Source organism: Apodemus sylvaticus, chromosome 5 (assembly GCF_947179515.1).
Source record: "Apodemus sylvaticus chromosome 5, mApoSyl1.1, whole genome shotgun sequence".
In the NCBI taxonomy this organism is placed as follows: domain Eukaryota; kingdom Metazoa; phylum Chordata; class Mammalia; order Rodentia; family Muridae; genus Apodemus; species Apodemus sylvaticus.
Genome location: NC_067476.1, coordinates 1,446,600 through 1,590,778, shown reverse-complemented (window position 1 = coordinate 1,590,778; position 144,179 = coordinate 1,446,600). Strand labels below are relative to the sequence as shown.

The 144,179-nt window shown below is 39.6% G+C and overlaps 2 pseudogenes; both read right to left on the bottom strand.

Annotated features, from left to right (window-relative positions):
• Positions 1-64,928: 64,928 nt before the first annotated feature.
• Positions 64,929-66,647, bottom strand: LOC127686451 (sorting nexin-18-like; annotated as a pseudogene).
• An 8,961-nt stretch (positions 66,648-75,608) lies between these two features.
• Positions 75,609-140,882, bottom strand: LOC127686450 (vomeronasal type-2 receptor 116-like; annotated as a pseudogene).
• Positions 140,883-144,179: the final 3,297 nt, after the last annotated feature.

Here is a 144,179-nt window from a genome sequence, read left to right as displayed (position 1 = left end):
AGGGTCTTCATATAAGCTAATATATGCTACCTAGTTGGTGGTTAGGTGTCTGAGAGATCTCCAGGGCACTGATCAGTCGAAACTGCTGGGTTTCCTGTGGTGTCATCTTCCTACTTGGCTTCTTCCAGTCTTTGCCTAATTCAAACACAGGAGTCCCCAGCTTCTGTGCATTGGTTTGGTCTAAGTATCTGCATCTGACTCCTTAAGCTGCTTGTTGGTCCTTTCAGAGGCCAGCAATGCTAGGTTCCTGTCTGTTAGCACACCACGGCATCTGAAATACTGTCTGGCTTTGGAACATGCCCTTGAGCTAGACCCCATTTTGGGCCAGTTACTGGACCTTCTTTCCCTCAGATTCTTCTCCATTTTTCCCCTCAGGAAAAATTTGGGTCATTTTTTTAGACAGGAACAATTCTGGGTCAGAATTTTTTACTATGGGCTGCCTACTCAGTCTCTTCACTGGATCCCCTGTCTTTCCCTGGAAGCGAACTCTACAAGTTCCCTCCCCCCCCTGTTATATATTACATGTAAGGTTCCTCCATATGAGTCCTGAGGGTCTCTTAGCCTACAGGTCTCTGTTACATTCTAGAAGGTCCCCCCACCTCCTACCTTCCAAGGTTGATTGTTTCCATTCTTACTTCTGGACCAAAGAGCCTCACTCCTGCTTCCCCATCCACCCAGCAAATAGTTAATCATGTTTACTTTTCCCTCCCTGTATTCTCTCCCTCTTAGAAGCCTCCCAAGTCTTGCCTTCTTTCTTTCTTCTCCCTTCCAAGTGTGATTGAGGCAATCTCACTTGGGCCCCTCATCTTGCTTATCTTGAGTTCTGTAGATTGCATCCTGGCCATTCTGTAATTTTTGGCTAATATCAACTTATTAGTGAGTTCCTACCATGCATGTCCTTTTGGGTCTGAGTTACCTACTTCAGGACGATATTTTCTAATTCCATACCTTTGCTTGAAAATCCATAATGTCCTCATTCTTAATAGCAGAATTGTATTCCATTGTGTAAAAGAACCACATTTTCTGTATTCATTCTTCCAATGTGTGACATCTGGGAAAAATACCACTTCTCTGAAAATAGTGGAGCATGTACCCCTATCGCATGGTGGGGCACCTTTTGGGTATATTCCCAAGAGTGGTACAGCTGAATATCCTTTTAGATCTATTTCCAATTTTTTGAGAAAGCTCCAGATTTATTTCCAGAGTGGTTGTACCATTTTCCAATCCTTCCAGCAATAGAGGAGTGTTCCTCTTTCTCCACCTCCTCCCCAACATTTGCTCTCACCTGAGTTTTTGATCTGGGCCTTTGTGATTGGGGTATGGTGGAATCTCAGGATCACGTTGATTCACTTTTCCTTGATCACTAAGGATTTTGAACATTTCTTCAAGTGCTTCTCAACTATTTGAGATTTCTCTGTTGTGGGATCTCTGTTTAGTTCTATACCATGTTTTTGATTGAGTTGAATGGGAGATTAGCTTCTTGAGTTCTTATTTATTTTGGATAGTTGAGTTAGTGAAGATTTTTTTTCCAATCTGCTGGTTGCTGGTATGTCTATTAACCATGTCCTTTGCATTGCAGAAACTTTTCAGTTTCATGAGGTCCCATTTATCAATTCTTGATCTTTGAACCTCAGCTATTGGAGTGCTATTTAGGAAATTTTATCACATGCCAATGAGTTTGATGTTCTTTTCCACTTTCTCTTCTATTATATTCAGTGTATTGGGTTTTATGCTGAGATCCTTGATTCACTTGGATTCAAGGTTTTTGCAAGGTCACGAAGTTCATTTATCTCCTTAATGATTGCCAGTTATTCTAGGACCATTTCTTGAAGATGCTTTCCTTTGTTCATTGTATAGTTTTGGATTCTTTATCAAAGAGCAAGCATCCGTAATTGTACAATTATATTTCTGAGTCTTCAATACTATTCCAATGATGGACACGTCTGTCAATGTGCCAATAGCGTACAGTTTTTATCAATATTGCTCTGTAGTATAGCTTGAGGTCAGGGACGGTGATTCCCACAAATGTTCTTTTTTTTTTTTTTTTTTTTTTTTTTTTTTTTTTTGGTCAGGTCGGACATCAATGAGAGGAGAGGCCCTTGGACCTATGAATGCTCATTTCCCCAGATTAGGGGAATGCCAAGACAGGGAAGCAGGAGTGTGTGGGTTAGTAAACAGCAGGAGGGGATGGGATAGGTGTTTTTTGAGGGGAAATGAGAAAGGGGAATATCATTTAAATATAAATAAAGAAATTATCTAATAAGAAAATGAAAAAAGAAATGATAAATAACACTGAAAATTTATTAAGAGTATGTAATGCAATGCAAAACAAATTATAAATATATTAAAGGTGATAAACATATATACTGAAGCCTTCAAGCCAAATATGACTATTTCAAATGGCTATGGAAAGGAATTTCCCTAGTTGAAATTCCCTCCTTACTAGACATATTTAAGTTTAAATCATTTAGACAAATGAAACAGCCAAACTTAATCCCCTGTCAAAATGACACACGGATATTATTCCATAAATCCATGCTTATCCTCTTTTGTTCATTCCTTATTCCATGTTAATATCATTTGTTTAAAGATTATATGTAAGTACACTCTATCTGTATTCAGACACTCTAGAAGCAGGTGTCAGATCTTGTTATGATTCGAAGAAAAAAGTGACATTACCCATATTCATTTAAATACGTTACCCAAATTCATTTAAAGAAGATTTGAAATCTGTTATATAAAACAAAAGTAATTAACATTTACATTTTTATTACTAAAACTATTGAAAGGTTAAACAATGTGCACAAAATCAATTGAAGAACTTCTCAGCGATAAGGGGCACTGGGGTCACCACCATGACATGGGGAATTGGGGAGGGCCTTGAAGGGAGCAGCCAATCCCATGGCTCTGGAGCTCAGGTGTCCTTTTCAGATAGGAGGGGATGGGATAGGAACTGTTTTACACCTTGATTTTTCATTAGACAAATGTTGGGACCTTTTTCAGAAAAGAGGTTGATAAATCTACAAACACTTCAGTCATTTAGAAACAATACTGGTCAGAGAAAGTTCTGTGATGAGCAGCCAAACCTTTCAGGGCCTTCTGTTTCCTGGAGAAATGCCAGGACATGAAATATCCCTCTACATGTCACAATGACAAAAGCATTAAATTAGATGCCATTGTAACTTACACAGTCATGGATGCTGACTTAAGACAGGTGGACAGGCTCAGGGTGCTGGGACACACATGAGCTATAGATACAGTTAGTTCTCCTCCATTCCACTATGTTGAAAGACAATACCAACACTGCCTGGAGAGCTGTCTGGACAGTTCCTAAACTCATGTACATACAGAACTCATCTACCAAAGGCAGAGGCACCTTACATGGATCAAGTAGCATACAATGTATGACCATGTAATAGTTAGGTTATATAAGACTCAAAGATCTGACCACAAAAACCTTATTTTATCTAACTGTTTAATATTTCAACCTTGTCAACATTTAGTAAAGTTAAACGCCAAGAGGAACGAAAGAGGCACACTGCTCCACTGCTGGTGGGAGTGTAAGATGGTACAACCACTCTGGAAATCAGTCTGGCGATTCCTCAGAAAACTGGGCATGACACTTCCGGAGGACCCTGCTATACCACTCCTGGGCATCTACCCAGAGCATTCCCCTGCATGCAATAAGGACCCAGGCTCCACTATGTTCATTGCAGCCTTATTTATAATGGCCAGAAGCTGGAAAGAACTCAGATGTTCCTCAATAGAGGAATGGATACAAAAAAATGTGGTATATTTACACAATGGAATACTACTCAGCAATTAAAAACAATGAATTCACGAAATTTGTAGGCAAATGGTTAGATCTGGAAAATATCATCCTAAGTGAGGTAAACAAATCAAAAAAGAATACACATGGAATGCAATCTCTGAAAAGTAGATATTAATTAGCCCAGAAGCTCTGAATACCCAAGGCACAATTAGCATAACAAATGACTCCCATGAAGAAGTAAGAAGAGGGTCCTGATCCTGGAAAGGATTGATCTAGCATTGGAAGGGAGTATCAGGACAGAGAAAAAGGAGAGAGGTGATTGGAGAATGAGTGGATAGAAGAAGGTTTATGGGACATATGGGGAGGGGGGAACTGGGAAAGGGGAAATCATTTGGAATGTAAACAAAGAATATAGAAAATAAAAATATATAATTAAATAAAAACGCCAATTTTTAAAAGGCAAATACAACACCTAATTCATACCTCACAACAATATTCTCAGGCTGTCACAACAATGCCATTTACCTGTTCTCACACTTACTGTATTGCCTGAGCTTCCAAAATTTTAACTAAAACTACCTTTTTTTTGAGATCACCTGTGTATAGGTCACCTGCTCCTGAGGCATAAAAGCAGTGCCTAAGATCTGTTTTCAGGCCAGCTACAAAATCGCCATTCCAAGTCTTCTTGTTTGAGCAAAATAATTTCCTTCACACACAATGACTGGAAAAGAAGTTAGGTGACAGTCACTGCCATTTAGTGACACATTTCTCAGTATTTTGTACGTGGGAAATGCATCTGAACTGCAGAGCCAACTCTGCACAAAGACCTTGCTTTGTGGAATTTGCACTTTGGTGGAAAGTTTAAACAACCAATAAAATATTTCCTTTTCTCTGTGTGGTCATCAATCCAGCATGCAGTATAAAACCACAACAAAAGCCAAAGTGCAATCTCAAACTTTCAGTGTCTACATTCTTGGTTTCGTTGCTTAAGTACAGACAGGACATGGGATCATTTGCTCTGGGCTGCCATTCCACATTTGATCCTGCTAAACTGCCCAACAAGCAGCCCAGGCAGACCTGGGCACACCCTCCATGGATGGTCAGACTCACATGATTAGTTCTACCCAACCACAATTATAGTTCTGTGGGAAACAAGGTTGATTGCTAGAATTCCCCCTGAAACTGATACAAAGAAACTAACCCCCAAGTTTATTTTCCATTTTAAGGCTTCTCTATTCAACCAGTTCTGATCTAAAACAATCACTGTACAAGGCTGGTATCATACTTGTTATTTTGTTTCTTTCTCACTAACTACTAGGCTTACTCTCAAGCAGGATAAGTACAAAACTTTGTTACAAAACATGGAAAAGAAGGCTGCAAAATTGTCTATCCACAAATGTTTGAGTACAGTATAAATATAAGGACAGAGAAAAAGGAGGGAGGTGATTGGAGAAGGGATGGAGAGAAGGTTTATGGGACATATGGGGAGGGGGGATCCCGGAAAGGGGAAATCATTTGGAATGTAAACAAAGAATATAGAAAATAAAAATATTAAAAAAACTATAAATATAAGAACACTGTCTCATTTCTACAAAACATGAGCAGAAAAGTACAAAAAATGCAGATTTTGGAAATTGTATTGCAGAAATATTTGTTTAAATGCTGATGATTTAGAGCAAATTTTCTTCCATTTCCTTACAAGAGAGACAGACTGAGAGAGAGACAGAGACAGAGAGACAGAGACAGACACATGGAGATACACATACAGAGAAACAGAGAAAAAGTTCTAAACTAGGGAAGATAAACAGATTTCCAACCACAAAAGTAAATTAATATACTTCCACCAGAAACAGCCTCCCCCCATTCAAAAGCCCAGAGGCCATGTTTATTTGTGGAGAGGAACATAGATTCCATTCCTGAAGAGGCTTTCGAAGAAGCCTGAAGGTGATGGATGCCACAGGGTGCCTCAACCAAAGACCGGCAAGGGTTCGAGGATGCTCCCGGGCCTCTCTGCCAAGGGGATTCTGTTCAGCTTGCCCACCTCCACCTGCCAGCCTGGGATCTTCTTGGTTGTCATGTGTGGATGAGCATGCTTTGTCAGGTGGTCACACTGTATGTAGGGCCAGTCACACACAGGACACACCAGCTTCTTCCCTCCAATGTGAGTTCTGTGGTGGCAAGACAGCTCATTTGACCTTACAAACTTGTTGTCCCAGCCATCACATCACAGATGGAGGTAAAAGGTAAGTGTGTGGGCAAAGATGATCTTAAAGGTGGGAAATTTTGAAGTAGGTCTTCTGTCATGCTGTACAGCAGTGGTGATGTAACCAGAATCAGAGACAGGCGTGAGGGGCCCCATCTGGGACCTCTGTCCCCAAGAACTCATGCAAACAAGAGCTTCCACAGCATCAATCTCGATGTACTCCAGGATGCTGCATGTGGGACTTTCTCTGTTATGCTGCTTCCTCTCCAGGATGACTCACTAATGTTCATGAGGTCAGCTGCATGTGCATCACCCTGGAATGATGGAGTCAGGCAATTGCCTGGGGCCATACAGCCTGTAGGCTGTGTGCTGTAAAACAAGTGTTTTGCCTGGTGCTGAGGCTGCACATGTGCAGGCAGCAGTGTTATCTGTTCCCAGCATGCACCTCTGCTCTCCTTGACATGTAGCTATTCCCACCCCCACCAGCCCAGGAGTCATCAGTGTCATACATTTTTAATGAAAACATTATGAAAATATCTATACATGTGTCTTTGTACTGCACTAAAATAGTTTTTCTTGTTTCATTTCCCCCTCTTTAATTCCCTTTAATAAAATTAGTTGAAATCAGTAAAATCATCTTTCCCATTTGTACTTTTTGAACTCATAATTTCTAATCGTGTCTTGGGGTAATATGAAACAATATTTATTGGACAATGCTTTACAGTTCTTTGTTTTGGTAGAATAGAGTAAGAAATGAGTCTGTATTATTGTAGAAGCCACTAAGCCATGACATTCACTCTCCTGGATATCACCCTCACCGAATGCCTTCTAAGAAGAAAATAATGGACTTACAGTAAAAGAAAATATTTTCTGTCCTCTCACTACTAAAGTCTTGTAGTGTTTGTCCTCCTGTCAGACACATGGAACTTGAGAAGGAACTACTGCATTGATGTATAAGCTTAAAAACATTGAGTAATAAACAGACCCATAAATTAGATACCTACACTGCTGTATTCTTTTCATTGGGGAGGGGGGAACCATTAAATATTTGCTTTATATAACAAGCAAACATTTATACAGTTTTATTATGTACAGAACACGATTCAACCGGCTTTATTTAATAATGCTTTTGTTCTTCTTTTTTAATATTTTCTATATTTACATTTCTAATGTATCCACTTTCAATGTCTCCTCTTCTTTTTGGGGGGGGGGGTTGGATTTGGATGTTTTCAAGAAAGGGTTTCTCTGTGTAGCTCTTGCTGTCCTGGAACTCACTCTGTAGACCAGGCTGGCCTTGAACTCAGAAATCTGCCTGCCTCTGCCTCCCAGAGTGCTGGGATTACAGGCGTGCACCACCACCACCCGGCTAATGTTTCCTCTTCTTAAACTCCCTTTCCCATCCCCCTGCCCCTGCCTGTATGATGGTGCTCCCCCATCACCTACTATCAATAGTACAAAATGGCAACCAACAGATTATGAAAATCATTACCAATCCTACACCTGATAGAGGGCTAATATCCAATATACACAAAGAATTCAAGAACTTAGAATCCAGTAAACAAGGTAACCCTATTAAAAATGAGGCACAGAACCAAACCAAGAATTCTCACCTGAAGTAACACTGAATGGCTAAAAAGCACCTAAAGAAATGTTCAAAATACTTAATCATGAAGGAAATGCAAATCAAAACATCCCTGAGATTCCAACAAAATCTATAAGAATGGCTAAGATCAAAACTCAGGTGACAGCAGATGCTGACAAGGATATGGAGAAAGAGGAACACTCCTCCATTGCTGCTGGGGTTGCAAGCCAGTACAAGCACTCTGGAAATCATTTTGGAAATTCTTTTAAGAAATTGGACAAAATACTACCTGAGGACCCAGCAATACTACTCCTAGGCAAATACCAAGATGATGTTCGAACATGTAATAATGTCACATGCTCCAGTATGTTTATAACAGCCTTATTTATGAGAGCCAGAAGCTGGAAAGAACCCATTTCTCCTTCAACAGAGGAGTGGATGCAGAAAATGTGGTCCATTTACACAACGGAGCACTAGGCAACTACTAAAAACAGTGAATTTATGAAAGGCAATCCGGAGACCGTCCCATCTGGGGATTCATCCCATATATACTTTCCAAACCCAGACACTATTGTGGATGTCAACAAAAGCTTGCTGACAGGAGTCTGATATAACTGTCTCCTGAGAGGCTCTGCCAGTGACTGACAAATACAGAAGTGATGCTCACAGCCAACCAATGAACTAAGTACAGGATCTGCAATGGAGGATATACAGAAAGGACCCAAGGAGCTGAAGGGGTTTGCAACCCACTAGAAGGAAAAACGATATGAATCAATCAGTAACCCCGGAGATCCCAGGGACTAAACCACCAACCAACAAGTTCATGTGGAGGGACCCAGGGCTCCAGAAGCATACATAGCAGAGGATGGCCTTGTCAGACATCAATGAGAGTAGAGACCCTTGGTCCTGTGAAGGCTTGATGCCCCACTGTAGGGAATTCCAGGACAGGGAAGATACAGTTGGTAGATTGGTGAGCAGGGGGGGTGGGGTGAGATAGAGTATTTTTGAAGGGGAAATTAGGAAAGTGGAGAATAGTTTTTATTTGATATCTTCTTTATTTACATTTTAAATGACTTCCCCTTTCCTGGATTCCCCCTCCCCGAAGGTCCCATAAGCCTTCTTCCCTCTCCCTACCCCCCAATCCACCTCTTCCTGCTTCTATGACTTAGTATTCCCCTACACTGCTGCACTGAGTCTTTCCGGGACCAGGGGCCTCTCCTTCCCACTTCTTGGGCTTCATTTGATATGTGAATTGTGTCTTGGGTATTCCAAGCTTCTAGGCTAATATCCACTTATCAGAGAGTGCACACCATGAGTGTTCTTCTGTGATTGGGTAACCTCACTTAGGATGATATTCTGCAGTTTCATGTAAGAATTCTGCAGTTTGTCTAAGAATTTCATGAATTCATTGTTTTTAATGGCTGAATAGTACTCCATTGTGTATATATAACACATATTCTGTATCCATTCCTCTGCTGAGGGACATCTTGGTTCTTTCCAGCATCTGGCTATTATATATAGGGCTGCTATGAACATAGTGGAGCATGTATCCTTATTACATGCTGTGGAATCCTCTGGTTTACATTTGAAAGGTAAATAAAGGAAAGATCTAATAAAAAGAAATAAGAAGCATAAAATGTAAAATAAATATATCAGTTGTATGAAAGACACAAGTAGAGTTGAGAATAAATGAATTAAACTAATCAGGAGCCAGTGTAAAAAAGAACTATATAGAAGCTGCACCGAGAATACTCAGTTACACACTGCTTCCAGGTGCAAAAATCAGCAAAAAATAATGGCCAAGTGCCTGGGATCAATTAATAGGTACATAACAGTGGGTATACAAGAGAAATGGAATCTCTCTCATCTATAGTGGGGTGTGAGTGGAAAATATACCTTAATGTGATTCAGTATAATATCCAGTGTAGTATCAAAATAAAAGTAGAACTTTCTGAGTGTGCAATTAAACTAAACTGGAGACTGTAAAAGAGTCTGAGATTCCACTACATTCATAATTCTTTTTTTTGGTGCTGCACAATTCTTGTTACTACGTTTCTGTGAGGTATCTGGTATTACTTTTTTGCCCATGATTGCTTTAGCTTTCAGGGTATTTTGGGTTCAATAGGTATTTTACAATTATTTCTGTAGATCTGTGAAAAATATCTGTATTGTGTTGATGATCAGTGGAGATATAGAATGGCTATCTATAAGGTAATTATTGAAGAAACTAGCAATAAAAATGAAATCTGGTACAGTTATACAACTTCTCCATCTCTAGTGGAAGGACTTTAAGTCAGCTTTGCACAAACATAACTGCACATACATATTTACTGTTGCCATGTTTAAAAGAGTCAGGTAAAAGAATGAGCATAGTCGACCATCATATGAAGAAATTTGAAATAAAATGTGCACTTGTACTTAAAAGAATCTCATTTAAACATCTCAGTGTTAACTTTGAGGATATCTTGTCCCCACCTGAGAAAAGTATAGCAACTATGGATCACTAAGATGAAAATGGTCTTTAGGCATGTCTATGAGGGGTTGTTAATTGATGAAGGAGGACCCATGCAACTGTGGACATCCTATTCAATTGATCTGCCTGATATTTAGGCTTTTTTAAGAAAATATTTTTCAATGAATTTTACCAATTCTAAACATCAGTGAGATATTATATCTTGTGTAAATAAATAATCCACATTATGGAAACTTGAAATCAGCATAAGTAATAAATCCATTGTTTCAAGCATTTTCATTGGTTCCTGTTAAAACACTTCAATCTTCTAATTATTTTCAAATAAAAATATGAGTCATCATTAACTACAGTTAATTCACAGTTCAATACAAGTCAGAATATCTATTTTCTAATTAATATGTCATAACCTATGACAGATAATATTGATTTTTGACATTATTAATTCTAAACACATTCAGGAAATATGGCACTCATGCACTGCCAATGAGTCCCAGCTGCATCTGCCTTCCAACTCAAGGACTGAAGACCAGGGGATACCTATGATTCCTCCAGGCCTTGGGAGGCAGATGAGGACTGCTCCAAAAGATCCAGAAAAATTGCATCTGATATTGAAAATTGGAACCAGGATGAAAGTGGCTATTGGAACTAAATTTGACTTTGTATTACTTACCCTTTAAAAATGGAATTATAGGTCAAATCTAGAATTAGTTGGAGGGATGCACGGAAAGACCCTATGATCCAATAAGCATGACTTAATGGGTAATCTAGTGAGATCTCAGAAACCAATGGCAACAGCTGTGTAGACAGTGAAGGCCGGAGAATTTGACAGCAATCAGGTTGAAGTCCTTTTACATCTCATCCTGCAAAGGAATATTTTTCTGCATTTATCTATGCCTGGAGGTTTCAAATGACTCTGAGATAAAAATGACTAAATGACTTCCACCTGCCTCATCCACATCCTGCCTGTGACATGTGTCTGCCGTGTTCATAGGCACCTCAGCCTAAATCTTTTGATGTGCAAGGAACATAATATAGAATCTAGGCTCAAACATTTTCCCAACTACATTGTAATAAACATCTGAGAAAAGGGGTCAGGAGTGTGTACCTTTCTGAGGTAAAGAATTAAGTGGAATCCTTTTCCAAAATAAATGACCAAGGTAGTGGATTCTGTATTATCATATATTACAATCATCAAAAACTGTGAAACTGTTAGTAAACTGATACATCTTGTCATCATATTTAATATCACTTGCTAAATGTATACTGAAAAAACTTGTTTGAGTTATATTTTACTTACTTTGTATCTGTGGGTATGTATGTGAACAGGCACCACAGCATGCATATAGAGGTAAAAAGATCAGTCCTTTCCACCATGTGAGTCCTGGAGTAACTCACATTGTCAGCCTGGGAAGCAACTCATACCAATTCCTCCTGTTCATATAGAATCTTAGAATTACCAAACCCCTTAGAGTGTGTACTGGTAGTAGTCAGAAGGAAGAAGCCTCCATTACCTTCCTCTTCTATGATCTACAGTATAAAACTCACTCAGGGTTTAGTAAATAGGAATTATATCTTGTCTGCCCAGGTGCTACACAATGCGTACTGTGATTGCTGTTTCTAAAGCCAGAAAATAGGTGTTCTAACACTGAGCCACACAGTGGCAATAACTCAAGAACATGTGGATTTCTCTATTTCAAGATGCAGCTATACTACCCAAAAGATACTTCTTCCTATCACAGATACACATGTTCAAACATGTTCAGTGCTGCTGCATTCGCACTAACCAGAAGTTTGGAACAACCTACATGGTCCTCAACCGAAAAGCCGGTAAACAAAATGTGGTACATTTATACTATGGAGCAATACATAGACATTTACTTGAATAAATTATAAAATTCAACGATAAATGGAACAAGAAAAAGACAAGGTGCTTTCTGCTGCTCTTTTCCATTTCATGCTAGCTTTGCTCAGATGAATTGGAGGGCTCTGTTCTTTTGTTGCATTCTGTCTGCTTTGACGTCATTTTGCCCTCCCATTCTGCACAGTTCCTTGATATGTGAATGTATCTGGGTAGGAGGATTAATGGAGACACATCACATAGGGCTGTGTGTTTCATACACTGTCTCTGCCTGTGTGTTTCTCTCTGTTTATGTTGCTCTGTCTGTCTCTGTCTTTGCCTCTGCCTCTGTCTCTCTGTCTCTGTCTTTCTCTGTCATTCTCTTTCCCTCTGTCTCTCTCTTTCTGTCTCTCACTCTCTGTCTCTCTGTCTCTGTCTCTCTGTCTCTCTCTGTCTCTCTGTCTCTCTCTGTCTCTCTCTCTCTCTCTCTCTCTCTCTCTCTCTCTCTCTCTCTCTCTCTCTCTCTCTCTCTCTCTCCCCCCATAATATATGTTCCCATTTGCTGCAGGAGAATGCCTTTCTTATAATGGCTGAATAGGGAGTGCATTGATAAGTAGTATTAGAAGAATTGGACTGCTAGATTGTTTCTCTTATTTAATTGTTTAGAGAAATAGGATTTGATTTTAAAGTAGGTCTCTGGCCATCTAGACTCTATGGTTTTGTCACCTAAGCAGTATCTTGTATGGATTCTATCTAATTAATTGGGCCTTAAGTCAAATCAGACATTTCTATATTATTCCTAGATGTTCTCTGACACCACTGCCCTAGCATATCTGCCAGGTAGAACTGCCCAATGAGACTGAATAACAGACTTTCAACAGAAAATATTGTAGGTCAAGGGTTTTGTGGCTGAGTTGGTATTTGCTTCTCTTTTGGTGGCCAACAGAGAACTCTCCTATGACAAAGAAACTAGAACATAAGAGTTAAGGTGTCAATCATACATCAGCTGAACTTCAATTTCAATGTGCTGAGTAGGTGTTGGCCTAAGCAAATGAACTCCATTCTCAGTTAGCAGAGACTAAATAGTTGTCTTAGCAATAGCCTGGGTTGTTTGTATATTTCCATGGGATGACCTTGCAGAACAACTCAAATGAATACAATGCAGTCACTTTTCATGGAAGCCTTATTGGTGACAAAAAGTGGCCAGTAAATACTCTGTATCCCCATCAGTAGAAATCACTAAGATTGCCTTCCTATAATTTAGGATTTCCAGTACACTAGGTTTCCATGTTATGCCTCAAATGCCATTGCAACTGAACCTATATCTCCCAGGATTCTCTTCCTTTCCCTGAGCTCCCTTCCCATTAGTCACTGACTGTGTCCATTGTCTTTAATATAGGTCACCTGCAAAATCTAATCAATTTCTCACTTCCATACAGATGCATGTATCCATCCTAGTTCATTTCTTCATACCCTATCTCTGGATGTACGGATTAAAGGTTGGTTAGTAACATTTAGTGACTACTATCTAGATATCAGTGAATACATATAATATGTATATTTCTGGATCTTGGTTATGTCACTTTGGATGTTTCTTTTTTATTTCCAAACTTTCATCTGCAAATGCCATGCTGTCATTATTTTTCTTTTAATACCTAATCTGCCACTATATAAATGTACCACATTTCCCCTAAAGGATCTTTTCAATCTAGGACCATCCTTTGGTTCTTGGAAATTGCTCAGTGACATTGAATGACAAACTTTCAGCAGTAATATCTTTGTTCAGCATAGAGGTCTCTCTCCTTCTTCTTCCATTTCCTGATGATTTGAATGAGCACAGACCCACAGACTTATATATGTGCATTATTAGTCCCCAGTAATAAATTGTATGGAAAGTCAGAAGGTATAGCCCTGTTGAAATTATGGTGTCTATTGGAAGGAGAATGAAACTTGGGGGACTGTAGGATGGGATGTGTCAATGGGAGTCTGGAAGTATATATTAGAGGTAGGTCGGTCACTGGGGTAGACTCTTGGAGGAAGTGTTTCACTGGGGGTGGGTTTTGAGAGTTAAGATACCAGTGATAGGACCTGAATGTAGCTCTATATCTAGTTATGTCTGTCTCTGTCTCCGTCTCTCTCTGTCTGTCTCTGTTTGTCTTTCTCTGTCTCTATCTCCTCACTTTGCCTGTCTCTGTCTCTCTGTATCTCATTATATCCTGTTTCTGTCTCCCTTTCTCTCTGTCCGTTTCTGTCTGTCTCTGTCTCTATCTCTATCTCTCTGTCTCTCTGTCTCTGTGTCTTTGTGTCTCTGTGTCCCTCTGTCTGTCTCTGTATGACTGTCTGTCTGTCTGCCTGTCTGTCTGTCTGTCTCTCTCTCTCTCTCTCTATCTATCTATCTATCTATCTATCTATCTATTTATCTGCATCCTTTGGTTTATTATGAAAAACTCTGATATGACATCAGTGATTCTATCTGTAAAACTATAAGAAAGCCCCAATTAAATACTTGCACTTCAAAGAAATTCCCCAGCCATGGTGGTTCTTCACAGCAATTAAACAGCAAATAAACACCTACTGAGGACATATCTGTGAATATAACATACCTGTGAATATACTAATATTATGTTAGGATGTATAATCACAGTTTAATGATAAGTGTCTTATTAACACTTGCAAGATGTGTGACACTCTTTCTTAACTAAGAGCCCTGGAAATAGGAACTACCATTTTTGGGTTTTGTTCTTATAGCTGCCTTCATTTCAGCCATGTCGGACTGCCCTAGGCTTCCTTTCTAGCATGGTGTCAAGTCTGTCCCTTTTAAAACATGGCTTGTGAGATTGCTGTTGGCTTTCATCTGCCTTCTGACATCAGATTCCAACCTTTTGTCTGCAAATGCCATGCTGTCATTATTTTTTAAAATATCTAATCTGCCACTATGTAAATATACCTCATTTCCCTAAAGGAGCTTTTCAATCTAGGACCCTGCTTTGGTTCTAGGAAATTGTCCAGTGAGATTGAATGACAAACTTTCAGCAATAATATCTTTGTTCGGCTTAGAGTTCCCCCTCCTTCTTCCATTTCCTGATGATTTGAATGAGAACAGCCCCACAGACTTACATATTTGCATCATTAGTCCCCAATAATGAACTGTATGGAAGGTCAGAAGGTATGGGCCTGTTGGGATTATGGTGTCCATTGGAATAATAATGAAACTGGGGGACTGTAGAATGAGATGTGTCAAAGGGAGTCTCAAAATAAATATTAGAGGGGCTAGGTTTCTAGGGGAGACTCTTAGAGGATGTGTTTCACAGAGGGTGCATTTTGAGGTTTAAGATACCAGTGACAGGACCTGAATGTAACTGTCTCTAGTTATGTCTGTCTTTGTCTCCAGCTCTCTCTGTCTGTCCATGTCTGTCTTTCTCTGTCTCGATCTCCTCACTTTGTCTTTCTCTGTCTCTCTGTATCTCATTCTGTCCTGTTTCTGTCTCCCTTACTCACTGTCGGTTTCTGTCTGTCTATGTCTATGTATCTCTGTCTATCTCTCTCAGTCTGTGTGTCTCTCTGTTTCTGTCTCTGTCTCTCTGTCTCTATGTCTCTCTGTCTCTCTCTCTCATTCTCTCTCCTCTCTCTTCCTCAGTCTCTTGAATCCTTTGGTTTATTATGGAAAACTCTGATATGACATCAGTGATTCTATCTGTAAAACTATAAGGAAGTAGCAATTGGATACTTTGTGTTAAAAAAAATTCCCCAGTCATGGTGGTTCTTCACAGCAAGAAATGTGTGACACTCTTTCTTAACTAAGAGGCCTGGAAATAGGAACTACCATGAAACACCTTTCATGTTTAGTCATTGTCTTCTGAGTCCCTAAACACTGATGATGCTTTACAGTTAGGAAATGAGCTTTCTATGCATATATTGTAGAACCAATTCTTAGTGCAATGTCTGGGCTCAAAAGTAAAATTCTAGCTCACAGGTGGCATAGGCAGAAGGATTGATGCTAGTTTATCCCCATTCTAGAAAGAATGATGAATTATAGGCAAACTCTGGCTATGAAGTCAAATTATTACTAAAAAGAAACAGAATTCTTTCTGAGCACTTGTGGTTGACAGGTGTCAAATGGGTGGGACTGTGCTGGGGATTTTGTTTTACTCTGAACTTGAGCATATACAGGAACTCGAGAAATCACGATGATCCAGATTCTCTTTAGTATTAGAGATCAAGCTAAAGCAAGTTTCCCAGCTTTATAATCATTTAACTCAATAGACACAGTATAATCTTTATAACCAGAAGGAATTATAAAGCTACAAAGATAAGACAGGAATCCATAAAGACTCAGCTGTATACCACTAATAAGTCTGTGTCTCCCCGACCAGGAAATCTTGGGATAGAGCTACCAGTACAGTTTCATGATACTATTCCACCTACTAGCCAATCAAAACCTGAATCATCTTGCGGTCCTTATGATAAGGACAAACCTGTTTTCCCAAACTGTGTTCACATTACAAACCTTACAATGTCTGGTATGGAAAGAAATGGGAACATTTCTTTAGCTAATATCCCCATATTTTGAGAATTCCAGACAGTATGGAAGCATAGGGAATGTACTGAACTAGAATCTGGTGCTCTAGTGTCATATTTGGCCCTGATTTATCTGAGATAATGATTTTGGACAGATCATTTCCTCTTACACTATAAGAATCCTCACATTCTATAGTAGCAAAACTAACAGGCTGTCCTGTGAGCACAAGTAGATATAGAGTGCTTAAGAGTGCACAGTATAGAGAAAGCACCCAGGTAGCTCATGGGAGGTTTTTCAGAGAAGTAGGAAGTGGTGGTGCACGCTTTTTTTTCTTTTCTTTTGTTCTTAATTCGATATATTCTTTATTTACATTTCAAGTGATTTTCCCCTTCCTGGATCTCCCCTCCCCAAAAGTCCAATAAGCCTTTTTCCTTCCCCCTGTTCGCCAATCCATTCCTTCCCACTTCCCTGTCCTGGTATTCCCAGGCACTGCTGCACTGAGCTTTTCCAGGACCGGGGGCCACTCTTTCCTTCTTCTTGGACATCCTTGATATGTGCATTGTGTCTTGGGTACTCCATGCTTCTAGGTTAATATCCATTTAAGAGTGAGTGCATACCATGAGTGTTCTTTTGAGACTGGGTTTACCTCACTTAGGATGATGTTCTCCAGCTCCATCCATTTGTGTAAGAATTTGATGAATTCATTGTTTCTTTTTTCTTTCTTTTCTTTTCTTCTTCTTCTTCTTCTTCTTTTTTTTTTTTTTTTTTTTTTTTTTTTTTGCTATTTTACATCTCTTGGATCATACCAATAAGATCAAATAAAAAATATATTTAAAGGACAAAATAAAAAAAGTAAATAATTTGACACAGCAAACAGCTACACTCGTGAGGAATGACTGATGATCAACCAGTTTTTAGAATTAGTTTAGGGGTCAGTAGCCCCTGCACTAACAGGCAGCTGAAGTCCTGATATAGTCATTTATCTGGGTAGTGGTTGTTCTCTTAAAAGATACAGTTTTCTTTCCTTTTTGGTATTTTATAACACTTTCTCTACTAAGCTAACAGTATTTGTTTTTCCTACAACTATAGATGGGAAATGCTAGTGTTTACACAGATCAAAACTGATACAGCAGGATTGGGCGCCGGCTGTTCTGGAGAGTTTATTGGAGACTTATCAGACAGGACAACTACTTTCCCTCCAATCAATCGAGGTCTGGAAGGAAGATGTTTCCCTGTCAGAAATAACAGCACAGTTAAAGTTCTGTTGTATTTAAATGACTTTTATTTGTTTAAAAAAACAAAAACAAAAACAACTTGCTATTCCCACCTATAACATGGGACATACTGAAGTCTTTTAAGATGACACATTGGAGAAGTTTATGACTTCTCTCAGTAGAGAGATTGAGAGAAACATTTGGAGTTCATATAGAGCACCAAAAGTACAGTGGTTTCCTAAATTCTCTAAGACACAACCCTCATTATACCGCTGAAAAGCGATAGCAAGGGACAGTTAAGAATGCGAGGGTAAAAACTGAGCTGCTTTTAGTGGCATGAGAAGACATTTAATTCAGTCGCTTCTGCTCAAAATCTGAAAGGGAAATAGCAACCAAATACCACAACATACGGAGTCTGTTTTTCGATAAAAATGTGTGTGTGTGTGTGTGTGTGTGTGTCTGTGGGCAAAGGCATGAATGTGCTAGAGAGCTGAAATGGCAGCATGCCAGACAACGTGTTTTGATGTTTCCTGTCTTTTCTTTTCTGTCTTAGAACATTCCCAGGCATGATAATGCCACTTTTCCTCCCCAAGAGCGGTTCCAACTGCTAAGTGCTCTTGGGCAGAACATCGAAATCAACAAGAATTAATCATTAGCATTTTACATGATCCTGAGCAAAAACTTCTCCAAAATGGCAGCTGACCTCAATCACTGTGGACAAAAGGAAGCAGCCTTTGTGCTCTACCACAAGTACCTCACGTGAGAACCTGCAGTTTCTACTCCTTTTCTGGAACTCTTTTTTGCTCAGTCTGCTGTTCTATTCAGGGTTTTCCTCTTTGTTCACAGCTATAGAACTTGAGGATGTTAACTTTTCATCAGATTTCTGGCACTACCCACATAGATTTTTCTTGTGATTCAAAGATATGAGGACCAAAGGTTGTGTTATTATAAATGAGAAACTATAATGGCACACAAGGTCCAGCTCATAGTGGAAGAAAATAGGGCTGAAAATCAGTGTGAATCTGAATTGATAGCTATTTTGATTTTCAAATCTCCCCTGATGTAAACAGTCACAGGTTTGTCTCTGATGGGTGCCCACGCTTATTGAGTTCTATGGGGGAGAGGTAGGCATTCCTGTAGCTCCACAGTCACCAGAGGATTGTTGACTACCTGGCTTCAGTGTGGTTAACCATCCTTAGGGATTTCTCCAAACTGTTCACTGTATTGCGTAGGAAGACTAAAATACAGATTGCAAAGCTGCCACCATGAAATAGTTCTTACAGCCTCAGTGACAAGGGTGCTTTGACTTTAGTAAGGGTAAAATGGAAAAGTCTCACCAATCCTAGTTGGCCTTAAATTTTGTGAAACAGAATATAAAGAGATATAGTATGTGTGTGTGTGTGTGTGTGTGTGTGTGTATAGTATAGGGGTTTTCTGGACATGATTTCATTGATCTTCAGAAGACTGAATGTTTAGTAGGTACATCAATTACTGTTCCACAACTAGAGAGCTTAGATTTATAGATGAGTAGAGGTACCACAGTTTGCATTCCCTTTGTTGTACACATACTACAACAAGGTTTCTCTTGGTTTTCCACTGGTGGGTTCCAGTAAAATAAAGGCATCCTCTTGAGATCATAATAAATCTACTCTCATTTCTTCCCTTTTCCAATAACAAATCTCTCTTCCCAAGGAGTCACATGTTTTCCCATACATCAGTTTCCCAGACTGAGTTTCTGGTCATATCCTCTTCTCAAGAAGAGTTTTTGACAAGGCAGTGAATCTTGAATCTTGGATGGACATGAGAGTTGAAGCAGTTTACTAGCATCTTTCAGTGCATCATGAGACTAGTTACCCAGGGAACATCACCACCTAGAACTGAGCACCCTCAGTATCTCCTCTCATTGCCCAGTGATGTCTGAGGTAAGGTGGTACACTCCCAGGAAGCAATAAACAAAAGTACTATGTGAGCAAAGATTAATAGTGGGAATGAAAGACTCAGACCACTGTGTTTATTTCCTAGTATGAAGTCCAGGAGTACAACCTGTTTCCTCAAGGATTGTGGATCTATCTGGTGCCTCCTGGGTGTTGAAATGACCAACTGGCACTGTGTCACTTTAACTATGCTTATTGACAGCTAATGTTTGCTGAATGTGCCAGTTTCATGGAAGAATTTTGATAGTCTTTCTCCAGTCTAAATAATGGAAATGGATCTGGGATCTCAGGGTGTGCCTAATTAAACACCAGTAACTTCTGAAGCAGTGACCACAGAGTCCAAATTTCCTTACGGACTCATTTAGACATTTTAATTTCTCTGCACAGCTTAGTCTCTCCACTCTATTCCTTTAGACTATGTGGGAAAGCTCCCTGCGAATAAAAACTACAAAGAGGTTCAAGAGATTTATAAAAAAATCAAATATTCTCAAGGTAGGTTTTCATTCTTAATGTGGCTCACCAAAAATCTCCAAAGGAGAACATAGCTACTAAATGAAAAGCCACAGATGATGACACTAGAAGGAAGGGGGTCAATGCTGTTTTAAGAATTCTGTACAGAGGGGATGGCTGGGAATGGGGTTCAAGTCATGCACGAGATACTGCTGCCCCTGCCAACTTCTTTTCCTTCTCTCTTTTCTAACATTAACACTTTTCTAATTATCCATTTTGGTTTTGTATTGCAAACAACAAAACAGATTTTTCTGAGGGCTGAGGACCTGAAGAGAGACCTGATAAATCAATACTCTGAAGAAAATCTCATTTGCTTGACAAAAAAGGTCAGTGTGAGGAGATGCATGGATATAGGAGGACTGTGTGACATCTACACAGTCTGTTCCTAGAACTGTCTTGTGCAGTGTCTTTGAAGTGTGTGAGTCAATGAAAGGGCTCTACATGCCCTCTGTAATCCAATCAACACACATGAACATGCGCGCGCGTGTGCGAGCGTACACACACACACACACACAATGTCGTGGCATACTAAGAAGACTGAGACCTAACTTTATTAAAACAGTAAAAGAGTAATGTAGAAGAATGGATTTTCCAAAACACCATGGATACAGGCCCTAGGCTGAAATGTCAGACTTTAAGGGAAGTACACTTTGTTCATATCTGGGCTGAAAAGAAGCTTCTTCCAAAATTTGAAGTAGTGGCCTAAATTCTTTTCCTTTCCTGCAGAAGAAGAAAGAAGAAGAACTGTCCAAGAAGGAATCATTGTGGGAGGAAAAAAGAAAGATCAGAACCCGATTTTCAAAATGGGCTTCCTTTCCTTTTCTAAAACGGTATGGTTCTCAAGAAAAATAAACAAGGTGGGGAGGAGGGCCCTGGAGCACCAATTTCATCAAAGGAAGCTCAGCCTTATTCAGTAACAACTGGAACCCTCAGTCCAACAGTGGTGCCTTCAGGAAAGGAAGCCCGTGATGAAGCAGCTCAAACAACATCACCAGCTGCCAAGGAGGCTGCAGAAACTGGCACCTTAGAATGGCCAGGTGAGTCATCATCGGTTTCTCACTTGGACAAGCCTTGTGTAGAAGTTGTTCAAATTGCATCTGGGTCAGGAAAAAAGGAGTGAGACTGAAGCTCACCAGTAAGGTAAGGCAGAGGTGCTGGACAGTTTCCTCAAGTCTGGAACACTGGGCCCCTCAGCGTCAGAGTTCTATATTACCTAAAGGTAAAAGAACGCAGACAGAAAGCAGAAATGCAGGTAGCCAGGTATAAGTCAGGGAAACAGACAAGTTGCCTAGTTGTAACCAGAAATCAATGGCTTTTAGGTCCTGGTCTGAGTATCTACTCTGGTAAGCTTTTGAGCACTAGTTTCCTAGGCATCTCTGGACTCCTGAGCAATCCTACTGGCTGCTACTGGAAAGACTCTAAGCCCAGGAGGTGTCAAGCTAGACCTCTACATTTCTACTCAACATCTGTTCCTTTTTAACTGTATCTCAGCAAAGCACAAGAGCAGCCAAGGATTTGAAACCACAAAGTGAGAAAGAAAAATGAGAGTCATGCACTGTCTGGTCTGGGGCCTATTGTGTGTCTGAGAGAATGGGTCTGAGACCTCTAAGAGTTGTGACAAGTTGTTTTGTCCTGGCAGGTTGGAGAGGAATATCACATCAGCCATATCCTCATTCCTGTTCAGGAAGGAGTCCCAGATTATTGCTGTGCAAAGCATAAGGAGGATCTCTTCTTCATTCAAGAAGGACTCGGACTTCTTACATTAGGATGGATACATGTAAGCAAAAGGACCTCTGGGAATGAGCATTCCTTTTCTGTTTCTTTGAAACAGCCTATCTAAAACTTGCTGTGCACAGAGTCAATTCATTCCAGATCATCGGCTCTGAGCATATATAATCAAGTGTGCAGTTCAAATCAAAGGAGCATTTCCTGGCACTTTTACAGCTCTTTGTATTTTATGTCTTACTAGGAGTAATTGTTCAAACTTTCAACTTCATGTGAATCTGCGTGGAGAATGGTAGCTTGCTACGATATATGAGAAAATGTACATAGACCATTGTATTAGCTTGGGTTCTCTAGAGTCACAGAACATAGGGGCAGTCTCTATCTAGTTAGGGAATTTGTCAATGACTTACAGTCTATTGTCCAACTCCCCAACAATGGTCAGCAGCAGCTGTGGATGGAAGTCCAATGATCTAGCAGTTTCTCAGTCCCTCAAGGCAAGCAACCAAGGAAGAGTGAGTAAGCCTTCCTTCTTCCAACGTCCTTATATATCTCCAGCAGAGGGTGTAGCCCAGATTAAAGGCTGTAGGTCTTCAGCAGAGGGTGTGGCCCAGATTACTGGCCTGTGGGTCTCCAGCAGAGGGTGTGGCCCAGATTAAAGGCGTGTGCCTCCATGCCTTTAATCCCAGATGACCTTGAATTCAGATATCTCCTTGTCTTAATCTTCTAAAATTCATAGCCACTATGCTTCAAGATCTCCATGCCAAGATCCAAGTCAGAAACTTATATCTCTGAGCCTCCAGATTAGGATCATAGGTGAGTCTTCCAATTCTAGATTGTAGTTCATTCTAGATATAGTCAAGTTGACAACCAGGAATAGCCACTACAACCATATACCTAAAAGGTATAGAAATGAAACTTAAGTCAGCCAAGAGAGTCTGTTCTAATGATTATGTATTTTATTTATGAAGAAGTACTTCCTTTGTGTACACCAAAATGATCTTACATGCAAGATTTTGAAGTGTTTGAACATGTAGAGCATACATCTTTTGACTTTCAAGAAAACACATTTACTTGCCTAGAGAGTCCCTTGGATGATTCTGTCATTTTCAAAGACTGAAGTTCACAAAACTATTAAATTTCTTCTAACAACAAATATAAGCCCCAAGGAGGAGGATTACTTGTGTTTTTTGTGAGATCAAAAACTTCTATTCAGACCTTGGGAAGTGCTGATGCTCTTCATTCCAATTGTATAAATTCTTCCTGCTGTGCCTAATTCAATAATATGTTATGCCCAACTGATATTGGCCTTTTGTGACTTGGGACTCAAAAGGAAAATCACACAAAAAATGAGCACCAAGTCACATGAGACAAAATGCACAATATACTTCAGGTGAGAAATATAGGACAGTGAGGGTTGCACAGGAAGAGCTGTCACATGTAAAGTGACATGATGACTTGGGAAGAGGTGCCCAAAAAGTTTACGGGAGAGGGGATAGCATTGGAGAGAGATACACTGAGATCCTATATCAGTGATCATTTCTGTTGGCTAGGATTTGTGGTTTGTATTGGAAACGGATGCCTGATCTTCACATATATAACCAAAGAAAACCCTGGCATACCTTGTCTAGGATGGAATGTAAAAATAGAGAGTGATTTTGAGTAGAGAGAAAACTCTGGTCTATTCTGAGCAAAAGAATGATGTAACCAACGCCATACTCCAGAAGTTAAAATTAAGGAGTTGAAGGGCTCCTTGGGAAGGTAATGTCAGGTGTGGTTTGGGAGCTTATACCATTGAATGAGGATAAGAAGGTGATAGTCTTCTTTGTGTGTGTAGGAGGGATCAGGGTAATTCAGATACCCAGGCAATAGGGGTAGAGGCTGAGGAGTCAGACTGGGCAGGATTTCAATTGGGCTTATGGAGTTAGAAGTGCTCCTCTCATAAACATGAATAGGACTGTAGAATAGGACAGACCTTGACAGCAGGGTTCAGTTATACTGTTTGGAATTGAAGGCACATGTTAGATATTCCAACTGCATCAACATTGGGAGGATGTTGTGAGAAGCCTAGAGAGGGACCTGAGCCACATGCAGGTGGGTCATGATCCTGGTAAATAGGGAGAACTGGCTGCAAGAGAAACAATTCCCTGGCAGATTAGATGAATGTCTAATGAGGAAAGCAGGGTGTATAGGGATGAAGAAGAAACAAGGGTGAAGGAGAACTGGATATGATGTTCTCAGAAGCCGCATAACAGGGATGCAGGAAGAATGACTTCAGGATTTGACCTGCTGGAGTTCTGAGGATATTGACTTAATGCCTTTTAAGTCATGGTGGGCAGAGATTGCAATGTTCAATAATGTCATAAAATCTGGGTGTACTGTCACACTCCTGGACCCCCAGCATTCAGGACGATAAGACTTGTAGGTAGTGAATTTGGTGCCAAGTTGAGTGAACAGTAATGCTGTGCCTCAAAACTAAAAGTCATTTGATGAGGAATTGGCCAATGTGGAGTCTGTCATAATGGTCATACTGAAGCTGGCATCTAGGACCTAGAATCTAGGGGAATTTGAAGTGAGGAGGGTGCTCTTAGGGAATGGGTTAGCAGATTACTGACATGTAGGACCTGTGAGATGGTTTGGACATGGAATCTTCTTGTTTGTTGTTTTCTTCAATTTTTCTTTGATTTCACTTAGTTGTCAAAGGCTTGATGTTTTAAATTATGGCATAGTTGTGAGTGTACATACATAAATAGAGTTGTTAAATGGCTCAAGGTCGAAGCATCTATATGCATACAGAACTTAGAGATAGAAATGAGAATCTGCTAAAAGCCTGCTCCAAATTTCTCCCTTCCTTCCTCTAACATTGAAACCTCTCTTGATCTCACCATGTCTTCCTCCATTTTATATGTGAACCTCCTCAATTCTAGCAGTACTTCGTGTTCATTGGGCAGAAATGTAACTTTTTTAACTGGGTTGCAACCATTACTCTCTGTAAGATTGCTATCTGTAAGTGGGGACTCATGCATGTATTTCTCTGATGGGTAGTTACATCTGGTGACCCAGTGAGAATGGGAGGGACGTAAAGGAAAGAGACATAGTATGATCATGTGAGTAGTACAGTACCACATCAGAAGGAGTGTAGCAGCTCCTCTTCAAATAGGGAGAAATCCCATGGGTCTCAGAGGAAGGATTCAATGTCAACAGCTGCATTCCCAGAGAGATTGTTGAAGTAGTCATCAGAAAAAAGTGATAATTTAATCAGTGTGCTGTTGGCAGGAAGGAAGCAGACATGGGTTAGAAGTGAAGGACAAAACTTTAAATTGTTACTGTCTAGACATCAGGTTTAAGTAGTCATGATCAAAAGGAAGTGACACTATTAGAGGTTATGGCCTTGTTGGAGTAGGAGTCTCATTCTTGGAGAAAGTGTGTCACTTTGGGCATGAACTCTGAAACCCTTCTTCCTTCCTGTGATATTTTATGTTCCTGTTTGCTTTTCAAACAAGATGTAGAACTCTCTGCTCATCTGGCACCATGTTTGCCAGGATGATGCCATGCTATCTGCTATGATGATAATGGACTGAAGTTCTGGACCTGTAAGGGAGCCCTGATTAAATTCTTTATAAATGTTGCATTGGTCATGGTGCCCATTCACAAAATTGAAAACAGAGGCAGTAAAGGAGAAAACCTTCCTTTTTGATTTATGATGTTTTATTATGCATGCTAAGCAGGCACTAGGCCATGCCCATAGCACCTTTACTGTGTTTTTTATTAGATATATTATTTATTTACATTTTGCATGATTTTTCCTTTCCTCAGTTCATTTTGAACTTTATGATGTAGCAGGGCAAGGCAGATGGTTCAATTTTCCTTTTCTACATGACAGATGTGGGTCTGCATGGGGAGATTTTGGAAATCACAGGAGAGAACAGATTGTTAATGATCCATGGCCTCACTTCCTTGGTGAATCAAGCATAGCTGGCTGGGCTAACTTACAATTCTTGACTTCTTTTGTCTTCTCAGACCCATCCAACCCAGACAGCCTTTCTTTCAAGTGTAGATCTACACACACATTTTACATACCAAATGATGCTTCCTGAATCCATAGCTGTGGTATGTGCTCCCAAGTATAAACAGTAAGTATGTGAGATTCAAGTCTGGAATTTAGAATTACAAAATTGTCAATGACTCAAAAGTATTTAAAAACTGTCTATGTACAGAATGTCTTAACTGATTGCTATGAAAGCCTTCCTTTAAGGTGCATATTCTAAGGCACCAGCCACTCTTAAAAGATAATATGACACCTCTGCTGGTTTTCTAAGACAACCTCTCAAGAAATTTCCTCAAGAGGCAGAGATTGGAGAAATTCCACAGAAAACACTGTATAAGAGTTTCAGGTCTTTTATTTCCCAATGCTGTGTTATTCTGAATTCTCCAGGAGAGGTCCTATCGGTCAAGCAATGAATCATCCTGCTTTCTTTTATAATATTTTTTGTAGACTTGATGTGCTACAGGAACAAAATTTCTGGCTTTAGAAATTTGTCCCTTCTTCCTCACATTTATTGGTTTAAACAAACCTAACTCATTGCTACATTGTTCTTCCTACATATTTCTACTGTTGACTTCCTCTGCCCACTTAGATTATCATGCAAAAAGGGATCCAGAGATATAGAGACAGAGATGTTTTATAGATAAAGATGCAAGCAAGAGGAGGAGGGCACAGAGGAGAGAGGAAAAGACTCAGAAATGAGAGAGGAGAAGAAATAGGGGTATGACAAAAGGAAGGAAAGTGAATGAATGAATAAATGAATAAATAAATAAGAAAGGGTAGATGGAAGATCAGAGGGAAAGACATCAAAGAAAAAAGGAAAGGAGAAAAACTATGAAACTAGAGGATAATTAAAACTAGGACATGGATGACAAAGTCTAGGAGGACAGTGTGGACCATGATCAATTACAATAGGTGGACATAGTCCACAGCTACTAAAATAGAAGGGAAACATTGTGCAGAGAAGATGAGAAGAGAGATAGGAGGTTTTAAGAGAGATGAGATGGTAAAAGAGAAAGATGGAGAGACATCTAAGAAAAAAGAGACATCTAAGAAAAAAAAGAAGAATGACTTAAAGAAAACAGAAACAAATGAAAAAGGTAGAGAGAAAGGTGGAAAAGAGAGACAGAGGAAACTAGGACTTGGAGGCAAATGTGTGCAACTGAGTCTGCCTTTTCTCATTTCAGATTGGAATTTTCACACTGACACCTACTGGACTACAAGAAATATCCAATTGTCCACAGAGAGGGTTCCATGCCCACAGACAGGACACAACTCTCTTCTATGTATGTATCTTTGTACAAGTGATCAAGGCCGTGTTTTCAGGCAGGACACAGTGCTGATTGGGTTCATCATTTTTTCCTTACCCTCCTGGAAGTTCATCTTCACCACCCTCTTCTTAACAATTCACAATAACCAAATATCTAGGATGCAGTTATCAGTGGATATCAGTTTTCTCATATTTGAAATCTAGTCATTGGCTGTCTCTGAGATGCTAGTCCTTCCTGTCCCTCAAACCTGATATCTGGGCTTACTAATAACATCAGGATAAGATTAAGGAAGTAAAACTTGAGTGTACTTCAGGGTCAGAGTGTGAGAGTAGCATGATTGAGGCTCTGAATTCCATCCCCATTAACATGAGGAAAAGAACAAAGTATGAAATCCATTAGCTTATTTAATGCTTTATCAATGTCATTACCTAACTCTCACTCAGTGATCTGAATGCAAATGAAAAATATGCAAGAAAGGTTAATTATGCCAATTATGACCAGGAATTTTGTCTGGAAGAGTATGGTTCTAACCCTCTAGGGAGGTAGTTTCTTCTCCCATATTATTTTCTCTGGTCACACACTTAGTATGATCAGATCTCTGTGTGTCAGATCAGCCCCAGATAGCAAGATTCTTTCACTTTATTGCATATCAGCCAGGGCTCTTCCATTGAGTTTAGATTCAAAGGAAATGTAGCAACATAGTGAAAGGACCAGAACTTGTCCCATAAAATATATAAGAACCAGAAATTCAGTCACAGAGATCCAAAGTAAACTTAGCTCCTATATCAGACTGCTAATTCCAAGAGTCATTCAGTCAGTCTGTCTGTCTCTCTCTGTCTCTCTGTGTATGTGTGCTTTATATGTGTCATAATATATATGTAGCCTAAATTTCTTATAGACAATGTATTATGAGAACTTTCTTTTTCATAGATCAGGAAAGCTTTATGTTTCTAAAGAATAATGTGGCCACATTTAACATTCATTTTAATGCAGTTTTAATAAGTACCATTATTTTTATTTCTTACATGTTTACCTTGTTCTCTTTTGGATTTGTTTACATTATATTTTGTTTTACTTTTCTTGTTTGGTGGTGTTAATAGACCAAATTTTATGTAATTTAATGATGTATCCTCAATTAAAATGTTAAGTATATTCTAAAAAAATATTAAAGGCAAACCTATCAGAATTACACCAGTCTTCTCACCAGAGACTATGAAAGCTAGAAGGTCCAGGGCAGATCTCATTCAGACCCTAAGAGAACACAAATGATAGCCTAGACTAAGATACCCAGCAAAACTCTCAATTACCATAGATGAGGAAATCACGGTTTTCCATGACAAAACCAAATTTACACAGTATCATTTCACAGATCCAGCCCTTCAAAGGATAATAAATAGAAAACTCCAACACAACAACGGAAACTACACCAGGAAAAGCAATAATGTAATCTCCTATTAAGAAACCAAAAGATGGCAGCCACATAAACATAACTCCACTTTTAACAACAACAATACCAGGAAGCAACAATCACTTTTCTTTATCTCTTAATATCAATGGACTCAATAAGCCAATAAAAATACATAGACTAAAAAAAAATTAAAAAAAATACATATACTAACAGACAGGATACGAAAACAGGATCCAACATTTAGTGGCAGGCAAGAAATCCACCTCAGCCAAAAAGATCACAACCTCAAATTAAAAGGATGCAAAACAATTTTCCAAGCAAATGGTCCCAAGGACCAAGCTGGAATAGCCATTCTAATATCCAATAAAATCGACTTCCAACCTAAAAGTTATCAAAAACATAAGGAAGGACACTTCATACTCATCAAAGCAAAAATATTCCAAGAAGAACTCTAAGCCCTGAACATCTATGCCCCAAATGCAAGGGCATCCACATGTATAAAATACAGTTTACTACAGCTCAAAGCACACACTGTACCTCACACAATAATAGTGGGAGACTTCAACACCCCACTATCATCAATGGACAGATCATAGAAACAGAAACTAAACAGAGAAATAGTGAAACTAACAGAAGTTATGAACTAAATGGATCTAACATATCTATAGAACATTTTATCCTAAAACAAAAGAATATACCTTCTGAGCATCTCATGGTAACTTCTCCAAAACTTCAGGTACAAAACAGGCTTCAATAGATACAAGAAGATTGAAATAATCCCATGCTTCCTAACAGATGACCAAAGATTTTGAAGATTTTTTGATCTTCAAAAAATGCAATAGAAAGCCCATATTCATGCAAAAACTGAACAGCCCTCTCCTCAATGATAACTTGGTCAAGGAAGAAATAAAGAAATAAAAGACTTTTTAGAATTTAATGAAATGAAGTCACAACATACCAAAACGTATGGGACACAATGAAAGCAGTTCTAAGAGGAAAACTCATAGCTCTGAATGCCTCCAAAAAGAAACTGGAGAGAATATACACTAGCAGCTTGACAGCACATCTGAAAGCTCTAGGAAAAAAAGGAGTACATACACCCAAAAGGAGTAGACAGTACAAAATAATCAAACTCGTGGCTGAAAGAAAACCAATAGAAACAAGAACTATGAAAAAAAAAAAAAAAACCAACCAATCCAGGAGTGCTTCTTTGAGGAAATCAACAAGATAGAGAAACTATTAGCCTATTATAATAGAGGGCACAAATACATATTGCACTTAACAAAATTATAAAGGAAAAGGGAGCCAAAACAACAGAAATTGGGGAAATCCAAAAAGTCATCAGACCCTACTACACAAGCCTTTACTCAACAAAAGCGAAAAATTTGGAAGAAGTGGACAATTTCTTAGACAAACACCAGTTATCAAAGTTAAATCATGATCAAATAAACTATCTAAACAATCCTATAACCCTTAGTGAAATAGAAGCAGTCCTCAATAGTCTCCCAACCAGGAAACACCCAGGACCAGATGGGTACAGAGGTCTATCAGACCTTTAAAGAAGACCTTATACCAACATTCTCCAAACTATTCCAGAAAACACAAATTGAAGGAACACTACCCAATTAGTTCTACGAAGCTACAATTACTCTGACATCTAAACCACTCAAAGGCACTACAAAGAAGAAAAACTTAAGGCTAATTTTATTTATGGATATTGTTGTAAAAACACTCAATAAAATTCTGGCAAACTGAATCCAAGAATAAATCAAACCATCATCCATCATGATCAAGTAGGCTTTATCCTATGGATGGAGAAAAGGTTCAATATAAGGAAATCTATCAAGCTAGTGCACCATGTAAACGAACTCAAAGGAAAAAAAAACATATGATCATTTCATTAGATGCTGAGAAAGCATTTGACAAAATCCAACACTCCTTCATAATAAAGTCTTGGAAAGGCCAGGAATTTATGGTCCATAACAAAATCTAACATAACATAAGCAAAACATAACATAAATAAAAGCAATATATAGCAAACTGATAGCCAACATCAAACTAAATGGAGAGAAACTTGAAACAATCTCACTAAAATAAAGGACTAGAACAGGCTAACCACTTTTTCCATACTAATTCAATATTGTACTTGAAGGCCTAGCCAGAGCAATTAGACAACAAAAAGAGCTCAAAGTAATACAAATTTGAAAGTGATAAAAAATATCACTATTTCCAGATGATATGACAGTATAATTAAGTAACCCAAAAATTCCACCAAAGTATACCTAAACATGATAAACAACTCCAGCAAAGTGGCTGGATATAAAATTAACTCAAATCAGTGTCTTTCCTCTGCTGAATGGAAAGATCTGTATTACAAGAATGTTAAGTCTCTGAAGAAAAAAATTGATGAAAATCTCAGAAGATAGAAAGGTCATCTATGCTAATGGATTGGCAGGCAGGGTTAATATAGTAAAAGTGACCATCTTGCCCAAAGCAATCTTAAGATTCAATGCTATCTCCATCAAAATTCCAACTCTATTCTTTATAGACCTAGAAAGAGCAATTTGCAATTTTCATCAGACTAACAGAAAATACAGGAGAGGGGAAAATGTTCTAAACACTAAAAAAAATTCTGGCAGAATCACCATCCATGACCTCTATCTATACTACAGAGCAATTGTGATAAAATCTGCATGGTATTAGTAAGTGAAAGGCATGTAGATCATTGGAATAGAATTGAAGACCCAGAAAGGATGCCACACACTTATGGTCACTTGATCTTTCACAAAGGAGCTAAAATCATTCAGTGGAAAAAAGACGGTATTGTCATGAAATGTTGCTGGTTCAACTAGTGATTGCTATGTAGAAGAATGCACATCAATCCAATCTTATCCATTTGTACAAACCTCAGGTCCAAGTAGACCAAGGACTTCCACATAAAATCAGATACACTGAAACTAATAGAAAAGAAAATGGGGAAGAGCCTCAAGCAATGGGCAAAGAGGAAAATTTCCTGGATAGAACACCAATAGCTTGTGCTTTAAGACCACAAATTGACAAATGGGAACTCATAAAATTGCAAAGCTTCTGGAAGGCAAAGGACACTATCAATAGGACAAAATGTCAACCACCAGATTAGGAAAAAATGTTTATCGACCCTATATCCAGGAGAGAGATAATATCTAATTTATTCAAATAACTCAAAAAGTTAGACTCCCAAGAAACATATAGCCCTATTAAAAATGGATTAAAGAGATAAAAAAATTCTCAGCTACAGAATATCTAATGGCTGAGAAGCACCTAAAGAAATGTATAACATTCTTAGTCACCAAGAAATAAAATCCAAACACCTAAGGTTAAGCCTCACAACAGTCAGAATGGCTAAGATCAAAAACTCAGGTGATAGCAGAAACTGGCAAAGATGTGGAGAAAGAGTAACACTCCTCCATTGCTAGTCAGATTGCAAGCTGGTACAACCACTCTGGAAATCAGTTTTGTGGTTCCTCAGAAAATTGGACATACTGGTACCTGAGGACCAAGTTAGACCACTACTGGGAGTATACAAGAAGCTGCTACTACATATAATAAGGACACATTCTCCACTATGTTCATGGCAGCCTTCTTTTCATAGCCAGAAGCTTGTAAAAGCCAGATGTAACTCAACATAGGAATGCATAAAGAAAATGTGTTACATTTACACAATGGAGTACTACTCAGCTAATAAAAACAATGAATTCATGAAATTCTTGGACAAATGTATGGAACTAGAAAATATCATCCTGAGTGAGGTAACCCAATCAGGAAAGAACACCCATGGTATATATTCACTGATAATTTGATATTAGCCAGAAGCTCAGAATGTTCAACATACAATTCACAGATCACATGAAGCTCTTGAAGTAGGAAGACCAAAGTATGGTTACTTTGATCCTTCTCAAAGGGGTACTAAATACTCATGGGAGGAAATATAGAAACAAAGTGTCAAGCAGAGAAGGAAGGAATGACCTTCCAGGGACTGCACTCAAATAGGAATCTATCCCATATACAGTTACCAAACCCAGACACTATTGTGCATGACTACAGTGTTAGCTGACAGGAGCCTGATATATCAGTCTCATGAGAGGCCTTGCCAGTACCTTACAAATACAGAGGGGGATTCTCTCAACCAACCATTGAACTGAGCAAAGGGTCCCCAATAGAGGAGTTAGAGAAAGGTTCCAAGGAGCTATAGGGGTTTGCATTCCAATAGGAGGAAGATTCTGTTCATCATGGCTGGGAGTAGAGTATGCTGGAGTACAGCATTTTAGCCTTGCAGAAAGGCAAAAAAGAAGAAGGGATGTACTTCTCTGGTGGCCATCTCCTTCGCTACTGTTTATTCAACCTCAGCTTACAGGTCAAGGGACACACAGTTCCCACATTCAGAGTGGAACACCTGCATCTGTTAATCCCACGTGGAAAGTCTCTAACACATACAACCAGAAATATGCTTCTATGATTTCTTAGATGATTCCAGTCAACTTGAAGGTGTATAAATCATCAAAACGTATTTAACAGTCCCTATTTATTATTATATACCTTTCTTCAACTTTAATTGAAAAGACAGTGCTCAGGGAAATTAATTATCCCAGGAAGAAATTCTCATTAGCTGCAATTCTTGGCCAAAAGGCAAGAGAACTGTTGTCAAAATAATTTCACAGGAATACTTGAACATATATGTTTACGGCTGCAATGTTTCAAAGAGACAAGTAATAGAATGGGTATAGCTGCCAATTATCTGAAGAACAATGAAATAAAATGTGTCAACATACATAACAGAATTTATTTAAAATATCTCAGTTATCCTTGAATGATTTCTTAATACACCTTTGAATATCAAAAGTATAAAATTAGAATTTCTGATACTCATCCTTCAATATTAATTTTTTTTAAAAAATATTTTAAATGAAAATAATAAATTCCAAACATTAGGCAGATACAATATTAAGAGTTAACAAATTTACACATTATGGAATCTTGAAATCAGCTTAATTAGCAAATCAATTATTTCAACCATTTGTCATTGGTTTGTGTTAAGACACTTAAAGTTCTAAGTATTTTATAATAAATGTATGAGACATTTTTAACTACAGTTACTCAACAGCTCAATATAAGACATAATAACTAATAATACATCATATCCTATGACAGATTATTATGGGCACCGAACTATAAGCCAAATTTAGAAATCTTTGGAGGAATGCACTGAAAGATCCTATGATCCTAAAAGCACAACTAAATGGGTGATCTAGTGAGATCTCAGAGACCAATGGCAACAGCAGTGTTGAGAGAGGAGGCTTGAGACTTTCTCAGCAATCAGGTTGAAGTCCTTTTACATCTAATCCTGCACAGGGATTTATCTGAGGTAAAAATGACTGAAAGATTAATCTTGATCTTCCCTTCACCTGTCACATCCACATCCTCCCTGGGAAGTGTGTCCACATTAATGTAATATAACATTAATTCCCAGGGAAGGAAAGGATCTCCTTTCCTAGCTTCTTGTTTATCTTGTGACAGGTGGGAACCTAGTGATACCTAGGCACTCAGACCAACAGAATCTACAGAAGAAAGGATCTTTCTCTACTGGAACAACAAATATGGTAAGTCTCAATGCAGTTACAAATGAAGGTAATTTACATGGAATTATGAGAGACAAATTTAAAATATAAATGCCATCTTTGTGTTTATACTAATGATTCTCAAATGTTTTCACCCAAGTGGACATATATCACTTTTTCTTTATATTGCCACTGGGATTAGATAACAGAGGTCAATGCCCTTCTCAGTTAGTCTTTAGACTGCATTGCACTCTGTGCTCAAACACTCTGACCCAAGAAAGTCATGTACAATGCTGTGATTCAAAGTGCTCAGATTACTCAACTGTTTTATTGCCTACTGAGGATTCTCAGGATTAGGTTCTGAACATTTTTGTTTGTTTGTTTTCTGTTTATTTGTTAGTATCTATTTCCTTTATTTAGATTTCAAATGTTATTACCTTTCCTTGTTACCCCTCCAAAAATCCCCTATTCCATTTCCCCTCCCCGTTTACCAACAATCCCCCACACACTTTCCTGACCTGGCACTCCCCTACACTGGGGCATCGAGCCTTCATAGGAGCAATGGCCTCTCCTCTCATTGATGTCTGAAATGGCCATCCTCTGCTACATAAGTAGCTGGAGCCATGGGTTCTCTTTGTTTGGTGTTTTAGTCTTTGGGAGCTCTGGGGATACTGGTTGGTACTTCTTCCTCCTGTGGGGCTGAAAATCTCTTCAGCTCTTTGGGTCCTTTCTCTAGCTGCTCCATTGAGGAACCTATGCTCAGTCTATTGGTTGGTTGTAAGCCATCGTGTGTTGATCCACCTTTCAAGAAGGATCAATGTACCCACACTTTGGTATTCCTCTTTCTTGAGCTTCATGTGGTCTGTGAGTTGTATCTTGGGTGTTCTGAGCTTTTGGGCTAATATCCATTTATCAGCAAGTGATTATTGTGTGTTTTCTTTGTGATTGGGTTACCTCACCCAGGATGATATTTTCAAGTTCCAACCACTTGCCTAAGAATTTCATGAATTCATTCTTTTTAATAGCTGAGTAGGACTCCATTGTGTAAATGTAACACATTTTCTGTATCCATTCCTCTGAACTTCTTAGACAGCAGAAACTGAGTTTTCCTTCCTCATGGTCATGAAAATGCATTACCCTCCTATGTGTACAGAACCACTCATAGCTATGTGAAGTTTTCTGGTTCTCACTTCAATAAATAGGCTATTTGTAAGACAGCTCCTAAAGTTGAACATTCTCTGAAAGCTCTTGTGCATTACATGTTTAATGGGGACAGACATCCCAATCCCAAGCCTACCATTTGATTACCATAATAAGGAAATCCCATGGTGGGATTATTTACCAAATTCATAAAACTCACTCACCACATGTGAGGTTCTATTCACTCTAATTTCTTTAGCAAAAGAGATCTGTGAATCCAACACAAACATGCAGCAATACAGATACACAGAACTGTATGTATGTGTTTGTGTGTGTGTTTGTATGTGTGTGTTTATGTGCATGCATGTGCACATGTGCTAGAGATCTGGAATGGCAACAGGCCCGATCAATGATTTTGATCTTTCCTGTCTTTTTTTTTCTGTCTTAGAACATCCTCAGACATCATAATGTCACTCTACCTCTTCAAGAGAGATTCCAAATCTTAAGTGCGCTAGAGCAGAACATTGAAATCAACAACAATTATTTGTTGGCTTCTTACATGAGCCTTAGGAAAAACTTCTTCAAAATGGCAGCCGACCTAGATAAATGTGGACAAGAAAATGCCATCTTTGTGCTCTATCACAAATTCCTCACATGAAAACCTGCAGTTTCTACTCCTTTCCTGGAACTCTTCCCTTGTTCAACCTGCTGTTCTATTAAGGGTTCTCTCCTTGGCTGACAGCTATGGAACTTGAGGCTGTCATCTCTTTATCAGATTTCTGGCAGCTCACACACAGGCTTTTTCTTTCAATTCAAATACATGAGGACTAAAGATGGTGGTATCATGAGTAAGGAATATTATTGGTAGTGGACTTAGTTCTTGAACCTGTGCACACATGGTCCAGATCATAGTGGAAGAAAAGAGGACCAGAAAGCAGGGTGTATCTGATCTGGTAGGTGTTTTGATTTCCAAATCTCCTCTCAAGAAGTCACTGGCTTGTCTCTGATGGGTGGCCAAGCTCAGTGAATTCCATGGGAGACAAGTAGGGCTTCCTAGAGCTCCACAGTCACCAGAGGATTGTGGATTACTTGGGTTCAGTGTGGTTAAGCACAGTTAGGCTTTTTTCATAATGGTCATCATATTGGGTAGGCAGAATAAAAAGTAGAAAGCAGAGCTGTCACCAGGAAATAATTATTAGAGCCTCAGTGACAAGTGTGCTTTACCTATAGTAAGGGGATGCTAGAAAAGTCTCACCAACCATAACAGGTCCTGAGTTGTGAAACAGAATATAAGGAGATACACGTGACTCTGAGGAGCTCAGGAACTGGGGAGGGGTTTTCTGGACATGATTTAATGACCTTCTGAAGACTGTGTGATGAGCAGATATAACACTTCCTCGTCTACAAAGATAAAGCTCAGGTTTACAGATGAGCTCAGGTACCACAGTTTGCATTATCCTTCTTTTATAACTCCTAGAACAAGGTTTCTCTTGGGTTTCCACTGGTGCTTTCCAGCAAAATAAAGGCATTCTCTTGAGATCATAGTAAATCTTCCATTATTTCTTCTCTTTTCCAAAAATAAATCACTCTTACTAAGGAGTCATATAATTTCCCAGACATCAGTTTCTTAGACTGAGTTTATGGTCATATCCTCTTCTTAAGCAGAATTTCTGACAGGGTTATGAATCGGTTCTGAATCTTGGACAGACCTGAGGGTTGAAGCAGTTCACCAGCATCTTTCAGTGTATCATCTGACTAGGTGCCAACAGCACAGTACCTCCAGGAACTAAGAACCTTCCGGTGTCTAGTCATTACCTGATGACATCTGATGAGGTTGTGCACTCCTGTTAAGCAATAAACAAAACTTCTATGTGGACAAAGATTCATATTGTGATTGGGAATGGAAGACTGTGAACACTCTTTATTTTCTAGTTTCAAATTTTTGAGTAAAACCAGTTTCCTCAACTTTCTGTGGGTCCATCTGGTTCCTCCTGAGTGCTGAGGTGAGAGCACTAGGCCACTTTAGCAATGCCCATTGACAGTTGAATGTTTGCTGAATGTGCCACTTTAATGGAAGACTGTGGATATTCTCTTTCCAGGCCAAGGCATGGAAATGGATGTGGGATGTCAGCGTGTGCCTTTTTAAATATGAGAAACATGTGAAACAAAGTATACAGAGGCCAGATTTCCTTAGGTCCTCATTTAGACACATAATTTTCTCGGCACAGCTTTCTCTCTGTTCTATTCTGTTAAGACTCTATGTAGAAAAATCCCCACAGAAAAAAATGTACCAAGAGATTTTAGAGAATTTTAGAAGATCAAATATCCTCAAGGTAGGTTTTCATTCTCAATGAGGGTGACCATAAATCTAAAGAGTAGTACAAGGCTACTCACAGAAAAGCCAGAGATGATGACACTAGATGGAATGGAGGAAAATTCTCCTTCAGGATTTCAGTACAAAGCAGGGGATAGCAGGGGATGGGGTTAAAGTCATGCCTGAGATACTGCTGCCCTGCTAACTCATTTTCTCTGTCTTTTTGCTGACATTAGAACTGTTCTAATTATCCATTTTGGTTTGGTATTGCAGAGGACAAAACAAGTTTTTAAGAGAGATGAGGACCTGAAAGGGAATTACTAAAGGAATACTTGGAAGAATATCTAAGCAACTTGGCAGAGAAAGTCAGTATGAGAAGCATGGAGAGAGGAAAACTCTGTGTCACCTACTCAGTCTGTTCCCAGGACTGTCTTGTGCTGTCTCAGTGGAGTGTGTTATTTAATAAAAGGGCTCCACATGCAATGTGCATATGAAGCAAACACACAAATACACACACACACACACACACACACACAATGGAGTGGCATACTGAGAGACTCAGACCTAGCTTTACTGAAAACAGGAAATGAGTAAGTAGAAGAATGGATTTTCAAACACACCAGGGATACAGGTCCTAGACTGAGCTGTCAGACTTTAACAGAACTACATTTGGTTAATATCTGGGCTGACAAGAATTTGCTTGTAAGATTTAAAGCAGTGGCCTAAATAATTTTCCCTTCCTACAGAAGAAGAACAAAGAGGAACTTGACCAAACAGCAGCCTTCTGGTAGGAGATAAGAAACATTTCTACCCATTTGGAAAAATGGATGGTTCTGAAGGAAACAACTTTGGGGAGGATGGCCCTGGAGCACCATTAGCATAAAAGGAAGCTCAGCCTTCTTCAGTAACAACAAGGACCTTCAGCCCACCAGTGGTGTCTTCAGGAAAGGAAGCCTGTGAAGAAGCAGCCCCAGTCACATCACCAGCTTCCAAAGAGGCTGCAGAAACACGCACCTTGGAAAGATCAGGTGAGTCACCACAGGTTTCTGACTTGGACAAGCCTTGTGTAGAAGTAGTTCCAGTTTCTTCTGGGTCAGCCACACAGGAGTTCAACTGAAGCTCATAAGTAAGGTAAGGCAGAGATGCTGGACAGGTGTCTCAAGTCTGGAGCACTGGGCCCCACAGAGAATACTGAATCTCCGGCCATGTATTCAGTATTTTGCTACCAGGGATCAACTCACTATGCTGTGGTAACAGAACCTACTATGATGAGTGTTTCTTTTTTCAGTCTTGACAATCTAACTATCTTGTCAGCTTGAGTAGATGTAGAAATATTTCTGGATGTGTATGTGAGTTGATGGTAAGAAAGAAAAATTCTGAGTTTGCCTTGCAGTTCTGTGGCCACAAGGGTCTCTCTTTTCCCTACAATACTATGCTATTGTGGATATACCCTCTTGGTTTGATCTTGAGAATAGACTGGCTTTCTGCTGTACGCAACCTCTTATTATCTGATGGGGTTTCTCACAGGCTCACAGCTCTAGTGTAAATGCTCCATATGATTGAGCATGCCCACAGCTGGCTTCTTAAAGCAGGACTCTATGAAATACTTGCAGTTTGACTCTATTTCTGGAAGTCACGGCCCTTGTAAATCACTTGTGTGAGACTGTGCCTAAGGAAAATCCCAGCAGGATACAGGAAAACACATGCCCAGATTAGAATCCAGAGGCCAAAAAAATCTGGAGATATGAACTAAGAATAGAGGAGACACATCTCTGCCTGGGGAAACACAGCAGAAATTTTCCTATTCTCTGACTGTTTAGATCCCTGGAGGCATATGGTCCACACCTCAGTTAGGAGAAGACTTTGTCCAATTAATCCCTCCACACACATAGAAATTTTATAATCATCTCAGATTCACATCCAGAAACATTGCTCTATCCACTTAAGCTGACAGTAAAGTCCAAGGCCCCATCTCCCAGACACCAATAGCCAAAACCTAGAGTAAAACTTCCTGCCCATGACCAGCAGCAGAATGAAGGAAAGAATCCCAATGACTTTAAATTTCTCTCCCAGGCTGCCTGACTGAGTACTGCTCAGAGATACCAGGCTCTGTCACCTCAGACTTCTCTAAATTTTCATTAGAATTCAGAAGGGAAGAGACCTGCACCTGCTGGTACTCCCTCAGGATGTATGTGAGAAATTCCTCACCTCAGAAAGGAAGAACACTAAGAGAGGAATCAAGAAATGTGGGGTGTTACATGGAGCCTTGGTAAAGATATGAACACTTCTCCTGATCTTAGGCCATTTCTTCCCCCTTGTTTTTCCATGACTGTCAGGGAACATATCTAGGGCATATACCACACACATCACCCTCCAGAGGGAACTCTGGGTGACAAGGACTGGCCATCTTGAATTTGATGACTGTATTTGGTTGCTTTTCAGAGTTCATGGAAATGAACAATGTGGTTCAACACTATAATTAGAAATTTTCATTCTAGTTGGGGGCTAGAGCCAGTAGTTCTAGTCACTCACACAATGAGGCTGAAGGCTTCCTACAAGCTCAAATCAGCTCCACAGTCTGAGTGCCATATTACCTAAAGGATAAAGAAGGCAGACTGAAAGCATAAGGCAGCCAGGCAGGCATAAAGCAGGAATAGAGAGACATGGTGCCTAGTTGCAAAGAGAAAAGGAAACACGAATTGCTTTTGGGTCCTTGACTTAGTACCTGCACTGGTAAGCTTTGGAGTATAAATTATCAAGACACCTCAGGACACCTGAGCAGACCTGCTGACTGCTACAGGAAAGAGCCTAGGACCAGGAGGTGTCAGGATGAATATCTCTGATTCTACTCAACATCTTTTCCTTTTTACTGTATCTCAACAAAGCACAATAGCACACAAGGTTTTGAAACACTAAAGAGAGTAGGAGCAATGAGATGCATGCAATGGTGTGGTCTGGGTCATATGTGTGTGAGAGAATGGGTCTGAGTCCTCCAATAGTTGTGACAAGTTGTTTTCTCCTGGTAGGTTGAAGGGGAATATCATGTTACACATATCATCATTCCTCTCCAGAAAGGAGCCCAAGATTATTGCTATAAGGATTCTCAGTTCCTCATATAAGAAGAACTGGGGTTTCTTACATTAGGATGGATTCATGTAAGCAAATGGAACTCGGTAACTGGGGAACCTCTTGTCTCTCTCTTAGAAACAGCCAGCCTAAACAGTGCTCTGCACAGAGTCAATCCATTCCAGAACTTCATCACTGACCATATACAGTCAATAGTGAGCAGTTCAAGTGAAAGGAGCATTTCCTAGTACTTTTACAGCTCCTTGTATTTTATGTCTTACTTGGAGTAATTCTTCAATGTTCCAACTTGATATGAATCTGCATGGAGAATGGTTGCTTGCCAGGATGTATTAAAACAGTCTGTACAGACCACATACCTAAAAGATGTAGAAATGAAACTTAAGTAAGCCAAGAGTGTCCTTTCTAATGCTTGTGTTTGTATTTATGAAGAAGTACATCCTCTGTGCCCAACAAAGAGATCCTTTGTTGAGCCAAGAGTGTCCTTTCTAATGGTTGTGTTTTGTATTTATTAAGAAGTACATCCTCTGTGCCCAACAAAGAGATCCTATATGCTATGTTGGCTAGGATTTATGGTATGTATTGGAAAAGAATGCCTGATATGTGTTGATATCAGCCATTAGAACCATGGCATCCCTTGTCTTGGAAGGCCTGGAAAAATAGTGGCCATTTTGAGTAGAGGGAAAACTCTGTGGGTTATTCTGAGCAAAATTATGGTGTGATCAAAGCCATACTCTAGAAGCTAAAATGAAGGAGATGCAAAGCTGCTTGGTTAGGGAAAGTCAGGTGAGGTTTGGGAGCTGATACCATGGAATGATGATAAAAGGGTGATAGTCTTGTGTGTGTGTGTGTGTGTGTGTGTGTGTGTGTGTGTGTGTGTGTGTGTAGGACTGATCAGGGGATTTCAGATATCCAGGGAATAGGGATAGAGATTGAGGAGTCTGAGACAGGGCAGGATTTCAGTTGGGATCATGGAGGGGCCAGTGTTTATCTCATAAACATGAGTAGGGTTTGTAGAAGAGGACAGAACTTGAAAGTGAGGTGCAGTTATAAAGTGGAATTGAAGGCACCTGTGAGATATTACAACATCAACATTGGGAGGATGTTGTGAGAAGGCTAGAGAGGGACCTGAGGCAGTTAAACAGGCAGGTGGCTAATGAGCTCAGTAAATATGGAGAACTGGCTGCAAGAGAAACAATTCCTGGCACCTTAGGTGAATGTCTAATGAGGAAATCAGGGAACACAGTGGGGATGAAGGAGCAACAAGGCTAAAATGGCACTGGATATGAGGTTCACCAAAGCCACAGGATGGGGACACAGGAAGCAGGAATTCAGGATGGAACCTGCTGGAGTTCTGGGGATATTTTAATCCATGGTGTACAGAGACTGCAATGTTCAATAATGTCATCAAAAACTGGGTATACTGTCACTCTCCTAGACTCCCAGCATTCAGGGGGATAGACTGAAAATTGGTGAATTTGGTGCCATGTTGACAGAACAGTAATATTGTGCCTCAAAACAAAAGTCACTTGATGAGAAATTGGCCATTGTGGATTCTGTTATAACTGTCATACTGAAGCTGGCATCTAGGCCCTAGAATCTAGGGGAATTTGAAGTGAGAAGGCTGCTCTTTTGGAATGGGTTGATGGATTACTGTCCTATAGGACCTGTGAAATAGTTTGGACATGGTTTCTTCTTGTTTATTGTTTTTTTTTAATTTTTCTTTGATTTCACTTTAGATTTCCAAAGGCTTGATGTTTGAAATGACAGCTTAGGTGTGAGTATACATACATAAACACAGTTGTTTAATGGCTCATGGAGGAAGAATCTATGTTCATACACAGCTTAGAGAAAGAAACAAGAATCTGCTAGAAGCCTGCTGGAAATTTCTCACTTTCTCCCTCGAAGAATGAAACTCCTCTTGCTTTCACCATGTCTTCCTCCATTTTACATGTGCACCACTTCCATTCTAACAGTAATTCAATTGCAATGGGTAGAAATGTAACTTTTACAACTGGCTTTCAGGGCTTAACATCTGCAAGATTTATCACCATTCATGCATGCAATTGTTTGGTGGGTTTTTACATATGCTGACCCAGTGAAGTAAGAGGAAAAGTAATGGAAAAAAGACATAGTATGATCATATGACAGTAATACTATACCACATCAGAAGGACAGAAGTAGCTCCTTGTCACATAGGGAGAAATCCCATGGGTCTCAGGGGCAGGATTCAATATAAACAGCTGCATTCCCCAAAAAATTGTTAAAACAGTCATCAGAAATATTGATGAAGCAATTAGTCTGCTGTTGTCTGGAAAGAAGCAGAGATGGGTTAGAAGTGAAGACAAAACTTGGAATAGTTACTGTCTAGACATCAGGTTTACCTAAACGTGGATGACCAAAAGGGCCTAGTCCTAACTGAGGGACAAGCTAAAAGTAAGTGTAGTGGTTGGAATACTCCTGTCCCAGGCAGGGTATGGGGTATAGCCTTGTTGGAGTAGTACTGGCATTGTTTTAGGAAGTGTGTCACTTTGGGCATGAACTTTGAGTTCCTCCTTGAGAGAGGAGGAGACATTCTTCTGTGAAACATTCTTCTCCTTTTTGCCTTTCAAACAAGATGTAGAACTCTGTGTTCATCAGGCACCATGTTTGCCTGAATGTTGTCATACTTTCTGCTATGATGATAAGAGACTGAATCTCAGTACCTGTGAGCCAGCCTCAATTAAATGTTATCCTTTATAAGTGTTGGACTGACCATGGTGTTGATTCATAAGAATGAAAACACTAACTAAGGCACTAAATGAGAAAAATGCAGTACATTTTGATCATAATTAGGAGGATAAAGAAGATGGTTCCATATTACTGCTGCACATGACAGATGACTGACTACATTGAAGGATTTTGGAAATCACAGGAGAGAACAGATTGTTAATGCTCCTTGTGCCTCCCTTCCTTGGTGAATCAAGCATAGCTGGCTGGGCTAACTTAGAATTCTTGGCTTCTTTTGTCTTCTCAGACCCATCCATCCCAGACAGCCTTCTGGTCAAGTGCAGAACTGCACACATATTTTGGATATCAAATGGTGCTCCCTGAATCCATAGCTGTGGTGTGTGCGCCTAAGTATAAACAGTAAGTATGTGAGATTCAAGTCTGGAATTTACAAGTATAAAATCACCAATGTCTCAAAACTATTTAAAAACTGTCTTTGTTCAGAATATCTTAACTGATTGCTATGAAAGCCTTCCTTTTATGTGCATATTCTAATGATCACCAAGATAAGCACTCTTAAAAGATATGATGACACCACTGCTGGTTTTTAAGGCAACCTCTTAAGAAGTAACTTTAAGAGGCAGAGATTGAAGAAATTCCACAGGAAACACTGAGATTTCCATGTTTTTTCCTTCCCAATGCTGTATTCTTCTGAATTCTTCAGGCAAGGTAGTGTTGGGCAAGCAATGAATATGCTTTCTTTTATAATATGTTTCGTCACTTGATGTCCTAAAGGTTCAAGCTAACACTAGTTCTAGACTATTGTCCCTTGTTCCTCACAATCAGTGGGCAAGAATTCATTGTACAAGAAAGGGATCCAGAGACATTGAGACAAAGATGTTTATATACACACAGGGGAAAGAGAAGGAGGACACAGAGTAGAGATGGAAGGACATTGAGAAGATGGAGGAAAAGAAGGAAGAGTATGAGAAATAAAAGGGAAATGAGCAAAGAAAGAAAGAAAACAAGGAAGGAGGGAAAGAAAGACAGAAAGGAAGAAACAAAGACAGGCAGAAAGAAAATGTGGATGGAAGACAAGGGAGAAAGAAATAGAAAAGAAAGGACAAAAATAAGAAACTAGAGGGCATTAATATTGGACAGGAATGACAAGGTCTAGAAGGAGGACAAAGATAAAAATGATGAATTGCAAAAGGAAGATTAGTTCACAGTTTCTAAAAGAGAATGCTAACATTGCGCAGAGAAGATGAGAGGAGAGATGGGAGGCAAAGAGAGAGGCAAGAAGGGAAAGAGAAAGAGGGAGAGATAGGGAGAGAAATCTAAGAAAGAAGAGAAGGTAAATGAGTAATGGAAAATTGAATGAAAGGAGGAAGGTGGAGAGAAAGGTGGAGATGAGAGACAGGAAACTTGGACTTGGAGGCAAATGTGTGCAACTGTGAGTCTGTCTTTTCTCATTTCAGAATTGGGATTTTCACACTGACACCTACTGGATTAAAATAAATATCCAATTGTCTACAGAGTGGGCTCCATGCCCACAGACAGGACACAGCTCTCTTCTGTGTATGTATCTTTGTGCAAGTAATCAAGGCCGTGTTTTCAGGCAGGACACAGCACTGATTGGGTTTTTTCCTTACCCTCCTGGCAGTTCATCTTCATCACCCCTTCTTAGAAATCCATAATAACCAAATATCTATGATTCTGGGATTAGTGAACATAAGTTTTCTCATATTTGAAATCTGATCATTCACTGTCTCTGAGATGCTATTCCTTTCTGTCCCATAATCCTGATATCCGGGGATACTAATAGTCTCAGGAGAAGATTAAGGAAGTAGGACTTGTGTGTACCTCAGGGTCAGAGTGTGAGAGCAGCATGCTTGAGGCTCTGAATTTCATCCCCAGTAACATGAGGAAAAGAACAATGTATGAAATCCATTAGCTTATACCTCTCCTGGGCATATACCCAGAGGATTCCCTGGCATGCAATAGGGACACATGCTCCACTATGTTCATAGCAGCCTTACTTATAAAGCCAGAAGCTGGAAAGAACACAGATGCCCCCACTGGAGGAATGGATACAGAAAATGTAGTATATTTACACAATAGAATACTACTCAGCAATTAAAAACAATGAATTCATGAAATTCTTAGGCAAATGGTTGGAACTAGAAAATATCATCCTAAGTGAAGTAACCCAATCACAAAAGAATACACATGGAATGCAATCACTGATAAGTGGATATTAATTAGCCCAGTAGTTCTGAATTCTCAAGACACAATTAGCATATCAAATGATAACCAAGAAGAGGGAAAGAGAGGGCCCTGGTTTTGAAAAGAGTTGATCCAGCATTGTAGGGGGGTACCAGGACAGGGAAATGGGAGGGGGTGATTGTGAAATGGGCTGAGGGAGGGAAGAGGGATTATGAGACCAATAGGAAGGAGGTAACTGGGAAAGGGGAAAGCATTTGGAATGTAAACAAATATAGGAAATAAAAAAAGAAATCCATTAGCTTATTTAATGCTTATTCCCTGTTACTTTGTTCTTTATCAATGTCAGTTACAAACTTTCAGTCAGAGATCTGAATGCAAAGGACAAACTTGCACAAAAGGTAAATTATGCAAATCTTGTTCTGGAATTTTGTCTAGAAGAGTATGATTCTCACCATCTAGGGAGGTGGTTTCTTCTCCTATGTTGTGTTCTATGATCACACACTTAGTATGATCAGATCTCTGCGTGTCAGATCCACCCAAGATGGCAAGATTCTATCACTTTACTGCATATCAGCCAGGACTCTACCATTGAGTATAGATTCAGAGGAGATGCAGCAACATAGTGAAAAGACCAAAACATGTCCCATTAAATATATAAGGACCAGAAATTCAGTCATAGAGATCCAAAGTAATCTAAGATCCCATATCAGAGTCTCTCTCTCTCTCTCTCTCTCTCTCTCTCTCTCTCTCTCTCTCTCTCTCTCTCTGTGTGTGTGTGTGTGTCCATATAAATGTGAATGTATATGTGTACACATTTTGCCTTTTTCTCCTGATCATAAAAATACTGAGACCTAATAAAATTTAAGATTTCTTTTATAAGATACATATATTATCTTCTTTCTGTAGCATCATTGTGTAGACATGTGAAAACAGATACTATTTTTAGTTTATGCCTTTATCTGTGGTTTCAATACCTGTTGTTGTGAGAAGAGTTTGGCAGATGCCCTAGATCTGGAGTCAGGTTATTGTGAAGTGCCTGCTTCCCTGCATGATCAGTGGATACTGTTACACACTGTAAGATTTCCCCAGATTCCCTTTATGTACGCTCATGGATCAAAAGCAGAGAATGGTTTTCAGTTGAATGTGAGAAAGATGTTTCTAGCAGATCTGTTCTAAACTACATAGCCTTATCTTGGGATACAATAATGTTTAGGTACTGGGATGTTGAAAGAGATTGCATGATTATAAAAAATGCCTAGAACTCCAATCCCAAGGTTCTCTGTTGTAAAGACCCTTTCTAGTTCTGGCCAATGTAAAGCATACCTGTAATGGCAGCAGCAGGACAGCTATAGCAGGTGAATCATGAGTAACAAGCTATCTGATACTAAGTAGTCAAATTGTGTTAGTCCGATTAATCCTTACATTTTTGTATGCCATATTTGAGCATCCCTCCCCGGCATGCAATAAAGACACATGCTCCATTATATTCATAGCAGCCTTATTTATAATAGCCAGAAGCTGGAAAGAACCCAGATGCCCCTCAAAGGAGGAATGGATACAGAAAATGTGGTATATTTACACAATGGAATACTACTCAGCAATTAGAAACAATGAATTCACAAAATTTTTAGGCAAATGGTTTGATCTAGAAAATATCATCCTAAGTGAGGTAACCCAATCACAAAAGAATACACATGGAATGCAATCTCTGATAAGTGGATATTAATTAGCCCAGAAGCCCTGAATACCCAAGACACAAATTGCATAACAAATGACTCCCATGAAGAAGTATGGAGAGGGTCCTGATCCTGGAAAGGATTGATCTAGCATTGGAGGAGAATATAAGGACAGAGAAAAAGGAGGGAGGTGATTGGAGAATGGATGAAGAGAAGAAGGTTTATGGGACATATGGGGAGGGGGGATTCAGGAAAGGGGAAATCATTTGGAATATAAACAAAGAATATAGAAAACAAAAATATTAAAAAATATTAGGTAACTTTTACCATCTGATTTATATCATGACTCCATTATGACTGCACTAACTGGTACTTTTAATGAAGCAATATTTTGGAAGTGACTCTGGGTAAAATGTGCCAAGGTACGTAGTCGTGACACACTGACTCTGACCATAAGGAGAACTATGTAGGAGTACTGGTCCCTAGACCCTTTCCCATAGCTGCCACCAACACTGCAATCACTCTCTCTAGGCTGAGAACTATTGCCCTACAGTGAGCTTTTTATATTAGAGGTTGGGGACAGGGCTCAGTAGGGAGAGTGCTTGTTTTTCAAGCTTTAGGCCCTGGATCCAGTTCCCAGCACTTCTGCAATCTGTCAAAGTGCTGCTTGCCTGTAATACAGCACTAGAGAGCAGGTATCAGGAGGATAATACCAAGATCCTTCTGTGCTCTATAGGATATATGGTGTAGCCTAGATCACATGAGACTCTCCTTTAGTATAATATAAAATGTATAAGTTGTTTCAAAATGTGAGTTTTCCATGACTTATCAACATTTCCTTTTCTCCAATTGCAGGACTGTAGTCATGTCACCATCTGGAACATCAAGGTAACTGTCACAGATTTGAGATGAATCAAATCTCATACACCTTCAGTTGTGGGAGTGTGTGTGTGTGTGTGTGTGTGTGTGTGTGTGAGAGAGAGAGAGAGAGAGAGAGAGAGAGAGACAGAGACAGAGAGAGAGAGAGAGAGAGAGTTTAAGTATGTTTGTGTGTGTCAGCACATGCACTTATAAATGTCTATGTGTGTTTTATATATATGAATGTATTATATGTATGCATGTAATGTAGTGTAAATAACTCTGTATATTCAATGGGTGTTATGCATGTTGCTTTTATGTCACGTATAATTTATCTATGTCATTTATGTGCACTGGCATGGATGGAAGGCATACTATGATTATATACAGTGTCCAGAAGGAAAAACAATATTTATGGCTTATTCAAAGATAGACTAGTATTTGAGAAGTTCATAGCAATTAGAAATTAATTATTTTATATAGCATATTTATTAAGAGGTTAAGACAAAAATTTTGGCTGTGCACCAGTACGTGTGTAAGGCTCCAGTGCACCCAAAGCTGCTCTGCCTCATCTGCTGCAGTGTCAATATGGGACAGATTGTAAGTCCAACACTAACTAATCAACTGCAGAAGAGAAATATCTCAAAGGACCCAGATATTGGTCTATATTTTTCATGTACTCAAAGTGTTACCCTGAGTGATAAATTGATTTTTAAATAATTAAGAGAATTTTCTGACTCAAGAGAAACTTACTTTCTTTTGGGCTGACTTTAATCTGAGATGTCTACCACCAATATTCAGTTTCTAATACAAACTGCATAATCTGATGTTTCTCTATGTGAGACTCTATTATCCTCTGGTACCCCATCATGGAAAACTGAAAAAAAAAATGTATTTCCAGGAAAAGATCCTAGTGTTTCTGCTAGGCTCCCAGAAGAACCTTTGAGGATGCCAACTGAGGCTTATACCATTAAAGCAGTGACAGTTGCACTTTGATATTCACTGCATATTGAATCTGCAGTTCATCACAGATGTGAAAGGAATTTTGGTAACTAAGTGAGCACCTCTCAAACCCTGGAAGACAAGAGGAAATGTTACATTTATATAACATAAATAGGACAAGGAAGCCTTTCTCCATTCTTCATACACCATGTCACCTGCTCCAGTCTGTCCAGTCCTACAACCAAGTTGTCCTGATGGTCATATTGCTGACTGACCAATCTAGCCACAAAACACATCATAATATACCAGGAAAATCTGTCTGGCCTAGGGACAGTAAAGTGCTTGCCTGAACATGGTTCCTACAGCATGTGATTTCCATGAATTGATAATGACCTGGCCACTGAGGATAGGGTTTGTGTCTACCTCACACAAAGTTACTGTCCTGAACAAGGGATGACACCACAAACTCACTGTTGCTGACAGATGGCAGAGAGAAACTCAGTATGACCTGAGGGTGGACAACTATTCTCTTCAATGCCTCTGACTTTGGCCCTGTGCACAAGTGAAGCTGATCACAACACATTGATGTTTCCCTCAAATTTCACAGAATCCCTGTGATTTAGAGCTTCAGGCATGGATTCCATCCTGTGAAACAGCCAAAAATTCAACCAGAAATTGTTGGTTACTATTATAACAATAGTTCCATGATTGCATCTATAGGCATATCCTTCCTATCAGGTCAGCAATATAGCAAAAAGAAGCCACTACTTGTCAGAAATGACTTTTCTCCCAACACTATGCATAGCACCATACTGCACAGAGAATGCTAGGCAGCAGGGAAGAAGTTTGCCAGTCTCAGATCATTTCTCTATCTGCCAAGACTGAACTGTGATGTCTTAAACAGTAGGGTCTTACCATCTACTTCTGGTCTGTAACCAAGAGAAATAGTACAAGTTTATATTGTTCATGTAACTCTAAGCTTCCCCAAATAAAAGTACATAGTGGATTTCTCAAACCTGAGTCTGAATTTCTTTGGTCATAATCAATAGTAGCTAATAGAACCTTGCTGTATCCTCCCTAGTGGATCCTCCCTTTTCCTTAAGACTTATGGTCTTCAGCTTGGGCTTTGAAGTCTATTCAGAGTCCCAGATTACATACACTGTAAGAGTTCAGTTGCCCAGACATCCATGCTCCTAAATTAGCCTGTTGACCCTTTGGTCCTAGGACCTGGCCTAGGATGGTGTGAAGCTGAAAACAATAGTGAACTGTTATTTATGAACTGGCTGGTTATTTCAAGGTTGCCTAGAAGTGTGTGAAATTAGCATGACAGGACTGAGTATCATGTGTTCATAATGATTGCTACTGGATCCCCAAGAGTAGCCAGGGCTCACTAACCATTGCTATCTGATAATAATGAGTTCTCGATTATTTCCACAAGTCAACACTCAGCAAATGGATAACACATGGAAGCCACACTGACGGTCCTTCCATCCCTACAGTGCAAGGCTTTCTTACCACTGGCTTCTTGGGTGTCTCTGGGGAGATGAGTACAGGAAGTGCATCTGTGTCCTTCCTGCAATGCTCACATTCCATTCCACATGTGTCCTAGACAAGCTCTGTTTTTCACTTCTATTATATCCTTCCCTTGTATGCTCTCCTATCCTTCTTGTTGTTGGTGTATGTAAAGACAGACAGTATGTTTTTTCACATCACAGGTGGCCCTGTAGACACGGATACAACTCAACCCTGAGCCCAAATTGTTGCAGACCAGTGCAGAGTGTTAAATGAGGTGGTAATATCAGTTAAAGACCAGGCTAAGAGTCCAGATTATCACTTTTAAATGTTCCTAGATGAAAAGATGAGGAGTAAACAAAGCATTCTGATCTCCAATGCTCTCCAGAGTACCACTTACTTTAAAGATGGTAAATGGAGCTCCAAACAAGGCTCAGTGCTAAAAAGAACAGCACTAAATCTGTGGATCGTAATTGATCTCAGCACCCATATGTTGGCTCACAAGTCTTTGTACTCTAGTTGTAATTTCCTGTGGTAACCTCGGCTCTCATCAGGAATGCATATACCTACATGTTGATGAAATATTCACACAGAAAGTCTTCTATACAAGCAAGAAAAATAGAAATATATAAACATGGGAGTCTAAAACCATGTACCTGCTCATGAGATACCCTAGGTTTGCTCAGACTTGAGGCAGGTCCCTCAAGGGAATGTAAGCTGAGGATCTGGACAGAGAAACATGGGGAAGCAGAGACTTTAGAGTTCTAGTGGAAGCTTATTGTGACTGAAAACCCCAATACACCAAGAGATGGAGAACATGGAACATTTTAACCAGGTGCATATGGACTTTCTCCTCAGCCATTAGCTCTCCCTGATTTGCACCAGAGAAAGCATAATAGCATTCAAGTTGTGGGCACTGAATGAGTTTTCTAGAGAAATCTTGGGGCTGCAAGTGAGGACCTGAAGGAGAAAATAGAAGATAGGAAACCTTGCCAATCTTCCTATAGTTTATTGTCCTGAGCACAGGCCCCTCAGTATGTGCTCTGGGAGTTTAGTCTGACTGGGATAAACTTTATGTACATATGTTCTTGGCTGAGTTAAATGCCAAATTTAAACAGTGTCTGAAGGAACATGGGATGAGGAAATTGAGCAATGAGGAAGGAATAAATGTCCTGGTCTTAGTGAGGTTTTAGGTAGAAGGTTGCTAATATCTTTCCTTTTCACTAAGGCTCAAGGTAATTAAGTAAGTCGTCCTGAAGAAAAATGCAAAAGTGTTTTGGTCATGCTGGCTTATATCTGAAGTCTTGATACTTTGGATAGAAGCAGAAATATACCATGACTTTTATTCTGTTTTGATTATATAGTGAGACCTGGTCCCACTAAAGGAAGTTCTAGATAGGAGAGGAGGAATGTTGGTACTTCTCCATCAACAAGCATAAAACCTCTCAAGTGCTTCCACTGACACACTTATAGAGCTGGTTCTCCTCCCTGCTGCTGACATTTTCCTGTTATCATAATAACTGGGATTTGTAGTCTATGAGATGCCAGGTATAGTGACATATCTGAATAAAAATCATGTGCTGTTTTTCTTTTTGAGGTAGGATATCTATTTAAAGCAGGCTAGCAACATGATTTTCTTGCATCAGCTTCACAGAGCTTTGGGTCACAATGATGTTGATGTTCTATTTAGGCCAGAGTTAGTGATATAGCATGCTCAAGTTCTGGAGCACCAAAATCCACAAATCATTAATGTAGCTGCTAGAAGCTAAAAGATTATACATAGGTAGGCAAAGACACAGGTGACAATAAACAAAAGCTTATTGCACACAACATAGGTCAATGCCCTGCTCTCTCTGGCCACTTACCTTTCTATAGTCAATAGAGATTTAGTGGGAGCAGAAGAATGAAGTTCTCCACAGACTGACTGGAGCCACCTGAGGAGACAGAGATTCTAAGCTGAATGAGGAAGTGGAATGCCTGTCAGTTACGATTGAGTGCCTCTCCCCTTCCTGACTTTCTGGATAGATGGCTGTAACACTGGCCACCACACTGGTTGTCCATTTGGCATTCCAGGACTCTTAGCAATTTCATTCAGCAGTATCGGAAAGAGAGAACACGATTGTACAGTGGTTGGAATCCCACACATTATGATGGAAGACCAGGAAAAGGAGGAAGCAGTGGATGCCACAGTTTTCATGAACTAACACCTAAGCCTGATTTCATGGAGACAAGGGGCAGTTTCTCATGTGCACAGGAAAGAAAATGGTGATACAATTATAAAAATACCAGTTGAAGTATGTGTGCATACATGTGCCTTTACATCACAGGAGGTTTCTCCACTTATGTGCAATATATGAGTATGTATACAAGTGAGGGTCTTCATGAGTGTGAGCATATACTTGTAGATGTTAACATTCATCCATGTGTTCTTTGGTCTGTGTGTGCTCTCCCTGCCTCTAAGCATATAGCCTAGAAGGATAAAGCAAAGAACTTGTTGTCAGGGATTCTACTGCTGCCCTGGGATCCTTTTACCACAGCTCAAAGGGCATCCAAGCAAGAAAAAGATGTGGGAAGGCTGGGATGAACTTGAAAGCCTAGAGGGCCCATGGTCTTCAGAAGAGGGATGGAGGCTTCTCTGGATTCTCTGTGGAAAAATCCTAAAAGTGTCTATTTCTCAGCTTACTCCTCCATACACCCAAGAAGCTGCAACCCATGTTGTTTTGGAGATATGCATTGTTGAGTGCATGGGGAAAAGCAGGGCTTTCACAGACAATCTTACAATATAAAGAACACAGAGATTTCTGTATAGGTCAAAGCTGCAAGCATTTTGATGGGACAGACTCTCAGCTATCTCAATTAAACTTACTTCAAGTTGTTCAACAATCTACCTACCCACGTGGTTCTCACTGACTGTTTACAGCTCTTTTTCCTATCTTCTGTCTTCATCAGTATCTTCTGATACTCCTGCATCTGCTTTTGTCCCTTTTGTCTCTCTCCTCCCCTGGTCAACCCCAGTAATTTCTGACCCAACTATTGGCTGTCAGATATTTATTATTAGCACTCAACAGTAAGACAGTGCCAGAACATCTTCTGGGTTGCCATCAGGCGATGGCAGGTGCGAAAGGACAAAATTTGCAAGTCTGAAACCCAGTGATGGGTCATAGAAATGGCAGTATCAAATTCCTACCTTTGCTGGGCTGGGGTGGCACACGCCTGTAATCCCAGCACTTTGGGAGGCAGAGGCAGGTGGATTTCTGAGTTCAAGGCCAGCCTGGTCTACAGAGTGAGTTCCAGGACAGCCAGGGCTATACAGAGAAACCCTGTCTCGAAGAAAAACAAATCCTACCCTCACTTTGCTCTTTGTCAGTACAGAATTCACAAATGAAAATGAACACACACCTTCATACAAAGTAAGTAAGGCCACCACAACAATAGGAGGATGTGCTCACAGCATGCAAATATGGAGGACAGAAGACAATCTAGGGTGTTCCTTTTGGGATGGCTCTACTTTTACAGTTGTGAGCCAGCTGACGAGGTGCTAGCAATTAAATTCAGTTCTTCTGAAAGAGCAGTGCATGCTCTTAATCACTAAAGTGTCTCTCTAACCCTCATCTAAGATACTTAACATTTGTTTGTTTGTTTTGAACAGGTGGGAAAGGACAAAATTTACAAATCAGAAACCCAGCGATGGGTCATAGAAATGAGTATCAAAATCCTGCCTTCACTTTGCTCTTTTTTATTAGATATATTTTTTAATTTACATTTTAAATGATTTCCCCTTTTCTGGCCCCCCACTTCCAGATTGCTCTACTTTTACAATTGTGAGCCAGATGATGAGGTGCTAGAAATTAATGTCGGGTATTCTGCAAGAGCAGTGCATGCTCTTAATCACTAAAGCATCTCTCTAACCATCATCTAAGATATTTCACATTTGTTTGTGTGTATGTTTGTTTGATATGGAGCATTAATGGTATGAAGTGTGCACATTAGCAGACAATATTGGGAAGGGTGTTCTATTCTTTAATCTTTATATTGAATTTGGGAATGAAACTTAGGCTGACAAACAGAAAATCACAAGAAAGTACGACATAGCATATCAAAAGAAGAAGAGAGCTTAGGAGAAGACAGAAGATTCTGAAACATGTTTTTACATATTTAGGAGTCACCTAAAAATACTACATTGAAAGCTGTGTTTGGGGAAGACTTTGTAGAATCCTTTAGACCCTATGGTTGCTGCTTCAGTCTCGGTTTGTACAAATAAGCTTTGATCAGTTGACTTAGAAGGTTTTAGTCTTCATGTTTCTAGTGTCTCCTCTGGCAATTGTACTATTTCTACTTATTTTTCTACTTCAGGGTTCCCTGAGCTCCTCCAATGAGGGGTGTTTAATGGAGACATCTCATTTGGATTGTGTGCTGCTCTCTCTCTCTCTCTCTCTCTCTCTCTCTCTCTCTCTCTCTCTCTCTCTCTCTCTCTATCTCTCTATCTCTCTCCTCCTCCTCTTCCTCCTCCTCCTCCTGCTCTCCCCCCTCTCTCTTTGTGTTTCTCTCTGTCCGTTTCACTATCTCTCTGCCTGCATAATGTCTGATTGTGGGTTTTTGCATTTGTTGACATCAGATGCAGGAGAAACCTTCTCTGATGGCTGAATAAGGCACTGATCTATGAGTATAGCAGAATATCCTAAAAGGGAATTATTTTGTTCACTGTTCATTTGTTCAATTATTTTGTTTTTGTTCATTTGTGTATTTATGTTTAGATCTATAGGATTGATATTAAGTATTCTGAATATCTAGTTTCCTTTTCTTGGCCACTTAAGCAGTGTCTGATGTGTGTAAATCCCTTGAGGCTCAGGAGTGGCTAAGCCCCTCCCCTGAGCACCTCCAACTGCCAAGTTCCACAGAGAGAACACTCAGTTTCCCCATCCACACTCCATCCTTACAGAGTAGCCCAAGCACAGAAGTCGAAATTGCAGCCATCCCTACCCTGGAAAGCTCTGTGCCCAACCCCATGAACAGGTGTATATCCCTGTCTTGGATTAAGTTCTTTGCTGCTTTGCATTTGAGCAGAGGCAGCAGCACCAGAGGAAGTTACGTTTGGTTCTTCCTCCCAGCACCATTCCCCAGGAAGAAGACTCGAACTCAAAATATATTTATAAATACACTCGTCATATAGTTAGGCTCCTTTCTCACTTATTCATATCAAAAATTAAGCGAGTTAGTCTAACTGATATTCGGCTGTGTGTCTGTTTACCTTTGCTCAGAAAACGTAAGCCTCTTTTGTCTCATTTTCCCAGGCGAATCTTCCACTCGGCACTCTCCCAGAATCCTTTCTGCCTCCTGCATGCCCCGCCTCCTACATTGTGCCTAAGCTATAGGCCATCAGACTTTAATTGACAGGTGCCTCATCCATACAGATATTCTCTCCACACAGCCCTCTGGGTGTTTCCTTCCCAATAAAATTTTTGTGTGAGATTTTTGGGCTGTGTGGCTCTATAGAATTCCTTGCCTTCTGATTGCCAGGTTACATTTCTATCCCTGCTGTAACATGTACAGGGGGTTCCATCTCATATGACATGGCCTGAACACAGATTGTTTGGTTACTCCCACATCTTTTGTGTCACTATTGTTGTAGCATATTTTCAGTCAAGATATTAAAAATATTTTTACATTTCTTGGTTATATAAGCGTAAGTATTTTGCATGAATGTTTGTGTGTATGTGTGTGTGTGTGTGTGTGTGTGTGTGTGTGTGTGTGTGTGCAGTGCATATCTATTGGCTACAGAGGTCAGAAAATTGTTTCCAAGTCCCTTGAAAATACCAGAAGTTAGAGGCAGTTCTGAGCCATCCTATCAGAGCTGGAGCCCAAACCAAGGACTTCCAGACAAACAGCCAATGCTATTAATCACTAAGCCAACCTCCCAATCTGTCTCTTGTTTTCTTTCTGAATCAACTGAAAGATACTTGAGGCATAAGAAATAATACTAAAATAAAATAGATTATCTCTGCTTTCTTATTTTGGACCTTACAGATAGAAAAACATGATCATACAGGTTACCTAAAATGAGGAGCCAAGATAACATGCATAGGAGAAAAATGATGTTTAGATATATTATATTTGCTCTGTTTACTCTTTAGTGTATATCTCTGACTAATTTTAGTGAATTATTCACTCTATGAAGATTTGCTAATTTTTACTGTTCAGGAAAAAGAGAAATAATAACACATTTACATGTATTTCAGAGATATTTACTACAAATTGGAAAATGGTTTCAGGATGCCATTATAATCAAGTTATGCTTGACTCCGAAATGATGACTGTAGATGTTTCCTTCCCTTGATTTCACAGTTTATGGTTTTCCTAATGTAACAAAGATAGTAATATAACTATTTTAACTAAGTGTAGGATCCAGAATATCAGCTGCCAATCACGAAGCAACTACTTCATAAGCACTTTTCCCCGGTTATAATTGAGAGTGATTGTTTGCAAGGCTGAGACTGCTTGGTGAACAATTACATAGGATGCATTCCATTGTCATGGTGCTAAATGAATGACGTAATCCATGTCCACAAAGAGAGAAACATTTTGTTCAAAGACTCTCAATAACAATTATAATACAGGCTTCTTCAGAAAGAACTTCCAGGATATAAAACAGCAAGGGAGGGGACAGAGAGGAAGAGGACGATGGAATTCTACCCTCTGGAACAGGCAGTAGGCAGGGAAAGATATTTTATTAATATACAAGAATAGTTATATGGAATCCATTGATCTTAGATGGATTAATGTCAACTCTCTGAAGTTTTCAATAAGTTTTAATAAAATAATGTTTAAGCCTATATTTAGAAGACATCCTAAAAATTTTAAAAGTTACAACTTGTTGATGCTAGTAATAATAATCTGTGTGTGTGTGTGTGTGTGTGTGTGTGAATCTCACTTTGTAGCCCTATTCAGTAACTCACATGTAGATCAGGCTGGACTCCATCTAAGTGATTTGCCTGCCTCTGCCTTCACTTCCAGGATAAAAAGTATCTACCAGTACTCCAGGACAAGAGCATCAATATTTTAAAAGCCTGAAGAATTCTTTACCAGGGCTTCATTAATAGTTTATTAGAACTCCATTCATTGAAAATAAAATTGTTAATTTTAGAGGTTTTCATCTGAAAATTGCATGGATAGGAGAGGAAATCTGAAACAATATTACCTTCAGTCACTTTCCTACACTTTTATACCTTTCATGTATACATCTTTAGAAATGTACATTAGATCATCACTAATCACTTAAACTTTTACTTCCTTAGAAATGTACAATTTGTATTTACACATCTTAAGCTACTTTTTAGACCCTCACAACTTAATTGAACTTGAACCCTTTTCATCTTATCATTTACCAGGAAGCAACAACTTTAAATAAAGAAATAGTAAAATAATTACTTTGAAACTTATTTTGTGAGTTTGTCTCTTTAAGAGGGAACTAGTTCAGCAAGGTAGACTGTGTTTGCCTTTCTCAGCAAGAAGCCTACAATTTCCCAGAAAACTGTAGGTAGAAGCCCCAGTTATATGACTTAACAAGGCAGCTAGTGTCTTGGTAAATAAGCTTATGTGTTTGCCCTGTTAAAGCTACAGTTCATAAGTCCATATGCTCAAAATTCTGAAAAGAATAGCAGGAAGTATAATCCAAATGGTCTCTGTTTCCACAAAAATTACAAAGACGTGCAGGCTACCTAGATATTTGTCCTGGTTTCCATGGTCAACAAGATGGCCTCCTTGGCCAGTCTTTGGCTGTCCTACAGGAAAGCATTAAGTCTTCTGTTCCTGCTCAAGGCAGCATGGGCTTTCAGCTCCCAGAACCAGAAGGTCTAAGAGAGTTTCCTGTAGAGAGAACACACTAGGGAAAACTGAACTTATTTGAAAAGGCAGAGTCAATAAGTGTCTACAGTCTTGACAAACCCTGCTGGAGAGAGAGGTTTGTGCACAGTTCAGTCTAGTGGTTACCAAAGTCCGGGTGCACTGTTATCATGCCCATTTGTCAATTACATCTCTGAAGAGATGGAGGATCATGTATTAAGTAACCCCCATTTTAAATAAACTTTACTTGTTTTAATTACTAGTTTTAGGATTAACCTTGAAGACACATACAGGAAGCTAAATAAAGTTTGTCATTCACAGGAATGACATAACAGTTTACAAATTAGTGGCATTCATAAGAGTAAGAGTTGATAATTTTATCCCTGTTCAACTTGAGCTTTATAATTTTGAGTTGAAGATTTAAACTTGAGATCTTTTGCCATTAAAATATAATGTTTAACTATAGATATGCTGCATAGAGGGCCTGGAAATTTTTCTTGATCCTTTCTACAGTGCAACATTATAGAATATCATAATTTCTTGTATAACTCAGTTTACCCAAACAGCTAAAGCTCAGTAAAGTTAGCAAACAAATCATACAGACATCTATCTTTAAGTCAAATACTTTTTTTAAAATTTGTTTTTATTTTATTCGATATATTTTTTTCTTTACATTTCAAATGATTTCTCCTTTTCTGGTCCCCCACTCCCCGAAAGTCACATAAGCCCCCTTCCCTCCCCCTGTTCCCCCCCCCCCCCACCTCTTCCCACTTCCCTGTTCTGGTTTTGCCTTATACTGCTACACTGAGTCTTTCCAGAACTAGGGGCCACCCCTCCGTTCTTCTTGTACCTCATTTGATGTATGGATTATGTTCTGTGTATTCCAGTTTTCCAGGCTAACATCCACTTATTAGTGAGTGTATACCATGATTGACCTTTTGAGACTGGGTTTCCTCACTTAGTATGATGTCCCTCAACAGAAGAATGGATGCAAAAAATGTGGTATATATATACAATGAAGTCAAAGAATTCTAATCAAGTAGATCTTAGGTATTTATGAACCTTACATATCAAATACATATTGTTCCCCACATTAATTTAGAAGTCTGGTATTCAATATCATTAGCAAAGATATAAGCATTTTGAAAAAATATCCCTAAGTCTGTTTGTGTTATCCTGAGTACATCTTTATATCTTTAGGAACTTATCATAATACAAAAATACCCTCCATTATAATTCCAATACTTGCTTTTGTTCCTATATTCAAAATCTGATTGCCTTAGTTGGCTTACAGTATAGGGTCATCTTAAAATGGTGATGAAATCAAATGGATTGAACCATTTAAACTTAGTAAAGATTGCTGCCAGCCATGTGCTTGCTATTTAATACATCTATTTTTTTTAGTAAATCTGATTTTTGAACAAGAGTTGAACCCAAGTTTCACATACAGTATATATATTTTACTGGAAATCAATGTGTCAGTTTATCATAGGACTGGGAACAGTCTCACCTCCAAACACAGCTGTATCATTCCTTGGCATATATTTAAAAGATGCTCTACCATCCCACAAGGACACATGCACAACCACGTTCATAGCAGCTTTGTTAATAATAGCCATAACAGTGAGCATAATAATATAATATAATTATAATATAATATTATATATAATATTATATTACAATATACTGTGTCCTGCCTATAAATTGTGCAGGGACAATGATAGAGACTGAGGGAATGGTCAACCAATGATTGGCCGAAATTGATATCCATCCCATTGGCAATAACCAGTCCTGAAACTATTGATGATACTCCTTTATGCTTACAGATAGTCAGTTACTCTAACTGTCTTCTGAGGGACTATCACCCAATGGAAATAGAGGCAGACTTGCTCCCAAACTTTAGATAGATTTTGTGGAGTCTTATTGCAAAGTTATCCAACTATGAAGATGCTGAATTTAATATTGTACTTTCATCCACAGAGATGATTCAAAGTTGCATGAACATAGAAATAGAGGAACATGCAGAATGCCCACAATATCATACAGTTTAGGATTAGTAGGGATAACATGTACATTGTACTTTTCAGATGGTTATTGCATTTAATATAAGAATTTGAGTGTTATTCCTGCTACCTGTTGGACACTATTGGTAACAACTAAAAAAAATGTAGTAAAAGTTATTTAGTTCTCTTACATAGCAACAAAATATGGCCAAACTTATTCTTAGAATCCATCTGCCTCCAGGATGTCTTCTCTATTAAAAACTCAAAAACAAACAAATGAAGAACAATAACAACAACAAAAAATCAGAAGAATAAAGCAAAGAAAAAATGAAATAATCAATGATATTTTCTCTCATACCGTTATTTATTTCCCTATATGATCTATGGTACTCTACAGAACATATCCAGAACCTACCATCTCTTTGTGTAAGGGTACATGATTTACCTAAGAAGGAAACTCTGCACTCTATTCTGTATAAGTTATTCTGTATAAAATGTATACTTATTCTGTGTAACTTCAACATGCTGGGGTCTCGCCATTACCAAGGTAGATGACCAAGTGAGCTTGTAGGCAAGACTTAAAGCACATTAGTGTATTCCAGGATAGGTGACCTCTATCTTACTCCATCTTTAAAGGCATTCATTACCAGGCATGGGAGCTGGAACTTGTTACTGGGGAGGTCTGGAAACTTGCCTAACCAATGCTCTTGCTTCAGGCTAAGTAACTGAGCACTTTCTAGTTTTTGACAAACTGCCTGAAGCCTGAGATTTTTTTTTTTTTTTTTTTTTTACCTGACTTGCCTGGACTTGTCCAGTTGTTTAGTCTTAGCCTCATAAACTGCCAGTTTGAAACCTGTCATGGAGTCAGCCTAGCCTTCTCACATGAAGCCAAACACTATTCAAATGATTACAGTCTCTCAATGTGCCATAGCTACTTTTTCTTTCTTTATTTCTTTACAGTTTTCTTTTCTCAGGAGTTTTTTTATGCACAACTTCTTAAGTTTCCTATTCTCTCACAACAACAGCACTTTTGCCATAGTCTCCTAGTACCTGTGCCCGGGGCAACTTGACCTGAAATTTGCATTTGTTTAGCTCAATACACATTTTGTTACCCTTTCTTCTCTGGAGACTCTCAGATTCCACCTTTTCAATTGTTAAACATCTCATTGAAGGCTTTGTAACAACTCTGAGTAAACTTGAAACCAGAAAAGCAAGACTCTGATTTAAAATCACATCTCTTTGATGATGATAGAGAACTTTTTTTAAAATATTTTTATTTTCTATATTCTTTGTTTACATTCCAAATGATTTCCCCTTTCTCAGTTCCCCCCTCCCCATATGTCCCATAAACCTTCTTCTCTTCATCCATTCTCCAATCACCTCCCTCCTTTTTCTCTGTCCTTATATTCCCCTCCAATGCTAGGTCAACCCTTTCCAGGATCAGGAGCCTCTCCATACTTCTTCATGGGAGTCATTTGTTATGTGATTTGTGCCTTGGGTATTCAGGGCTTCTGGGCTAATTAATATCCACTTATCAGAGATTGCATTCCATGTGTATTCTTTTGTGATTGGGTTACCTCACTTAGGATGATATTTTCCAGATCAAACCATTTGCCTAAAATTTTTGTGAATTCATTGTTTCTAATTGCTGAGTAGTATTCCATTGTGTAAATATACCACATGTTCTGTATCCATTCCTCCTTTGAGAGACATCTGGGTTCTTTCCAGCTTCTGGCTATTATAAATAAGGCTGCTATGAACATAATGGAGCATGTGTCTTTATTGCATGCCGGGGAATCCTCTGGGTATATTCCCAGAAGAGGTATAGCAGGGTCCTCCAGAAGTGTCATGTCCAGTTTTCTGAGGAACCGCCAGACTGATTTCCATAGTGGTTGTACCATCTTACAGCCCCACCAGCAGTGGAGGAGTGTTCCTCTTTCTCCACATCTCTTGATGATGATAGAGAACTTTAAGAAGGACACAAATAACTCCCTTAAAGATATACAGACCCAGAAATGAACCCAAACACCTATGGTCACTTAATCTTCGACAAAGGAGCTTAAAACATCCAGTGGAAAAAAAGATAGCCTTTTCAACAAATGGTACTGGTGCAATTGGACATCAGCATGCAGAAGAATATGAATTGATCCATTCTTATATCCTTGTACTAAGCTCAACTCCAAGTGGATCAAGGATCTCCACATAAAACCTAACACACTGAAACTAATAGAAAAGAAACTGGGGAAGACCCTTGAGGACATGGGCACAGGGGAAATGTTCCTGAACAGAACACCAATAGCTTATGCTATTGACAAATGGGACCTCATAAAATTACAAAGTTTCTGTAAAGCAAAGGACACCATCAAAAGGACAAATCTGCAACCAACAAATTGGGAAAAGATCTTCACCAACCCTACATCAGATAGAGGGCTAATATCCAATAGATATAAAGAACTCAAGACGTTAGACCCCAGCAAACCAAATAACCCTACTAAAAATGGGGTACAGAGTTAAAAAAAGAATTCTCACCTGAAGAACTTCGGATGGTGGAGAAACATCTTAAAAAATGCTCAACTTCATTAGTCATCAGGGAAATGCAAATCAAAACAACCCTTAGATTTCACCTTACACCAGTCAGAATGGCTAAGATTAAAAACTCAGGAGACAGCAGGTGTTGGCAAGGATGTGGAGAAAGAGGAACACTCCTCCACTGCTGGTGGGGTTGCAAATTGGTACAACCACTCTGGAAATCAGTCTGTCGGTTCCTCAGAAAACTCGGCATGTCACTCCCAAAAGATCCTGCTATACCACTACTGGGCATATACCCAGAGGATTCCCCAGCATGTAATAAGGATATATGCTCCACTATGTTCATAGCAGCCCTATTTATAATAGCCAGAAGCTGGAAAGAACCCAGGTGTCCCTCAACAGAAGAATAGATGCAAAAAATGTGGTATATATACAGAATGGAGTACTATTTAGCCATTAGAAACAATGAATTCATGAAATTCTTAGGCAAATGGATGGAGCTGGAGAACATCATACTAAGTGAGGTAACCCAGTCTCAAAAGATCAACCATGGTATGCACTCACTAATAAGTGGATATTAGCCTGGAAAACTGGAATACCCAAAACATAATCCACACATCAAATGAGGTACAAGAAGAACGGAGGAGTGGCCCCTGGTTCTGGAAAGACTCAGTGTAGCAGTATAGGGCAAAACCAGAACAGGGAAGTGGGAAGGGGTGGGTGGAAGAAAAGGGGGAGGGAAGGGGGCTTATGTGACTTTCGGGGAGTGGGGGACCAGAAAAGGGGAAATCATTTGAAATGTAAATAAAAAATATATTGAATAAAATAAAAATACATCTGAAAAAAAAAGAAAATAAAAGAGAGAAGAGACAATATCAAGGTAGAATATTGGACATACCTGGGGGAGTGAGAGAAACACTGCCTTCATAAAGCAAAGGGTGCTTCTATAACATTTTGGGAGTTATCTTAGTGCAGAATCTGATGGAGATGTTTGGGAAGGAATGGAAATCTAAGGAAAAAGAATAACAATTACTTTTACTTCCTGTTCAGGTAAAAGTAAGGGTTAGTGTGGCTATTAACAATCCGGATAGGAGTCACTAGTCAATGAAGTGCCATTTTCTTTTTCTGTAGGCAAGGGAAATGACTCTAATCTCTGAACAAGATTAATTTTTATTAATTTTTTATAAATACTAATTTTGGTTTTTGATCTTTTTGTTTGTTTGATTCTAACCACCAGGAATCCATATGTAATCTATCTTGAGCTGGGCAAATCTTGGGATTTTAGAATATATGGACTCCCTGAGAACTAATTAGATTTAATTTTTAGGAGAACCTGGTTATTCCCTTGACCTCAACATAAATTAGCTACATAAACTTTATTGAATCCTAATAAGTGCGTGTCTTCTTCTATAGGCTTCAAAGATTCCTGTGATTTTTGCATTTATTAGACTCTAAGGTTCACAGTGCTGATGAAGTCTACATGCTGTCCTTTTCACATTCACTTTGAATAGGTTTAAAAAACTAGAAACTGAGAACCTTTGGAGTTGTATATATATCCTAATACTTTAGACAAATAGTTCTCATATTGCTGCACATATATTATTGTGGTTATCTATCTGTCTATCTATCTATCTATCTATCTATCTATCTATCTATCTATCTATCTGTTTGTGAAAATATGTTATTCCTTACAATTTTTCAAACAATTACAAAAAAATATTTTTGAAGCCACTAAGTCTAAGAAAAGGTAATGTATGTGTCAGTGTGTCAAATGACATGAGCCTTAGATAATTGACATCACAATTGTCCATCAGTCTGACTACTAAATGGGCCTCAGACCTCAGTAGTTTGTCTACCAACTTTAGTCACCAATTTGATGTTTAATAGGAAGAAGGCAAAATAAAATTTAAATTCTATTGAAAGATTCTCACTTCCAGGCTCCACAGAAAAGGTATTTTTATATCTAATTTGAATCTCATAATAGACTAGCCATATCAGGAATTGTTATCTATTTATTCCTCCACAAAACGGATTTCCCACTTCTTGGTCACTTTTTGGGAAAATATTATTTGTTGTTGTAAAAAATGCTGCATCTGTGATTTAAAGTCTCTTACTCTAATTTGATGGAAGTGATGAATCTCGGCCAATGTGGTGAAGGAGATAGTGTTACAGCGGTCTTGAATGACATCAGCTTTTTGACCTCCATCTTCCCTTCTTCCCCGTGTAGCCGACTCTCCTTTCCTTTGGAAAGAGCTCCTTTCTGAACATGGATGATGTCTGGGAAGTTGGCCAGGTGCCCCTGATACAGTGCTAACAGTCCATGACCAGGTCCATGGCCTGCCTGGGCTGCTCAGTGAAGAGTTGGCTGATGGCGTCATAGGTGTCTCCAGGGAAAGCAATGGTCTGGTTCAGACCTGTGGACAAGGCCTGCTGTTCCAGCTCAAAGGCTTAGCTGCAGCCCGGGAAGGACTGGCCCACGTTCTGATGCTCCTTCTTGAAGCCAGTCACCTGCTTGCCCGCGCGAACTCGTTGGCAGTGTGGTTGAGCTGCAGCACACTGTCATCCAACTTGGGGACGGATTTGAAGCAGTCTTTCTTGCTCTCCACCTCCTGCAGGTCCAGGGCTGCGGCAGGTGGTGTGCTCAGAGTGAGGAAGAAGTTGGAGCCACCATCTCATCCTTCTCAGCCTTCTGCTTATCCTGTTTCCAGGTCTTCTCATCAGTGCTGCTGGGACAGCTCAGGAAATGCTGGAAGACATGACACTGCACCAGTACAGGGTGGCTGGCCATGTGGTTCATCCAGCAGATCAGACCCTTCCTGCGCTTGGAGATGAAGTCCTCCTCGAAGTGCCTGGTGGCCTGCTTCTCGGGCAGATGGGGCACCGAGATGACAGGAAATCTCTCTGCCAGTTGCGCATACAGCCAGTCCAAGTGCTGATAGCACCTGTGCACAGGCACCTGGGTATGCATGGGCACCAGCTTGTGAGAGATGCAACTCTTCAGCCCTTGAACTTGGTCTGCTCAGTGGGGGTCATAGATAATGCACTGGAAAGGGTAGGGGTTCTCCTGCCACTCGGGCCGTAGGGACCAGCACCATGCACAGCTTGTCCCCATCCTTCAGGAAGCCTGATGCCTCTCTCAGCACCAAGGCCTCCAGGCCCGACCTGACAGAGGTGGAGAAGCGATTGAGGTTGAGGCTCACCATGGCGAAGCTCTTGGCTCCAGATACTTGCCCGCAGCTGCCTAGTCGGCGAGGTCTGGGTACACACCGCTGCCCAGCGCGCCTGGCTCGTCGGCCACCGTGGAGCTGTCATCCCACTCGTCGTCCCAGTCATCATCCCTGCCTAGGCTGGCCTGGTGACCATGGAGGAGCTGCTGGGGCGACGGCTGTAGGGCGCCCCTGCTGGAAGGAAGCTGGCGATGCCAGCTGCCAGCAGCTGGAAGGCGGCGGGCAGCGCGGCGTGCAGAGGCTCCAAGCCGCCAGGCGGCGCATTGGCGGAGTGGGCAGAGCTCCCTGGCCACAGTCTGCCGGTGGGCCAGGCACGGGCGTGCAGATCACCTGTACGGAGGAGGTCGGGAAGAGACCGTGGTGGTGGCCACGGCTGCTGATCCCTTCGAGCCAGCCCTCCATGTCCTGCTCACTGCACAAGCTCAACACCTCCTGCTCCTGCAGTGAGATCTCAACGGGGTTCTTGAACTTAAAGTCTTAGAGCGCCCAGGCACGCAGCGCCATGTTCCCGAGCCCCCCCACCAGTCCGAGGGCTCAGCGGTCACTATGCGCGTCCCTGAAAGCAAAGGTAGCTTGGAAGGAGCTTGGAAGGCAGCACAAGGTCCACTTTACGCTCTGCTCTCGCCCTCCCCTGCAGATCCGCTCTGCTAGCAGGAGCTACTGCTGCACAGGCCGCTTCTGGCCAGGGTGGGGCCTGGGCCTCCCCACAAGGTTTTCTTACCACTGGTCCCTTTGCATGTCTGTGCCTAGATGAGTACAGAAAGTGAATCTCTAAGTGTCCTTTTTGCAATGCTTACATTCCATTCCCCATCTGTCCCAGACACACACTTTTTCTTCACTTCTATTAGATCCTTCCCTATTATTCTAACCTCTCCTTGCTTATTGGTCTAAGTGAAGACACAGATTAGGTCTTTTCATATCACAGCTGGCCCTGTACACAAAGACACAACCCAATCCCCAGACCGACTTGCTGATGGCCAGTGCAGTTGTAAGTGAGGTGGTACTATCAGTACAGGACTAGGCTGAGGGGCCAGGTCATCACTTGTAAGTGTTCCTAGATCAAAACATGAGGAGGACACAAAGCATTCTGATCTCCAGTGCTCTGTAGAGTAGAAATTAATTTATGGACAGTGGGTGAGGCTCCAGACATGGCTCAGTACTGAAAAAAACATCTCATTCAATCAAAACTTATTTGATCTCAGCACCTATATGTTTGCACATAAGTTCTCTATTCAATTTCTAATTTCCTTGGGTGACCTTGGCTCTAGTAATGAATTCATATACCTACATATAGACCAAAAATTCACATGCACAGAGTCTTCTGAAAAAAATAGAAATCCATGAACATTGAACTCTGTAACCGTGTACCGGCTCATGAGCCTGCCTGGGTCTCCTCAGTCTTGATGCATGTACCTAAGGGGAGGTGGGGTGGGGGATCAGGCAGAGAACCCATGGGGAAGTAGAGAGTGTGGAGTTCTAGGGGAAGCTTAAAGTCCCTGAAAATCCCAAGACAGCAAGAGAAGGAGAACATGGAATATTTTAGCCAGGTGTGTATGGACTTCCTACTCAGCCATTAGCTCTCCTTGATTTGAATCAGAGAAAGAGTAATAGTATTTATGTTGTAGACTCTGAATGTGTTTTCTGAGGAGACCTTGTGGCTACAAGTTGAGGACCTGTTGGAGATAATGGAAGATAGAAAATCTTGCCAATTTTTCTATTCTTTATTGTCCTGAGCATAGGCCCCTCAGGAATTGCTCTAGGAGTTTAGTGTGACTGGGATAAACTACGTATATATGTTTTGGGCTGAGTTAATGCCAAATTTAAACAGTGCCTGAAGGAACATAGGATGCGGAAATTCAGCAATGAAGAAGGAACAAATGTTCTGAACTTCATGATAGTTTAGGTAGAAAGTTGCTAATATCTTTCCTTTCTTTTTCACTAAGGTTCAAGGTAATCAGATAAGTCACCCAGAAGACAAAAAGTATGCTATTCTGCCTTACATCTCAAGTCCTGCTTCTTGGGATAGAGAAGTACACCAAGACATCTAGCCAGTTTGGATTACATAGTTAGACCTGATCGCAAGTAAAGCCAATTCTAGAGAGGAGAGAAGGGCTGTGCTGATATGTTGGTGATTCTCCATCAACAAGCAAAGAACCTCTCAGGTGATTTCATTAACACACTTAAAGAGCAGTTTATCCTCCTTGCTGCTGACATTTTCCTGTTAGCATAGTAAGAGGCATTTGTAGTCTATGAGGTGTCAGGTACAGTGACATTTCTGAATGACAATCATGCATTTTTGAGGTAGGATATCCATATAAGGCAGGCTGGCCACATGATTTTCTTGCCTCAGCTTCAGTGAGCTTTGAGTGACAGTGATGTTGATGTTCTATTTAGGCCAGAGTTACTGATAGAGCATGCTCAAGTTCTGGAGAACCAAACTCCACACATCACCAATATAGCTGCCATAAGCTAAAAGATACTAAATAGTTACACAAAGGCACAGGTGACAAGAAAGACTCATTGCTCACAAGCTCTGTTGCTGTGATCTCTTAGTTGACTTACCTTTAAATGGTCAAGAGAGATTCAGAGGGAGCAGCGGGATGAAGTTCTCCACAGACTGACTGGAGCCACCTGAGGAGACAGAGATTCTAAGATGAATGAGGGAAGTGGCATGCCTGTCACTTACTGTTGAGTGCCTCTCCCCTCTGCATTGTGAGAGCACTATGCATCTACCTCCATCTGTGACATGGCTTTCCTGATAGATGTACCAGGCTGAAAGATTGGCCACCACACTGGTCCTGCAGTTGGCATTCCAGGACCCTCAGCCATTTTATCCAGAGATATCTGAAAGAGAGAACATGATTGGACAGCTGTTAGAGTCCCACACATTTTGTTTGAAGTCCAGGAAAATGTGTGGATGCCACAGTTATTTATCATGAACTAACACACAAGTCTGGTTTCATGGTGACTCAGGGCAGCTTCCAAGAGTACAGTAGAGAAAATGGCTATACAATTGTAAACAACCCTTTTGCAGTATGTGTGTCTACATGTGCCTCTCTGTCATGGGAGGTTTCTCCAATTGTGTGTGATACATGAGTATGTACAGAGATGAGGGTCTCCATGAGTGAGAGATTATGCTTGTAGATGTGAGCATTCATACATGTGTACTTAGTTCTGTGTGGGCCTTCTCTGCCTCTATGCATACAGCACAACCAATAAATCAAAGACTTTGTTCTCAGGGACTCTATTGCTGCCCTGAGAGCCTGTTACCAAAGCTCAAAGGGTATTTGAGCAAGAGAAAGATGTGGGAAGGCTGGGCTACACTTGTCATGCAGGAAGGTCAATTGTGTTTGGAAGAGAGATGGAAGCTTCTCTGGATTCCCCTATTTAGGAAACCATGAAATTGTCTATCAGTTCAATCATCCATACACCCAAGAAGCTACATCACATACTGTTTTGCAGGTGTGTATTGTTGTGAGCATAGGTGAAAGCAGGACTTTACACAGAGCAGCTTACAGCATAAATAAAACATAGATTTCTGTATAGGTCAAAGCTGTAGGCATTTTGATGGGAGAGCTCATTTCAACTTACTTCAAGTTGTACAACAATCTACCTACCCATTTGGTTCTCACTGTTTACAGCTCTGTTCCCTATCTTCTGCTTCCATCAGTATCTTTTCATACTCCTGCATCTGCTTTTGTCCCCTCTGTCTGTCTCGTGCCCTGGTCAACCCCAGTAGTTTTGATCTTTCTATTGGCTGTCAGATATTGGTAATTAGCAATCAGCAGTAAGGCAGTGCCAGAATATCTATTGGATTGCCACCAGGCAATGACATTCATATTTTGAGCAGCTGTAGATCAGCAAAATTTCAAATCTAAAACACAGTGATGGTTCAGAAATGACAGCATCAAACTCCTGCCATCACTTAGCTCTTTGTCACTACAGATTTAACAATTGAAAATACAGAGACACACCTTCATATACAGTAAGGAATGTCACCTGAACAGTGGGTGGATATGTGCACACAGCATGCAAATATGGAGGTCAGAAGACAATTTCAGATGTTGCTTTATGTTACCTTCCACTTTCATAGTTGTGAGCCAGCTTATGAGGTACTAGAAACTAAAGTTGGATCTTCTGCAAGAGCAGTACATGCTCTTAATCACTAAAGCATCTCTCTAACTCTTATCTAAGATACTTAGCATTTATTGGTTTGTTTGTTTGATATGGATCACTAAAGGGATAAAGGTTTGGAGTCCAGCAGATAATTTCAGGAAAGGGGTTCTCTTCTAGATCTGTATATTTAATTTGAGAATGAAACTTAGGTTACCAAACAGAAAAGCTCAACAAAGTAAGACTTAGCAAACAGACAGAAGGAAAGAGCTCAAGAGAAGACACAAGAAACTGAGACATATTTTTACACATTCAGGAGTCCTATAAAAATACTAAACTGAAAGACAGGTTTGGGGAAGACTTGTTTGCACACCCCAGTACACCCTATGTTTGCTGCCTCACTGTCTGTGTATACAAATAAGCTTTGATCAGTTGACTTAGAAGGCTTTGTTCTCCTTGTGTCTAGTCTATCCTATGGAAAGTATATTATTTATTCTTATTTTACTACTTCAGGATTTCCTGAACTCTGAGGAGAGGTATTTAATTGAAGTATCTCATGTGGAGTGGTATGCTGCTCTCTCTCTCTCTCTCTCTCTCTCTCTCTCTCTCTCTCTCTTCTCTGTGTGTGTCTGTCTGTTTGTTGGTCTTTCTGTATGTATCTCTGTCTCTCTATCTCATAATGTCTGATTGTTTGTATTTGTTCCCATCAGATACATGAAAAACCTCCTCTGATGGCTAAATAAGGCACTGATTTATCAGAATATCACAAGAACCCACTAAATTGTTACATTTATTTATATATGCATATATTTTTAGATCTGTAGGATTGATATTTTTTAAGTATTTTGAATATCTAGTTTCTGTTCTTGGCCACTCAAGCAGTGTCAGATATGTGTGTAAATCCGTTGAGGCACAGGAGTGGCAAAACTTCTCCCCTGATCACCTCCAACTGTTAATTTCCATGCAGAGAACACTCTAACTGCCCTACAGGCCAGCCTCAGTCTTCCCCATCTATACTCCAACTTTACAGAGTAGCCCAAGCACACATGTTGAAATCCCACCAATCCCTATCTTCAAAGATTTGTGCCAAACCCCAAGAACAGGAATATATCCCTGTCTTCTACTCAGTTTGTTGCTGGCTTTCATCTGAGCACAGGCAGCCAGCCCAGTAGAAGTTAAGTTTGGTTCTTCCTCCCAGCCCCATGCTCCCAGGAATAAGACTCAAACTCAACATATATTTACAAATACTCTAGTCATATAGTTAGGCTAATTTCTGAGTTGATCATAACAAAAATTAACCCATTTATTCTAATTCATATTCTGCTGTGTGTCTGGTTACCTTTGCTCAGATACCATGGGCCTGTCTTGTCACATATTCTCAGGTGAATCTTCCAATCAGCACTGTCCCAAAATACTTTCTGCTTCCGGTGTGTCCCACCTCCTACAGTCTGCCTAAACTATTGGCCAGCAGAATTTAATTGACAGGTGTCTGATCTGTACAAACAGAAGATATTCTCTCCACATTCCTCTCTGGGTTTTCCCCTCCCAACAAATCTGTTGTGTGAGATTTCTCTGGCTGTTTGACTCTGTAGTATTCCTTGTCTTCTGATTGCCAGGGTACTTTTCTATCCTTGCTGTAACATGTACAGAGCATCCCATCTCATATGGCATGGCCTGAACCCAGATGGGTTGTTTACTCCCACATCTTTTGTGTCACCATTACAGTAGCATATTTTGCAGTCAGGATTTTAAAAATATTTTTAGCATTTTTGTTTTTTGAGCATAAGTGTTTTGTATGAATGTGTGTGCGCACCATGTATGTCTATCAGCTATAGACGTCAGAAGGTCATTTCCAAGACCCTTGGGAATGCAGGAAGTTAGAGGCAGTTGTGGGCCATCCTATGAGAGCTGGAGACCAAACCTAGGTCCTCTAGACAAACAGCCAATGCTCTTAATCACTGAGCCAAGCTCCCAACCTGACACTATTTTCTTTCTGTATCAACTGAAAGATATGTGAGGCATAAGAAATCATATTTTCATTTAAACAGAATATCTGTTCTTTCTTGCGTTGGACCTTACAGATTTAAAAAATGGGTATATGGGTTGCCTAAAATGAGGAGTCATGATAACATCCTTAGGAGAATATGCTATTCAGCTATACTTCGGTTGCTCTTTTTACTCTGTGTTATATATCACTGATGGATTTTAGTGAATTGTTCACTCCGTAAAGATTTGCTAATTTTTGCTGATTAGGAGAAACAGAAATAATAACACATTAAGATGTGTTTGAAAGATATTTATTATGAATCCAGAAAATGGTTTCAGGATACCATTATCATCAAATTATTCTTGGCTCCAAAATGATGAATGCAACAATTTCCTTCCCTTGATGCCACGGTTTATGGTTTTTCTAATGTAAGAAAACGTAACTATCTTGACTAAGTGTAGGATCCAGAATATCAGCTGCCAATCAGGAAGCAACTACTTCATAAGCACTATATCTTGCTTATGATTAGAGTGATTGATTTCAGGGCTGAGACTGTTGGGAGCACATTTACATAGCATGTATTCCACTTTTTTTTGAGGTTCTTAAACAAATTCTTTTCAGTAGCTGAAAAAGTCAGTTTCCTGTGGATTGACAGGAATTACATAGAAGCAAGCAATTTCATTCTCCTCAAATGTAGCAATAATTTTAATCTGTACATTCATAAAATAAACAGTGCAATTATAAAACCATGCAGGTGACATGCATACATTAATGTGCAGTGGGGATGGGGAGGACATAAGCATCTCCAACTTTCCTCACTGCTGTTCTTTTCTAGGTCTTTAGGCAAAAGCGCCGAGTCAGGAGACTTCATCTGGAATGCTGAAATCAAAGGTGAACTTCCTGAAGGCTGCACATTCGTTATCACAGAGAGAATGGAAAAGGCCTCCTAGAGCAGTTTGGAAGGATCTGGAGTAGCATGGCTGGGCTTTCAAGCTGGAAATGAATGGGAACAGGGATGCATTTTCTGAAAAACTTAAAAAGATAATGTCTGTAGCTGAGGGTCCTATTTCTGTTTCATAGCTGCTACCACATGAGCCCTTCCACCATTTTCAAACTCCTGTTGTTTCTGAGTAGCTGCTGTTCAGTGGAGTTGTTTGTAGGAAGGCTGGTGAGATGCAGAAGGAAGGATCTGGGGAAATGGCTTCTTCCTTGAAGTCTTGGGTCCACGCTCCTCATCCACATTGGTTGTCATGGCCGTTTCTCTGCGGTGTGAGCAGAGGTAGCCGGTGCCAAAGGTCAGTGTTGCTGACCACAGGCCCAGGGTGCTGGGCAAGGTTAGTGCCTCAGTCTCCCTTGACCGCTCTGGCCACGCCTTACTCAGGCTTGCCCAGCCTGGAGCACAACTGCTAGCACTAGAGTCAGTCCACTGGCTCCTTTCTCAGGGCCAGGATGAGACAGGATGTGGAAGAGTAACAAGATGGGGTAACATGGTACCAGTTGGCCTCGGAGCAGAACAGAGAAACACATTTGCACCGATGGAAGTTCAAATTCCCAAAGTTATTCTGAGACAAAAAAAGAGGAGCTTTTCTTTGAGCACTGACTTCCCTTCATACACGCGGCCTGTGCACATTGATCAGCTGAGCCTGTACTCTCTGGGGTGGTCTCCTCGAGCTCAGCTACAATAGCTCTTTTCCAGCGGTGCCATTTTGATGAGACCCAGAGTAAATCTTAGCATGGCTTCACAGTGACTGGGATAATGAAATCACCAGCCAAATGTAATTGCAATTCCATCAACCTTATATTTCACACACAAATTTAGAAAAACCAAAAGGATGAAAAAAAAAGTATAAAATTAAAAAGAACAAAATTAATTTCTACCAGAAATAGAAATATAGTTACAGTGAGATTTAAGGGAAAAAAGCTACTCAGATCATGAACTTAATTTTATTTTAAATAACTTCAGCTACCTTGCTGTTAACAGAGTAAAAGCAGAAAGAACAGGCTGTCTTCCCTGCAGACTTAATCAGAAAATCATATCTACAATATTGATGGAACTCGGTTCTTGTCCTTCTCCCATCTCATCAAAAATTATTGCATTTTCCCCCAAACTGCATTTTGGATTCCTTGATGAATATACTCCTCTCATCCCCTTTCCTGGAGGGTGGTTTCCTTGGTTTACATCCATCTTTATAAAAAGGAGAAGGGGTGCATATGCAGAGGCAAAATATCCTCTTGATGCCAACAGATACAGAGTTGCTTGAAGAAGCTGACTGTACACATGAGATGCCTGGATCAGGGGAGGGGGCTGTGGTGGGAGGAGTGGGACAGCCTTTGGTGGACAGACAGGCAAGGCCCACAGGCTCTTCTTCCAGGGCAGGGATGGGCCTGAGCAGTGGTATTCCTCATTACCTCCTAACCTGTTATTTTGGGCCTCCAAAAGCCTTCATCTAGATCAGAAGCCAATGACTGATTATAAAAATAAGAATAATTAAATTTTGGCTCAAGAAATAAGATTGTCCAACTGTTTTGCCTTGTTATTCTTTTCAATATCCAAGGACTTTACAAAGAAGGAAACAAAAACCACTTCTCAATCTCCCACGAAAAGTGAACTTTTTTCTTTCTTTCTTTCTTTCTTTCTTTCTTTCTTTCTTTCTTTCTTTCTTTCTTTCTTTCTTTCTTTCTTTCTTTCTTTCTTTCTTTCTTTTTTTTTCTCCATATGCCTTAACCGGAAGAATGGCTGCAGATTGAGATATCAAAAATCCCAGAGAACTATATAATATATTCATATAACTCTGCATGTCTCTTATTTAAATTTCACATTCCTTTAAAAGTGCTTATTCAGTCAGTAGCTGCTGAAGGAGGCTCTTCTGCTGGGCCTGGGGGTTCTGTAGTCCTGATGTGGGCTTTTGAGTTCCCAGTGGAGCAGGCTGGTTCAGGTGAGGGTCCCTGCTACCAAATTCACTGTACACTGGACGTCAGCAAACACCTGAACCTGCTGCACTTGTAGAGCTCCTCTAGTCCTTAGTCACCACAGAAGAACTCTTCTGTCCTCTTGTCCTGGTTTCCATCTGCGTTTGTTGTGAGAATGTCAGTGGATGAGAGCTGGTTGCAGTAGAGGCCTGTGTGTCTCAGTGCTGGATCATTCATCTGCTCAGAGCACACAGCATTCATCCCCGGCATCTGCAGAGAGCTCATTTGCATCTGGACCATCTTTAGATTCATGTTCTGAACGTTCACATTTGCACCTGCCATGGACACAGTGAAGCTCATGTTGTTGTAAACTGCTGATTGTGCAGGTGCAGGCTGGCTCGGGACAGCTTGACTGAACACATTGTTGTTTCCCATTGCTCCTTGCTGCCAGGCCTTCATGTCTGGTGACTGGTACCCAGAAGTGGGCGGGGTTTGTTGGAGCAGAGAGCTTTGCTGGAGGGGTGACAGGTATCTGCACCATGGAGCCCCCAGGGCTCAGCATCGAGGTGAAGCTGGCCTCGCCTTGGGGAACCAGTCCTGATCCCGGATACTGGAAGACATTCTGCTTCATCTGAGGACAGGACCAGATGAATGGTGTCAGTCTCCAGCTTGCCCTGCCTGAAGAACAGACATTTCAGCTGCTCTCCAAGGCAGCCAAGTTCTCCTTCTCCACGGACGCCCCACACTGCTAGCTGCCCCGCCCCCCACATATTCCACCTTTAGGGAGCAAATTGAATGAGATTAGTCATGCCCATAAAGAGGGGAACCACTTTATATTAACAGACTTTCAGTAACACAATTGTAATATAGGCTTTTTCAGACACAACTTCCAGGTTACAAAACAGGGAGGGAGTGGAAGAGAGAGAGGAGGAAGTAGGAATTCTACACTCTGGAACAGGATGCAGGCAGGGAAACATAGTTTATTATTTATACTTATTATTATTAACATATTATTTAAACTATTGACAAGAATAGTTATCTGGAGTCCATTTGATCTAACGTGGTAGATACATGTCAACTCCCTCAAGTATAAATGAAGTATTTAGTAGAATAATGTTCAAGTTTATATTTAGAAGACATCCTTAAAAATTTAAAACTTAGAAATTTTGACAGTAATAATATGTATTTATAAATGTGTATATATGTATGTTTGTATATTAATTGCTATGTAGCCCTACATATTAATTCACTCTGTAGATCAGGCTGGCCTTCATCTAAGTGATTTGCCTGACTCTGCCTCCAGTTCCAGGATTAAAAGTATCTACCACTAATCCAAGCCAATAGCATCAATATTTTAAAAGCCTGAAGAATAAGGTCTACAATAATAGCCTATTAGAACTCCATTCATTCATGTTAAAATTGTGAACTTAAGAAGTTTTCATCTAACAATAGCATAGGAGAGGAAATCTGAAACATTATTACCTTTAGTTGCTTTCTTACACTTTTATAACTTTCATTTACAAATCGTAAATCAATGTTTAGAACACTAATTATTTAAGCTTTTATTTCCTTCGAAATTCTAAGGAATTGTCCTTGCAGGTCTTAAGCTAGTTTCTAGACCCTCACAATTTACTTTAGCTTGAAACAGTTTCAATTCATTTACCAGGAATCCCAGATGTTGGCTAACTGAGAGTAGTGATTGCAAAGCAGTATTTTTAAATAAATTAAGAGTAAAAAGTTTACATAGAACTTGTTTTGTGAGATTGTCTCTTTAAGAGGGAAGTAGGTCAACAAGGTACACTGTGTTTCTCTTTCTCAGCTAGAGGCCTACAAGTTTTAGAAAACTGTAGCCTGGGGCTCCAGTTAAATGAATTAGAAGGGCAGCTATTGTCTTGGTAAATAAGCTTAGGTGTCTGCCCTGTTAAAGCTACAGTTAGTAAATCCACATCCTCAAAACTCTGAAAAGAATAAATTGTAGCAGAAGTATAAACCAAATTGTCTCTGTTTCCTCTAAAATTGCAAAGACTTGCAGGCTACCTAGATATTTGTCCTGGCTTCCATGGTCAACAAGATGGCTTCCTTGGCCAGTCTTTGGCTGTCCTATAGGAAAGCATTAAGTCTTCTGTTGCTGTTCAAGATAGCATGGACTTTCAGCAGCCAGAAGCAGAAGGTTTTAGAGATGTTCCTGTAGAGAATGTACTTGGGAAAACTGACCTTATTTGACAAGGCAGAGTGTCCATAGCCTGAACAGAGCCCTGCTGGAGGGAGAGGCATGGGCACAGTTCTGTCTAGTGTTAACCACAATCCAGTTGCAGTGTTTATCATGCCCATATGTCAATTAAATCACTGAATAGTTTGAGGATCATTTATTAAGTAAGCCTGATTTTAAATAAACTTTCCTTGGTTTTAGTTATTAGTTTTAGGATTAACAGGGAGCTAAATAAACATTGTCACCCATAGGAATGCAGTAACTCTTTTCAAATTAGTGGCATTCATAAGAGTAGGAGTTGACAGTTCTATTCCTGTTAAATTTGAGCCTTACAATTTTGAGTTGAGGATTTAAACTGAAGTTCTTTTGGCATCAAAATAAAATGTTTAACCATAAATATACTGCATAGGGAGCCTGGGAAATATTCTTGATACTTTATACGGTGCAACTTTATAGAATATCAGATTCTTGGACACTGCAGTTTACCCAAACAGCTACATCACAGTAAATTGAGCAAACAAAGCATACAGACAGCACACACCCAAGAGATTCTCCACCATCCCACAAGGACACTTGCACAACTATATTCATAGCAACTTTAATTATAAGAGCCAGAAACTGGAAATATACAATATGTCCTGCCTACAAAATGTACAGGGACAATAATAGCGACTGAGGGAATTGCCAACCAATGATTGGCACAAATTGGGACCCTGCTCATGGGCAAGAACCAGTCCCTGAAAGTATTAATGATACTCTCTTATGCTTACAGAGAGGAAATAACTGTAACTGTCCTCTGAGAGGTTCCACTTATTACCCAATGGAAACAGAAACAGACTCACTCCCAAATATTAGACAGAATTTGGGGAGTCTTTTTGTAATGCTAGGAGAAGGATTGAGGGATCCAACAAGGACAGGGATTCCAATGGAAGACCAACAGTGTTAACTATCCTAGATCCTTGGTGTCTGGCAAGGAGTGAACAACCCACCAATGGGAGCACATGAGCTGGCCCTAGGCCCCATACATATATGTAGCAGATGAGCAGCTTGGTCTTCATGCAGGTCCTCCAACAACTTGAGAAGGGTCTTTCCCTGAGCCTGTTGCCTGTCTGCCTCTGGATGCCATGCTCATAAATGGACCACCTTTTCTGGCCTCAGTGTAAGAATATGTGCCCAGTCCCTCAGTGATTTGAAGGGCAGGGGGTTGATTCTTGGAAACTTCTAGTTGGGGGTAACACACAGAGGTCGACTTGGCAGAGGACTTGAATGAAGGTGCACTATGGAAGAGAGGAAGGGCTGATACTGGGATATAAAAGTAATAAATGTGTTCTTTTTCTTTTGAGAAAGTAAGTTGGCTGTGCATACCCTGATGAGGAAACCGTAAACAGCATCTTTCACCAGGCTCTGCATCAGCTCCTGCTTCTAGGTTTCTGCAATGAGTTCATGTCCTGATTGCATTCAATATGGGCTATAGTGAGGATGCGTAAGTTAAATAGACTCTTTCCTCCCTCCCCTCCCAAAACTTAAGGAATGAAGAAAATATTTGGATTATTCATTTCTAATCCACCTTTCAAGAACTATTCATTATTTCCTTTTGTGATATGCTTAATGACAAGACCAATGGACTGCACAAGCTAAATCATTGATGTTTTCAAAATATTGTACTTGTTCTGTGTTGTCTCCTTGTGATTGTCAGATGTGTGAGTGTATTTGAATGTCTGTATGGTAGAATATGTGAGTTTGTGGGGTGGGTATGTGCATGTGTGCTTCTGTGTGTGTGTATGATTGCAGTGTTTTTTTTTTTTATAGATATTGATTTAGACTTGAGGGGTTTTGTAGATTGTACAGCTTACTTTGGCTGAGTGAGCTGCAGGTAACCTGTTCTACATTAAAATATTTTACCATGTCCTGTTTGTCAAACATCACATGTTAAATGATATACTATTTTCTCATATGTGTCAAGCTCTATTGTTTAATGCAATGGTAAAGAGTGTAGAGACATCGTGGGAAAATAAGTGAGCTCATTCCAGGATAGACATTTTCCTCCACAGATTGCTGCAGCAGCCCTGTGACTCTGAGTATGCATTACTGAATACTAGGTGTCCAGGTGTTTCACACTATAACTTACCCAGTCTCCTTGATTAGAAAAGCTTCTATTTTATTTAACAGGAACTATCATTTACCTCTGAGCAACACATTTTGAGGACTGACATAGCTGTTTTCAAGGATAGAAATATTTCTATTCATACCTCTTTATCAATCTGTAATAACATCCTCAATTTTAATTATCTTTGAAACTCAAAGATGTTTAGCTATGAAATATAATTCACCCAGTTTCTGGAGATCAGATAAGAAATGGTTAGTATATTGTCACTTTGATGGAATTCAAGTGCCCAATATAATAAATGATAAAATGTGGAAGAATTCAAGGAATAGTGATGGTATTTACCCTAGTATTGTCATTCCCTGATCTGTTGTTTGGATCCACAAATTGATCCCAGCCATACTCTAGCTCTGGTAGAATTATACAAGCAAATTGGGGTCATACTGATGCGAATGTATTTCATCAAGGAAATACCCAGGAAAAACAAAAAGGTAAGAAAATGAAGGAAGAGAGGGCAAAGGACCATGGGCTAGAGGGCAGGGCAGGAAGGCTTGTCATTTTAACTCTAAGTGCACAAGAATGGCCACTTGAGAAAGTTTTATAAATAAGGTTCCTTCCTAAGATGTTTCATTTGTTCACTTCACTGTGATTGAGACTCTAAAACTTTAGCAACTTTAATTATTGACTATCAACATATACATTAAAATAAGTTATTTTCAATAAAATGAATAAAAATAATTTTATTAACATTTTGAGTCTCTTTTCCTCCACATCCCTTTTTGGAGATAAATACTTTAAAAATAATAACTTTAGACATGTTTTCTAAATGTCTACATTTACTCCAGCAATATACCCCAGCAAGGAGATTTACCTTCCTTTATATCATGCTGTCAGCCTCAATATAGCACTTACAGTAGTTAGATATTTTTATTATGGATACTTTTGTGTTCTGATTTGGAAGTTGCACAGAACCATTGTGCATGAGGAATATCTGTAGAATACTGTCCAATTCTTTATTCTCTGTTTTTCATAGATTATGGGAAATTTTCATCAGATTATAAGCGTAACTGAACCACCATGAGTACTTGCCATACAATCTGGGAACTACATCTGTGTTCATATTCCAGCACTGAGAAGAGGAGCTTTATCAACCAGTTGAATCTGTGACCATTTCTACCATATATGAGATATCCATGAAGTTCATCAATCAACATAAGATTTAACACAGCAGAGTTCATGCACAAAGTAATATTATTAATATAGTAAAAGGAATACCAAGAAATAATTAAGAAAATCAAATAAAATACACCCACATTTCTCTACTCTAACACAAAAGTGGATATGTATGTTGGATCTTTATGCAGCTCTAAAGAAAATGTAATCATAAAGTTTTCAGAAGATAGGAAGATATTAGAATATATAATATTAAGTGAAATCACACAATCCCAGGAAGAAAGAAAGAAAGAGAAAAAGAGAGAGAGAGAGTGTGTGTGTGTGTGTGTCTGTGTGTGAGTATGTGTGTGTGTGTGTGTGTGTGTGTGTGAGAGAGAGAGAGAGAGAGAGAGAGAGAGAGAGAGAGAGACACTTGATCTCTCATTTGCAGAACTTGGACAATAATACCTGTATATACGTGAACATATGTAAATGTTAGTACAATTAACATGTAGACAGAGAACAAGAAAGTCTAAACTTTAGATCACAAGGAAGATCTTATCAAAGGTTATAGACAGTTATGAAAGAACATATAAGCCTTGCTTATTTTTCTAGGCATAACTCAGTCACAGTGTTTTTACTTACGGTGTCTCATATGTGAGGGAAATATATTCAAAAGTGAAAGTGTACGATCCCCTTCCAGAATAGACCAGAGCCCTGAGCATGGGCATTGAATTCCAAAGCCAGTCCTACAACACACAGAGGAATCTCCACTCCCAGGGGCACTAACAAGCCCAGGCTTATAGAATCAGAAGTGGGGAGGATACAACATCTGCCCCCAACACTAGAAGTACCTGGGACAAGTGGGACCCATGCACCCAGGAACTCCTCCTGACCAGTGGCACAGGTTCCTTAAGGTCTGGGCCAGTGCTCTGAGGAGACCTTGACTGCAAACATGGCAGAAAGTATCACACCACACAGAGGAAGCTCCACTCCCAGGTGCTCTAACATACCCAGGATTGCAGGATCACAGGATCAGAGAATCACAGAATCGCAGGAGCTTGGTCAGACCAGGATATCTTGGTCCCAAAGGAAGTTCCCAGGTGCTATGACGTACTCAGGATCTCAGGATCACAGAGACATCTGAACTCTGAGGAATTCTGACAAAGCCAGGATCACAGCAAGGACAGGATCCAGTCAGACAAAGTATCAGCAAGTAGCGCTAGAGATAGTCAGGTGGCCAGGGACAAGCATGAGAACATAAGCAAAAGAAACCAATGTTACTTCGCATCATCAGTACCCAATTCTCCCATCATAGCAAGTCCTGGATATATCATCACACCAAAAAAGCAAGATACAGATCTAAAATCACTTCTTATGATGACGATAGAGGACTTTGAGAAAGACATAAATAACTCCTTTAAAGAAATACAAGAGAACATAGGTAAACAGGTAGAAATCCTTTAAGAGGAAACACAAAACTGCCTTAAATAATTACAGGAAATGCAATCAAACAAAGAAAATGAACAAAACCATCCATGACCTTAAAATGGAAATAGAAACATTAAAGAAACCCTAAAGGGAGACAACCCTGGAGTTAGAACACATAGAAAATAAATCAGGAGTCAGAGATGCCAGCATCACCAACAGACGAAACCGGATAGAAGAGAGAATCTCAGATGCAGAAGATACCATAGAAAACATTGAAACAACAATAAAAATGCAAAATGTAAAAAGCTCACAACCCAGAACCTCTAGGAAATACAGGACACAATGAAAAAATCAAAACTAAGGATAATATTAGGTATAGAAGAGAGAGATCCCCAAACATACAGATCTAGCAAATATCTTCAACAAAATTATAGAAAAAAAACTTTCCTAACCTAAAGAAAGAAATGCCCATGAACATAAAAGAACCCTACAGAACTCCAAATAGACAGGATAAGAAAAGGAATTCCTCCGATCACATAATAATCAAAGCGCCAAATGCTGTAAACTAAGAAAGAATATTAAAAGCAGTAGAGAAAAAATTCAAGTAACATATAAAGGCAGACCTATCAGAATTATGACAGATTTCTCATCAGAGACCATGAAAGCTAAAAGATCCTGGGCAGATCTCATACAGCCCCTAAGAGAACACAAATACCAGCCCGGAATACTATACCCAACAAATCTCTCAATCACCTTATTTGGAGAAATCAAGATATTCCTTGAAAAAGTGAAATTTGCACAATATCTTTCTAAATCCAGACCTACAAAGAATAATAGATTAAAAAGACAAAACACAAGGATAGAAACTACACCTTAGAAAAAGTAAGACAGTAATCTTCTTTCAACAAACCCAAAAGATCACCACAGAAACATAAAATCAGGAATTTCAAAGTCATCAGATGCTACTACAATAGCTTATACCCAACAGAATTGGAAAATCTGGAAGAAATGGACATTTTTCTAGACACACACCAGGTGCCAAAGTTCAAAGAAGATCAGATAAACCATCTAACCTGTCCTACAACTCCTAGGGAAATAGAAGCAATCATTTATACTCTACCAACTAAAAAAAGCCCTGGACCAAACAGGTTTAGTGGAGAATTCTATCAGACTTTCAAAGAAGATCTAATATCAATACTCTCCAAACTATTCCACAACATAGAAGGGATAGTTTGGAACACTAGCCAATTTGATCTATGAAGCTACACTAATGCTTGTACCTAAACCACACAAAGACCACTACTTCAGACCCATTTCCCTTACGATCATTGGTGCAAAAAATATTCAATAAAATTCTTGCCAACCAAATCCAAGAACATATTATGATGATCATTTACCATGATCAAGTAGGCTTCATCCCACAGATACAGGTATGGATCAATATATGAAAATCCACCAACATAATCTACTACATAAATAAATTTAAAGAAATAAAACCACATAAACATTTCATTTGTTTTTGTTTCTTTGTTTGTTTTTGAGACAGGGTCTCTTCTGTGTATCCATGGCTGTCCTGGTCTCACTCTGTAGACCAGGCTTGCCTAAAACTCAGAAATCCACCTGCCTCTGCCTCCCAAGTGCTGGGATTAAAGGTGTGCACCACCACTGCCCAGCTTAAACATTTCATTAGATGATGAAAAAGCTGGAAATATCACCTAAATTTATTGATTGGCAGGATTAATATAGTAAAAATGGCCATCTTTCAGAAAGCATCTAAAGATTCAATGCAATCCCCTTCAAAATTCCAACTCAGTTCTTCACAGAACTAGAAAAAGCAATTTGCAAATTCATCAGGAATTAAAAAATTCTCAGGGTAGCAAAAATTTCTCAACAATAAAAGAACTTCAGGCAGAATCACCATCCCTGACCTCAACCTGTACTACAGAGCAGTAGTAATAAAAGCTGTATTGAATTGGTACAGGGACAGGCAGGTAGATCAATGGAATTGAATTGAAAGTACAGAAACAAATCAAAACTACTACGGCCACTTGATCTTTGATAAAGGAGCTAAAACCATCCAGTGGAGAAAAGACAGAAAGAATATTTTCAAAACGTGCTGGTTCAAGTGGCGGTTAGCATGTAGAAGAATGCATTCTTATCCCCTGTACAAAGCTCAAGTCCAACTGGATCAGGGACCTCCACATGAAACCAGATACAGTGAAAGTAATAGAAAAGAAAGTGGGGAAGAGCCTCAAGCATTTGGGCACAGGGGAAATTTTCCTGAACAAAATACCAATAGCTGATGCTATAAGAGCAAGAATTGACAAATAGGACCTCATAAAATTGTCAAGCTTCAGGGAGGCAAAGAAAAGTGTCAATACAACAAAAAGGAGACTGAAAGATTGGAAAAAGATCTTTACCAATCCTACATCTGAAAAAGGACTAATATATACTATATACAATAAACTCAATAAGTTCTACTCTAGCGAAACAAATAAGCTTATTAAAAATAGAGTACAGAGATAAACAAAAAATTTACAACTGAGAAATACTGAGTGGCTGAGAAGCACCTAAAGAAATGTTAAACACCTTTATTCAGGAGTGAAATGCAAATAAAAAAAAAAACCCTGGAGATTCCACCTCATACCAGTCAGTGTGTTTATCTCCATAACCATCTGGAAATAATTTCCATTGTTTCATAGTAAATATTCAATGTTTACAGAAAGATGTGTATGTAAAACAAGCAATATGTGTTTCTAATGTTCTCATAAATTGAACAAATATAAGTTAAAGTACAAAATTAAGAACCTAATTAAAATCATCATGACAAGTCAAATAGTCTATTTTTTTTTTCTATTGTGGAAAACGTGGATCTGATGAGTTTATATGTAAGCAGGAAAATTTATGCTAAAATATGAAACAGCATATTGCTTATGCTATGGTATGCTGTGGAGACAATAGTATGCTATATAAAACTTAATCAAATACATTCCACTCATTTACTTTAATTGGCTTATTTTCAAAGACAGAAGGTTTTCTGCCAACTTGCTGGACACTCTTATCAAACCTAAAATTAGTTGTTTTTTCCCCTATTTTTTCTTTTATACCTAGGAATATAAAAAAGCAATGAGAGGGGTAAACCGTGGCTGGTGTTTGAAAGAATAAAGCCTCCAGCAGAAAGACAGGGTCAGAGAGAGGAGCTTGTAGTAGGTACAATTTTGCAGTATCACAACTACTGAAATTGAAATCTTTTCTTTGTTTTTGTCTGAGAGGCAAGAAAGTTTCACATGATTAAAAGAAAAAAGTTACATTACCCATAATCTATTAAATAAGACAAAGCCTGTCATATAAAACAAAAGTAGTTAACATTGACATTTTTATTACTAAAATTATTGAAAGGTTCAACAAAGTGAAAAAAATCAAATGAAGAACTTCTCAAGCAATAAGGGACACTGGGATCACCACCATGACATGGGGAGTTGGGGAGGGCCTTGAAGGGAGCAGCCAATCCCATGGCTCTGGAGCTCAGGTGTCCTTTTCAGATAGGAACTGTTTTCCACCTTGGTTTTTCATTAGACAAATGTTTGGACCTCTTTCAGAAATATGGCTGATAAATCTAGAAACACTTCAGTTATTTGGAAACAATGCTAGTTAGAGAAAGTTCTGTGATGAGCAACCAAACATTTCAGGGCCTTCTGTTACCTGGAGAAATGCCAGGACATGGAACATCCCTCTACATGTGACAATGACAAAAACATTAAATTATATGTCATTACAGCTTACACAGTCGTAGATGCTAACTTAAGACAGGTGAACAGGCTCAGGGTGCTGCGACACACATGAGCTATAGATACAGTTAGTTCTCCTGCACTCCACTATGTTGAAAGACAATACCAACACTGCCTGGAGAGCTATCTGGACAGTTCCTAAACTCATGTACATACAGAACTCATCTACCAAAGGCAGAGGCACCTTACAGGGATCAAGTAGCATACAATGTATGACCATGTAATGGTTATACAAGACTCAAAGATCTGAACACAAAAACCTTATTTTATCTAATTGTTTAATTTCAACCTTGCCATCAGTTAGTAAAGTTAAACACCAATGATTAATAGGCAAACACAAAACCTAATTCATACCTCACAAAAATATTCTCAGGCTTCCAAAACAGTGCCATATGCCTGTTCTCACTCTTACTGTATTTCCTGAGCTTCTAAAATTTTAACTAAAAGCACATTTTTATCTGATCACCTGGATACAGGACACATGCTCCTGAGGCATAAAAGCAGTGCCTAAGATCTGTTTTCAAGCAAGCTACAAAATAGTCTTTCCACATTTACTTGTTTGAACAAAATAATTTACTTCATACACGATGACTGGAAAAGAAGTTGGGTGACAGTCTCTGCCATTTAGTGACACATTTCTCAGTATTTTGTCCATGAGAAATCCATCTGAACTGCAGAGCCAACTATGTACAAAGGCCTTGCTTTGTGGAAGTTGCACTCTGGTGGAAAGTTTAACCAACCAATAAAACATTTCCTTTTCTCTGTGTGGTCTTCAATCCAGCATGCAGTGTAAAACCACAACAAAAGCCAAAGTGCAATCTAAAACTTTCTGTGTCTACATTCATGGTTTCATTGCTTAAGTACAGACAGTACATGGGATCATTTGCTCTGGGCTGCCATTCTACATTTTGTCCTGCTAAACTGCCAAGGCAGCCCAGGCAGACCTGGGCACACCCTCCAGGGATGGTCAGACTCACATGATTAGTTCTACCCAACCACAATTATAGTTCTGTGGGAAACAAGGTTGATTGCTAGAACTCCCCCTGAAACGGATACAATGAAACTAACCACCACGTTTATTTTCCCTTTTAAGGCTTCTTCATTCAAGCAGTTCTGATCTAAAACAATCACTATACAAGGCTGGTATCATACTTGTTATTTTGTTTCTTTCTGACTAACTACCAGGCTTACTCTCAAGCAGGATAAGTGCAAAACTTTGTTACAAAACATGGAAAAGAAGGCTGCAAAATTGTCTGTCCACAAACGGGTAATTTGAACACAGTATAAATATTTTTATAAAACTATAAATATAAGAACACTGTCTCATTTCGACAAAACATGAGCAGAAAAGTACAAAAAAATCCAGATTTTGTAAATTGTATTGCAGAAATATTTGTTTGAATGCTGATGATTTAGAGCAAATTTTCTTCCATTTCCTTACAAGACTGAGAGACTGAGAGAGAGAGAGAGACAGAGACAGAGACAGAGAGATGGAGATACATATACAGAGAGACAGAGACAAAGTTCTAAAACTAGAAAAGATACCAAACAGATTTCCAATCAGAAAAGTAAATTAATATACTTCCATCAGAAACAGCCCCCGATTCAAAAGCCCAGAGGCCGTGTTTATTTGTGGAGAGGAACATAGATTCCGTTCCTGAAGAGGCTTTCAAAGAAGCCTGAAGGTGATGGATGCCACAGAGTGCCTCAGCCAAAGACCGGCAAGGGTTCGAGGATGCTCCCAGGCCTCTCTGCCAAGGGGATTCTGTTCAGCTTGCCCACCTCCGCCTGCCAGCCTGGGATCTTCTTGGTTGTCATGTGTGGATGAGCATGCTTTGTCAGGTGGTCACACTGTATGTAGGGCCAGTCACACACAGGACACACCAGCTTCTTCCCTCCAATGTGAGTTCTGTGGTGGCAAGACAGCTCATCTGACCTTACAAACTTGTTGTCCCAGTCATCAAGTCACAGATGCGGATAAAAGGTAAGTATGTGTGCAAAGATGATCTTAAATGTGGGAAATTTTGAAGTAGGTCTTCTGGCGTGCTGTACAGCACTGGTGATGTTACCAGAATCAGAGACAGGCGTGAGGGGCCCCATCTGGGACCTCTGTCCCCAAGAACTCATGCAAACAAGAGCTTCTATAGCATCAATCTCGATGTGCTCCAAGATGCTGCATGTGGGACTTTCTCTGTTATGCTGCTTCCTCTCCAGGATGACTCACTAATGTTCATGAGGTCAGCTGCATGTGCATCACCCTGGAACGGTGGAGTCGGGCATTTGCCTGGGGCCATACAGCCTGTAGGCAGCAGTGCTGGAAAACAGGAGCTCTGCCAACCATACAAATGCACCTACTGTAGGATAGACACACACTAATACACATACTGTAGGATATATATATATATATATATATATATATATATATATATATATACACAAATATAAAAGAAAAACAACACATATATGCTACAAATGCAGACAGGCTGTTACCACAGGGGTATATGGAAAGGAATGGAGGGAAAAGGAAGGCAGGAGAATAACAAATTCTACTGTAATTTGAAAACACTTACCCCAGACCAGAGTTCATTGTCTACACCATGAGAATTACTTAGTATCTTCTGATGTTCAGTATCCTGAGGTAGAAACTGGTCTTGGCAGAGATGGTATTGATTCTGCTGCTGCACACAGTCTACTTTGCAGTTCCTGTTTAATTCAGTTGTTTTTTCTTAACTAGTGCAGTCTCCTGCTGAGTGCTGAGTTGCCTGACTTGGTGAGCAGGGACTGTCCTCCATAACATGACTGGAGTGGTACCACATGCCTCCAGGTCCAGATGCAGCCTTTAGTGTGATTGCCTAGTCACCTGAAGTCCTGGCTCAAGCTAATACCAGGATTTTGCTGCCTGTATTGCTGTTGGTCTTACTGTCATCCCCTTCCTGTATCCCCCATCCACCCTCCACCCGCACAACCCCTGCTAAGGATGACTTCAATCTGGAATTGGCATTCGTCCAGGAGGGAGATTCAAGCCTTCTAGCTCCCCGGATTGCAGAGCTCGGCCAGCAGGTCCCAGGTGCAGCAGATTTCTGTCTGTAAATGGCCACCAGATCCTCTTGTGCTGAGCCTCCATGTTTCTGCAGCTTTTCAGAACCTAGCTGGTGTACTTACACTTTGCTGTTGCAAGCTGTTTTCAGGTGCCAGAGAGACCCAGGGGAGCACAGGCAGAAGGGAGGCAGCTCAGTAGTGTATCAGCCAATTCCTGACCACGGTAGATGTGCTGCAGAGGAACTCCAGTCTCCCAAAAATCCAGGCCCATTAGAAACCAGTGCAAGGTCATTCTCAGGGAGCCTAGTCCCAAGAACTCCTCAGCCAGACCAGTTCCTTCCCCAGTAATCCACCAGAGCTCATCCTGCAGTGGCTGAGTTTTCGACAATCTTCTCCATCTGCTCAGCCCTGATGTGCATTAGGTTTCCTTTTCTTGGCTGCTGACAGAATCCCTGCGTCCTCTTCACTGCCCACATTTGCTTCCAGTTTTAGCAGTGATGTGACTTAAACCCTCCCTCCCCCAACCCTGAGCACGTGCACAGGTTTTGTGTGTGGGGCAAGTGGAGGGTTGGCAACCTAGAATTGGCTGGTGCAGCTGGCTGGTAGATTTTTAAGTGCAGAGCGAGGTGGCTGCAGAAAGTCTTGCTCTAGCACATCAAGTTGCTAAGCAAGCACAGCTGTACTAAACTTTTAATACAGACACAACAAAACAGAAACTTCAGAAGATGGAGATACACAGGCCTTAGCTCTTTACCTCATCCTGCTGAGGACTGTGTTTGGCTATGGAGCCCAGTTACCTGTGTGCAAGGTTGACAGAGCAGGGAGAGCTACAGAGCCTCAGCCTGTTTGAGTCCCCACCTGGGAAAACCTTCAGACATGGCCTGGGCCTACCCAGGGTTTAGGATATTTATAATTGGGTGACAGTTACATCTTGGACACCTGATCCTTGCCAAGTACACAGCTTGGCTCCTCTTTCTGTCCTGGAAGCAGGAAACAAGAGGTTGAGTTCTCAGAAGAGTTCAGGGAGGCAAGGCAGTGCGGTGACTCTAGCATACACCTGGAGCAGCCCCCAGCCTGGTGCCACAGAGAATGCACAGACCTCTGACTCAGAGGGAGGCATGTTGCAGTGTGGTCTATCGGACACCAGCATTGGTGGAGAAGACTCGCAGTTCTGTCAGGTCTCCTGGAGAGAACGCACACTCCAGGACTCTGCTGCCACGACAGCTGCCCCACAGTTGTTGGCATCAGAGAGAACAGTGTCCTCCGCTACGAACTGAGCCTTGGAATTTAGTCTTCCAAGAAAAAAGGCAGGAGTTGAGCTGGCTCTGTGCCGTGACAGAATCCATTTCCAAGAGCAAGTCCACAAACAGCCTGCAAGGAGCTTCTTTAAGAGAAAGAAGCTCACTAAGGAGAAATCTCCTGAGAAAAGGTAGCAAGGCAGAGAACAAAGGTTGTTTTATTATTATTATCATCATCATCATCATCACCATCACCATCACCATCACCATCACCATCACCATCATCATCATCATGTTAAGGTCTTTGAAGGCTAAGGCTTTGTTCCTAATTTACTGGAAGCATTCACAGCCTCTCTCACTCTTACAGACCACAAACTGGGTTCTTTGGTATAAACTGTTCAGACATCATTAAGAGCCCTGATTCTTGTCCCCTGGACTGGTTTCCTTGTTTCAGATGTTCTCAATTACACAGTTTAGGAAAGCAGGGCCTGCTCAGCAGCTTGGGTGGCATGACGCACAGCCCGGCCGGACAGCCAGCTCACCTGTTTATAGTCTATCCAGGAAGAGATGGCAGGAAACATGGTGGCTGTTGTCAATGGCTTGTCTGCCAGCCCACAACAGGAGAGGGTGTGTAGGGTGTTGGGGTTGTGGAGGGAGGACCAAAAACACTAGTAAAGCACAAAGAAGAAGATATAATTTGTATCATTCCCAGAACCAAAACCAAATGTTGCGAGGGGGTGGGGGTCGGTGGGGTGGGGGATTCATTGAAACCATTATCCAAAAGAAAGAACTGAAAAATAGTGTGCACTGTAGGTAAGGGCTCTGGAGGGCAGCTGAGGAAAGGATGGAGGAGGCTGCCAAGCCACACCTCAAAGCCAGTTTGTACATGGCAGGGATGAGACCTGAATTTCTGGGGAATATGGAGTTCATCTTCAGTTATGGGCCATAGTCTGGGCCCTGCTGAAAAGGCACAACATTATCCAGGCACCACCACACTGCAGACCTCCCAACTGTAGTGGAGTCCAGATGTCACCCAGCACTGTCCCACCTTCAGCAAAAGGGAAGTACACAGGCTAAGGCCTAGGCTGAAAAAAATCAAAATCTTCCAAACAGTCTGAGAGCCACTGGCAGCTATTGTCACACAGAAATCTGCTCTGCCCAGAAGTCTCTGGCCTGGCTCTGCTGAAGCACTTCCCACTACCTCCGGACCAGAAAGGATGTGACCACACACGGGAGCCTGAGGGGATTCCTAAAAATGAATAAAAACAGAGGCTTACATGAGAGAGGAACCTGCAAATGTGCTAGGAGCCTCCTGACCTCCAGAGAATGTGGTGTAGTCACAGAGTAGGCAGGACTCTGGTGCTGGCTTTAAAGTCTGGGGATCTCAGGGCTTTCTAGCACTCTAACTATGGAAATGCTGAGGATAACTCCTGAAAAGTCCTAAAAACCTTTTTGTTCTTTCCGAGGGTAAAAGACTGCTGGCTGAGGTGATTAACACCTGCCACCTAATAGGATTAAGCAGTGTGGCCTTGGTTCTATCTCAGCAGGAACTGCTGAGGTCTAACTTTCAGCCTGCTTGTGGGAAGTGGGGAAAGAAAATGGGTCACTTAGAGAAGTGGTTATAGAATTTCATACTAAGTTGCAAAAAAATTTCCTATGAAATTTATCTAAGGTGAAAGCTGAAAGATCCTAAGCAGGGAAAGGGAAAAATTCTTATCTGATTGGGGAAAACCAAAAATTCCTAGTCTAAGTGAGAAAGGAGAAAATTTCTACCCTAAATCTAAGTGAGGAAAAGCAAAAAGAGTGAGCAGCCCTTTCTCTTTGTCTTCAGCACTTAGACGTTTTTTCACAATACATAATCACATGTTGCAAAGTTCATCATTATTTCACACAAAAATTCAAATAATTGAAATAGAAGTTTACAACAGAGAATATTTACATGCATGTCCATGAGGAGCAATTATCTACCTAAACTTGCATCACCTGTGTGGCTGACCTATTGGGACTGAGCTGCTATACTCAGGATGATATTCTCAAAATTCTTCCCTTTGCCTGAAAAATTCGTGATGTCTTGGGTTTTGACAGCTGAACAATATTCCATTTTGTAGATATACTCTATTTTCTTCAGGTGAGGGACATCTAAGTTGTTTCCAGTTTCTGGCTATTACAAATAAAGCTGCTATGAATATGATGGATCAAGTGTCTGTGTGAGGTGTTGGAGCCTCTTTTGGGTATTTGCTCAAGAGTGATACAGCTGGGTCTTAAGGCAGAGCTATTCCCATTTTTCTGAGAAAATACCAAATTGATTTCCAATTGGTTGTAAAAGCTTGCACTCCCACCAGCAGTGGAAGAGTGTTCCCATTGCTCCACATCCGCTCTAGCACGTTCTGTCCCTTCAGTTTTTGATTTTAGCTATTCTGTGGGTGTAAAATGGAATCTCAGAGTGTTTTGATTTTCTTTTTTCTGATTATTAAGGAACTTGAGTATTCCTTTAAGTATTTTTGTGAGAAAATCTGTTTAGTTCTACACCTTACCCCCACTTTTTTGTTGTTGAATTCTTTGGATTGTTGGTTTATAACTTCTTGAGTTTTTTGGTAAATTTTTGATATTAGCCCTCTCTCAGATGTAGGGTTAGTAAAGATCCTTTCCCAATTTGTGGGCTGTTGATTTGTTATATTGAAAGTGTCCTTTGTGTTACAAAGGCTTTTCAGTTTCATGAGGTCCCATTTATCAGTTGTTTATATTAGAGCCTGAACCATTGGTTTTTTGTTCAGGGTTGTGTCTCCTTTATCAATGCAATCAAGGGTATTTCCCACCTTCTCTTCCATGAGATTTAGTGCATCCGGTTTCATATTGAGTTTCTTGATGTACTTGGACTTTAGTTTTGTGCATGATCAGTATGGATCTATTTTTATTCCTCTACATGGAGAGACATCCGGTTAGTCCAGCACCATTTGAGGGAGCTTTCAGTTTTCTATTATATGGTTTTGGCTTCTGTATCAAATATCAATTGTCAATAGATGTGTGGGTTTATTTCTTGGTTTTCCATTCAATTCCATTGATCAATGTGTCTGTTTATGCACCAATACCAAGCAGTTTTTATTACTATTACTCTGTAGTACTGAGTGATATCAGGGACTGTGATTTCTCCCAATGTTCTATTATGGTTCAGGACAGTTTTGGCTATCCTAGGTTTTTTGTTTTTACATATCAAGTTGAGAATTGATCTTTCAAGGTCTATAAAAAAATTGAGGTGGAGTTTTAATGGGGATTACATTGAATCTGTAGTTTGCTTTTTATAAAATGGCCAGTTTCACTAGGTTAGCCCTATCCATCCATGAGCATGATACATCATCCCATCTCCTGACATCTTCTTCAACTTCTTTCTTCAGGGACTTGAAGTTCTTGTCATACAGATCTTTTACCTGCTTGGTTAAAGTCGCAACAAGATATTTCTTTCTAGGACCATTTATCAGGAGGGCTGCTGCCTTCTTTGAGTAAATTTGTATCCAGACACTTTGGTGAAGGTGTTATCAGATGTAGAAGCTATCTGGTCGAATTTTTGGGTTGCTTCTGTATTCTATCATATCCTCCACAAATAGCAATATTTTGATTTCTTCCTTTCCAAGTTGTATCTACTTGAACTCCTTTTGTTGTGTTATTGCACTGGCTAGAACTTAAAGTACTAGGTTGAATAGATAGAGACAGTGTGGGCAGCCTTGTCTTGTCCCTGATTTTAGTAGAAAAGCATAAATTTTTCTGCATTTAGTTTGAGTTTGGCTATTAGCTTGCTGTATATTGCTTTGATTGCGTTAGGTATGTGCCCTGTATACCTGATTTTTAAATTTTCTTTAAAAAATGTAGGTGTATCAGATGTTATCAAAGGTTTTTTTTTTTTTTTTCAGTATCTAATGAGATAAGCCTGAGGGGATTTTTTTTTCAGTTTATTTATACAGTGGATTACTTTGATGTATTTTCTTATATTGAATCATCCATACATCCCTGAAATGAAGACTACTTGATCTTGATGGATAATTTCTTTAGTGTGTTCCTGGACTCAGTTTGTGAGAATTTTTATTGAGTATTTTTGTGTCAATGTTCTTAAAGAAATTCCAGCTGATATTCTGTGCATGCATGTGTGTATGTGTGTGTGTATGTGTGTGTGTGTGTGTGTGTGTGTGTGTATGTATGTGTGTGTGTGTGTTTGTGGGCATGCCTGCATGTGTGTGTGTGTGTTTGTGTGCATGCCTGCTTGCATGTGTGTGTGTGTATGTGTGTGTTTGTGTGTATGTGTTTATGTGTGTGTTTGTGTGCATGTGTCTGTGCAAGCTGGAATACTGAAGAGGTAGGTTGCCACACATGTGTTGGCAAGTCAGAGCAAGCAGGCAGAGAGTGAGTCCTCCTTCTCCCATTGTCCATATATTGGCCTCCATCAGGATGTGTGGCACTCAGATTAAAGGTGTGTGCAACCTGGTTTGGATCTGGAACTTGCTTTGTCCCAGGTTGACTTTGAACTCAAAGAGATCTGATTGTCTAAGTCTCCCAGGATTAAAGGCATGGACTATTTTGCCTGGGGCTAAGCTTTGCATAGCCAGTCTGCTTCAAGATCTTCCTGCTAAGATCTAGATCAGAAGCCTGTGCCTTCCTGCCTCAATATCTGGATCACAGGTGTGGCCTCCACTTCTGGATTATCCTTCATTTCACATGTAGTCAAGTTGGCAGCAAGGAATAGTCATCACAATAAAACACCTGAAAGCTCTAGGAAAAAAGGGAAGAATCAGCACCCCAAAGAGGAGTAGAAGGCAGGAAATAATCAAAATTGGGGCTGAAGGGAATCAGTTAGAAACAAAGTCTGTGTGTGTGCCTGCCTGTGTGCATGTGTGCATGTGTGTGTGTGTGTGTGTGTGTGTGTGCATGTGCATTTGTGTGTGTGTTTTGGGGGACAAGGTAGTCCTGATTTGCTTACCTGATTTTTTTCCTATTGTCTTACCTTGGTGGTTCACTATTCTTTATGTCTGCGTGTATTCTTCCTTTCTGTCCCTGTCATTGCTTTGGGAGCCATTTTGAAACACAGTTTGGCCATTGGGAAGGCAGTGGTGAAACTTAGCAGATCGTTGAAGAGCTTCATTGCTTCCTTTAAAACAAAAAAGAAAAACAAAACAAAACTAGATAGAATTGCCCTCCTGATGAATCTGGATTTCAAAACTGTGAAAAAATGTATATCAGTACTTTATCATCATTATTATTATTATTTTGCATTTTCAAGACAGTTTTTTCTGTGTATCCCTGGCTGTTCTGGAACTTATTCTGTAGACTAGGCTGGCCTTGAACTGAGAAATCTGCACCCCAAGTGCTGGGATTAAAGTTGTGCACCACCACTGCTTGGCTGTCCAGGCTCTTTTTAAATATGGGAGAACGTAGACTCTCTGTGAACTCCACCTGAGACCTGAGACCACATGGCAACTGCTAAGTGCAAATCCTGCTCTTGCTGTCCTACTGTCCTGCTGTGCTACTGTGTTGTTGAAGTAGTAGGGATGCAACACTGGTTTAGAAGGAAGGTATCTTGAGCAGCCAAGCCATTAGCTCAGTGGCGAATCTTTGGGCCCATTTTTTGGTTTTTTTTTTTAGGTACAGGATTTCCTCACAATGAACTTTAGGAATGGTGAAGTGTATCCTGTTTATATGAAGACATATGATGTCCCTTTTGTTTTTAAATATATATGTGATTACTATTACATGATAGGATTCATCTCAGAAGAGTCTTTGAACTTTGGACTCTTAACTTTTTTGAGACTGCTATAGAGGATGGGGACTTTTGGAGTTCGAGCTCATGTATTCTGTATGTTTAAGTGTGATCCCCATACACTCAGGGGTTGAGCAATCATGTGGGGGCCAGGCGATGGAATATGGTAATTTAAATATGCTAAGCTGAGTGAGTAGTGTTATATTGTGATGTGACCTTGTTGGAGGAAGTGAATCACTGTGGTGGTGGGCTTTGAAATTCATACCAGGGCTGAAGAGACCTCCTATTAGGTCCCTGGAAGACACTCTCTCCCTAGCTGCCTTTGGATAAAGATGCAAAACTCTCGGATTCTTCTCCAGAATCATGTCTGCCTGCATGCCTGCCATGCTATAAAGAAAATGGACTAAACTGCTGAAACTGTAAGCCAGCCCCAATTAAATGCTTGTTTTTATAGGAGATGCCTTGTTCATGATGTCTCTTTATATCAATAGAAATGTGAAGACAGAAACCCTGTGTGTGATTTTAATATGGTGAAGCCTTTGCACAGTTCTTCTTTATCATGTAAGAATTTGTATTGGGGAGAAACCATGTGAATATAATAAAGCTTTGGAATGGTCCATATGCTAAAGCTTTTGCACACCTGTATCAGTTTCATCTTTATGACACTGTTCAAACTGGAGAGAAATTCAATGAATTTCAGCAATGTGATAAAAATCTTTATGTTATGAAGTCCACTGAGGTCCGACCCAATTACAATACCATTAAAATGCAAATGATAAGAATTTTTTGTAGACAACTTGCTACTGACTAAATAGGACCACACCAATATACTCAGAAGGTTAGTTGCATCAACACACCACTCCCTCTCCCTAAGCCAGAAACTGATATAGATTCCAAATATGAAAAGGACAAACATCCATGCCAAGTTAGAGCCATGTTTACCACCAATCAGGATGTCCTTTTCCTGTTAATCTAAGTCAAATGATACAGAATGCAGGTTTTATGGTCTAGCCTTTCATAGTCATTTGTTCTTTTGTGGTTAGAAAAAAATAGTTCATTTTTAGGACTAAAACAAGAATACCAGATTTTATGATTAGGAACAAAACATGAATAAAAAAAAATTTGGCCAGATATTGTTAAGTACATAGGTCCCCTAAGACCTGAGACTTATACTTAGTTTCAACTCATGATTAAATGTAGTTTGGCAACAAAAAGGCAGCCCTTAGGTCAAGTTTCTTTAACTTGTTCCCAACCTATATATAGCAAAGTCATCTTTGAATATATAACAGAATACATATTGAAAATAAATCTTAGAAATGTAATCAATGTGATAAAAACTTTTCACTACACAGTTATCTATGAATACATAATAGAACTATCCAGAGTGAAAGGCTATAATAATCAGTGTGGTGAAGACTTTGTCTGTAGCAGTAGTCTTAGAGACCACAAGAATACTTCATAACACAGAGAAATCCTATAAACAACAAATAATTGTGTAGAGGATAAATATTCTCAAGATAGAACAGTTGACCCAAGGTGAGGATATTCTATATACCTGTTCCATATCAGTCAGATCTCTAAACCGTGCCTGAGCCCAGATCTACCACACATTTTTTTGTTTTTGTTTTTCTTTTCTTTTCTTTTTTTCATTTCTTTTTTTATATAATATATTTTTATTTACATTTCAAATGATTTCCCCCTTTCTGGCCCCCCACTCCCTGAAAATTCATGAAATTCTTTGGTAAATAGATGGAGTTGGGGAACATCATACTAAGTGAGGTAACCCAGTCTCAAAAGATCAATCATGGTATGCACTCACTAATAAGTGAATATTAGCCTGGAAAACTGGAATACCCAAAACATAATCCACACATCAAATGAGGTAGAAGAAGTGGCCTCTTGTTCTGGAAACACACTTTTTTTTTATTCTCAAGGCTGATGAGGCTGACAAGACCAAGCTGGGAGGGATAACAGTCTCCGTCACATTTAGCAAAACTTAGTCCAAATCCCACAAAGTTATCTGTTGGGCAAGAGGCAGGAGGCATAAAATAAGGGCTACAGATTGTGCAGTCAAAAAACAAAGGCAGAAACGACCACTCCACAACTGGTGAACTGAAAGGCACTTAGCAGTAGAAGCATTTCTTCTTCTTGAGCTTCTTGTAGTTTCTCTGAGGTTTTATTGTTCTCATTTTCTAATCTCTGTAGGTGTGATATTCCCCGCTCATGACCTGACTTCATCTTCTCATAGAAAGAATATGCCCTGTGGTAGGACTTGTCCCTAGGAGTGTAGACTCCCATGAACACTGGCCTAAAACATCACATCAGCACAGGGTGGTCCTCAAAGAACACACACCATGGAGTACAATTCCTGGATCCTGTGTACTGTCAAATTCTGGTGATTATAAAACATATTATGCTGACACTAGGCAGACAAAGGTTATGTATCCAAGTGGAGGATGCCCTAGTTGGATGTGGTCACTCAGTAGGATTGGGAACGCAGTCTATCCCACTATGTTCTCGGGTGCAAAGTCAGTCAGAAATTACAAGTTATTGTGGGGATGAGAACGAAGAACAAGACAAATATATAAACTGCTAAGTGTTTCCAAATTGTACCAAGGTACACACTTCCTTGGAAAAGCATTTATGAACGTAAGATTGGGCATAGTGACAATCTGGAGGTGCAGCCAGGTCTTGAACAGAAGAACTGAAAAATATGAGTGGGACATTGCAGACCCAAGAATGACACCATAGGATTTGCAAAAGTGAATACCTATAGTCCAAGAATCCATCTCTGATGACTGCTAGGTCATCTTGCAGCTCATTTCTCTCACTGGGCATCAGGTGAGTGGTCAGTTTCTCCATTTATATTTTCCTGCTTCTTGATAACCACATTTGGGAGGAAGGTGTTTGTGACATACCCCAGCCTCTCCAGCTAGAGTAACACAAGTGAACTTGGAAAGTGAGAAGGCATAGAAAATGCACAGACCAGGCTGAGGACCAAAGAGAAAGAGAGCACACCTGGAATACAGTGAGAAACTAAAGACTTTGGCACACACTTGAAATGCTTTCTCTGTGGATCTCAGTTCACCCATCAGCCTGTAAAGATTTGGATATCTAAGCAGCCAGATGTTTTGGTTGCCTACATACGCATGCTTATTGTGACCACACAGATGGCCTCTCCAGGACTGCTAACAACTGTACAGGGTCCCACATGGCTTCAGAGTTCCAAAACATGTAGCTAAAGAAACCCGGAAATATGGCACAGTCCCCACGCACCCATATTCAGTGGTCATAACCAGATGCCCTATAATGGATTTTAGGCTCATAACTGTGGATTAAATAGTCATGCATGGCAAACCATCATCAAAAGACTGAAAAATTCATCCAACTGAAAGATCAAAATAATCTAGATCTGGAAAATAGGTCCGGTCTCTGATTTTGACAGTTTTATGGGGCATAAAAGATCTGTGTGACACACAATCTGCTCAGGAAGCTTAGGGTGTCATTCAAACAGATAAGGTTGTCAGAGGAGAGTTGAGAATGTAAGGTGTCAAAAGAATATTTTGCTCTGAGTTACTATAGGCGGATAGCCACTGTATCTAGAAAAACAAACAGGGAGTAAGTGTTGAACGGATATAAACTGGGAAATATTTCCTCCCTGACTGTTAATGGTCTCATTATGTCCTCAAGTTATACCACAATGGCCAATAAGATGAAAATGTAAAAATTCACAGCAGAATAGCTTAGGACGATCCAGCTCCTATCTTTGGGGATGAACCAACTAATGTAATAGAATCCTCAGCTTTCAGAAATTATGATAAGCAGGAATGTTTATTAGCTTCACAGTTTAATCATTTCCTGCTATTTTATAGTCATGAGCTTCTTTCAGTGGATTTGGACTGAGAGAAAGCAGAATATCTGGAGGCAACACATTAGTTTGCGTGATACTGTGCCCAATTATGTGTTTTAATGATGCAAACAAGTTTATTGTTTTACACTGGATTATTGGTTTACATTTAAAAGTCAATTTTTTCCATATGTATGACTTCTGGTTCTGTGACAAGCTGTCCTAGAGTGCTGAGACTTGTTTCTAGGGGAATGTGAAAGGAGAAATCTTTAATAAGAATCCCATGTAAAGAAAAATTTCAGTTTTAACAAAAATATTTTCAGTTTTAACACAAATATTTTCCATCAAAATCTCCAATTTTAACAGAAAAACTTTCTATGTGCTTTGACAATTAGTTAAGATTTTTTTTATTTACCATTTTCAAATTATTGTCTTACATCAAATTCTTCAAATTTAATGTATTTTCTATATATTTCTGATTTTTAAAAAAATAATAAAGATAAAATGGTAGACATAGAAATATTTCTAAAGAGTTGAGTCAAACACATAAGAAAAAAATTAGTCAAAACTACAACCGTGGTCTAGCAATGTCTGACTGGAGACAGACACAGAAAATTTAAGACATCTGACTCCTACAATAAAGACATTTAGATATGAAGATATGAACCAGTCCAAGGGAAATGTTTGGTAAAAGGTAATTTAATTTCTTTGGTGAGAGAGATGGGGAAGTCTAAGGAATCCTGTTTATTTCAAGGTGTCATGAGATTTCTCCTTTTCTAAATTAGATTTGCTTGTGTGTGTGTGTGTGTGTGTGTCTGTGTGTGTGTGTGTGTGTGTGTGTGCGTGTATTTACTTGGCATGCATAGGCATACCAGTACAAGCGTGGAGGTCACAGGACAACTTGTGGGATGAGTTCTCTCCTTTGATCATATGGGTTCCAGAGAATAAACACAGGCTATTGGCCATGACAGCATAAAAAAAAAGAGCTGAGTCACAATATGCTTGATAAAATTGAACATATATGTCAAATATATTTCTGATATAATTGAAGAAATATATAGAAAGATTGTTAAACTTGAACATTTTCATGGAAAATAATACAGATAAATGTTAGACATAAAAATATTTTCCAAAATGTAAAGGAATTAGAAACATTTTCTTATAAAAATGAAGATTTTCATGTTATATTATACAAATAAAATGGAAGATGAAAAATATTTCTAAATTAATTGACAACTGGATTATAAAACACCTAATAAATTAAAGATGTTGATTGAAAACATTTCTGATAAATTTGAAGGAATATTTCGAAAAAAGTAATAAAATTGAAGATGTTCATGTACATATTATACAGAAAAATTGGTTGGCATAAAAACATTTCTAAATTAATTTAAAATTGAATTATAGAACTCTGAAAATTGCAGATGTTGATGGAAAATATTTCTGATAAAAGTGAAGAAATATATATGAAGAGTGATAAAATTGAAGATGTTCATGGAAAATTATACAGATAAATTGGTTGACATAAAAACATTACTAAATTAATTGAGGAAGAATTATAAGCATCTTCTGTTAGAACTGAAGATGTTAAAAATATTGAAGGCAAAATAGATGAAATTTATAGAAAAAAAGTGTCAATATGGAAGATGTCCATGGAAATTATACAGATAAATTTGGTGATATCTAAACATCTAAAATAATTAAAAGAGAAATTATTAACTTTTTCTGATATAATTAGAGATTTACATGGATAATAGTTCTGATAAGTTTAAAAATATATGTAGGAAAAGTTTTAAAAATTAAAATTATCTTAAAAATTATATAGATAAAATGGTAGACAAAAACACTTATAATTAATTTAAAAGGGAATTATTAATATTTTCAGACAAAATTCAAGATTTACATGGAAAATATTTCTGATTACATTGAAGAAACACATAGATAAATGTGTTAAAATTGAAGCTTTTCATGGAAAATTACACAGTTAAAGGGTAGACATAAAAAGCAATTCTTAATTAAATGAAAGAGGAATTATAAAATATTTTCTGATAAAATTGAAGGCTTACATGGAAAATAAGTCTAATAAAATTTAAGAAATAGAAAAATGTTAAAAATGAAGCTGTTCATGGAAAATTACACACAAAGGGGGTAGACATAAAAATGTTTCTAAATTAATTGAAAATTGAATGATAAGTATCTGATAAAATTGAAGATTTACATGGAAATTTTTTCTGACAAAATTGAAGAAATATATAGAAAAAAGTGGTAAAATTAAAGATGTTCATGGAAAATTATACACATCAATTTGATGATTTAAACACATTTCTAAATTAATTGAAAATTGATGTTTAAAGATAATCTGATAAAATTGAAGATGTGGAAAATCTTTCTGATAAAATTGAATAAACTAGGGTAAAAAGCATTAAAAATTGAAGAACAACAAAAAAGTGAACAACAACAATCACAATAACAAATTCTGTGGCTTTCTTGCTCCATATCCTGATTAAAGGACTGGGTCTTTCAAGCTCAAAATGGTTTGCATTAAAGGCAAGTCTTCCAACAATAAAGACATTGATTACTTTTTACAAAGTAAGCAAATTCCCTTGTAGGTGGGTCCTCAAATGTTGGATTTTGCATAATTCGAGATTTATTCAAGTTGACAACACAGAATAGCAACCGCAGGGAGTGTTTCTCTGTGTAACCCTGGTTGTTCTGAAAATCACTTTGTAGACCAAGGTGACCACCTAGTCAAAGATCTTCCTGGCTCTCCTTCCTCTCTCACCTAGTCAAAGAACTTCCTCCTCATGCTGAGATTAAAGGCACACGTCCCCAGGCCCTGCTTGGAAACCCTGTTAAGTGTCCTTTCTTTAGCTGAAGACCTGAGCAGATGTTCATCTTGTGTTCCCAACAGAGAGATGGTTGGGGGAAACAGCTAAGTGTAGAGATCAACCTTCAGGACAAAGACTCTCCTCTCCACCTGCCCACTCCCCAATCCCTGTTTCTGTCTTACATTTTATGTCCTGCTTTTGAGATGAATACCCTTAACATATCCATCCCCTAGTCTCTGTGTCTGCACAGAAGGCAGGCAAGGATCTCCTGGGTTATCTGGGCTCCATGCTGCCATGGACTGCACTCATATTTACAGGGAAACAGACAGGAAGATTGGAAAGCCATTCCTTGAGGGAATGTCAAAGCACAGGTCTTCTAAGTCAAGGATATCAAGGGCAGAAAGCCCTGGCTCTAGGTCTGCTCATGGCAGAACTGGAGGCCGGGTGGCACTGGAGCAGAATCCCAAGACAGCTTCTTCACACACAAGAAACAAAAAGCCAGCTCTCCTGCTCTAGGTCCAGGCACACAAGGACATCAGCAGCTGTGTTCCCTGGGATGGATCACACTGAGCCTTCTGTACTCCATCTGTGGGTGGTATTCATAATCCTGAAAGAGGTAGGGGAGGCAAGCAAAGGACCCTGAAACCTGTGCTTACAAAACCACAAAACAGACACAGAAGTGAAAAGGGCAAATGTGTTAGAGTACATGAATCAGGGAGTTAAGGGGAGAGAAGAGGGCAAACCAAAGCTACACTGCAGTAAGCAAGTCTGTGGAAGGACAGTGTCCTCCCGTAGATGCTGTGGGAATCTGAGTGAAAACCTGACATCTCACCCTGGCTCAGGGATGCTCTCCTGTCTGTTCTGCATCCTGCTGGTGGGCATCAGGATTGTCAGTTAGTGGTGCTCCCTTCAGAGTAGCAGGCTCAAAAGTAAAATATTATAAAGTTCTTTTCCCTGCCACTTTTGTCAGTGGGGAAGACATGCAACCAATCACTTAAAATAGGGTTTCCCTGAAGCAAACCAGAATTGCTGGGCCAGGTTAATCCCCTGCATTCCTGAATGCCTCTGTTAGGATCCCAGGAGCAGGTGCCCTGCTAGCTAAGATTCCCTGCAGAGTCACTATCCTTTGCTTAGTCCCTGGATAGGTCTGGCCAACCTTTAAGTCCCATGAAATCACAGTCAGGCAGCATTGAAAGATACCTGTATTTCAAACCATTTCACAGCCAGAGGAACAGACAGAGAAAACTGCAACTCTGGGAACCTGGGAGGATGCTGCAGAAGAATGATTCCCAGTGGAGATGTAGCCCAGGTCCTGTTCCGGACTGCCCCACTATGGGGAGGACACACAGGACCCTGCGACCTGTGGCAGGAATTCCCCAGGGAACTCCAGCAAATGGCCACCAGAGACCAGGATAGATTCAGGATTTTCTGAGGACTCCTGTGGTGCAATCACGGATTACTTAGCTGCCTGCTCTGTGGCTGCTGCCCTCTGGCCTTTGGCAGCAGGGAGGCTTACAGAACAGCAGGCGCCTTTCTGGCAATTTAGATTAAGGTCTGAGCTAAACAGGATCGGTGCCTAAACCTCTTTGATCCCAGAAGCCAACCATTTTCAGGTCAGCCCCCTGCTTCCAAAATAAAACATAGGATTTGCCTTCGATGCTCCGTGTCATTTCTTAGTCTTTTAATAGATAATTTCAAAGGGAATGTCCAGGGTAGTACCCACCCATTTTCGAAGGCACTGATTGCAGCTGGGATCGCATGTTTCTAAGAGTCATGGAAACGCCAGAGATGGGGCAACTGCAATCCTACCTCCAATGGGAAGGTAGGTCTGACTTTAGACTTTCATGATTCAGGGAAGGTGTTGTCCTAGGCACTAAAGCTATGACCTGTCTGCTGGCCTCTCCATAGCCATCTTTTCTGAGGTCTCTCTGTTATCCGCTAGCATGTACTTGTCCAGTGCACAAGCAGCCAAAGATAGCAGCCTAATGGCACCTCACTGGCACCATCCGGGTTTGAGCCCAGCCTTGACATCCTGGAGAAATCCGTGGTTAGTGTGCCTGCCCACTTTTCCACATTGGTAGCGGGCTCCCACGGAGTAGGAACCAAGTAAGGAATTCTAGCCAGAAGGGAAAAGTTGCAAAAGAACTTGCAAACTGCCAATTCTGCTTAGGAGCTGTAGGCACTGTAAGCTCCTTTCCACCAGGGGGCGCAGTGGCACTGGCATTCTGACTGGTGGAAAGTAATGATGGTGAGCTCTGGAACTTTAAGTTCTGTGGACCATGTTCCCTAGTAGCTGCAATTTCAGCTTGTCTCTTTGTAATGTGGAGCTTAAATCTGAGGGTGATTTCAAATCTCCTGTATTATTTTACCTCATGATTTAGTATGTGGTTATGCTTTCTTTGGTTTTTTTGTTGTTGTTTTGTTTTGTTTTTCCCTCTGGACTCTGCCTGTCCAGCTGCAGAGGACAACTGTGCGAATCCACAGATTCTGGAGAGAGTACTGAGGAGATGCAATGTGATCGCCTGGGTTTCAGTTTGTTTCCTGTGCATATTTGCTTCTGTGAGTTTCTAAAAGCTGAAAAATTGCCCAAGTTCTTTCTGTAGGCGGATTCCATGCTGTAAGGCACTGGCATAGTTACATTTTCCAAATGGGAACTGTTCGAAGTGGTGAGAAGAGGACCCCAGAAAGATGACAAATTTCAAGTGAACACAATCCCCCAAAGCAGTTGCTTCCCTTTCCATGTGCCTACCGTTTTCGGGTCCACAGGACCACAGCTCAAGAGACATTCATTCTTGTAGTCCTTTCTGCTGGCCTCGAACTCGTCCTGATCCTCCTGCCATTCTTTCTTGGCTGGCCCTTTCCACTTCAGCGTCCCTTTCCCACTCGCCAAGGCAGATGTCCAGCAGGCAGGAAGGAGGAGGGCAGCTGACAGTTTCTCACTAGGATTCCCAGCGCAGTGGGGTAGAATCTGATACTGGAGAAGTCAGTACTTAACAAGCCTGCTCACTTGTCCACACTGCTTGGGGCCACAGCTAGAACTGGGACCCAGGAAGGAGTCCTAGCCAGGAGACAACATGCTTTGAAGATCTGAGCTCTGCCTCCAGCCATTTCTTCACAGGAGGGGTCGCTGTTGGGGCTTGCTTTTTGCCCAGTGTTAACTCCCCAAATTTCGGTCCCTAGGCTTGGGGTAGTCCCCTGAGTCAAGTTCAGGTCTGCGCTCAGAGGACTACAGACAAAATCTGACCCTGAATTTAAACGGCTTACCAGATTTTGTTCTCGGTTCTTTGGTTTTGCTGCGGGAACCAGGGTCTGAGAGGCCAGCTTCAAATTTGTGTCCCATTTCTTTCATTTACTGATTTCATTTGGACGGCCATCCAGCAAAGGGACTTTACAGCTACAAAATTTTGCTAATTCATCGGATCCTGCCTTCCTTGAAGACTACAAAAGCCCTAGGCCTGCAAAAGGCTCCTCTGTCTGTCTGCTGCTGTCCTCACAAGACATGTGCTGCTCAAGCATGGAGCTGACTTTCTGGTCCCTGTAGTGAAGCAGGCTTGGAATTCTGCCCCTGCTGTGCTAGAAGCCCAGCCTCCTCTGCTCTCCAGCTTCTCGGAAGACCGTGGTCCAGAGAGCTAAAACGGTGCCCTGTCCTCTGGCCTCTCTTTAGTCACCGGTTCTGAGGTGGCCTCGTGACTATTGCCCTGGCATACACTTGGTCAGATGGGCAAGCAGCAGACAATACCGGCCTCATGGCTTCTCACTCACACTGTTCAGGTTTGAGCCAAGCCTTGTGATGCTGGATAAATCCGTGGTTAGTGCACCCGCCCGGTTTTCTATAGTAGGAGCAGAGGCCAATGAAAAATGGTTCAGATTTTCAGCTCTGCCTAGTAGCACTAGTCCTGAGACATTTCCAGGATGGAGCGCTGCTTCAACAGAAATGCACCTCATGCAGAGTACCCAGCGTCAGAGCCCAAGTTTTAGGTTTCTAGTTCTCAGTTCTTAGTGGTGGCAGCCTGTTAGCCAGGCCAAGATATGCTAGGCTATCAGCAGGCCCACACTGAATCCCCCTGCCATTGCAGTCAGAACCAGACTTTGCTAGGGTGGCTGTGGTGGCATCCTTTGCAAACCCAGGGTCCAGCAGGAGTGGAGGAAACCCTGAATGAAGCTGCTGGCAGCAAGGGACCAAGCAGTATGCAGAAAATATGATCCATATGTGACTTGATATTGTTTTGGGGCCCTCTTCCCTCATTATAGTTTCTAAATGCTGGAATTGCATCTGATTTCTAAGGTTTGTGGATCACATGGCTAGAGCCTTAGGCAAAAGCACATTTCCACTCAGCTAAGTTCTCAAGGGATCTGACCCCAGAAAATTACAAGTTGGTGTCTGAGCCAAATCTCAGTCATAGCTGTGTTCATTTTTTTTTTTTTTGTTTTTGTTTTTTTGGATTTGTCTTTTTCAAGACAGGGTTTCCTCTGTATAGCCCTGGCTGTCCTGGAACTCACTCTGTACACCAGGCTGGCCTCGAACTCAGAAATCCGCCTGCCTCTGCCTCCCAGAGTGCTGGGATGACAGGTGTGGCCACCACGCCCAGCTCTGATCATTTCTTGTAGAGGAAACTTGACTTCTCTGTGGAAAGCCTTTCTTTCCCACAGGTTTTACAGGAACTAGAACTTTTCAACTGTATCATTTGAAAAGCTCTGTGTTAGGTTTTTACTTTTCTGTATGTTTTTTTTAATGCTGTGTGGTTTCAATGCTAGCCCTGCATAGTGTAACCAATATATGGTAACTTTTATGTGGTTTTTGCAATTTTGTGATTACTGTTTAGTAAGAACATGCTTGTACTCTTTCCTCTTTCCAAACCCTCCCATGCATACATCTCAGCTCTCCTACAAATTCGAGGCCAATTTGTTCTCTAATTGCTAATCCACACATATATTTATTTATAGATATTAATAATTATAACCTCCTTAATGTTTTAAACTTCCTATTGGTTCGTTGTGGATTGTACATTTGCACCCCAATCCCACTCACCTTCCCATCCCTCTCCCTTCATATCCTCTCTACCCAAGACACCCCCTGCAAAAGGAACCAAATATAAACATAAACAAATTATTACAAAACATCTCTCTGTGGCAGCTGAGGTGTGCCATGGTGTGTCACACAATATACTCACTCATTTTTCTAAACAGCTTCACCTGAAAATGTTCATTGCAATGGGCCATTGGTCTGGTTTGAGGCCTCTGGCTTCTCTTACAGTAGCACTACATGATCCTCTGTGGTACTTCCCTCATAACACTGTATCAACTTTCCTTGTGCCTATACCATTTTAAACTGTATGCCTGGCATGACATTGTAGCAGGTCTCTATGCACATTAATAGATTTTAATATTATAACTCAAATAATGCCGCATCTAGTTGCTAATGCATTTATCTGATTTGGCTTGGGTTGTTTTGGTGCTATTGGTGGGTGGAGTTTGATTTTACCTTTCTAGGTCTTATGCTTCCCTAAAGGCCTGAACAACAATGTTTTTGGAGCCCAGAGAATCAACACATCCCAGAGATATATAAATATTGAAGTCACTTCCAGCCCTGTAAAAATTCTAAGTTTGAAATGAAATGAAAGTTTATATTCTACTGGTGAATGACTGAATGAAGAGGATGTGCAGGCATCAGATGTGACAGGATTATTGTCCTTCACAGGAAGAGTGAAGTGTCCTCTGCAGAAAGATGTTTGTGCCTGGAGACAGTCAAAACCAATGGATGACAGAGTCTTAGGAAGACAGATGTCCACTGTCTCTCATTTGTGGACCCAAGGCTTGCTAGATGCATGAAATCATGTTCTCTACTTGTCACATGAGACTAGTTGGGTGAAATGTGTGGAGAAAAGTTGACTAAAGAGGTCAAAGATGATTGAGAAGTAGGACAGGAAATAATTGGAAAGAGAAGACATAGTTGCATGAAATTAACGCCACAGAACCTCACATCAATGGAAATAAAAATTTTGTAAATATGCCTGTTACTTTTCCATGGTTTGTATTAAACAACATAATCTAATCAAAACCAAAGCTGCTTATGAATGAAGTGGTTGTTTGGTTTATGGTTTCAGAGAGATAGAGTCCGTGAGAGCAGAGAGCAGGAAGGGCTGAGACTGACGACTTCTTGATTCACCACCAGAAGGGAGTGAGGGAGGAAGGGAGGGAGAGAAAACACACACACACACACACACACACACACACACACAGAGAGAGAGAGAGAGAAAGAGAGAGAGAGAGAGAGAGAGAGAGAGAAAGAGAGAGAGAGAGAGAGAAAGAGAGAGAGAGAGAGAGAGAGAGAGAGAGAGAGAGAGAGAGAGAGAGGAGCACACCTACTGACACTTCCTTCCAAAAAGATTATACCTCCTGATCTTTCCAAAAGAGTTCAACCAACTAGGAACCAAACCTAATATCAGCCTGTGAGGACCACCTCCTGTAAACCAGTACAGAATGAATGGATGAAAATGGATGGATTGATGAATGAATGAATGAAACAATATATTTATAAAGAATGACAAAGCTTCCATGGTAATACACTATCACTTGAAGTCAGGGTGCATACATTGGGAGCTGCAGTAGTTTCTCCACCACATCTCGGTATCAAGATCTTTCCTGCAGCTCTCTGAAGACTGAAATAGCAGCAAGTTCTCAGGATATCTCCAGTTCCATGCCATGAGAAAAACAGAATCAATGTCAAGCATTATTGGTCATTATTATTTTTAAGTTCTAAAAACAATCTTATTCAGTCATTGTCCCGCACCTCCAAGGCAAGAAAGTTTTCTTTTGGATGAGAAACTTCAGTGGGATGTGGTCCATCACAGCAGGATAGGCTCAGCAGGAAGAGGCCAGTTGTTCTCACTACATGAGCAGTTAAATACAAGAAGTGGGCCCAGGCTTTCAAACTTCTAGGCCAGTTTGAATCTCAGGAGACAGATTCCAGCATCACAGACAGAAGTCATGGCAGCATGAGACAGAAGCATAATAGTCAAATGGCTCAAAGTTCTTTCTTTTGTTATGTGACAGGAAGCAGTCCATTGACTTTGCAGCTCAGAGATGCTTATGTGAGAGGAATTCACATGAGGCTCATGGGCTGACCACCTAGCTCACCTTCCTTCCTCTAGATCCCAGAGTTCTGTTCAAGATGTCCTTTCTGAATGGACTGCTGCTGAAACTCTGTTCTTAGCCTCCTTCTTTCCTCAAAGCTTCTTTGATCTCTGCTTCAATGGAGTACATTCTTGAGAATTCAAATTCTCCATGTGAAGTCATTAAAGTCCCTTAGGATCTGCTCTTGCACAGGTGGCCTGCAGTCTCACCTGCTGACCCTCCCATACCTCTCTACTCCTGAGTGAGCTCAGAGCACCTTTCTCCCTAAGTTATCATACTCAGGAACACTATAGATCTTAGGACATCCCAATGCTAGAGGAAAATATCCAGCTTTGATTTGCTTTAAGACACATCTTCTCCTCCACAGCTCATGTGGGAGACGGGAGACCTAGGAATAACCCCTGAATAAATCAACACATTGAAAAATAAAAACTTAACATAATGTATCAAATTATACAATAAAAAAGATACTTGGTAGTTTTGATATTATGAAAACTTTTACATAGTTGGGGACACATGAAACAAGTTTCACAAAACCATACTGATCGGAAAATAGAGACACCCAGGTCTGAAAAAATATAGTGTTCCTTTCTACAGCCTGCACTTTTTTTGCCTTCATGATCTAAATGAGAATGTACTGCTTCACACAAAAGCTAATTTTTTCATAAAAATCAGCCTTTCAAGTTGAAGATGGTTCTGTGAATAAGTGATAAATCTGCAAGAACCAATCAACCATGCTCAAGAAAAGTCAATCGTTTTAATGTAGTCCGAAATATCTAATGTCTCGTCATCCTATTCTGATTCAATTTCATTTGCCCAGATGGTTTTGAGCCCTCTACCCCACTCTCTAAAGTCCACACATTAGAGATTACCTTGGCCTACACCATGGTCTAAATGTGATCACCAAAATAATTACAGTGACTTAATGAACAAGAAATATACAGGTTTAAAACCAACTGACAAAATTATGTTTATCAACGTCTTAAGGTTCCCCTGATTATGATATATCATTGATGACAATTTGTGGTCCAGCCTTTAAATATTTTTGTCTCTGAGCTTTATTTTCTTAGACTTTTCTTTATCTGACCATTAATAAAAAGCACTTAAAACTTTTAGCTGGCTTCATTAGCATGGTAGCCAATCACTAATTTCTGGAATTATTATTAATTCCATCCTTAAATAAATATTCAACTAGTACAAAAAACCTTCATCATTGGAATAAAGTATCAACCTACTTAATGTAGAGTCATTCTTGTAAAAAAATCCAAACTTTAAATAAAAACCTAATCTATTTGATAAAAAGTGAGTTTTTTTTGAATGAAGTCAATCATTTAAAAAACAACAATTTAACAATGTGTTAAAGCCATTTCTTCTAATAGAAATTCACCTTTTGTACAGCACTGCAGTCTCAGCACTGTGGCTGCTGACTTGGAGACTGGGCAAGGCGAACAGCAATAGTCATGCAGACCTAGAAGTGGGGGATCCCAGGAGCCTTCAGTCTTCGACACACTAACCAAATAACTAACTTGAACAACATCCACAACAACAACAACAAGAAAAGCACAAGGAATCTGACAGCAAGAGAAACAGTCTTCCCCAGGGAAGAGCTTTCAAATTGATTGTCCCAAATCAAGTGTTCTGCCTTGAAATCATATATACCAGTGACATTGTACAGACTAATCAGAGTGTATTTGTATATTAGGAACAACCATACAAATGCACCTACTGTAGGATATACACACACTAATACACATACTGTAGGATATATATATATACACAAATATTAAAAAAAAAAAACACATATATGCTACAAATGCAGACAAAGAGGCTGTTACCACAGGGGTATATGGAAAGGAATGGAGGGAAAAGGAAGGCAGGAGAATAACAAATTCTACTGTAATTTGAAAACACTTACCCCAGACCAGAGTTCATTGTCTACACCATGAGAATTACTTAGTATCTTCTGATGTTCAGGATCCTGAGGTAGAAACTGGTCTTGGCAGAGATGGTATTGATTCTGCTGCTGCACACAGTCTACTTTGCAGTTCCTGTTTAATTCAGTTGTTTTTTCTTAACTAGTGCAGTCCCCTGCTGGGTGCTGAGTTGCCTGACTTGGTGAGCAGGGACTGTCCTCCATAACATGACTGGAGTGGTACCACATGCCTCCAGGTCCAGATGCAGCCTTTAGTGTGATTGCCTAGTCACCTGAAGTCCTGGCTCAAGCTAATACCAGGATTTTGCTGCCTGGATTGCTGTTGGTCTTACTGTCATCCCCTTCCTGTATCCCCCATCCACCCTCCACCCGCCCATCCCCTGCTAAGGATGGCTTCAATCTGGAATTGGCATTCGTCCAGGAGGGAGATTCAAGCCTTCTAGCTCCCAGGATTGCAGAGCTCGGCCAGCAGGTCCCAGGTGCAGAGGATTTCTGTCTGTAAATGGCCACCAGATCCTCTTGTGCTGGGCCTCCATGTTTCTGCAGCTTTTCAGAGCCTAGCTGGTGTACTTCCACTTTGCTGTTGCAAGCTGTTTTCAGGTGCAAGGAGATCTGGAAGCAGAGTCGCAAGGAGAAGCATAACCCCAGGCAAAGTAGTCCACGCCTTTAATCCTAGGAGACTTTGGCAATCAGATTTCTGAGTTCAAGGTCAGCCTTGGACAAAGCAAGCTCCAGTTCTAGGTGGGACAAACCTTTAATCTGAGCCACACCTTCAGCTGGAGGCCTAAATAAGAACAGAGGAGGAAGGAGGACCCACTTTTTGCCAGCACTTACTTGCCAACACATGTATTGGAACCCAGCTCTTCAGGATTCCAGCTTGTACAGGCGACCAGCTGAAACTGATAGACTATTATTGGACTTCCCATTCACAGTTGCCCATTTTTGGCTTGGTTGGATTGCAGATTGTAAGTCATTGCAGTTAATTCCCTTAGCACAGCGAGACTTTCCATTGGTTCAATGGCTCCAGAGAACCCAATCTAATATGACTTTCACATTGCAAATATGAGAACTTTATGCTTTCTTTATGGAGGCCTTGTACTATGAACTATGCACTTAGGACTGACTTCACTGAGTTTCATGAATGTGCCTTCATTATCACTGAATTATAGAGAGTCTTTAATTTCTTCCCTGACCCAGTGATCAGTGAGCAGAGAGTTGTGTAGGCTTTCTGGTGTTTTTGTTGTTGATGAAGTGCAGCTTTAACCCACGGTGGTCTGACAAGGGACAAGGTGTTACTTCAAATTTCTTGTATCTATCGAGGCTTGCTGTGGGATCCATTATTTGGTCAGTATTTGATAAGGATCCCAAAGGTGATGAGAAGAAAGTCTATTCCTCTGTTTGCCATTGAGCTACATCCAACAGTCACTAACATGGCATTCTGTCTTTGAATACAGGCAACATACACAAGGCAGCTATCATGAAATAGGTATCAGTTGAATGTATTTGATAAATTCATCTCTATAGATTTAGCAGCTCCACAAGTTTATACAAGTCATAAATGAGTTCTATCTACTACCACTCTTTAAGTAAATATATTAAATACATATTACAAGGAGAAACATACAGGATATGAAATAAGAGCTAAATATCCATTAAATATATTTTAATTTATCACAGATTATACTATAGCCTAGAAAACATCAGCTGCTAATCTCTGCTGCTTGGGTGAGAAGATGAAGCCATGGCTTCAGTTGCATCACCCTTGGAAGGGCTGCCTGGAAGGAAGGACCGCCCAGAGCCCCTCATGCCTCCACACATGACCTGAGGACAAGCCTGGGCCTGGGCAATGGATAATTTTGAGGCCATGAGCCATCCCTCCTGCCAGCACACCTAGTGCTGTAGACCTGGGAACCCCAGCATAGCCACACTGCTGGATGGAGCTGCATTTGGAGATGAGAGGGGACAGAAACTCTGTAGAGAGTCACATGACCAGGGGACAATGGCTGAGCCTGCAGAGCAACTTTGGGATCCTCAAGGAGTCAGAGCCACTTCCAGGAAAAGGGTTCAATGGCCTCTGAACCAACCAGAAGATGAGAGCTCGGACAGCAGTGGAGAGGTGAATTCTGGAGCCAAGGCGTCTCCAAGAAAAGACTAAAAGCAGAGGCTTACATGAGAGAGGAACTGGGAATAGAAAGACGCCCAAGCCATGTGGAGAGCATACACCTTGAAATCCTCCAATTTTTTCACTGGGAGGAGCCAGAGCAAAACTGAACAAGAGCCTCTTGCTGCCTCTTTGAACTTCTTAGCTGGGACTGTGCCCCACCTGCCCAGGAGCATTGAAGTCTCTTTATTTTGTCCTCCTGACTGTTCAACTGAGGACAAAATGTTGCAGAATTTTTACTTAAATATATGTAGAATCATTGGATTCTGATGAAAAGTGTGCATAATTAAAAGAATATATATGCTAAATAATTAAAGTATTTCCTCCCCACCACCTATGTAACTGTCAAAATCAGGATTCGAATCTGGAATAGGAAGTGGTCATAAATCAAGTCAGAGAATTTTCCCTGTGAGTGGAGTTTCACTAGGGGTGGGATGTGCACACTGACAGGCTTGGTAGCAACAAGAGTGGCCCACGCACTAGGATTTCTTATCTTGTTTTCCAGAAAAGGGCAGAGTGGAAGTGTGGGTGAAATAGCAGGGGCTTGAGGTGTGGGAAGCTGTAGGATCTGCAGGTTACATCCACAAGAAAGGAACAATTTGACTTCAGAACTTAGGAACTGGCTACAAAGAGATGGCAGGGTATCAGGTCCAGGTAAGAACAAAACACTTCCTTTAAGCCACCATCATTTCAGATGTTATTGTGTAAGGTTGACTGCCAGAGCCAAGATGGGGCCCATGGATGGTGTCCGAGGATCTGCAAAAGGACTCTATGGTTTATAATTGAATAAGGATTTCCAGAGTCAGGCATGCTTGTGCACACCTTTAATCCTAGCACACTAGATGCAGACAGGTCTCTGAGTTCAAGGTCAGTCTGGTCTACAGAGTAAATTCTAAAACAAGGACTGCATAGTGAGACCCTGTCTGAAATGAAATTCATATATATGTATATATATATAAGATTTAATTATTAAACACAAGTACACTGTAGCTGTCTTCAGATACACCAAACAAGGGCATCAGATCTCATTATAGAAGGTTCTTAGCCACCTTGTGGTTGCTGGGATTGGAACTCAGGACCTTCAGAAGAGAAGTCAGTGGTCTTAACTGCTGAGCCATCTCTCCAGCCCCAAGAGATTCTTTTCATGTTGGGTAGACAGATTCACTGATAAAATTTCAGGTGCTCAGGTTCTTTGATGATCCAAGCACTCACAAGGGTGTGGGGTGGTGAGAAGGTGAAGGTGGGGCAGAGAGAAGGAGAAGAAAAGTATCAACTCTCAGAACAAGGAAATGAATCCTTTAGGAAGTATATTTTAGAGGAAAGGTCTGTGAGCTGGTCAGATCAGTGAAGGAATAGGACACAATGTAGAGCAGCAACTGAGACAGCTAATCATCCTGTCCCACTCTAGGACACACGTGAGTTCCACGTCTACAGGAGTGAAACAGCCTAGGTCAGTTGTCAGATAGGATGTAGACACGGCCAATCCCTCTGCAACAGTAGCCTCTGGGGTTTGGCAGTTCAGAGATGCTTGACTTAGAAGGGGCCTGGAACTCCATGCACTATGGTTGCTCAGATGAGATCTGCATACCTGAGTTTTGTAGGTGGGTAAATTTTTGGTTTGTATTTGTTTGTGTTATCTCTGTGTATCCTTGGATGTCCTGGCTGATTTTCTCTAGAACCCCTTTTTAGAACAAAATCCCCTGGCAGGGAGTGGATCCATCATTTAAAGGGGCAGGAGCTTGCTTCCCTGAAAATCCATCCACTTGCCCATAAGAGTCCTGGATACTTCTCTCTGTGTTATTGATGGATGAATTTCCACAAGAGTCTCAATGCTGAAGTCTCATGCTAAGCGGAAAAGCCCTTCCTTCCTGTACTTCTGAGTTGGGAAGGGAAATGCATGCTGTGCTTGGTGCTTTGAGACAGGTCCATAACCACCAGGGGCTCCTTCTGATTCCCATCTTGGTTTCCTTACTTTAACAGTTCATTACACAGGATAATGTAAGGCCATTTTCATGCAAGGCTAAAATGTATGTCAGTGTATTATAGAACACACAATCATGACTAGTAGCAAACAAAGTATATACAAACTACATTTCTGAATTACATAACCTTCCAAAATCCAGACTCCATTCCCTGGGAAATTTGGGAGATCACTCTGTGAACTAGCCATTTGACTCCTCATGTCCAAGGTACTTACTTAAATTGGGATACTTATTTGAATTCTTTTCAGGATGTGTTTCAACCTCACCTAGTGGTCTGTACTGACCATTGTTTGTCAACATGACACAAGTTGCAGTTATCACACAGAAAAAAGGAGCCTCCCTTGATGAAATGCCTTTATGAGATCCAGCTGTAAGTCATTTTCTCAATTAGTGATCAAGAGGAGAGGGTCCAGTCCATTTTGGGTGGTGCCATTTGACTGGTTCTCGTGGATTACCTAAGAAAGCTAGTTGAGCAACCCAGGGGAAGCAAGACTGTAAACAGCACCCATCCATGGCCTCTGTGTTAGTGACTGCCTCCGAGTTCCTGTCCTGCTTGAGTTCCTGTCTAGACTTCCTTTGAAGATGAACAGCAATGTGGAAGTATAAGTTGAATAAATACTTTCCTCCACAACTTGCTTCTTGGTCCTGATGTTTTGTTCAGAAATGCAAACATTGACTTAGACAGGGTAAAGGCAGGTGAAGGCAGGGAATCTTACTCCCGTTGGGACCTTCTCTTTGTCCCCATAATCCTACTAAAATCCCGCAAGGACGATGTAGCAGGTTTTGTCTTAGCATTGGCATGGCTCAGTGACCAGGTCCAGGTTGGAAGAGTCCTGAGGTTAACTGTCCTTGATCCAACCAGTCAGTCCTGGTCACTAGGTAGGTTGTACTTCTGACCTGAAGATTCTCTAGCAATACCTAAGCCAAACACCTTCTCCAAACCCAACTGTAATACAACATTTTTACATGTCCGAGATTCATAAGGAAAAATAGTACATGTTTGTTTGTTATCTAGTCCAGCTCCATGGGATTCAAAATGAAAAAGGCTTCTACACCTTTAATCTCATACATACCAACATATGACAATGTCTAGAAACCAATCAAGGATGGCAAGGGGAGTGCTGAACTCTGAGATTCAAGATCACCCTTCACCATTCAACCTTGATCCTGAATTATTATTTGTCATTTTTCTGTATTAAAAACAGAAGTTCTGCCAGAAAATATTAAATTTTCTATTGTTGATGAAGAACTGAGGAACTCTTCCTCCAGAGCTGCTCTTTATGGAAGACATTATGGAAGGCTGTCATTCTCTCTGTGAATCCAAGATGTATTCCCTGAGTCTTCCGATCTCTGTTGAATGTTCCAGGTGATGTGAATTAAAGAAAATGTTGAAAATTTAAAGGAAATCATGCTAGTCAGTATTTCTCTACAGTGCTAATTTCTTTCGTATTACACTTCCTGAAAAATGAAGTTCAGAGAACAGAGTGTGATCAAGTGTCTTCTTCACAATGACACTGCTTGACCACCCTCTAGGCTGTATATAAGAGTTACCTCACACATTATGTTTTATTTGGGAAAAAAATATCACTTAAAATTTTTCATACTAAAAAGGAAAAATGCAACCAATAGTCCAACCAAGTACAAAAATAGTTTCTTGGACACACAGTGGATGTAGACCATGCTTGAGCACTAGTACCCACATCGTCAGCAGGCTGGGCAGAACTCAGTTGGCACTGGAAGGAAAGGGTTGGCTGCGGGGTGAGAGCTACTAACTTCCCAGGCATTGTCTCATGCAGGTGAAGTCCCATGAGAAAGGTCAGAGCTGACTCTCCCAGTTCCTGGTACTGTTTTACACAGCTGCTTCCGTTTATTCTCCAAAAGTGTAGCAATGCCTGTCAATCAGACACATCCATCACTCAGTCTTCCCACACTCCCTCTTTCCTTCCTTCCTTCCTTGCTTCCTTCCTTCTTTTATTTGTTCCTCTCTCTATATAAACCTATCTGTCCTAAAATTCTCTGTGTAAATCAGGCTGGCCTGGGACTTGCAGGGATCCACCTGCCTGGGTGAACATGTCTACCTCAGAACCATTTCATACTGTGAGATTCAACATTGTGGATGACCAATAGCTAAATGAAAGCTTTAAAAATGAGAAGTTCTTCCAAGAAGGAAAGAACATGAAGGACACCATCTCAAGGCCAAGTGGCTGCTTTTTCTGTGTCAAGACCAGCACTGCCCTGACCTTCATACTTAGCCAGTCCTGCTTCTGCAGGTGAGTTCACTTGTGATGCAGAAATTTGCTTTGGAAATTGATAAAATTAGTAAGATTCTCCTGTACAGAAATAGTAGCACAGACCCCTAATCCCCATAATAGAGAAGCAAGGCAAAGTGAATCTGATTTAGGGCTAGGCTATTGTATACAGAAGGAAGAAGGTGTATGTTGGGAGTTGCAGATGGCCCCTAGATTAACATGGAGGGGAAGCATCTGGGTAGATCAGTCTTCCTCCATGTTAATTCAGGAGAAGGTTTTTTCAAAGTGCTCAAGGTTGCTCACTGTGTGCTGGTTATCTAATGGCCCAGCACACCTGAAAACAAGGATGCCTATTGCCCCCTAAGGACTTCCTTTAACACAAACCAGCAGTTTGTCCTGTAACCAATAGTGGGAAAGAATAGAGTATCCTCATCTGTGTCCACTCTACCCTCCATCTTTTCTCTTGGGCCATTACAGGATGAACATAAATTTCCTGTTTCTTATCCCTTTTATTAACAATGCTGTAAACAAACAAACAAACAAAAAACCACACCAGATGGCTGCAAAGACACAACTGCCTTGTATGTGCCTTAGCTGTAATACGAGCTGACAGAAGATTCCCTAATTGCAAGTCTTAGCAGGTATCATGGCTCATGGGCTCCAAACAAAGTTGGGGGGTGGGGGGGCTTTTCAATTCTTCTTATGGCCAAAAGCCCTTTGAAGCCATGCCCACCATCCTAGGTTCCTGGGGCTGTCAGAAGCAGGATCCTGGTCAGGGCAGTCTCCACCATCACAGGTCTCACGTTCCAGGCCTTTCTCCGTGAGCAGGCTAGGTGAGGGTTGGTCCGGCTCCTCTGGATCTTTGTCTTTGTCCACATCTCCTGGGAACACTTATGGCTCCCTCTGACTCTCACCCTCTGAGACCTCTGTACCCTTCTTCATGGTATAATTCAATCTGCCATAGTATCTCCAGCTGTCCAAGTATAGATCCCAATCATAGTCCAAGTATGGATCCCAATCAATGATCCTGCCTTCCTCAGAGCAGTAGCTGCGTTCTCTGCCAAAACAAACTGGATCAGCCTTGCAATATCGTGAACTCAGGGCTTGGAATACTTGTGTACTCAACAGTGCATGCTCTGCAGAATCTGATGTATCCTTGACAAGACTGACTTCCATTGCCTTGGCTTTATCCATGGAACACTGATGGTAACTCATTGTCCTACTGATGCAGAGAAATCTCCAGTTAGTTAATTATCCTCTATAGTTCTTGGCCCCTCCAACCCATTGCACTGTGGGAAGTTGGGTTTTAAACCATCAGACCTAGTATGTATTTGAACCCCTTAAGGAGATAAGGTTCTACCTATTCTGTTGGCAAAAGACTTTCATCCCCAAACCTGAAGGAAAGAAGCAGTTCAGGAAGAGGCAGGTTGATCTCTGAGCTCAAGACCACCCAGGTTGTCAGACCTAGTTTCAGGACAGTTAGGGCTACACAGGAAAACATAAGCTCAAAACACACAAAACAAACAAACAAGAAAGGAGTGAATCATCTCAAAAGTAGAGGCTATATTCTGGATTCGGTTTTTTTTATCATTAAACACTTTAGGCGGCTATATTCTGGATTCATTTTTTTTTTTTTTTTTTTTTTTATCATTAAACATTTTAGGCGACTGATGAGGAAAGTGTTCATGGGCCAGCAGATCAATTTGGGGTGCCTGGTTTAGAGAATAAAAGATAAAATGGAATGATCTCTCACTCATTCTCCCTTTCCTGAAAGGGGATGTATTAGAATGACTTACAGGATGCAGTCTGTCTTATCCCGCAACAACTGGATAGCAAGCAAAGTCCAAGAATCCCAAAGTTCTCAGTTCCTTAGGCTGGATTTCTCAGCTGGTCTTCAGTAGAAGATGGAATCACAGACAAGTTTGCTCTAATGCCAGTGAAGTAATAAGATTTGCTAGCTAGGAGAGAGCAAGCAGGCAATGTGAAAACTTCTTCCTCTGTGTTCTCATATAGGCCTCAAGATGAAGGTGTGGCCCAAATTAAAGGCGTGTGTTCCAGATTCAATCTCTGGATTAAAGCCTGGATTAAAGTCTCTGGAAGAATGTCTTCTGCTGGGTGTGGTGACTCGTGCCTTTAATCCAAGCACAATGAGACTGAATCATGCAGGTGGATCTCTGTGTATAGCCTGTCTACAAAGTGAGTTTCAATACAGCCAATGGTATTACTGACAAACCCTGGCTCATAGGAACAACAAAAATCATAATCACAGTTACGTGACTTTTTTGCTCCATATCCAGATTAAAGGACTATGTCTTTTAAGCTCAAAGAGATCTGAATTTAACTGGCATGTTCCTATTTCAAAGACCCTGATTACCTTCTATCAATTAAACAACAAATCATTTGAATGAGTGTCCTTAAGTTTTGGATTTTGCATAATTTGTGATGTAATCAAGTTGACAACACAGAAAAGAGACCACAGAGACTATTTCTGTGAGTGTCCCCTCATTTCTTTGGTTTTTTTTTTTTTTTTCTGTTAAGAAATGAATGCTGATGTTGTAGTTGGTAAAGGCAAGCTTTGAGCTAGGCAGGGGAACCAAACCATCTGCCCCCCCCCCGCCCCCACCCAATACTGGAGGTCTACGAACTTGGTATTTGCTTGAATCTCTGTTGAAGTTGCATTTCCTTTGGTCTACCTTAGGTAAATGACCTTTTTAGCCCTACAAGTTTGCGAAGACTTGGAACACTGCACCCTTCTCCAGGAACATGACAAACTCAGTGCAAACACAAATCTCATTGAAGCTGCTTTCATTTCTGTTCACCTAAGGTTTTGGGGATGGCACGGATTAGGGTTCTACTGCTCTTACCTCTCATCTGGTCTTTTCCATTGCACTGTACTTTGCCCTGTTGCCTTGGAGACAAGACCCAAGAATACACTTGACTGACAGGGAAAACAGAAGATGACCCCTTATGACTCACTTGCATACCCCGAGTTTTAGGCAAATCGTGCAATCCTGGGCAAGTCCATAGTTAGCCCCCCTGTCCGCTTGTCCAGACTTGTAGGGGCCAGAGCTGGAGCAGGGACCAAGGAAAGAGCCAGAAGCTCCAAAGCCCCCTAGATCTCCAGCTCTGCTTCTGAGCTCCATGCACTGCCACTTCTTCACAGCACAGGTCGCCGTGGGGCAGCTCTTCCTCCACAAAGGAATGACTATGGTGAGCGCCCACCTTTTCCATTCTCAGGGTGCAAATAACTATGACTTTCCCACAGAGCCAAGTTCTTCTTGGCTGTCAGCAGGGCCTGGCTGAAAGTCTGAAGGTCATTTCCAATCCTGTGGGGGATTTTGTTTTTGTGCTTTTGTCTTGTTAACCAGATCAGATTCTTCCTGGTAGAATGAGGTGGGATTTGATTTGAACCCAGGGCACATTACTAAATGTTGACAGAAAAGTCTTGCGCTCAGCTATGAGTATGCAGTAGATGTGCTGCAGACCCTGTGTTTTCTGATTGTTTCTGTCCACTCAGTTCCCTCTCATTTCTAAACGCTGAAAATCCGTCCAGTTTCTTTCCACTTACAAGATGAATGGCGAAGCTGTCGTTGGTAAAGGCACGCTTTTGGCCCTACAAGTGTATCAAAGCATCTGCCTCACCCCACCACTGCCCACCTCTGGAGGTCTAAAAAATTGGTATCTGCCAGAATATCAATTGAAGCTACTTTCCATTGTTGTGAAGGGTTTTGTTTGTTTGTTTGTTTGGTTTGTTTTTTGTTGTTTTTGTTTGTTTGTTTGTTTGTTTTTTGCGTGCTTATGACAGAGTTTCTTTCTATAGCTCTGGCTGTCCTGGAACACACTCTGTAGATCAGGCTGGCCTCGAACTCAGAAATCTGCCTGCCTCTGCCTCCCAAGTGCTGGGATTAAAGGCATGCCCCACCACCACCCAGCTTTTTTTGTTTGTTTGTTTGTTTGTTAGTTTTTCAAGACAGCCCAGTACAGGACCGTAAAGCTCTGCTCTCTGAGCTGTCTTTCTCCCACACACCTTCCTTTCTGCAGTTGTCCCATGCCTATGGCCCTGCTGTGTACTTGTCCAGTGTGCAAGATGACAGAAGACACTAACCAATAGCTTCTCACTTGCACATCCATGGTTTGGGGCCAGGTTTTTGATCCTAGCCAAGCCCGTAGTTGCCAGCTTGCTTGTCCACACTGTGGATCCCACAAAGGGAGCTGGCCAATGAATGAGTCTGGCGAGAAGCATAAGCTGTTCTCAGCTCAGAGCTGCAGGCCAGTGACTTCTTCACAGTAGAGGGCGCTCAGGCGCCAGCGCTGTGCTTTGAGCCAACTTCTGATGGCCAGAGTCCTTTCTGATCATCCCTGTTTGCAAGTGCTTGCTACTTGCAGCCTAGCAAATTTCTACTCAGATGTCAACAATGCCGGGCTGAAATCCTACACTTATTTCAAACTGGGTATGTGATTTTGTTTCTGGGTGCTTTTGTTTTGCCAACAGGATCAGACTGCCAGGGAGGCTGCAGTGGAATTCTGTCTGGAGCCATGCTTCCAGGGTCCTCAATGCTTGGTCCTCAATGCTGACCCTCAAGGCGTAGTGCCGGGTGCTAAAACTATGCCAGGATGGCTGGCATCTCTCTACCCACACTTTCTAAGGAGGCCTCTGGGTTATTTCCCTGGTGAGCACTTGGTCTACAACAAGAAACCCAAGAGGGCAGCCTGATAGCTTCTCACTAGCACTGTCTAAGTTTTACTCCAGGATTCTGGTCCGGGATAAGTCCATGGTCACTGCACTCTCAGACCTTTCCATATCAACAGGGAGCAGGAGCCAATGAAAGAGTCCTCAACCAGAATGGTTCATTTGCAGAGATTTGCAGATCTGCCTGCAAGATGCAGGCCAGCGACTAGTGCAGCAGTGGGCACTGTGTCTCCAGGAAAGCATCTCTCCCACATTCCCAATGTCTAGTACCTGAGCTTTATGTTGTCTGATCCTGGTTCACAACTGACTGTGACCTGTCAGTCAAGTTCCCCTGTGCTATCAGCAGACAGAGTTGAATCCCATGTTGATTGTTTTTCTTTCTTCTTTCCTTCCTTCCGTCTTTCTTTCTTTCTTTCTTTCTTTCTTTCTTTCTTTCTTTCTTTCTTTCTTTCTTTCTTTCTTTCTTTCTTTCTTTTCACTTTGTTTTTGTTTATTTGTGGGTTTTTGTGTTTTTTTTTGTGGTTTTTTGTTTTTGTTTGTTTGTTTTGCTTGGTTGGTTTTTCAAGACAGGGTGACTCTGTGTAGCCCTAGCTGTCCTGGAACTCACTCTGTAGATAAGACTGGTCTCAAACTTAGAATCCCACCTGCCTCTGCCTCCCAAAGTACTATTATTAAAGGTGTGTGCCACTCCTACCTGCCTCTGAAGTTAGTATTAACAGCATTATTGATTTTGTTTCCAGATGCTTTGGTTTTCAGATGAAACCAGACTTTTCCAGAGAGGCTCTAGTGGGATCCATTGCATACTTGGGGTCCAGAAGGGGTGGAGGAAACCCTGCATGAAACCCCTGGTGCCTATGTGCCAGTGTGTAGGAAATGTGATCCAGAACCATTTTCAATTTCTTTTCGGGTCCCCTCTGCTCACCTTCCTTTATAAATGCTGGACATTACTCTGCTTTCTAAGATTTCTGGATTAACTGTGCATTGCCTTAGGAACGTTTTCAGTCTGGCAAGTTACCAAAGGCATCCAATCCATCCCCAGCAAGACTCCAAATTGGTATCTGCACCAAATCTCAGTGTCAGTTGTATTCATTCTCATTGTAAGAAATTTACCTTTCCCTCTGAAAAGCCTTTCATTCACTTAGAGATTTCACAACACGTTGTCAGTGTGAATGTGAACTAGAACTTTTCAACTGTGTCATTCACAAAGCTCTGTGTTGGCTTTTGTCTGTATGGATTTTTAATGCTCTATGATATCAATGCTGTACCTGGGTAGTGCAGCCAATATCTGGCCATGAAGACTGGAGATCCATCTTGGGATCCCCTCAGTGACCCGCACTCCTTCTCTTCTATCCTGCTGTTGTGCGGCACCGTTTCTTGTGGAAAAACATCTACTCACCCCAGACGGGGAACCAACAATAGGTTAAAGTAAGGATAACATCCAAGTCCAACTTGCTTTACGGAAGTTACGGGAATGTCAGTGAGCAGAGGTTGCTAACAGCAGTGTGAGGGAGACGACTGACTTACAGACACACAAATGACCCAAGCCCACCACAGCATGGGTGATGACTGACCACAGCTGGAAACATGGCGCCGTCTGCACAGCCTGCAGAGCCAGGCCCCTTGGGAGGCTGGAGAGGGCCTCTGTCAGCCCAGGTGGGCGGAGCCTCCTACATGGAGCTCGGCAGGTTTGAACCTGTCTCTCAGCCGCCCTCACTGCTCACGCACAGGGTTTGTTCACAAAGCACGTTCACCACACCCCTCTCCCTTGCCGTCCATGTTCACCCTGGCTGTGGCTGTGATTAGCATTCATAGGATATGTAGCATCTCCATAGGGAGGGGTCGGCCACGCCTACTACACTGATTCCCTGGAGAAGGGAACACACTCTAGTTCTGACTAATTTCAGTGGACCCCAGAATTGAGGGTAGTCAGGGGTGGTCACAGGGACAAATTAATCCCTAGAGGAGAACACAAGAGGACATTTGCAAGACAACTTAGTGAGTGAAGGCTCCACCAGTCCACATAACCTGAGTTTCATTCCTTGGAACAATATGATGGAAACATTTACACACACACACACACACACACACACTTAAAAAATATTGTGAAAGAAGGTCAGTGTATGGTACAATAAGTTTTATGTTTGAGGGCCCAAAACATGAAAATTTGACAGAGCTAACTCCACCACAGTACCAAGTCAATATTTGAGTACTAAGGATATTTTCACTTTAATATTACACAACAAACATGTATGTATAAACACAGACACATTATTATTTCTTTACATTAGGTGATGAAGGTCAGTATCACTTTTCTCTCAAAGTACTGTTTACTGCTTCATTTTTAAAATATGATTGGTTGTTTATATTTGACATTGTCATTTAATTGCTTTTTGTTTATATTTCCTGTCTCCAAAACACTCTTGTACCACTCCCTTCACTCCTAAAATGCACATGGCTTCTTATCTCACAGATTCTGACTGAATGTGTATATATTTGTAAATATATGTATTATGGAGACTGTGTGAAATTGCATATATTTATGTTCTCATAAGGTCACATAGCAGTAAATTCACTCTTAATGACATTCTGCTATACTTAAAAATCAGGGTCTTGATCAGCCATCATCAGACAGCTTTCCTCCTGTAATAGATAGGAACAAACACAAACACCATTAGGCAGACAATGTTCAGAATGTGAAAGAATTTGGAACACACATTCATAACTGGGATGTTTCCATAAAACCCCTTGCCTCAGTACTCAGGAAACACTGTGGAAGTGTAGGTAGAAGTATTATCCGTGCCAGAGGGGATTGAGAACACCCAGCATGGGAAACAGGACTTCTAAAACAAGAAAGATAGATGCACATGTGAAATTACAGAGACTGCGGCAGCATGCTCAGGGCCTGCATGGTTCTGTTCATACTGAGATGTCAATATTGAGAAGCGAAAAGAGTTACGTCCCCATTCCAATTCAGTTGATATCCATTTACAAAAAATATATATATTAATTATGAACTGAAGGATAACACCATACTTTGGTATCTATCCCATGAAGTTGAGGATGCCATCCTAGATGTAGAAATCATTTTCTGAAAATATAATGGCAGACAAATCAAAAAGGAAACATTAATGTTTTTGTCTAAATTAAAATTGTTATAACATACTTGCTTTTAGGTATGATTTACAAGAATCTTTTTTTCAGGGGATGTACTCAATGATATGACTTTCATGGGGTATTCAAACTATTTTAAGGGCAAACCTTTAGTCCAGCATCAGATGGGAAATACCAAACAATCTCAAAGACATTGTTGGCAGTCACTTGTCTCACAATGATTTTCTGAGACTTTTAAATTTGTTTGGTTTTTGTGTTCATTTGTTTTGCTGTGTATTATTTTTTGTTTTTACCTCAAAGTTTCTTTTTAAGTATACTGTGGCTTATACTATTGTGGCTTTGTGTAAATTTTTTTGTCAATTTGAGTTGGTGTATTTTTAGGTTTCTTAGAGTTTTCCTTTGTCTTTTTATCTGTTTATTTGTCATTTTGTCCTATTACAAATTTTGTTTTTAACAATAATAATAATAATTAGATGTTTGCTGTATAACATGAAAAAGAAAGAGAGGTTATGGATTTAAAAAAGTTGCATGGGACAAGAAAATCTGGAAAGAGTTAGGTAAGGAAAAAGGTAATCAGAATATACTGTATGAAAATTATCTATGTTCAATAATGGAAAAATGAGAATGCAACCTGGTATTGAGCCAGTCAGTAGTGCAACCTGGTGGTTTTTTAGTTAATTATTTTCAATTTGGCAGTAAATGCTGTGAAGAGAAAGAGGGAACTTTAGTTGAAATATTTTCTGAGCCAGCACTAACCTCTCCTCATATCTTTGACACATTTTAATTTCTAATTGTTATAGGATTGCTCATCTCATTGTGGACAGTTGAGCCAGTAAGTTGTGTGTGTGTGTGTGTGTGTGTTTATTTGTTTTGCTTTTTTCTTTTTGAAATTCATGCCTTATGTCAAATCACAACTTCATCCTCACTTTGTGACCAAAGCATAATTAAAGCAACAGAGAAGCAAGTTAGTATTTGAAGAAATTTGAAACGGGAAAATTATGTCTATAAATCACCGAAAAGAAAATATAACCTTAAATATATTACCAGTGCAAAACATGAGAAACTGTATAAAAACAACAGTGGAATGTGCTGGCAGTGGTTTAATATGTTTGTAAATGATAAATTCATGTGTAGTGACCTTAAATATGAAATTTTTCATGAGGTAAAAATGCTCTAAAGTGGCTGCAAATACTGGAAAATACTGGATAAAAATTCAAATGCTTAAAGTTAATTGAAGACTTGAAGAATTCTTCCTACAATTTGATATTGTTGAAATGGGTCTTGCCATGAAGTATTGGTATATTAATATTCCAATGATGTTCAGAGTACATTATCCCTTTTTACCGATCACTTTCGTTAAATTTATGTTAACAGTTTGTAATATTGTAGTCTATTTTGAGTTAAAGAAAATGGGCATGCTTTTGTAATTTATGTTAATTTATTTTAAGGTAATGTCTCCATATCACACATGGCTGGTTTAGACTCACAATATAGGGTATACAGGCCACAAACAGTTAGAGATTTTCAGACCTCTGCCTCTAAAAAGGCAAATGTTCTAATATCATTTTGTGTTCCTTGTTTTCTTTCACTTTTTTTGTTTCTTTTTCTCTGATTGGACTTGACTAAGAGCCATTTCTGAACTTTTTGGAAAAAATGTAATTGCATATTTTGTGGTGTATTATATTTAATGGATCTGCATATGTTGAACCATGACTGCATCCCTCGCATAAATTCTCCCTAGGAGGAAGAGTAGAAGGGAAGCAGAAAAAGAAGGGAAGAATCAGGTATAGGAGCAGATGGAGGAGGATATGTACAGAAGGTCAGGAAATTGATCAGAAATGTGTATCAAATGTGTAGAAGGGAAATGAGGGTAACAGCATGAAATCCCAGATGCAAAGAAAGCAAGAGCCTCCCAAGACTCCACAGGGATGACTTTAGCTGAAATTCCCCCAAAATGGGAGGGTAAACCTGTCCAGAGTATATCCAGAGTTTATGCATGCCCTCCACCCCCTGGTTGAGGTACTGGACCACCCAAACTCCTCCAAAATTTAACCCAGTGTAGCTCCTGTCTAAAGGAAATACAGGGACAAAGAATGGAGCAGAGATTGAAGGAACGGCCATCTAGAGACTGGCCATCTGTGGATCCATCTCACATGCAGAAACCATCCAAGACACTATTGTGGATGCCAAGATGTCCTTCTTACAAGAGCCTGATATGTATGTATCCTGAGAGGCTCTACCAGATTCTGATCAATACAGGAACAGATGCTCACAGCCAACCATCATACTGAGCCCAGGGTCCCCAATGGAGGAGCTGGGGGAAGGACTGAACGAGGTGAAGTGGCCTTATATGACACAAATGGGAGGGTAAGCACTTGGTCCTTTGAAGGCTTTATGCCCCAGTGTAGAGGAATGCTAGGGCAGTGAGGCAGGAGTGGATATGTGAGTAGGGGAGCAGCCTAATAAAACTAGGGTAAGAGGGTATAGGATAAGAAGTTTGTAGATGGGAAACTGGGAATGGGAATAACATTTGAAATGTAAATAAAAAAATATCCAAATGAAAAATGGAAATAAGCCACACATATAAAAATCACAATAAAATGGTAGTATACTTCATGCAAAGCTGCTAGCCTAGTACATAGTAGGTTCATTCTTCAACACTACAAAAGTAATAAACAACAATAATATAAGGGCAGGTTCAGGAGTAAAGCTGTATGTGTCTCACTTGTATTAAACTTGTATTAAACTAAACGCATTAATGTTCTTTCTAAGAGTGAAACGATAGTCTATACTTCTTATACACTTGTTACCTTATAGGTAATATTCAGACCACTGTCATGCTTATTAAAAGTTGTTACCATAATTTTACATGATGAATACAACTTTAAAATAATTACTTGTTTCAAGTTTCTTATTTAAACATAAATCTTCAGGAGTTCAATTGCTTAAAATTAAGAGAGAGGCATATAATGAAACTTAATATCACCTTTTCTTAGAGAACAACTCTAAAAAAATAGGACATGGAAGTGGAAAAGGTTGATATGGAAGGAGAATCCAAGCATAAAGCATTACTTAAGATGGCCTGATAAAAACTGTGATTCTTCTGGAAGTGAATCTCAGAATAAGCGCTCTGAATGCCTGGAGAAAGAATGTATGTCAACTGATAATTCTCCATTTCTACATTACCTGGAGTAGGTTATGCACTGATGTTTTAAATGGGATAAAGAGGGAATGAGGTAGGATATACACCTTGCAAATGAACAGATAATAAATACTAGGTTTTTTGTCTCCATCCTACTTCAAGAAGTATACCAACTGAAAGTTAGGAGTTTGATTACAATTTTTTTAGATAAAAGCCCTGCCACATATCAGGCCCTATTCATGGCACAAAGGTAAAAATAATAAATTTATGTATAAATATTCTTGCTATATACTTACTGTTTCTATATATAAAATATTAAACCATACTGTGATAAATGATGCTTTATATGTTAACACAGTGTGTCATATGGATGCATATGAGGGGTATTTAGCTCACATTTATAGTCAAGTGGTGCTTCCTTAAATATATTATAAGAAGTGGAATTCCAAAAAATAATAATTTTCTGACTGAATGATTAGAGTGTTCACAAAAATCCAAAGTAGGAAAAAGAATGAGCAATCCAGGAGTATCAGTAGTTGTGGAGGAGCACTAACTGTGATATTTTTGCAGGCAAAACTAGTAATTGGCCCCATTCCAGACACCTCAAGAAATCCTATCTATAATAGATGGAATAGTCAAGTGCGAACAATGATTTCGTCTAGTTTGGGCACAAATGTCAGTGTGATTTCATTTTCACACTTATGCTCCAAAGATCTAAGGACATTCAGTTTACATACGATTAATTTCAAGCTATGGCATCAGTGTATGTGTGGGTTATAAAAAATATCCCACTGTCCTTTGCATTTGGAAATTGCATTATGATTAATCAGTGATTAAAAAAAGATATTAACAGAGTGTGTCTACTAAATTTTTTTGTTTAGGATGGCGTTAACAAAGGCTGTCTATTTCAGGATTTTTATGTAGAATTCCCATGGACATATAACATCATTTTGTTAAAAGATTTCCGTCTGCAATTCAATTCAACATTAATAATTTCTAGGAGCTTCATATACGTATTCTCATGTAGAATAAATAATTGGCATTAATATTTCCAGATATTCTGATTATAGAATTTACAGATTGAATTATACTTTCAAAAATAAACTGTTCTTAGTACTAAAATGGTAATAACTATCACTCAATTGTCCATCACCATCCCATGCTTCAATCACTACTATTCATATAATATATGAGGTAGGATTTTTTGGTTATTTCATCTAGTTCCATTTCATATGTCTAGTTACCGTAATGGGTTATTAAAATTTTATCCTATTATAATGTCTTATATTTTGTTTAATCTTGATTTATGTTATTACTCTCCAGTAGAATGCTGCTATTTTCTAATGAGGGACAGAGAGTGGATGTGATGGGAGAGGAAACTGGGAATGAAATAGGAGTTTTAATTCTGACATATTTGCAAGAAAACCTGAGGATTCATCACATCCAAATAGAAGGAAGGAAAACTGTACTTAGCATATATTATCTGAGAATAACAAGCTATTCTCAATAAATTAAAACATCGCAATTTCAAAAAAATTTCCAATACCATGCAGTTTTTAACACTATTGCTCTGTAGTATTGCTTGAGGTCAGGGATACTGATTCCCCCAGATTTTCTTTTGTTGATGAGAATAGTTTTAGCTATCCTGGGTTTTTTGTTGTTCCAGATGAATTTGATAATTGCTCTTTCTAACTCTGTGAAGAATTGAGTTGGGATTTTGATGGGTATTGCATTGAATCTGTATAGTGCTTTAGGCAAAATGGCCATTTTAACTATATTGATTCTACCGATCCATGAGCATGGGAGGTTTTCCCATTTTTTGAGGTCTTCTTCCATTTCCTTCTTCAGAGTCTTGAAGTTCTTGTCATACAGATCTTTCGCATGTTTGGTAAGAGTCACCCCAAGATACTTTATACTGTTTGTGGCTATTGTGAAGGGGGTCATTTCCCTAATTTCTTTCTCAGCCTGCTTATCCTTTGAGTATAGGAAGGCCACTGATTTGCTTGAGTTGATTTTGTAACCTGCCACTTTGCTGAAGTTGTTTATCAGCTGTAGGAGCTCTCTAGTGGAGTTCTTTGGGTCACTTAGGTAGACGATCATGTCGTCTGCAAATAATGATAGTTTGACTTCCTCCTTTCCAATTTGTATCCCTTTGACCTCCTTATGTTGTCGAATTGCCCGAGCTAGTACCTCAAGTACAATATTGAAAAGATAAGGAGAAAGGGGGCAGCCTTGTCTGGTCCCTGATTTCAGTGGGATTGCTTCAAGTTTCTCTCCGTTTAGTTTGATGCTGGCTACCGGTTTGCTGTATATTGCTTTTACTATGTTTAGGTATGGGCCTTGAATTCCTGTTCTCTCCAAGACTTTAAGCATGAAAGGATGCTGAATTTTGTCAAATGCTTTAAAAACTGCATGGTATTGGTACAGTGACAGGCAGGAGGATCAATGGAACAGGATTGAAGATCCAGAAATGAACCCACACACCTATGGCCACTTGACCCTCGACAAAGAGGCTGAAAACATCCAATGGAAAAAAGATAGCCTTTTCAACAAATGGTGCTGGTTCAACTGGAGGTCAGCATGCAGAAGAATGCGAATTGATCCATCCTTGTCTCCTTGTACTAAGCTCAAATCCAAATGGATCAAGGACCTCCACATAAAGCCAGACACTCTGAAGCTAATAGAAAAGAAACTGGGGAAGACCCTTGAGGACATCGGTACAGGGAGAAAGTTTCTGAACAGAACACCAATAGCGTATGCTCTAAGAGCAAGAATTGACAAATGGGACCTCATAAGGTTACAGAGTTTCTGTAAGGCAAAGGACACCATCAAGAGGACAGATCGGCAACCAACAAATTGGGAAAAGATCTTCACCAATCCTACATCAGATAGAGGGCTAATATCCAATATATATAAAGAACTCAAGAAGTTAGACTCCAGAAAACCGAACAACCCTATTAAAAAATGGGGTACAGAGTTAAACAAAGAATTCTCACCTGAAGAACTTCGGATGGCGGAGAAGCATCTTAAAAAATGCTCAACTTCATTAGTCATTAGGGAAATGCAAATCAAAACAACCCTAAGATTTCATCTTACACCAGTCAGAATGGCTAAGATTAAAAATTCAGGAGACAGCAGGTGTTGGAGAGGGTGCGGAGAAAGAGGAACACTCCTCCACTGCTGGTGGGGTTGCAAATTGGTACAACCACTCTGGAAAGCAGTCTGGCGGTTCCTCCGAAAACTGGGCACCTCACTTCCAGAAGATCCTGCTATACCACTCCTGGGCATATACCCAGAGGATTCCCCACCATGTAATAAGGATACATGCTCTACTATGTTCATAGCAGCCCTATTTATAATTGCCAGATGCTGGAAAGAACCCAGGTATCCCTCAACAGAAGAGTGGATACAAAAAATGTGGTATATCTACACAATGGAGTACTATTCAGCCATTAGAAACAATGAATTCATGAAATTCTTAGGCAAATGGATGGAGCTAGAGAACATCATACTAAGTGAGGTAACCCAGACTCAAAAGGTGAATCATGGTATGCACTCACTAATAAGTGGTTATTAACCTAGAAAACTGGAATACCCAAAACATAATCCACACATCAAATGAGATACAAGAAGAAAGCAGGAGTGGTCCCTGGTTCTGGAAAGACTCAGTGAAACAGTATTTGGCAAAACCAGAACGGGGAACTGGGAAGGGGTGGGAGGGAGGACAGGGGAAGAGAAGGGGGCTTACGGGACTTTTGGGGAGTGGGGGGGGGCTAGAAAAGGGGAAATCATTTGAAATGTAAATAAATTATATCGAATAAAAAAAAATTTCCCTGTTCTCAGAGAATGGTCTTTCTGTTGTGTGCTGTGTTCTTTTGTTAGCTGTTTTTGTAAAACAGATATTTCATACAAATCCATCAAATTTGTTGTTCTTTAATTACCTTCTCCCTCATATTACACATTAATATGTTTTCCTCAATTTTTTAATAAAGAACAGTTCTCCTCTTGTCTGTGCATGAGTCTTCTTACCCTGTCCAGGCAACCATTGAATTCCATAAAAAATAAACCAGCCTAAATGTCTTTGATTAATTTAGAGAATGGTAACAAAATTTTTCATTAATAATACAAAAGTATTTGTTACTTTTATCTGGTTTCAGTCTTGTTGCATTTGATTTGTTTTAATAGATATTTCTTTGTCGGTTTTACTAGTACAGTCTATGTTCTTTTGACCTTTTGTTCATCACTAAAAAGAGTGAAGAGTTTCTTCAAATTTATTAAAAAGTGATGATTCAGTGAATATGAATTTCAGTAATTTTGTTCATAGGTGAACTTTGAAACTGTCCTTTTATTAAATGTGAAAACATTTTTGACTATAACAACATAGGTTACCAACTATGAAACTTAGTGTTTCATAACTAACATTAGTCTCACTCTTATCAACCATCTGTTCCAGAGGTTTAAAGTAAGGAAATAGATTACTGTGTAGTAACAACAATGATGAGAATTTTGTTTAATTTAAAGGAAAGAATATCAATCAGTGGTGAAAATAGATTTATAGTCATTAAATTTCAGAAAATAATTCTAATATTAAAAAGGTATATTTTATGCATGTATGACATCATCAAAAATTAACAAAAATATAACAAAATGTAAAAAAGAATCACAATTCAGGAGCCTAGAAATCAGTTCCTGATGTGATGAAATATTTCATTTCAAAATGATGCAGTTTATTTACTTGCCAGTGTTTACTACTGTGTATTTTAAATCAGTATATTCATACACACCCACCTTTCTCCTTCCTGTGGCCAATTCAATCATGACTCCATATAAATAAAAGTGTCGACGATGTGGAAAATATGGGCTGAACTTTCATATCTTCACCTTAACCCCAAGGCGTTGAGAGAGATTCCAAAAGTGAAAAATGTCATAGTCTTCCTTCAGTACTACTCTCTCCTCCATAATCACTTTGTCCCCATGAGGATTAATGAAGTAGGTCTTTCTCAGGAAGCAGTTTATCTAAAAGACGAGCATTGAACTGTAATGTATACACCATTACTTCAAGTCATAATTGTGTTCTGATTTCATAGTAAAGGCAACTTCATTTAAAGAATGAAAGAGAAATCACAACACAAGCAATTGGATAAATGAAATCATCATAATATTCCAAGAATTTCAGTTCTCTCAGTGAAGACTACCAAACACAGACAAAGCTGCAGAAGCAAAAACAGATACCCAACACACACACACACACACACACACACACACACACACACACACACATATATATATATATATATACATACATATATATATATATATACATACACACACAAACACACAAACACACACAAAAACAAACATACAAACACACATTGCCACAGAGAAAGGCTCACATCTTTTCTGAGTCACACATTTAATACAGCTCTACACTTATTTTCACAGAAATATATATATACATGTTGACACTCACATGCAAACATTAAGGCACAAAGCAGACATACATATGTACTCAACTAACTAAAAGCACAGATTTGAAATCATGCAAAATACTGACATGCAGTCAGCCCAGAATTATGTTGACACACAGATAAATTTATACTCACATATAATGACAAAAGGTGGGCAGAGGCCAAGCCAAGCACAAAAAAGGCAGAAACATACACAGTAAATCAGATACAAATCCATATATGCACATACAAACACTAACAAAATACATATACTAGTACACAAAGTTATATGCTCTGACAAATACACAAAGAAACATAAATACATATACAAACATACTTTTAGAAAGAAATTTATACATAGAAAATGTGCTGGTCAATTCCATATTCATATAGAAATATAACAATGTATGTACATAGCAACACAAATATAAACACAGATAAACAAAGAGTAATACATACAAATAATCAGTGAAAAAGATACATTCACACAAATAAACACATTTCTACAGAAGGAACTCAATACCAACAGCATTTTTTGTTTAATTACTCTCAGAAAATCAAAAAATTTACACAGAGCCTATACTGGAGACAGAATCACTGTACAATTCTAAGGAAAACTGTTCCTTAAAATGATTTCTTTATAATTGGCAATTATGAATTATGAACATTCATCTTCTTGTCATGGAGAAAATTCATGAGATAGGACTCTATATACAATATTGGAAGGGGTGTGCAGATGGATAGTCACGTGTTCTGTATGTAACTCCAAATTTTAATTGATAAACTGCACCTTATATTTTTTCCATTCATATTTATAATAATTACTAGAGTTCTTTTTCTTAGGAAAAATGTTCAGAAACTTACATATTTTGCAAAATATTTCCTCTTTCATTAAGTGTGGGCATTCTAGAGATCCTTAACAGCTATGCACTTTAAGACAATAAACATCATCTAAGAGAAGATACTCTACCTTCAAGCAGTGAGAACTGGCTCCTTTCTCATCGGCTGTCGCCTGATTATCAACCTGTTGCAGATTCACCTGATGGAGGGCATGGGCCACAACATACACAGAATTGTATATGTCTTGACTACTTTCACTAAAGGCCATGTCCAATGTCTGTTCCATTAGCCATTCCGATGAGTCATTGGATGAATAATTCTTCAGTATTTCACAGTTAGATGCTGAGGCATCATAGTTAAAGTACTTCCACTTTGGCATTAATAGATATAAATCTGTACTTTTGACATGGTACCATGTCTGTACAAAATTTTTAAAGCCAGAAATCTCACCATGGTGGTATACAAAAGTAAGAGTTCCATAGACTGTGCCATGGAGTAAGTCTCTCTTACAGGTAGGGAAATCCCATTGTTTTGTTGTAATCCATATTCTCTGTATAACTGGAGATTCCCACATTCTGAAGCTCAATTCAATAATACTGTATGTTTCCCCATAAATGATCATAACATTTGGGGATGACATCACAATTTGTTTGTAGCACATTTCAGTTTTTTGATGCAATGAAATCTCATTGACTGACATCATGTTTACAAAAGCAAAGCAGATTTCCTTGTTTTCACTCTCTTTTTTCAATTCAGAAAGAAATTGTTTGCTTTGATCATTATCTGAGATGACAAGGCCAACCCAGTTCCAGTTGAAGTAAAGTATGAAGGAGAACATTGCCAATGCGAGAGATGTGTCCTTTGGGACCAACTGATAGAGAGATAGGGCAATTCTTCCTTATCATATAAGATGCAATGGAAAGGTCCATAGGAAAACTGAAGGAGCTAAAACACAGATAGCATCATGAGGTGTAGTGCAATTTTAAAAACTTGTAATCATATTTAACTGCAAATAGTTGATTACATGTGGTTTTCCCTCTCATCTCTGATTAAAGTTGGCCAATGTGGAAGCCTGAAACATCCACTTGTAATGGGAACAGCAAGCATAAGTGTTCGACAAAGAGGTATAAAATGTATTCACGTGTTATAATAAATGTTTACTGTCTTTCAGTTTTAGTTTGATATCAGTGTTTTCAAGATTTGGAGGGATTGTGTTATATTTACTACTTGGGGGATATTTCTCTAATATTTTTAAAAGGCATTTATGCCTTAATCCAGAAATACTTCTTCTAATGTTTACCAAGCAAATCCAATGCATAATATTGAACATTTAGGAAAATATTCTTATCTTGCCCTACTTGATGTTATTCCTTGCACACTAGAGGTTGTGATTCACATAAAGATGCCAGAGGTCTCCTTTTTGGATAAGGCTCCAAAATATTCTGTGACTATCTGCTGCTGTGGCTTTTCAGGAAACAGGTAATCAGAACAATGTAAATTTAAAAATATAAACAATATTTGGCAGCCTAAAATTGTTAGCAGCATATAAGATTAAAAAAAAAAACTGATCCTACATAATGTTGAGGAAATAATGTGGTAAATATATATAGGACTCAAAAGTTGTGTGTCTTAAGGAAAATCTACAGAAACAAAGTTAGATTATATGGAGTTATCTTCTCCATATTATGTGTCTTATAATGATGCAAAAATAATCATGTGGGAAAATATTATGAAAGAACGAGGCATTGGAACTTTGTAACCCTTCTTTTTTGACAAGTTGACTTGTGAAAGTCCACTGTTGTATCTTATGAAGAAGGAACAAAAGAAAAAGAAGATAAGACATAGCAATAAGTCTCACACTGATGTGACATAACCATTGTAATAATATTAAGAAAATGACTTATAATAACTGAAGCAGTTTGTTGCTAAAATTTTTGACAGAGACTCTTATGACAGTTGGTACTGTGACCCTTAATTGTTGGTCATATACACACTGGTAGTAAAGTGGCAAATTCCACAGACTGCATTTGAGGTTTTGATCCTGTCTAGTGCCACTGACATGTGATGAATGGACATGCTAAGAATGGCCTCTCGTGCCTTTACAAGAAATATTCCAACTACCTAAAGGTGGGTTATAAAGAAAAAATTTGTTAAATATATTTCTGTACTATCGCAGTTTAACTGATGACTAAACTTATAACACCACCGTGATTGAAATTGGTAACTCTGCTGTTTCACACTTTACCAATGAAATTGTAAACTTATGACCAAATGAAGATACCACATATCTGCGGACGGAAATAATATTTTTTGTGTTTTTGAACAACATGGATCAATCTCTGCTTACTGAGATTTGCATAAATAAACACTTTTACTTCCAGTTAGTCAAGTCTGCAAGATTCCCTCTACCACCATGCCAGACTGCATTCTTCATGGTCTCCTCTATTCTTTCTCCTTTCTGGAGTCTGTCAACATCTGGAGGTGGCCCCGAGCAGGAAGCCTATCATGTCTCTGATTAGTATGTCCTCTTGAACTTATTACGTAGATTTATATAAGAATAAATCCAGCCTCATCCATTAACTTTCTTAATATATATCAAAATCACCCAAAGCGACATGAGGTTGAGAATTCCTGGCCTAGGAAAACTCACACGTGGAGATAAAAACATGTCCATGAGTATCGGCAATTCAAAGGAAAACTTCCAGTGAGGTCCTGTAAGCAGAAACGAACACATAGTCCCTTTGTTTCAGAAATAATTAGGCATGGGCTTGTAATTTTTTTCAAGAAATAAAGAGTTTACAGTTTTCCCATCACAGTGGCTGAAATTGTGTTTTAAAATCAAAGACATGTTTGGTAAAAAGATCAGCATTCCTGTTGATTTCATCCGTTAAAAAGGCCAATGCCAAAGCATATTTGTGGATTTTAGTTGTTTTTCTGGAAAAGAGTACAGTGTTTATTACAGAAAGATGTCTAAACAAGATCATTTGCACTCAATAGAAGCACTATTCAAAATTGGAAGTTTCTGCATCTGACCCCCAAAGAAGGAAACAAATGGATTTATTTGTGAGTTGGATGGAAATGAGAACCAGGAAAATAGAAAACACTTTAAAAGTTCATGACAATGTGGTTCCTAAAAATTAGATATGGTATTGAACTATTCCACAGAGAACATTTCCAACTCCGTTTTTGAGTTCTTGTGCAGAATGTAAAGAGAAATCCATAGATATCGACAAAATAATAATACGGATCATGACTTCATTTAGAAATTATTGAGCAATATAAAAATACTGGTGTTCTAAGAGCCATTGAATTCATGATCTTTTCTTATAACCAACTTAATTGGTTAAGGATGTGAAAACATGATTTATCAGTGCATAATAGTCTCTCTGCAGCAAAATTTGGTTCCTGTACTTACAATCAGTTATAATTAGTGGCCAATGTTCTTAACATGTCCCCTCATATCTAACCCCTTCTTGTTAACTTTGTCTTTCAATGTTTTGCTGAAAGAAAATATTTTCTAAAGATTTATTTTTAAATAAATTCAAATATCTAACATGCATTTGGTAAATGATAGATGTCTATGAATATGTTTTGATGTACTTGAGCAAGTATTATGTAGACCATAAGAGGGAAAAACATTCAAGTGTCTTATCAGATACTTTGTTTTAGACTATACTTGCTTCAAATATGGAGGTGTACACTTGTGACAGGTAATTAGTGCAGAGATTAAGTTCTTTCCATATCACCCAAGTATCATTCATCTACTTTCTATTTACAAAGGAATGTGATATATTCACTCCGGCTACTTCTCATCAATATAATTTAATATCTAGGAAACATCTTTGATAATACTTATAGTTCCACTAAATCAACACTCGAATCCTACTGAGAAGTAGGAAAATAAGGAAATTTCAGTGATATTTATTAATGCCAGTACTATATGTTTATAAAATAGAAGTGATTTTGGTGTAAATTGTATACAAAATATTCATTTTTTTGTAATAAAATTGGGCCAAAAGTCAGTGGGAATGGAATAAGACCACATTGTGTTTGTTTATGCAAAGAATTATATCTCCTGTCTAATTTTTGCCAGCTTGTATAATTTTATCAATAAACACTAAACATACACCTATATATTCAATAACTAAATGTGAGATAAATACAATCAGGTTTTTAAAAAAATTGTAATGTCGTGTTGCTATCATTCTATGCACTAAAACCAGCTCAGTTTAGAATATTATTTATCACTACATTCAAAAAATCTCAATTAAATTTTTACTAATACACAAAAGCAATTTCAGAATGGACCTTTTGAAATGTGCAAACTATGTCATACAGCTAAACCTTAGGAAGCATCAGTTACTTACACTGTCTGTGTAGCCTATTAGTGACGATGACTGTGTTTTAAAACAACTATCAGAAATCCACAAAATGGGTATCATTAATACTTTGGTAGCATGTGCTTCTCTATTTAATAAATTACTGAAAAAAGCCCCACAAGATATAAATATAATTAAAAGGTCTGAGATTAACCAACTTAGAAACGAAAGGAGAAAACATGTTTCTTAAATAATGACAAAAAATCTAATAGACAACTTCTGTATAACTGTTGTCAAATATTCCAACTGTCCCACAACACAATGGTCATCCATGCTAGTGACAAGGGACAAAAGTAGTCATGACTGTTATTAATAGCCTCACTACTCAAACATATCATTGGACCCATATGTTCCAAATCAGTTTTACTCTAAAGAGTGAAAGCTAAATTGAACATTGTAAAACACAGAAGCCAGTGATATTATATGAACAGTATGGGGTAAAAATACAGTGCTTTTGGATTATCTATTTGAACACTTGGATGTCTTGCCCTCTAATAATCTAAATATTCCCTGCTCATATACATAATAAAATATCCATCCAGTCATTCATATGGCGTAGGTATTAGTAAGTGTAGAAATCTCTATCCAAACTGGATGAAGCTTTTCAAGGCAAGAAGTGACAACATTCGTTAAGTTTGAGAGAGAAAGTTTGTATATCTCTATATATATATATGGTTCTTGTGGACTATGTGTGCCACGAATATAACTGAAACCAGCATATACTTTAGGAGCAAAACACTGATGGAAGGACTTTCAGTAAGGTTTGTGACCATCTATTTTCATGTACTTGGGGTAAAACACAATGAAATATTACAGAATCAATTTCAATAAGTCATCACTGTGTAGAGTGCAATATATACTGTTATTGGGAGGGCTTTGTGTAAAGATTCAATGTAGATATTGCTATATTCTTTAGGGTCCAGGCTTCACTGGGGAAAATAGCACTGAATCTGTTAAAGAATTAAGGTTGTTTCTTCGTATTCAGAATTAGCAACAGGACAGAAGACTCAAGGATTTGTCTAATATTCAGGCTGAGACCACAGAAGAAATATTCTAGATGTCTTTTACATGGAAAAGCCAAATGCACTTACAGGACATTCAGAGTCTGGTTGAAATAATCTTTCTCCATGGGTGTCTGAACTGCTCCAATGACGAAAGTACAAGTGTAACCAAAATCTTCTTCAATGAGTTCACTGAGATGTATTCTCTAAAAGCGCCTGGGATCAATGGCCACGAGGAGTGGAATATTGAGGAGGAAGAGGACTACCATCAAGATCAACATATTTATACTGTCTTACACTCAAGCAAGGTGGATTGTTAAGTCCCGTGCCTAGCAGCACATCAAATTTCTGCCTGCTTTTATTTCCCTTGGCAAAGGAGAGGTTTGCGGCATATCTGTGATTTTTTTTTTCAGACTGTGTCTGAGCCGTGGAGACTTCTTAAACACTCTCTTGCCTGGGGCTCTGCACCTGCTATCTGCAGCACATGTAATAAACAAGAGCAGGAAAATAGGATAATTGATTCTCAGGATCAATGACATTGCATTTTTCAATGCCAGGAAGGAAGCCTGTTTTCCAAATTTGATTCTTTGAAAGTTTTAACAAGGTCTTTATGTGAACAGAGAAATTATGTCAAAAGGATTCAAAAGGATGATTCACCTTTAGCCATCCAGTAATAGCATAACCATAGCTACTGGAGACACACAGGACATTGTATTAAAAAGTCCAAGTCAGGGAGAGGCAGTCTCATGTTTATAGTCAGAGATACACAGAGAATGTACAGTATGGACTACATCACACCAGTGACATGAACCGATTATCTAAACAAGGTTTGTGTTTAAATTTTCTTCAGGATCAATAAACAGAACAAATGTGAAATATATTTAATCCTGCTCTATCCCAAATTATGAAGTTCTTCTGAGATCCACAGTTAATTTACCTGATGAAAGATTGATTTTTAAAGGTTCAACCAGATCCAGAGAAAATGCTGTGTGCTTTCTTTTTTCTTCTTCCTTTCTTTTTTATTGGTTATTTTTATTAATTTTCAAGTTTTATCCCCCTTACACGTTTCTCCTACAAACACTGCTATCACTTTCCGCTCTCCAGCTTCACTGTCCCATCACAGTGCCCCCCTGTCCCATCACAGTACCCCACTGTCCTATCACAGCGCCTCACTGTCCTATCATACTGCTCCACTATCCCATCACAGTGCCCCACTCTCCCATCACAGTGCCCCACTGTCCCATCTCTGTGTCCCTATGTCCCATCACAACACCCCACTGTCCATCACAATGCCCCACCGCCCCATCACAGTGCTACACTGTCCCATCACAGTGCCCCATTGTCCCATCACACTGCCACACTGTCCCATCACAGTGCCACACTGTCCCATCACCATACCCCACTGTCCCATCACAATATCCCACTGTCTATCACAATGCCCCACTGCCCCATCACAGTGCCCCACTGTCCATCACAATGCCCCACTGCCCCATCACAGTGCCCCACTGTCCATCACAATGCCCCACTGTCCATCACAGTGCCCCACTGTCCATCACAGTGCTCCACTGTCCATCACAATGCCCCACTGTCCCATCACAATATCCCATTGTCTATCACAATGCCCCACTGCCCCATCACAGTGCTCCACTGTCCATCACAATGCCCCACTGTCCCATTACACTGCCCCACTGTCCCATCACTGTGCCCCACTGTCCCATCAGAGTACTTTTATATGAAAGGGTTTTCCTGAGTCAGTATTTACTCAGGGAAATTTATTTATTTATGATTTATTTATTTATTTATTTATTTATTTATTATAATTATTAAATATATCCATCAATTTTTATTTATCACCATAATTTATTATTTGCCATTTATCATTTATTATTTATCATTATCTACATTTATTATTTATTATTGGTTATTGTTTATTATTATGTATTATGAATTATGTATTGTGTATCATGTATTATGTATTATTTTTTATTTTATTTATTATTACTTTTATTTACTTTGGGCAGTCTCTATCTACTCAGGGAATTTCTGGATGCCTTACAGTCTGTCATCCAACTCACCAGTCATGGTCAGGATCAGTTGTGGATGGAAAATATTACAGTTAATTGGTTAACATGAAAAACATTTTAAAATAATTAAAAGGAATTATAAATTATAAAGCCTTAAAATAGAAGAATTCAAAGGAAAATGATATAGTAAAAATGCTAGTAGTAGAAAATGTATGAATACTAACAGACAAAACATGTAGAAAATATTTCTGATAAAATTCCAGATTTTTCTGGAAATCATTTCAGAAAGAATGGAAGAAATATAAAGAAAGACATGACAAATTGAAGAATTGGATAGAAAATAATATAGATAAAATAGTACTAATAGAAAATATATCTACACTAACTGACAAGCAATGTAGAAAACTTTTCTGATTAAATTAAAGATTTCATGGAAATATCTGATACAATTTAAGAAATATATAGGAAAAAGTTTTACAGTGAAGAATTCGATTAAAAATAATGAAAATTAAGGTGTATATATAGTTAGTATATCAAAACTAATTGACACTACATGTAGTAAAATATTCAGATGAAATTGAAAATTTTCATGGAAAATTGTTTTGATAAAATTGAACAAATATGTAGAAAAGTAGGTTAATATTGAAACTTGGAATCCAAATTAAAACAGATGGAAGTAGAAAACATTCCTAAACCAAATGAATACTCAAACTGAAAATTTTGAATAAATTGAAAATTTACATGGAAAATTTTTTTGAAAAAATGGAAGAAATATATAGAAAAAGGGTTGCAAGCAAAATATTGTATGGAAAATAACTTCCACATAAAATGGTCATAATAGCATATGTATTAATGCAAACTGACAAAGCTTGTAGAACATTTTTGAGATAAAAAGTAGATATGGAAAATATCTAATAAAATTGAAGAAATATACAGAATAAAATGTTAAAATTGAAGATTTTGATCGAAATTGACACTTGTAAAATAGTAAGCATTGAAAACTTTTATAAATTGAAAAACTAAGTAGAAAATTTTCTGAAAAAAATCAAAGATTTTCATAGAAAATCTTTTTGATGAAATTGGAGAAATATATCTGTGTTAAAATTGAAGATTTTGATGGAAAACAATACACAAGAAATTGTACACATGGATAACACATCAAAACTAACTGACATACTATATTAAAATAAGTTTAATTGATAGCTTTCGTGGAAAATATTTCTGATAAAATCGAAGAAATATATAGAAAAATTATTTGAAATTGAACTTTAGCACTGAAAATAAAACAGATTAAAATGATAACAAAGAAAACATATATAAAATGAGTCAATAGGAAAATTCAAAATTTTAGGAATAAACTAAAAAATAAAATGTTAAAATTGAAAAATTTGTTGGAAAATAATAATGGTAAAAAGAAAAACAGAAAATGTATCTTTACTAAATGATCAACCACATACAAAATATTTCTCATAAAATTGATGGTTCTCATGGAAAATATTTCGGATAAGTTTCAAAAATATATAGAGAAGTGTTAAATTGACATTTTTCATGGGA